Source organism: Salmo salar, chromosome 12, assembly GCF_965601325.2.
Source record: "Salmo salar chromosome 12, fSalSal1, whole genome shotgun sequence".
In the NCBI taxonomy this organism is placed as follows: Eukaryota; Metazoa; Chordata; class Actinopteri; order Salmoniformes; family Salmonidae; genus Salmo; species Salmo salar.
Genome location: NC_138302.1, coordinates 20,102,458 through 20,246,636, shown reverse-complemented (window position 1 = coordinate 20,246,636; position 144,179 = coordinate 20,102,458). Strand labels below are relative to the sequence as shown.

Below are 144,179 nucleotides of genomic sequence, written 5' to 3'. Positions count from 1 at the left end.
CTGCCCTTGAACTGTCCTTTTCCTCTCCTGGGAAATGTTTTAGCATTTTTATTCACTGCATTTACTGATTGAGCCTCTTTTGTTACTCTGAAATCTCCCTGGTGTTCTTGGAAGCTAACTCCATTGACAATGCCATCTCACATGCCTTTCTGAAGGTTAGATCCTTCTCTGCTAGCATCTTGTGCTGCAAATCTTCAGAGCACAGTCCACTTACAAACTTATCTCTCAATGTCTTTCCTAGATATGGACCAAAAACACAATTAGCTGACAGTTATCGCAAAGCCATCGCATAATCAGACACATACTCTCCTTCCTTCTGGTTAGGTTTTTTTCAAATGAAATTGCTCCGCAATCACCACAGGTTTTGGTTTGTAGTGAGCTAGCAACACTAGCTTCAATTCCTCTTATTGCAAAGTACTTAGTGTATCAGGTGTGATCAGTCTCTTTAATAGTCCATATGTTTCTGCACCGATCACAGAAAGAAACACACTGACATTCTTGTCGCCTTTAATGTCATTTGCAAACATCCATAGCTCCAAAAGCTCAAGATAGCTTTCAAAATCCTCCCGCAATTCTTTGTACTTGTCCACTTGTCTGCCTTGCATAGTAGCCATTTTCCATCACTACTGTTCTCTGAGCTAATATCCTCTGCGATAGTTCTGTATGTTGTTCCTGACAGGTGCATGGCTGCTCCATTTACAATCCACACGTTTGTTCTTTTGATTACATTTGTAATATTTTAGGTTTCATCACCTATAGAACAACTAATAATAACAACTGGACAAGAGAGAGGAGCTCATTTGGGAAACTTTACTATTTCAAAACATGGTAGTACAACACGGGCATGTTTGAGGCAGCACGTTCTATAAAAGTTCAGAGGTCACAGGATTAACTGTAAGAGGCGTAATACAATTGTTTTCCGGCCACTAGGGGGTACTCGGGTGAAGCTCATGGGAAATAAATAAGAAAAGTTTAAGTTGACTGGGGAAGAGGAAGAAAAATGAACAAAAAATGCTGTAAATGGCTTTTACACTGTGCTGATATGATTACCATTCAAGTAAACAGTACCTTTCACGTAGGTGTTTATATTTTAAGCTCATAAAAAGGGTAACAACAATTCAGGTAAGTGATAATTGTATCTAGGCAGATTACCATGTTCATTTTTTTAAATATACTGCTCAAAAAAATAAAGGGAACACTTAAACAACACATCCTAGATCTGAATGAAAGAAATAATCTTATTAAATACTTTTTTCTTTACATAGTTGAATGTGCTGACAACAAAATCACACAAAAATAATCAATGGATATCCACTTTATCAACCCATGGAGGTCTGGATTTGGAGTCACACTCAAAATTAAAGTGGAAAACCACACTACACTCTGATCCAACTTTGATGTAATGTCCTTAAAACAAGTCAAAATGAGGCTCAGGAGTGTGTGTGGTCTCCACGTGCCTGTATGACCTCCCTACAACGCCTGGGCATGCTCCTGATGAGGTGACGGATGGTCTCCTGAGGGATCTCCTCCCAGACCTGGACTAAAGCATCCGCCAACTCCTGGACAGTCTGTGGTGCATCGTGGCGTTGGTGGATGGAGCGAGACATGATGTCCCAGATGTGCTCAATTGGATTCAGGTCTGGGGAACGGGCGGGCCAGTCCATAGCATCAATGCCTTCCTCTTGCAGGAACTGCTGACACAATCCAGCCACATGAGGTCTAGCATTGTCTTGCATTAGGAGGAACCCAGGGCCAACCGCACCAGCATATGGTCTCACAAGGGGTCTGAGGATCTCATCTCGGTACCTAATGGCAGTCAGGCTACCTCTGGCGAGCACATGGAGGGCTGTGCGGCCCCCCAAAGAAATGCCACCCCACACCATGACTGACCCACCGCCAAACCGGTCATGCTGGAGGATGTTGCAGGCAGCAGAAGGTTCTCCACGGCGTCTCCAGACTCTGTCACGTCTGTCACGTGCTCAGTGTGAACCTGCCTTCATCTGTGAAAAGCACAGGGCGCCAGTGGCGAATTTGCCAATCTTGGTGTTCTCTGGCAAATGCCAAACATCCTGCACGGTGTTGGGCTGTAAGCACAACCCCCACTTGTGGACGTCGGGCCCTCATACCACCCTCATGGAGTCTGTTTCTGACCGTTTGAGCCGACACATGCACATTTGTGGCCTGCTGTAGGTCATTTTTCAGGGCTCTGGCAGTGCTTCTCCTGCTCCTCCTTGCACAAAGGCGGAGGTAGCGGTCCTGCTGCTGGGTTGTTGCCCTCCTACAGCCTCCTCCACATCTCCTGATGTACTGGCCTGTCTCCTGGTAGCGCCTCCATGCTCTGGACACTACGCTGACAGACACAGCAAACCTTCTTGCCACAGCTCGCATTGATGTGCCATCCTGGATGAGCTGCACTACCTGAGCCACTTGTGTGGGTTGTAGACTCCGTCTCATGCTACCACTAGAGTGAAAGCACCGCCAGCATTCAAAAGTGACCAAAACATCAGCCAGGAAGCATAGGAACTGAGAAGTGGTCTGTGGTCCCCACCTGCAGAACCACTTCTTTATTGGGGGTGTCTTGCTAATTGCCTATAATTTCCACCTGTTGTCTATTCCATTTGCACAATAGCATGTGAAATTTATTGTCAATCAGTGTTGCTTCCTAAGTGGACAGTTTAATTTCACAGAAGTGTGATTGACTTGGAGTTACATTGTGTTGTTTACGTGTTCCCTTTATTTTTTTGAGGAGTGTATATATATTTTTAACCTTTATTTAACTAGGAAAGTCAGTTAAAAACAAATTCTTATGTACAATGGCGGCCTACCCCGGCCAAACCTGGGCCAGTTGTGTACCGCCCTTTGGGAGTCGGCCGGATGTGATGCAGCCTGGATTCAAACCAGGGACTACAGTGACGACTCTTGCACTGAGATGCAGTGCCTTAGACCGCTACGCCACTCAGGAGCAATTTATTACACCATCCAGCCACCAGACTAGAATAGACCTACGCATGGTCTGTGTCTGAAATGGCATCCTATTCCCTATATACTGTCAGGTGACATTTCAGATGCCTCCATCCTCTCTAACAGTTAGAAGCCAAACAAATGATGTCAGGAATTCCAAATGTCATTAAGTCACTATTGGGGATTGTCTTTGCAATGATGTCTCACAAATCATCATCGCCATGGTGATGCTCCATGACATAATTTATTTGGATGGTTGAAGTGTTGTAGAGGAGTGGGCGTAGCAGCACTACACTCTTAGAAAAAAAGGTGCTATCTAGAACCTTAAAGGGTTCTTCGGCTGTCCCCATAGGAGAACCCTTTGAAGAACCCTTTTGAGTTTCAGGTAGAACCTCTTTGGTTCCAGGTAGAACTCTTTAGGGTTCCATGTAGAACCCTTTCTACAGACCAGATGCTTTTAAACTTTCTGTGGAGAAACCGTACCCGTCACATTAGGAAACTGTTGCATTGAATACTTATGAGTATGGTGGCTGAATTGTCTGGACATTCCTACCTTAAATAATACTTTTCAGATCAGTTTGATAAAACACTTACTAAGAAGACCCACTTCTATGTGGAACTGCATTCCTCATCATGTCTTTTCTACTTTTAGTGGCCTTAACTTCATGTTGGTTTGCAATTATAATATTGACAAAGTTCCAGTGAAGCTCCGCTTTTCATTGGCAGGTTTTCTAGTCATGGTCCTTCATTTCGAAGCGTAATTTCTCCCCACAATATATTATATCTGGAATAATCAGCACATATTGTATAACAATAAATCTTTGTTTTTAGAATATTGGTTCAGAAATAATATCCTATTGGTGAGACAACTTGTAAATGCAGAGGGTCTTTTACTTAATTATGACTCATTCTTTTCACTTTACAAGATCCCTATAACGCCTAAAGAGTTTACAATGGTTTTAGTCTCCATTCCCTCAGGTGTTGCTTTATTATTCAGGAACATGTTAAGACCCTCAGAACCTACCTTCGATTACCGCTGTTGACTCAATAGTAGTAAAGATTTGTTTTTGTTTTGGTCCGTTCAACAACAGAGCGGTACTTGCCTTGTATCAACAAGATTTTGTATCTATATACCTTATGTCATGCCTTACTGGAATCGTTTTATTGATAATATCTGTTGTCTCACACATACGTACTTACTAACACAATTAAGGAAGTTTATTATAAAATGATTCATTCATATTACCCTGCCAACCACTATATGAAGAAGTTAAAAAAATAGAAGCACATTCAAATTGTACCTTTTGAAATGACCCCCCAGAAACCGTGTTGAATGTTTTTCTATGGTATTCATGTAAAGAATCTGTGGCAAGACATCAGTAGATTTATAATGGAACAAATTCATGAAGATTTTACACTATTAAGGAGAGACGTACTGCATGAATTCTTTACCTACGATAGAAATCATTTGGATGGATATTTTTCTTCTTCGTTCACTCGCCGTACAGTAGGTGGCGACAATACGCCAATAGGTGTAGTCTGCTATAAAACCCTAAAGAAGAACAAGACAACAGCAAATTGTTGACGAGGACAGCTAGCGACGAACAGTTCATATCATACAAAGAAACAGTAGCTTCCACAATGGATCGGGTAAGTCTGGTTTTAACATTATATGCCCGCTGTGTTTTATAAAATGTCTAGGCCTAGTTTTCATCATCTTTGAACCTCCACATTGCTGTGTTCTGTTTGGGGCGGCAGGTAGCCTAGTGGTTAGAGCATTGGGTCAGTAACCGAATCCCCGAGCTGACAAGGTAAACATCTGTCGTTCTGTCCCTGAACAAGGCTGTTAATCCGTTGTTCCGTCATTGTAAATAAGAACTGACTTGCTTAGTTAAATAAAGGTTACATTAAAAAAGTAGCCCACAACTATATCATTTGTATTTATTATGGATCCCCATTAGCTACCAAGGCAGCAGCTACTCTTTCTGGGGTCCAGCAAAATTAAGGCAGTTCATACAATCATGTTTAGGAATCTGTGACTCTGACCTAATTCTCTCCTTCCTCCCGAAGTGTGCAAATGTTCACATTCCTTCACTGATTTCTTACGTATTAGCCATTATTTGACCCGATATTCAAGTGTCCGTTCTAACAAAGAAAATAAATGGCTGCAGTCCAAACACGTTGTTTTTCCCTCGGGGGTATCCCCGTCGAAACCGGATGCAGTTTGATTGCCATTTTACGGGAGGTCCAATTCCCTAACGTTGGCCCTCGATTTAGCTTGAAGGAGCGAGTGAACAACTTTGGACACCTGGTGGGTTGATATGACCCACAATTCAATGCAAACTGTAGTCACATGTTGCGAAGTGTCAAATGTAATCAACGGCATCTCAGAAAAAATATGAAGCTAGTTTGCAGAATATATACACACACAGATTTTTAGCATTTGCAAATTGGTTTAGTTTTGTAGTGAGGAGTGCAGTTCTGAAATGTATTGGAATAAATGACCAAACTATAAAACTAGCTGGCCAGTTATGGTAAACTGTAGCTAGTTTCGTGGAAATATTTGGTCAATCATATTTCACAAATACCGGAGCCTGTGAGTTCAAATATATTTTTTATTACTTCATAATAAAAGCCGAGCTGGAATCATGAAAACAACTGCCTTCCAGTCTTGGCACAGAATATTTATAAATTTGTCACACTCATAGTGACTCCTCTTAATGGCTTATCACCTCTTGCATTTAGCCACCGTTATCATATTGCCTTCATGTTAGGACATGCAATCTGTAGAGTCACATAAATAGTTTCAAACATGTAGGACCATAGCAACAGACCTTGGCACTCTACAGGATTAACCAATAGATGACATCCTGCTGACTCCACTGAAAGGGGAACCCCTGTTCTGGAAAAAACCCAAGAGGTGTAACCATAGTTTGCCATAACAGTTACAAGAATAACCATGTGCATGTCTAATGGTGTCCAATGACCTAGAGCACATAGACTGCACTAGTTTTGCTGGCTCCTTCTGAAATAAATAATTGCCACATATGTACTGAAAAATTCACAATACTAGCTACCTGGTAGGAGCGCTAGTATTGGGGATTTTCCAGTACATTGGAGGTTTTCCAGTACCTATACTGTTTTCTTAGAAGTAGTAAGCAGAATCGATATAGGGTTAACCATTAGTATATGTGTAAGCAGAACCAATGTGTATGTGCAAGCTGAGTCAGTACAGGCTTAACCATTCTGGGTCATGCCTGGTCTTGTGAAGGCTATTGGATATGCACATTAGTTAATCATTTATAGGCATCAGTAGACATGCACCTGTATTAGGAACATATGTATGTATGGGGGCAGCAGGTAGCCTAGTGGTTAGTGTTGGGCCAGTAACCAAAAGGTTATTAGATCAAATCCCAGAGCTGAGAAGGTAAAAATCTGTCGTTCTGTTCCTGAACAAGGCAGAACAAGGATTTGGGATGCACCCAAATCAGAGGTTTTGACTGACTTAATACAATATTTGGTTTAATGATCAACTGTAAACTTCTTGTGGCCAACAGGACAAAGCTAGTCTGTCCCCCTCCACCCTCCAGGAGCCCCCAAGTCGACCGCCTCTCCGTACTTTACTGCTGGTTCTGGACGACTGCAGGAAAACACCGGGGCAGAGTGGAACTAAGAGACGAGAAGGAGAAGAGGAACATGGAGATTTGATTTCATTAAGTAAAAACCATCTGGATTAGATTAGTCTGCTTCTGTAACAATTAATTGGTTAATTATATATTGATGAAAATATCTGGTAGTTCCACCCACATTTGAGAAGTGTAACTTGGTCCCCCCAAAAACGTTTGATTTCAACTAATTTTAACATTCTTTCATGAAGAGCACATGTTCAACTTCATAAAAACATGTTTTCCCATCAGGAGGTTATATGAAAATACATACTGTAGTATGTGCTAAATAAAGTAACAGGGGACTACTGAAAACAACAAAACCACTAGTTCACATTGGTAAAATAGTCCTTTAAATCAGCCACAAATTTGCTTATGACTGGGGTAATGGGAGCTAGTTTTGTTCCACAGGGAGTGAAAATTGAATGTTAGCTTGAATTCTACCATACCAATTTATGGGTAAAATGGTTCACTAGCTCGGTTTTCCACAAAAAACACCAGAGAATCGATAAGACTAGAACCAGCTCACCTGCTTTTACTCTATGATTTGACTGTTCAATGTTTCTTTTGCCCAAAAAATGTGAGGAACAGTTTCACCTTATTAAAACATGGGTTGACCTTAAAATGAGGGACAGATGTAAATGAATCACTAATTACATGAAATAAATGATGTTCTGAAATGACTGTCAAAGTAACCAAATAACTAGGGCTTTACATGCACACATCATTTCCTATTAAACTGATTATGGCAGTAGGCCGAGTATGGCATTAGTCATGTAAACATCTTACTCTGCTGATCTAAATTGGTGTAAGGTCATAACCGAAGTAAGCATACGCCTTTAAAAACACCTGGTTTTCTGAGCAATCTTTAGAATGATTAGGACATGTAAACACTTTAATCAGTGTTATAGAGGTGTATTTAATCTGTGTATGTGTTAACACAAGCAGCGCAAGCTAACTTCTTTTGCCCGAGTGCAGTGAGTTCAGGAAAAACTGAAAATATGCAGCTTAGTTTTCACATACAAACTTTATTGGTCCAAATTGCTTCAAAAAAAATTACACTTTCTGTTGTAGAAAGTTTATTTGGATTGGCTATTTTCAGCATTTATCAAAGTCCAGTCAGGTAGCCTGATTTAATATGTGTCCATGTAAACAGGTTTATTAGAGAAATTGTTCTTTCAAAGCATGTCAATGATTTAAAATGTAATACTGGTGCACAATTTATACTGGAAAAATATGAAAGGGAAGCAAAAGACATTCATTTCATTTCAAGATAAAGCAAAGCAGTTCGACAACATACAAAAACAGAGTTACACATGGAGTAAAACAACATACAATCAATGATGCAGTAGAAAAAAACAAGACTATACACAATGTGAGCAAAAGATGTGAGATAAGGGAGGTAAAGGCAAAAAAGGCCATGGTGGACAAGTAAATAAAGTATAGCAAGTAAAACACTGGAATGGTAGATTTGTAGTTTGAAGAAAGTTCAAAGTTAAAATATAAATAATATGGTGCAAAGGAGCTAAATAAATACAGTAGGGGAAGAGGTAATAGATTGGGCTAAATTATAGATGGGCTATGTACAGGTGCAGTGATCTGGGAGCTGCTCTGATAGCTGGTGCTTAAAGCTAGTGAGGGAGATAGGTGTTCCCAGTTTCAGAGATTTTTGTAGTTCGTTCCAGTCATTGGCAGCAGAGAACTGGAAGGAGAAACGATCAAAGGAGGAGTTGGCTTTAGGGGTGACCAGAGAGATATACCTGTTGGAGCGCGTGCTACAGGTGGGTGCTGCTATGGTGACCAGTGAGCGGAGATAAGGGGGGACTTTACCTAGCAGGGTCTTGTAGATGACCTGGAGCCAATGTGTTTGCAAATATGGGTCCATAAACAGATGGGGCCTTCCATGAAATGAATGTCTTTTGCTTCCCTTTCATATTTTTCCAGTATAAATTGTGCACCAGTATTACATTTTAAATCATTGACATGCTTTGAAAGAACAATTTCTCTAATAAACCTGTTTACATGGACACATTAAATCAGGCTACCTGACTGGACTTTGATAAATGCTGAAAATAGCCAATCCAAATAAACTTTCTACAACAGAAAGTGTAATTTTTTTTGAAGCAATTTGGACCAATAAAGTTTGTATGTGAAAACTAAGCTGCATATTTTCAGTTTTTCCTGAACTCACTGCACTCGGTCAAAAGAAGTTAGCTTGCGCTGCTTGTGTTAACACATACACAGATTAAATACACCTCTATAACACTGATTAAAGTGTTTACATGTCCTAATCATTCTAAAGATTGCTCAGAAAACCAGGTGTTTTTAAAGGCGTATGCTTACTTCGGTTATGACCTTACACCAATTTAGATCAGCAGAGTAAGATGTTTACATGACTAATGCCATACTCGGCCTACTGCCATAATCAGTTTAATAGGAAATGATGTGTGCATGTAAAGCCCTAGTTATTTGGTTACTTTGACAGTCATTTCAGAACATCATTTATTTCATGTAATTAGTGATTCATTTACATCTGTCCCTCATTTTAAGGTCAACCCATGTTTTAATATGGTGAAACTGTTCCTCACATTTTTTGGGCAAAAGAAACATTGAACAGTCAAATCATAGAGTAAAAGCAGGTGAGCTGGTTCTAGTCTTATCGATTCTCTGGTGTTTTTTTGTGGAAAACCGAGCTAGTGAACCATTTTACCCATAAATTGGTATGGTAGAATTCAAGCTAGCATTCAATTTTCACTCCCTGTGGAACAAAACTAGCTCCCATTACCCCAGTCATAAGCAAATTTGTGGCTGATTTAAAGGACTATTTTACCAATGTGAACTAGTGGTTTTGTTGTTTTCAGTAGTCCCCTGTTACTTTATTTAGCACATACTACAGTATGTATTTTCATATAACCTCCTGATGGGAAAACATGTTTTTATGAAGTTGAACATGTGCTCTTCATGAAAGAATGTTAAAATTAGTTGAAATCAAACGTTTTTGGGGGGACCAAGTTACACTTCTCAAATGTGGGTGGAACTACCAGATATTTTCATCAATATATAATTAACCAATTAATTGTTACAGAAGCAGACTAATCTAATCCAGATGGTTTTTACTTAATGAAATCAAATCTCCATGTTCCTCTTCTCCTTCTCGTCTCTTAGTTCCACTCTGCCCCGGTGTTTTCCTGCAGTCGTCCAGAACCAGCAGTAAAGTACGGAGAGGCGGTCGACTTGGGGGCTCCTGGAGGGTGGAGGGGGACAGACTAGCTTTGTCCTGTTGGCCACAAGAAGTTTACAGTTGATCATTAAACCAAATATTGTATTAAGTCAGTCAAAACCTCTGATTTGGGTGCATCCCAAATCCTTGTTCTGCCTTGTTCAGGAACAGAACGACAGATTTTTACCTTCTCAGCTCTGGGATTTGATCTAATAACCTTTTGGTTACTGGCCCAACACTAACCACTAGGCTACCTGCTGCCCCCATACATACATACATACATATGTTCCTAATACAGGTGCATGTCTACTGATGCCTATAAATGATTAACTAATGTGCATGTCCAATAGCCTTCACAAGACCAGGCATGACCCAGAATGGTTAAGCCTGTACTGACTCAGCTTGCACATACACATTGGTTCTGCTTACACATATACTAATGGTTAACCCTATATCGATTCTGCTTACTACTTCTAAGAAAACAGTATAGGTACTGGAAAACCTCCAATGTACTGGAAAATCCCCAATACTAGCGCTCCTACCAGGTAGCTAGTATTGTGAATTTTTCAGTACATATGTGGCAATTATTTATTTCAGAAGGAGCCAGCAAAACTAGTGCAGTCTATGTGCTCTAGGTCATTGGACACCATTAGACATGCACATGGTTATTCTTGTAACTGTTATGGCAAACTATGGTTACACCTCTTGGGTTTTTTCCAGAACAGGGGTTCCCCTTTCAGTGGAGTCAGCAGGATGTCATCTATTGGTTAATCCTGTAGAGTGCCAAGGTCTGTTGCTATGGTCCTACATGTTTGAAACTATTTATGTGACTCTACAGATTGCATGTCCTAACATGAAGGCAATATGATAACGGTGGCTAAATGCAAGAGGTGATAAGCCATTAAGAGGAGTCACTATGAGTGTGACAAATTTATAAATATTCTGTGCCAAGACTGGAAGGCAGTTGTTTTCATGATTCCAGCTCGGCTTTTATTATGAAGTAATAAAAAATATATTTGAACTCACAGGCTCCGGTATTTGTGAAATATGATTGACCAAATATTTCCACGAAACTAGCTACAGTTTACCATAACTGGCCAGCTAGTTTTATAGTTTGGTCATTTATTCCAATACATTTCAGAACTGCACTCCTCACTACAAAACTAAACCAATTTGCAAATGCTAAAAATCTATGTGTGTATATATTCTGCAAACTAGCTTCATATTTTTTCTGAGATGCCGTTGATTACATTTGACACTTCGCAACATGTGACTACAGTTTGCATTGAATTGTGGGTCATATCAACCCACCAGGTGTCCAAAGTTGTTCACTCGCTCCTTCAAGCTAAATCGAGGGCCAACGTTAGGGAATTGGACCTCCCGTAAAATGGCAATCAAACTGCATCCGGTTTCGACGGGGATACCCCCGAGGGAAAAACAACGTGTTTGGACTGCAGCCATTTATTTTCTTTGTTAGAACGGACACTTGAATATCGGGTCAAATAATGGCTAATACGTAAGAAATCAGTGAAGGAATGTGAACATTTGCACACTTCGGGAGGAAGGAGAGAATTAGGTCATAGTCACAGATTCCTAAACATGATTGTATGAACTGCCTTAATTTTGCAGGGCCCCAGAAAGAGTAGCTGCTGCCTTGGTAGCTAATGGGGATCCATAATAAATACAAATGATATAGTTGTGGGCTACTTTTTTAATGTAACCTTTATTTAACTAAGCAAGTCAGTTCTTATTTACAATGACGGAACAACGGATTAACAGCCTTGTTCAGGGACAGAACGACAGATGTTTACCTTGTCAGCTCGGGGATTCGGTTACTGACCCAATGCTCTAACCACTAGGCTACCTGCCGCCCCAAACAGAACACAGCAATGTGGAGGTTCAAAGATGATGAAAACTAGGCCTAGACATTTTATAAAACACAGCGGGCATATAATGTTAAAACCAGACTTACCCGATCCATTGTGGAAGCTACTGTTTCTTTGTATGATATGAACTGTTCGTCGCTAGCTGTCCTCGTCAACAATTTGCTGTTGTCTTGTTCTTCTTTAGGGTTTTATAGCAGACTACACCTATTGGCGTATTGTCGCCACCTACTGTACGGCGAGTGAACGAAGAAGAAAAATATCCATCCAAATGATTTCTATCGTAGGTAAAGAATTCATGCAGTACGTCTCTCCTTAATAGTGTAAAATCTTCATGAATTTGTTCCATTATAAATCTACTGATGTCTTGCCACAGATTCTTTACATGAATACCATAGAAAAACATTCAACACGGTTTCTGGGGGGTCATTTCAAAAGGTACAATTTGAATGTGCTTCTATTTTTTTAACTTCTTCATATAGTGGTTGGCAGGGTAATATGAATGAATCATTTTATAATAAACTTCCTTAATTGTGTTAGTAAGTACGTATGTGTGAGACAACAGATATTATCAATAAAACGATTCCAGTAAGGCATGACATAAGGTATATAGATACAAAATCTTGTTGATACAAGGCAAGTACCGCTCTGTTGTTGAACGGACCAAAACAAAAACAAATCTTTACTACTATTGAGTCAACAGCGGTAATCGAAGGTAGGTTCTGAGGGTCTTAACATGTTCCTGAATAATAAAGCAACACCTGAGGGAATGGAGACTAAAACCATTGTAAACTCTTTAGGCGTTATAGGGATCTTGTAAAGTGAAAAGAATGAGTCATAATGAAGTAAAAGACCCTCTGCATTTACAAGTTGTCTCACCAATAGGATATTATTTCTGAACCAATATTCTAAAAACAAAGATGTATTGTTATACAATATGTGCTGATTATTCCAGATATAATATATTGTGGGGAGAAATTACGCTTCGAAATGAAGGACCATGACTAGAAAACCTGCCAATGAAAAGCGGAGCTTCACTGGAACTTTGTCAATATTATAATTGCAAACCAACATGAAGTTAAGGCCACTAAAAGTAGAAAAGACATGATGAGGAATGCAGTTCCACATAGAAGTGGGTCTTCTTAGTAAGTGTTTTATCAAACTGATCTGAAAAGTATTATTTAAGGTAGGAATGTCCAGACAATTCAGCCACCATACTCATAAGTATTCAATGCAACAGTTTCCTAATGTGACGGGTACGGTTTCTCCACAGAAAGTTTAAAAGCATCTGGTCTGTAGAAAGGGTTCTACATGGAACCCTAAAGAGTTCTACCTGGAACCAAAGAGGTTCTACCTGAAACTCAAAAGGGTTCTTCAAAGGGTTCTCCTATGGGGACAGCCGAAGAACCCTTTAAGGTTCTAGATAGCACCTTTTTTTCTAAGAGTGTAGTGCTGCTACGCCCACTCCTCTACAACACTTCAACCATCCAAATAAATTATGTCATGGAGCATCACCATGGCGATGATGATTTGTGAGACATCATTGCAAAGACAATCCCCAATAGTGACTTAATGACATTTGGAATTCCTGACATCATTTGTTTGGCTTCTAACTGTTAGAGAGGATGGAGGCATCTGAAATGTCACCTGACAGTATATAGGGAATAGGATGCCATTTCAGACACAGACCATGCGTAGGTCTATTCTAGTCTGGTGGATGGATGGTGTAATAAATTGCTCCTGAGTGGCGTAGCGGTCTAAGGCACTGCATCTCAGTGCAAGAGTCGTCACTGTAGTCCCTGGTTTGAATCCAGGCTGCATCACATCCGGCCGACTCCCAAAGGGCGGTACACAACTGGCCCAGGTTTGGCCGGGGTAGGCCGCCATTGTACATAAGAATTTGTTTTTAACTGACTTTCCTAGTTAAATAAAGGTTAAAAATATATATACACTCCTCAAAAAAATAAAGGGAACACGTAAACAACACAATGTAACTCCAAGTCAATCACACTTCTGTGAAATTAAACTGTCCACTTAGGAAGCAACACTGATTGACAATAAATTTCACATGCTATTGTGCAAATGGAATAGACAACAGGTGGAAATTATAGGCAATTAGCAAGACACCCCCAATAAAGAAGTGGTTCTGCAGGTGGGGACCACAGACCACTTCTCAGTTCCTATGCTTCCTGGCTGATGTTTTGGTCACTTTTGAATGCTGGCGGTGCTTTCACTCTAGTGGTAGCATGAGACGGAGTCTACAACCCACACAAGTGGCTCAGGTAGTGCAGCTCATCCAGGATGGCACATCAATGCGAGCTGTGGCAAGAAGGTTTGCTGTGTCTGTCAGCGTAGTGTCCAGAGCATGGAGGCGCTACCAGGAGACAGGCCAGTACATCAGGAGATGTGGAGGAGGCTGTAGGAGGGCAACAACCCAGCAGCAGGACCGCTACCTCCGCCTTTGTGCAAGGAGGAGCAGGAGAAGCACTGCCAGAGCCCTGAAAAATGACCTACAGCAGGCCACAAATGTGCATGTGTCGGCTCAAACGGTCAGAAACAGACTCCATGAGGGTGGTATGAGGGCCCGACGTCCACAAGTGGGGGTTGTGCTTACAGCCCAACACCGTGCAGGATGTTTGGCATTTGCCAGAGAACACCAAGATTGGCAAATTCGCCACTGGCGCCCTGTGCTTTTCACAGATGAAGGCAGGTTCACACTGAGCACGTGACAGACGTGACAGAGTCTGGAGACGCCGTGGAGAACCTTCTGCTGCCTGCAACATCCTCCAGCATGACCGGTTTGGCGGTGGGTCAGTCATGGTGTGGGGTGGCATTTCTTTGGGGGGCCGCACAGCCCTCCATGTGCTCGCCAGAGGTAGCCTGACTGCCATTAGGTACCGAGATGAGATCCTCAGACCCCTTGTGAGACCATATGCTGGTGCGGTTGGCCCTGGGTTCCTCCTAATGCAAGACAATGCTAGACCTCATGTGGCTGGAGTGTGTCAGCAGTTCCTGCAAGAGGAAGGCATTGATGCTATGGACTGGCCCGCCCGTTCCTCAGACCTGAATCCAATTGAGCACATCTGGGACATCATGTCTCGCTCCATCCACCAACGCCACGATGCACCACAGACTGTCCAGGAGTTGGCGGATGCTTTAGTCCAGGTCTGGGAGGAGATCCCTCAGGAGACCATCCGTCACCTCATCAGGAGCATGCCCAGGCGTTGTAGGGAGGTCATACAGGCACGTGGAGACCACACACACTCCTGAGCCTCATTTTGACTTGTTTTAAGGACATTACATCAAAGTTGGATCAGAGTGTAGTGTGGTTTTCCACTTTAATTTTGAGTGTGACTCCAAATCCAGACCTCCATGGGTTGATAAAGTGGATATCCATTGATTATTTTTGTGTGATTTTGTTGTCAGCACATTCAACTATGTAAAGAAAAAAGTATTTAATAAGATTATTTCTTTCATTCAGATCTAGGATGTGTTGTTTAAGTGTTCCCTTTATTTTTTTGAGCAGTATATTTAAAAAAATGAACATGGTAATCTGCCTAGATACAATTATCACTTACCTGAATTGTTGTTACCCTTTTTATGAGCTTAAAATATAAACACCTACGTGAAAGGTACTGTTTACTTGAATGGTAATCATATCAGCACAGTGTAAAAGCCATTTACAGCATTTTTTGTTCATTTTTCTTCCTCTTCCCCAGTCAACTTAAACTTTTCTTATTTATTTCCCATGAGCTTCACCCGAGTACCCCCTAGTGGCCGGAAAACAATTGTATTACGCCTCTTACAGTTAATCCTGTGACCTCTGAACTTTTATAGAACGTGCTGCCTCAAACATGCCCGTGTTGTACTACCATGTTTTGAAATAGTAAAGTTTCCCAAATGAGCTCCTCTCTCTTGTCCAGTTGTTATTATTAGTTGTTCTATAGGTGATGAAACCTAAAATATTACAAATGTAATCAAAAGAACAAACGTGTGGATTGTAAATGGAGCAGCCATGCACCTGTCAGGAACAACATACAGAACTATCGCAGAGGATATTAGCTCAGAGAACAGTAGTGATGGAAAATGGCTACTATGCAAGGCAGACAAGTGGACAAGTACAAAGAATTGCGGGAGGATTTTGAAAGCTATCTTGAGCTTTTGGAGCTATGGATGTTTGCAAATGACATTAAAGGCGACAAGAATGTCAGTGTGTTTCTTTCTGTGATCGGTGCAGAAACATATGGACTATTAAAGAGACTGATCACACCTGATACACTAAGTACTTTGCAATAAGAGGAATTGAAGCTAGTGTTGCTAGCTCACTACAAACCAAAACCTGTGGTGATTGCGGAGCAATTTCATTTGAAAAAAACCTAACCAGAAGGAAGGAGAGTATGTGTCTGATTATGCGATGGCTTTGCGATAACTGTCAGCTAATTGTGTTTTTGGTCCATATCTAGGAAAGACATTGAGAGATAAGTTTGTAAGTGGACTGTGCTCTGAAGATTTGCAGCACAAGATGCTAGCAGAGAAGGATCTAACCTTCAGAAAGGCATGTGAGATGGCATTGTCAATGGAGTTAGCTTCCAAGAACACCAGGGAGATTTCAGAGTAACAAAAGAGGCTCAATCAGTAAATGCAGTGAATAAAAATGCTAAAACATTTCCCAGGAGAGGAAAAGGACAGTTCAAGGGCAGAAATGACAATGGAGAGAAACAGTATAAAAAAATGATACAAGGCAAGAGAATTCTGGTCAGCAACCATGCTACATGTGCAGAGGAAAACATTCTGCTCGTGGTTGCAGATTCACAAATGAGAAATGCATGTCTGTTCTAAAGTTGGACACATTGCCTCTGCATGTAGGAACAGCAGAGCAGGACAGACACAGTATGTTGTTGCTGCTGAGAGCAATGGCAAGAGTAAGGAGGATGATTCAGAGTTTTTTGGGGTGTATACAGTTTACACTTCTTCCAATGGGAAAAGGGCATTACAATAAATGTCACATTGGATAGAAAGGATTTGGACATGCAGTTAGACACAGAGGCCACTGTCTCTCTGGTCTCGGAACTGTGTTACCATGATGCTCTGACTCACCTGCCGTTAAAGAAAATGCAGTGAGAAAATTCCTTTGCTAGGTGAGACCATTCCTTTGGTGGGTGAGACGATTCCATTGCTAGGTGAGACTATTCCTTTGCTGGGTGAGACCGTTCCTTTGCTGGGTGAGAACGTTCCTTTGCGAGGTGAGAAGGTTCCTTTGCTGGGTGAGACCATTCCTTTGCTGGGTGAGAACGTTCCTTTGCTGGGTGAGAACGTTCCTTTGCTGGGTGAGAACGTTCCTTTGCTGGGTGAGAATGTTCCTTTGCTGGGTGAGAACGTTCCTTTGCTGGGTGAGAAGGTTCCTTTGCTGGGTGAGAAGGTTCCTTTGCGAGGTGAGAACGTTCCTTTGCTGGGTGAGAACGTTCCTTTGCTGGGTGAGAAGGTTCCTTTGCTGGGTGAGAAGGTTCCTTTGCGAGGTGAGAACATTCCTTTACGAGGTGATAATCCACGGTGATTCAAAGTGGTTGGAAGTTTTTTACATAACTTCAATGACATCAATGAACTTCATCGAAAACCTACGAAGGCTGTTTGCAGCCTATGGATTGTGCAAAGAAATTGTCTCTGATAAAGGACCCCAGCTGGTCTCTTCTGATTTTAAACAATTCTTAAAAAACAACGGAATCAAGCAGACCCTTCCTGCTTACCATCCTGCCTCGAATGGTGCAGCAGAAAGGTCAGTCCAGATAATCAAGCGTGCTCTGATAAAAAACATTTGAGGACAACAGACAATCTGTCTTTCTCAAGCATCGCTGAGCCAATGTTCCGCAGTACGCCCCACAAAGTCACATGTCGGACCCCTGCTGAGCTCTTCCTGAAGCGCCAGATCCGAACACGCTTCAAAATACTCCGACCTGACTTAACTAAACCAGTGGAAGAAAAACATGCCAAACAAAAGAAACACCATGACCATGGTAGACTACACCTTCAAATTTTCCAGGAGGAAGAACAAGTGCGACAGGGAAAGAGAAATGGATTCATGCGACAGTAATCTGGAGACTGGGACCTGTGACTTACCTCATTCAAGACGGAAAGAGAAAAGTTTAAATCACTGTGTAGATTTATTGTTAGGCCTCATTAAATAAAGCTGATTATATTGTGTATATAGTTTTGTTTAAAAGGGATAGTTAAACCCAAAATCATTCTCATGATAAATTATACAAAACATATTACTAAAAATCAAAACAATTACAATGTAAATTGCATGATGTGTATGAAAGGCCCCATTCAGACTTGAGATATGTAGACATAACATGGAGTTAAGTCAATAAAATGTGGACACTAGGCAATATTTTGGGACTTAAGTCGATGTTAAGTTCTCAAGTCTGAATAGGGTTCAAAGTGTGGGTGTATATAATCTTGTACATTAATGAAGAATTTTTTTCCCAGTTAGTTGTGCCATGACACTTTACAACATTATGGGGAGCAGTTTCCTCTTGCTAAAACACACACAAAGAGCTAAAACAAAACTTGTGCAATGATGAGTTTGGTATTTTATCTTGTTCCCTTTCAGATAGCCACAGCTCAGTCTCAAGTCATAAGCCCACGACCCATGTAGAACTTGTCCAAGCCCTATATTAAACCCTATAGTAGACCCTATAGTATACTATATTAAACCCTATAGTATACTATTTTAAACCCTATAGTAGATCCTGTAGTATACTATAATAAACCCTGTAGTAGACCCTATAGTATACTATATTAAACCCTATAGTAGACCCTATAGTATACTATATTAAACCCTATAGTATACTATATTAAATCATATAGTAGACCGTATAGTATACTATATAGAAGCCTCTTTTTAATAATAAAAAGTAACAATAAAATAGAGACTTCTTTCTTCTGTGCTGTCGACAACGCAGCTTTAAAAGACAATTTCCCTGATGATTACAATCGTTATTACCTTTCAAATGCAAGTGCAGTATGGAACTTTGATTGAATCCCAGGCAGAGTCATCTTGTGTTCAGGTCTTTCGGTGTTCAGTGTGCATACAAAATTACACCCTATCCCCTACATAGTGCACTAGAGTAAACAGGGTACCATTTGGGACACACCAAAGATCATCTTGTATTCAGGTCTTGTTGTTGGTTGTGGTCTTCTTGGTTCTGGCGGCAAGAAATATTAAACATAGTTTATCATTAAACCAAATATTGTATTAATTTAGTCTATTTGGGAATCCCTAGAATATCTCCTTTTTCCTCAAATGTTCAATTGTTCACTACGTTCCACAAATCTAATAGCATTGGGTTGATAGAGGCATGGGCTAGTTAGAGTTTCCACCATATTTATTATACCAGTCATTACCTTTCAAAACGACTTGTGGCTAATTTGAGCGTATATACGTTTCGTAATGATTAGGTTGTTACGAGTGTACTGAGAAAAGTAGGACACGTGCCATGCCAGAAACTTGGAGAGAGAAAAACAATAGTGCCAGGTCGACATTAGCTACCACAGCCACAAAGTCATGAACCACGCCTATTTCAAAAATTGATCTACTTAAAATGTAATCTTAAAACTAACCTTAACCACACTGTTAATATGACTCACCCTAACCTTAAAATAAAAAAGCACATTTTTTCCCCCATGAACTTCCACGACATACATTTTTTACTTTGTGGCTGTGGAATCGACTAACTTACATTTAAGAAATGTATTTTCATTGCCATTACATATTAGAAGGCAATCGCTGGGAATTATTTATTGGGTTAATTTAAAGAAACATGATATGTCTCACCTCACAAAAGAGGTGCTACAGAAAAGTTGGGAGCCTGAACGTGGACAGAATAAAAGCTTTGGATGGGTGGGTGATAACCAGGAGAGGCAGATGGGATTGTATTGCAGGGACTTCAGCCCTACGGTACCTATCCCTGTGAGTCCACCATGGCTACTCCCACCTCCAGTAGTTGATTTACAAGTGTTGGAGAGAGTACGGAAAGACAGGGAGGGGGTTGATCCATGAGAGTTCTTTAAAAGGCGACTGGAAATCAGTGTATTTTTGCCCATATATACAGATGGATCAGAAGACCCAAGGACAGGTCAGACTGGATCAGCCTTTGTTGAACAGGAAAGTGGGGTGGCTGTCAGAAGACAAATTACAGACCACCTGGCTGAGCTGATGGTCATACTGGTGACCTTGCAGTGGTTGGAGGAAGTCAAGCAGAGTAGTTATATGTTCTGACTCATTTGCTGTGTTGATGAGACTTTCATATCAGTTGAGGTGAATAAGTATACACTAAGAGGAATGAGAGATAAGAGACACAGATTCCTACACATGTTAAAGAAGTAGGTTACTTTGCTGAAGGAAGAAAAATCCCAACAAGTTTTAGTCATGTTTTTTTTGTCCAGACATTAACAGTCCACAGGAATGTGGTGGATCAAAGACTATGAAAACTAGGTGTAACCGGTTCTGCACCGGTACCGTTCTGCGTTGTGTTCTGGTAAGGTGTAGGTGGAAGACAAGGCTCTGGACACAATTCTGCCGGTTGTCCCTCTTTTAATGACTGCATGGAATGGATACAAATACAAGGCAAAACTTAATGCTGCCGTCTGGACTCCCATACAAGTATATTTGCCTCTCATCACGCTCTGAGCAAACTCAGTAGTAAAAGCATCAACAAAAAAATACATTGTACATGTTCGTATTTTCAAAAGACTCATATTTCATTTTATAAATGTTGTACACCAACACAATAATAATTTGCTAATAAGTGCTAAATATTTCTTAGTGTACTATTGTACCATTATACCTGAGGCATACTAATGAAGCAACAATGTCATTTTTGACATGACAGGACAGGTAACAAATGAACGACAGCTAACTAGGCACATTAAACATGAAAAACAAAATCGTCACATTTCACAACATACCTGCATGGAACGGATTTACATTTACATTTAAGTCATTTAGCAGACGCTCTTATCCAGAGCGACTTACAAATTGGTGCATTCACCTTATGATATCCAGTGGAACAACCACTTTACAATAGTGCATCTAAATCTTTTTTTGGGGGGGGGGTTAGAAGGATTACTTTATCCTATCCCAGGTATTTCTTAAAGAGGTGGGGTTTCAGGTGTCTCCGGAAGGTGGTGATTGACTCCGCTGTCCTGGCATCGTGAGGGAGCTTGTTCCACCATAGGGGTGCCAGAGCAGCGAACAGTTTTGACTGGGCTGAGCGGGAACTGTGCTTCCTCAGAGGTAGGGGGGCCAGCAGGCCAGAGGTGGATGAGCGCAGTGCCCTCGTTTGGGTGTAGGGACTGATCAGAGCCTGAAGGTACGGAGGTGCCGTTCCCCTCACGGCTCCGTAGGCAAGCACCATGGTCTTGTAGCGGATGCGAGCTTCAACTGGGAGCCAGTGGAGAGAGCGGAGGAGCGGGGTGATGTGAGAGAACTTGGGAAGGTTGAACACCAGACGGGCTGCGGCGTTCTGGATGAGTTGTAGGGGTTTAATGGCACAGGCAGGGAGCCCAGCCAACAGCGAGTTGCAGTAATCCAGACGAGGGAGATGACAAGTGCCTGGATTAGGACCTGCGCCGCTTCCTGTGTGAGGCAGGGTCGTACTCTGCGAATGTTGTAGCGCATGAACCTACAGGATCGGGTCACCACCTTGATGTTAGTGGAGAACGCCAGGGTGTTGTCCAGGGTCACGCCAAGGTTCTTAGCACTCTGGGAGGAGGACACAATGGAGTTGTCAACCGTGATGGCGAGATCATGGAACGGGCAGTCCTTCCCCGGGAGGAAAAGCAGCTCCGTCTTGCCGAGGTTCAGCTTGAGGTGGTGATCCGTCATCCACACTGATATGTCTGCCAGACATGCAGAGATGCGATTCGCCACCTGGTTATCAGAAGGGGGAAAGGAGAAGATTAATTGAGTGTCGTCTGCATAGCAATGATAGGAGAGACCATGTGAGGATATGACAGAGCCAAGTGACTTGGTGTATAGCGAGAATAGGAGAGGGCCTAGAACAGAGCCCTGGGGGACACCAGTGGTGAGAGCACGTGGTGCAGAGACAGATTCTCGCCACGCCACCTGGTAGGAGCGACCTGTCAGGTAGGACGCAATCCAAGCGTGGGCTGCGCCCGAGATGCCCAACTCGGAGAGGGTGGAGAGGAGGATCTGGTGGTTCACAGTATCAAAGGCAGCAGATAGGTCTAGAAGGATGAGAGCAGAGGAGAGAGAGTTAGCTTTAGCAGTGCGGAGAGCCTCCGTGACACAGAGAAGAGCAGTCTCAGTTGAATGACCAGTCTTGAAACCTGACTGATTTGGATCAAGAAGGTCATTCTGAGAGAGATAGCAAGAGAGCTGGCCAAGGACGGCACGTTCAAGAGTTTTGGAGAGAAAAGAAAGAAGGGATACTGGTCTGTAGTTGTTGACATCGGAGGGATCGAGTGTAGGTTTTTTCAGAAGGGGTGCAACTCTCGCTCTCTTGAAGACGGAAGGGACGTAGCCAGCGGTCAAGGATGAGTTGATGAGCGAGGTGAGGTAAGGGAGAAGGTCTCCGGAAATGGTCTGGAGAAGAGAGGAGGTGATAGGGTCAAGCGGGCAGGTTGTTGGGCGGCCGGCCGTCACAAGACGCGAGATTTCATCTGGAGAGAGGGGGGAGAAAGAGATCAAAGCACAGGGTAGGGCAGTGTGAGCAGGACCAGCGGTGTCATTTGACTTTGCAAACGAGGATCGGATGTCGTCGACCTTCTTTTCAAAATGGTTGACAAAGTCATCCGCAGAGAGGGAGGAGAGGGAGGAGGATTCAGGCGGGAGGAGAAGGTGGCAAAGAGCTTCCTAGGGTTAGAGGCAGATGCTTGGAATTTAGAGTGGTAGAAAGTGGCTTTAGCAGCAGAAACAGAAGAGGAAAATGTAGAGAGGAGGGAGTGAAAAGATGCCAGGTCCGCAGGGAGGCGAGTTTTCCTCCATTTCCGCTCGGCTGCCCGGAGCCCTGTTCTGTGAGCTCGCAATGAGTCGTCGAGCCACGGAGCAGGAGGGGAGGACCGAGCCGGCCTGGAGGATAGGGGGCATAGAGAGTCAAAGGATGCAGAAAGGGAGGAGAGGAGGGTTGAGGAGGCAGAATCAGGAGATAGGTTGGAGAAGGTTTGAGCAGAGGGAAGAGATGATAGGAGTGTTGGAGGAGAGTGTTGGAGGAGAGCGAGAGGGAAAAGGATACAAGGTAGTGGTCGGAGACTTGGAGGGGAGTTGCAATGAGATTAGTGTAAGAACAGCATCTAGTAAAGATGAGGTCAAGCGTATTGCCTGCCTTGTGAGTAGGGGGGGGGGGGGGGGGGTGAGAGGGTGAGGTCAAAAGAGGAGAGGAGTGGAAAGAAGGAGGCAGAGAGGAATGAGTCAAAGGTAGACGTGGGGAGGTTAAAGTCACCCAGAACTGTGAGAGGTGAGCCATCCTCAGGAAAGGAACTTATCAAGGCGTCAAGCTCATTGATGAACTCTCCAAGGGAACCTGGAGGGCGATAAATGATAAGGATGTTAAGCTTGAAAGGGCTGGTAACTATGACAGCATGGAATTCAAAGGAGGCGATAGACAGATGGGTCAGGGGAGAAAGAGAGAATGTCCACTTGGGAGAGATGAGGATTCCAGTGCCACCACCCCGCTGGCCAGATGCTCTCGGGGTATGCGAGAACACGTGGGCAGACGAGGAGAGAGCAGTAGGAGTAGCAGTGTTTTCTGTGGTAATCCATGTTTCCGTCAGCGCCAAGAAGTCGAGGGACTGGAGGGTAGTATAGGCTGAGATGAACTCTGCCTTGTTGGCCGCAGACCGGCAGTTCCAGAGGCTGCCGGAGACCTGGAACTCCACGTGGGTCGTGCGCGCTGGGACCACCAGGTTAGAGTGGCAGTGGCCACGCGGTGTGAAGCGTTTGTATGGCCTGTGCAGAGGGGAGAGAACAGGGATAGACAGACACATAGTTGACAGGCTACAGAAGAGGCTACGCTAATGCAAAGGAGATTGGAATGACAAGTGGACTACATGTCTCGAATGTTCAGAAAGTTAAGCCTACGTTGCAAAAATCTTATTGACTAAAATGACTAAAATGATACAGTACTGCTGGCTGGTGAAGAAGCCTAGCTAGCAGTGGCTGCGTTGTTGACTTTGCTTGAAAGTGTAGCTGGCTAGGTAACCTTGATAGTTTCAGTACTACACCTTATCATGATACAAAGGCAACTATGTAGCTAGCTAACAAAGCACTAATCAAGACGTTCCTTTGTAATGTATTTAGTTTCTACAATGCTGCTCGTCGGTAATAGGCAAAAGTTAATACTGCCGTCTGGACCACCAAACAAGTATATTTGCCTGATAAAAGACCGTGCGGAATGCCCGTGAGAAAATAATTATTGTATCTCAGCTTCCATCCACCTATCAGCTGTTTTAAACTTGAAAACCGCAGAAAGAGAAGGATCTGGGCAGTGTTTCACAAACATCATCGTTACCTCTCGACTGGAGTACTCAATGCTCCGACCCTGCCTCCTCAAACACTCGTCGGCCACATCTACTGCCTTGTTCCAACGGATCCAGTACTCCATGGCCTTTTCTCCTAGTACTTGCAAAATGTTATAAAAAAAATTAGGCAAGACGCATGGATGAATATGCTGACTCACTGAAAAGTTATTTCAGTATATCTATCACTTCGGGATTCTCGTGAGGTTTCAGAGATGTATTACTGCGGAGTGTTATATTTACGAGGTCTCTAGCTCTCCCCAGAAGCTTGGACATATATTAAGGGAGGGTGTGTCAGTAAATGTCTGGCCTGCACTGGAGCTCTCTATCCTCCTTCCTCCTTCCTAATTTGAGCTGATATAGATGGTCCTATCTGATGGGCGAGTTGTGAGTAAGATTTCCCAAATCAGGACTGGCCACATCTGAACTATCTGAGTGAGTGTCACTAAGCATAATTACAGGAGCTGAGGGTGTGTCGTTTGGCACCCAAGTAGAGCAAAAATGTGGTGAATCTACAACATCTATAGTTCTAGCTGGGGTCTGAGGCAACTCTCTGAAAAACCTCCCTCTCCCGAGACCCAGTTCAAGCTCATCACTGAAAACACGGTCTCCTTTTCCAACAATATACAGTTGAAGTCGGAGGTTTACATACACCTTAGCAAAATACATTTCAACTCAGTTTCACAATTCCTGACATTTAATCCTAGTAAAAATTCCCTGTCTTAGGTCAGTTTGGATCACCACTTTATTTTAAGAATGTGAAATGTCAGAATAATGGTAGAGAATGATTTATTTCAGCTTTTATTTCTTTCATCACATTTCCAGTGGGTCAGAAGTTTAGGTACACTCAATTAGTATTTGGTAGAATTGCCAATAAATTGTTTAACTTGGGCCAATCATTTTGGGTAGTCTTCCACAAGCCTCCCACAATAAGTAGGGTGAATTTTGGCCCATTCCCCCTGACAGAGCGAGTGTAACTGAGTCAGGTTTGTAGGCCTCCTTGCTCACACATACTTTTTCAGTTCTGCCCACACATTTTCTATAGGATTGAGGTCAGGGCTTTGTGATGGCCACTCCCAATACCTTGACTTTGTTGTCCTTAAGCCATTTTGCCACAACTTTGGAAGTATGCTTGGGGTCATTGTCCATTTGGAAGACCCATTTGCGACCAAGCTTTAACTTCCTGACTGATGTCTTGAGATGTTACTTCAATATATCCACATAATTTTCCTCATCATGATGCCATCTATTTTGTGAAGTGCACCAGTCCCTCCTGCAGAAAAGCACCCCCACAACATGATGCTGCCACCCTCGTGCTTCACGGATGGCATGGTGTTCTTCGGCTTGCAAGCATCCCCCTTTTTCCTCCAAACATAATGGTCATTATTGCCAAACAGTTCTATTTTTGTTTCATTAGACCAGAGGACATTTCTCCAAAAAGTACGATCTTTGTCCCCATGTGCAGTTGCAAACCGTAGTCTGGCTTTTTAAATGGCGGTTTTTGGAGTAGTGGCTTCTTCTTTGCTGAGCGGCCTTTCAGGTTATGTCGATATAGGACTCGTTTTATTGTGGATATAGATACTTTTGTACCTGTTTCCTCCAGCATCTTCTCAGGGTCCTTTGCCGTTGTTCTGGAATTGATTTGCACTTTTCGCACCAAAGTACGTTCATCTCTAGGAGACAGAACGAGTCTCCTTCCTGAGCAGTATGACGGCTGTGTAGTCCCATGGTGTTTATACTTGAATACAATTGTTTGTACAGATGAACGTGGTACCTTAACCTCTTATGGCTAGGGGGCAGTATTTTCACGGACGGATAAAAAACATACCCGATTTAATCTGATTATTACTCCTGCCCAGTTACTAGAATATGCATATACTTTTTGATTTGGATAGAAAACACCCTAAAGTTTCTAAAACTGTTTGAATGGTGTCTGTGAGTATAACAGAACTCATTTGGCAGGCCAAAACCTGAGAAGATTCCAAACAGGAAGCGCCCTCTCTGACCATTTCTTGCCCTCCTTGATCATCTCTAACCAAAACAGGGGATCTCTGGCATGACGTGACACTTCCTACGGCTCCCATAGGCTCTCAGAACCCGGGAAAAAGCTGAATGACGTAATTCCAAGCCCTGGCTGAAAAGCTTTAGCGCATTTGCTAAGTGGTCTATCAGCGGACAATGGGACTCAGGCTCGTGCATGAGACGACCCCATGTTTTTATTCTATCGTCTTTGAACGGATACAACGACTCCCGGTCAGAATATTATCGCTTTTTTACGAGAAAATTTGCATAAAAATGTTGCTGTTCTTCGTCAGAATGCACTCCCAGGACTTCTACTTCAATAACAAATGTTGGTTTGGTTCCAAATAATCCATAGTTATATCCAAATAGCGGCGTTTTGTTCGTGCGTTCAAGACACTATCCGAAGGGTAAAGAAGGGTGACGCGCCCGACGCGTTTCGTGACAAAAAAAACCTAAATATTCCATTACCGTACTTCGAAGCATGTCAACCGCTGTTTAAAATCAATTTCTATGCGATTTTTCTCGTATAAAAGCGATAATTTTCCGACCGGGAGTTGTAGTTTTCGTTCAAAGAGAGAGAAAGTAAACATGGTGTCGGCTCGTGCACACGCCTCCAGTCTCATTGTCCTCAGATCGACCACTATCCAAATGCGCTAATGTTTTTCAGCCATGGCCTGCAAAGCCACCATTCATCGTTCTGGCGCCTTCTGAGAGCCTATGGGAGCATTAGAAAATGTCACGTTATGCCAGAGATCCCATGTTTTGGTTAGAGATGATCAAGAAGGCCAAGAAATAGTCAGAGAGAGCGCTTCCTGTTTGGAATCTTCTCAGGTTTTGGCCTGCCAAATGAGTTCTGTTATACTCACAGACACCATTCAAACAGTTTTAGAAACTTTAGGGTGTTTTCTATCCAAGATGTTGTCATACACGGGACTAGAGTCTTGCTGATGAGGAGAGAGGACAGATAACATAATGGTTGAAAAATAAAGTAATACCACAGTCATTGAGTACATCTCTTCACAGACCACTATAGTTCTCAGTCAACTGATTCCAACACTCACCTGTCCATTCTCTACGGTGTCTCTTCTGTCTCTTGTGTCAGAGGTGGATATGGAGGCCTTCTTCCTGTTTTGTAAATGAAAGAATGAATTAACAGATGACTGAATGAATCAATTCAAATCAATCAAGATCAATTATAAAAAACTGAATGTAAAGAAAAAGGTAAATTCTTCACACTCACCTGAACCACATGAAGCCAGAGAGACAGAGGATGAGAACCAGAACCACCACTATGGTCAGGCTCTCGACCCGAAACCTGCCCCTCCCTGACGGAAGCTGGTTCCACGGTTTGTGGGGCCATTCAAAGTCCTGAGGAGAGTGAACGAGGTGTGTTACAGGATACAGCTTCCCCCCGATTACCGTATTAACCCCTCGTTCCATGGCCGGTGGTGGTTAGTCCGCTCCAGGAATCTGAGGTACGGGAGGTTCCTCCGCCCCCTCTGGACATCGAGGGGCCCCCGGCGCACTCCTTTCGTTCCATCCTGGATTCGAGGCGTCGGGCGAAGGGCCTTCAGTACCTCGTGGAGTGGGAGGGGTACGGTCCGGAGGAGAGGTGCTATGTTCCGGTGGTGGATGTGTTGGACCCTGAACTGCTGCAGGAGTTCCACCGTCGCCGGCCGGATCGCCCTGCGCCTCGCCCTCCGGGGCGTCCCCGAGGCCGGTGTCGGCGCGCCGCTGGAGCCGCGCGTCAAGGGGGGGTACTGTCACGACTTCCGCTGAAGTCGGCTCCTCTCCTTGTTCGGGCGGCGTTCGGCGGTCGACGTCACCGGCTTTCTAGCCATCGCGCTCCATTTTTTCATTGTTCCATTTGTTTTGTCTTGTTCCCTGCACACCTGGTTTACATTCCCTAATCACACTGCATGTATTTATTTATTCCTCTGTTCCCCCCCATGTCTTTGTGTGAAATTGTTTTTGTCATATTTCATGTTACGCGCCAGGCTGGGTTTTCCCCTGTATTTCCGTGGTATTTACACGAAGGATGTTTAATTGTTAAACATTTGCTTATTTTTGTGACTGTTTCGCACCTTGCACTTTTTACCTTTGGCTGGAGGTTTTGACGCAGTGGCGTCTGTCTGTTTGAAAGACATGACCTTGTATGATCTGAGTCTTGAATGTGAACCAGTACTCAGCTGAGTCTCTCTCTCTCAGGTCTGTGATTCTCAGGGTGCAGTTATTCACTCTGTCCCCATAGTACTCCACACGATCATCATTCTGAGGTTTCACACCAGACCGTCTATAGAACCATGATGTCTCTGTGACTGTATGACCTCTGGGATATGTGTAAGAGCAGGACATATCCACTGTTGACCTCTTCAAGGCACAGATACTCTGAGGGGTGTAAGTCACACTCCAGCCATCCTGCCCCAGTATCACTGAAACACAATCACACATCAAAAGGATATTAAATTAGGCACAAACCTATTAGCTCACACAGACAGAGTTTGTCAACACTTTGTTGCCATAGTTGCTGAGTTCTGTGTGAATAACAACCATGGAGAAGTATCTCGAGATGTATTGTTGTCTCTACCTTCTTGCCCTTTGTGCTTTTGTCTGTGCCCAATAATGTTTGTACGATGTTTTGTGCTGCTACCATGTTGTTGTCATGTTGTGTTGATACCATGCTATGTTGTTGTCTTAGGTCTCTCTTTATGTAGTGTTGTCTTGCCTCTCTTGTCGTGATGTGTGTTGGAGTGGTTGGATGGCTGGAGTGTGATATATATATATCCCAGCCCCAGTAAGTGGCCTTTTGTCTGGGTTGGCGCCCCCCCCCCCTTGGGTTGTGCCATGGCGGAGATCGTTGTGGGCTATACTCGGCCTTGTCTTAGGACGGTAAGTTGGTGGTTGGAGACATCCCTCTAGTGGTGCGGGGGCTGTGCTTTGGCAAAGTGGGTGGGGTTATATCCTGCCTGTTTGGCCCTGTCCGGGGGTATCATCGGATGGGGCCACAGTGTCTTCTGATCCCTCCTGTCTCAGCCTCCAGTATTTATGCTGCAGTAGTTTATGTGTCGGGGGGCTAGGGTCAGTCTGTTACATCTGGAGTATTTCTCTTGTCTTATCCGGTGTCCTGTGTGTATTTAAATATGCTCTCTCTAATTCTCTCTTTCTCTCTTTCTGTCTTTCTCTCGGAGGACCTGAGCCCTAGGACCATGCCTCAGGACTACCTGGTATGATGACTCCTTGCTGTCCCCAGTCCACCTGGCCGTGCTGCTGCTCCAGTTTCAACTGTTCTGCCTGCGGCTATGGAACCCTGACCTGTTCACCGGACGTGCTTGTTGCACCCTCGACAACTACTATGATTATTATTATTTGACCATGCTGGTCATTTATGAACATTTTAACATTTTAACATTTTGACCATGTTCTGTTTTAATATCCACCCTGCACAGCCAGAAGAGGACTGGCCACCCCTCATAGCCTGGTTCCTCTCTAGGTTTCTTCCTAGGTTTTTGGCCTTTCTAGGGAGTTTTTCCTAGGGAGTTTTTCCTAGCCACCGTGCTTCTTTCACATGCTTTGCTTGCTGTTTGGGGTTTTAGGCTGGGTTTCTGTACAGCACTTTGAGAATATCAGCTGATGTACGAAGGGCTATATAAAAATAAATTTGATTTGATTTGATTTGATTTGATTTTGCCTTTTGGTAGGCCGACATTTACTTGCCTAGTTAAATAAATAAAAGAATCACTCTGAAGCAGTTTGTTACACAGTTGCTGAGAGTTGTGTGTAAACCACAGGCCTATGTTTCTATTCCTGCTGTTCTCAAGCCCGTTGCTGCGTCTCCCTTCCTGCAGCCATAGAAACATAAAGATAGACAACAAACGCACTTTATAACTGGTGAATAACTACAGCTGATCTAATTAAGCAGGAAAAATAACTTATCAAAACAGATGTGTAGCACTGTAAGTAAAGTGTTTCTCTGTCCATTGTTTTGAACCTGTTTTATTCTCATGACTATAACACTGATGGTACTTCACATGACCTGCACACTCTGTGTCCTGGCTTAGATCTGTAGTAACTCCAGACTCCCATTTGTTGAACCAGGATACTTCTGTGACATTATTCCAGCTGGGATGTCTATACGTGCAGGTAATGTCCACTGTTGACCCCTTCAAGGCACAGATACTCCTCTTGGTGTAAGTCACATTCAAACAGCTCTGACCATGAACACTTGAAACTAAATGTATCTGATCAATTCCTCAAACAATAATGAGATGATTTTCAAGTGTTTTAGATGTATTGGACTGGTTCATTTAACATGAATGAAATATATAGACACATACAGTGCATTCGGAAAGTATTCAGGCCCCTTGACCTTTTCCACATTGTTACATTACAGGTTTATTTTAAAATGGATTGAAAAAAAATAATCTAAAACGGTATAACAAGATAACATGCCATCAGCCATTTTCTACCTTTTATATTATACTGCATCATTTCTACTAGTGTTACTATCCAAGAGTGCACAGATTTGTCTGTTTCTTCCCACATGCTCTACAATTGATATATGGCTCAAATCCCGTTAACGGGATTGATTTGACAACATCCGGTGAAATGGCAGAGCGCCAAATTCCAAATTTCCACTAAAATATATTTAACCTCTCTAGGCTAGGCGGGACGAATTCGTCCCACCTACGTAACAGCCACTGCCAGCCTGTGGCGCGATTTTCAAAACCTTAAAAATCCTATTACTTCAATTTCTCAAACATATGACTATTTTACAGCCATTTAAAGACAAGACTCTCGTTAATCTATCCACACTGTCCGATTTCAAAAAGGCTTTACAACGAAAGCAAAACATTAGATTATGTCAGCAGAGTACCAAGCCAGAAATAATCAGACACCCATTTTTCAAGCCAGCATATAATGTCACCAAAACCCAGAAGACAGCTAAATGCAGCACTCACCTTTGATGATCTTCATCAGATGACAACCCTAGGACATTATGTTATACAATACATGCATGTTTTGTTCAATCAAGTTCATATTTATATCAAAAACCAGCTTTTTACATTAGCATGTGACGTTCAGAACTAGCATACCCCCCGCAAACTTCCGGGGAATTCGCTAACATTTTACTAAATTACTCACGATAAACGTTCACAAAAAGCTTAACAATTATTTTAAGAATTATAGATACAGACCTCCTCTATGCACTCGATATGTCCGATTTTAAAATAGCTTTTTGGTGAAAGCACATTTTGCAATATTCTAAGTACATAGCCCAGGCATCACGGGCTCGCTATTTAGACACCCGGCAAGTTTAGCACTCACCATAATCATATTTACTATTATAAAAGTTTGATTACCTTTTGTTGTCTTCGTCAGAATGCACACCCAGGACTGCTACTTCAATAACAAATGTTGGTTTGGTCCAAAATAATCCATCGTTATATCCGAATAGCGGCGTTTTGTTCGTGCGTTCCAGACACTATCCGAAATAGTAAAGAAGTGTCACGCGCATGGCGCAATTCGTGACAATAAAATTCTAAGTATTCCATTACCGTACTTCGAAGCATGTCAACCGCTGTTTAAAATCAATTTTTACGACATTTTTCTCGTAGAAAAGCGATAATATTCCGACAGGGAATCTCCTTTTCGGCAAACAGAGGAAAAAATCCCAAAGGCGGGGGCGGTCGGGGTCACGCGCATAAGCCCAGTGTCCCTTGATCGGCCACTTGAGAAAGGCGATAATGTGTTTCAGCCTGGGGCTGGAATGACGACATTCTGTTTTTTCCCGGGCTCTGAGCGCCTATGGACGACGTGGGAAGTGTCACGTTAGAGCAGAGATCCTTAGTAAATGATAGAGATGGAAAAGAAGTTCAAGAAATGGTCAGACAGGCCACTTCCTGTAAAGGAATCTCTCAGGTTTTGACCTGCCATTTGAGTTCTGTTATACTCACAGACACCATTCAAACAGTTTTAGAAAATGTAGGGTGTTTTCTATCCATATGTAATAAGTATATGCATATTCTAGTTACTGGGTAGGAGTGGTAACCAGATTAAATCGGGTATGTTTTTTATCCAGCCGTGTCAATACTGCCCCCTATCCTAAACAGGTTAACTTTCATACATTCACAAGTGCGATACACCAAATTAAAGCTGAACTTCTTGTTAATCTAGCCACCATGTCAGATTTCAAAAAGGCTCTACGGCAAAAGCAAACCATGCTATTATCTGAGGACAGCACCCCATCAAACAAACACAGACAATCATATTTCATGCTTTTTAGGTCACGCGCCTCTATCAAACAGTACACTTCACTCTACCCTTGTTCTGAACAGGGCTACTTCTTCATTACACAAAGGAAAAACATCAACCAATTTCTAAAGACTGTTGACATCCAGTGGAAGCGATAGGAACTGCAAGCAACTGCCTTAGAATTCTAGATTCTCAATGAAATTCCATTGAATAGAGAGTGACCTCAACATTTATTTTTCCTGGATGTTTTGTCCTTGGGGTTTCGCCTGCCAAATAAGTTCTGTTATACTCACAGACATCAGTGTTTTAGAAACTTGGAGTGTTTTCCATCCAAATCTACTAATTATATGCATATCCTAGCTTCTGGGCCTGAGTAGCTGACAGTTTACTTTGGGCACACTTTTAATCCGGACGTGAAAATAGCACCCCCAAGCCATAAGAAGTTTTAATGATTGATACTTAAGATGATTATATATTACATAGGTGAAAAAAATCTGTCAATTGAAATAAATGAATTAGGCCCTAATCTATGGATTTCACATGACTGGGAAAACAGATATGTATCTGTTGGCCACAGATAACTTTAAAAAAGGTAGTGAGTATCTGGTGTGACCACCATTTGCCTCATGCAGTGCGACATCTCCTTCACATAAGATAATGGGTTTCATTTATTGATGTATTGAAAACATGTCATGGAAATTACCACCAGGGACTCAAAGTCAAACATAAATGAATCATTCTTTATTATCAGCAAGCTGGAGAGGTTGCAACAAACGTAATGCACCATAGTACACGTTGGTCAGGAGCTCTTTCGGGGCAGTCCTGTTAGTTCTCTTATATACTTCTTAAACAGAAAAGTTATATTTGCATGATTTACATTATTCATCCTTAACGTTTGATTCCTGCATGTAACTTATAGAACATATTCTGGGCATTCTGCCAAAAGGTCTGACTGTCTCCCCCTCACATCTCCACCCAGCACCTACAGGAACCAATGATTTATGAGACAAGATGTACAATTCAAAGAGCTCTCTTCAGACAACATTTCCCCCACACATGAATATACACCTACTATTGGTGAAACATTATTTAATGGATAATATGAGTTAATAAAATAAGATACAGCTCTGAACTCCCCCCCCCTGGTGTTCGCTCAGGGTTCCTGAATGATTAAAGCTCTTCCCACACTGATCACAGCTATAAGGCTTCTCTCCTGTGTGTATGCGCTGGTGTATAATCATGGATCCCGAGTCACTGAAGTTCTTCCCACACTGATCACAGCTATAAGGTTTCTCTCCTGTGTGTATGCGTTGGTGTTTAGTCAGGTGTCCTGACTGATTGAAGTTCTTCCCACACTGATCACAGCTATAAGGCTTCTCTCCTGTGTGTATGCGTTGATGTTTGCTCAGGGTTCCTGATCGACTGAAGCTCTTCCCACAATGATCACAGCTATAAGGCTTCTCTCCTGTGTGTATGCGCTGGTGTGTAGTCAGGGCTCCTGATTGATTGAAGCTCTTCCCACACTGATCACAGCTATAAGGCTTCTCTCCTGTGTGTATGCGTTGGTGTAGAATCATGGATCCCGAGTCACTGAAACTCTTCCCACACTGATCACAGCTATAAGGCTTCTCTCCTGTGTGTATGCGTTGGTGTTTAGTCAGGTGTCCTGACTGATTGAAGTTCTTCCCACACTGATCACAGCTATAAGGCTTCTCTCCTGTGTGTATGCGTTGGTGTTTAGTCAGGTGTCCTGACTCATTGAAGCTCCTCCCACACTGATCACAGCTATAAGGTTTCTCTCCTGTGTGTATGAGTTGGTGTCTAGTCAGGGCTCCTGTGTGATTGAAGCTCTTCCCACACTGATCACAGCTATAAGGCTTCTCTCCTGTGTGTTTGTGTTTAGTCTGGGCTCCTGACTGATTTAAGTATTTCCCACAATCAAAGCAGTTATAAGGTCCCTCCACAGAATTAATTCTCAGATGATATTTTAAGGTTTTAGATGCATGCTCTAGAGTGTGAATTTGCTCATGAATTGTCAAGTCCTGTTTAGCAAAACTCTTCCCACAGTCAGAGCAGCAGTGGTGAGGTTTCTTCCCTATACCTCTATGCTGGTGTTTCTTGAGGTGTTCTGGTCTGGAGAGACTCTTCTCTTTCTTGTCAGCATCATGATGTTGTTGAGGCTCTCCAGATGATAAGCCCCTCCCTCTAAGAGAGCAACGATTAGGGATGTCCCCTGTGAAACAAAGACATTGAATAGTTCGATTTTGCAAATATGGGTCCATAAACAGATGGGTCCTTCCTTGAAATGAATGCCATTTGCTTCCCTTTTATATTTTTCCAGTAGAAATTGTGCACCAGTATTACATTTTACATCTGTTATTAAATAATATGAATAAAGACTTGCTAAAGTGACAAAATTCTGAATTTTGAAAATTCTGAAGTCGCTCGGTCAACCCTGTGTAACTTCTAGAAAGATTTTAACCCAACTAATACAATAATTTCTCCAAGTTTTACCATCATTGAGTAAAGTTACAAGAGCAGAATAATATGATTATTGTGAATAGTCAATTAGTGTAAGAGTTTGATTTAAACGTTGACATGCTTTGAAGTAACAATTTCCCTAAAAAACCTGTTTACATGGACACATCTGAAATCAGGCTACCTGACGGGACTTTGATAAATGCTGAAAATTGCCAATCAAAATAAACATTCTACCACAGCGACTATGTTATTATTTTGAAGCAGTATATAGTTTGTATGTGAAAACTATTTCTAAGCTGTATACTTTCAGTTTTTCCTGAAGTCACTGCACTCGAGCAAAAGAATGAAGCTTGCGCTGCTTGTGTTAGCACATGCACAGATTAAACACACCTCTATAACTCTGATTAAGGTGTTTACATGTCCTAATCATTCTACAGATTGTTCAGAAAACCAGGTATTTTTAAAGGCGTATCCTTACTTCGGTTATTACCTTACACCAATTAAGATAAGCAGATTAAGGTGTTTACATGACTAATGCCATACTCGGCCTACTGCCATAACTAGTTTAATGTCAAATTATGAGTGTGCATGTAAAGCCCTAGTTATTTGGTTACTTCGACAGTCATTTCTGAACATTATTTATTTCATGTAATTAGTGATTCATTTACATCTGTCCCTCATTTTAAGATCAACCCATGTTTTAATATGGTGAAACTGTTCCTGACATTTTTTGGGCAAAAGAAACACTGAATGTCAAATCATAGAGTAAAAGCAGGTGAGCTGGTTCTAGTCTTATCGATTCTATGTTGTTTTTTGTAGAAAACTGAGCAAGTGAACCATTTTACCCAGAAATTGGTAGAATAATTTTTTTGTGTGAAGCTAGCATTCAATTTCCACTCCCTGTGGAACAAAACTAGCTTCCATTACCCCAGTCATAAGCAAATTTGTGGCTGATTTAAAGGGCTATTTTACCACTGTAAACTAGTGGTTTTGTTGTTTTCAGTAATCCCGTTACTTTATTTAGCACATTGGCACTTAATACAGTATGTATTTTCATATAACCTTGAGATGGGAAAACATGTTATGAAATTGAACATGTGCTCTTCATGAAAGAATGTCAAAATTAGGTTAAATCAAACATTTTTGGGGGGGACCAAGTTACACTTCTCAAACTTGTGTGGAACTACCAAATATTTTCATCAATATATAATTAACCAATTAATTGTTACAGAAGCAGACTAATCCACACACCATGGTTCTTACTTAATGAAATAAAATCTCCATCTTCCTCTTCTCCTTCTCGTCTCTCAGTTCCACTCTGCCCCGGTGTTTTCCTACAGTCGACCAGAACCAGTAGTAAAGTACGGAGAGGCAGTCGACCTGGGGACTCCTGGAGGGTGGAGGGGGACGGGCTAGCTTTGTCCTGTTGGCCACAAGAAGTTTACAGTTGATCATTAAACCAAATATTGTATTAATTCAGTCTAAACCTCTGATTTGGGTGCAACCCTCAAATATCTCATTTTACCTGAAATGTTCAATCGTTCACTACAACCCACAAATCTAAGAGCATTGGATTGGTGGAGGCATGGGCTAGTTTCCACCATATTTCTTGTACCAGTCATTTCCTATCAAAACAGAGCAGAAGAGGAGAAGCAAGAGGGACAATAGGGCCCAAAATCTGGCTTCTGGCTTATTTGATCATACATACATTTTCGTAACGAGTAGGTTGTTAGGAGTGTATTGGTAAAAGTAGGACACGTGACATCCCAGCAACTTTGAGAAAAAACTATGGAAGTAGTACCTGGTCGTCACTAGTTACCACAAACAAAGCCATAAACCCCACCCATTTCTACAACTAATGTGATTTTAACCCTAACTTGAAAACACAAACTTTATGCCTAACCATAAATAAATAAAAATATGATATAGATGGTTGACATTGTGGCAACTAGTGAAAACATGCATATCTGCCCTCTCATTGGCTGTAATCGTCCCACCTGATCTTGACTCTTCTCGATAGCCTTCAAGTGGCGTTTCAAACTGAACAGACCTCAGCCCTTGAATTGCGTTTTACATCCGAGTGTACCTTAAAACGTCCCTTGCCCAAGCGAGGGAGAGTGATAATCGGAGGCAACGTCCTTGGTGGAAATCTTGAAGTTTAACTTCATTGGGAAAATGGGCAGCATTGGGAAGTTTGGATGAAAAGCGTGCCAAGAGTAAACTGCCTGTTTCTCAGGCCCAGAAGCTAGAATATGCATATAATTAGTAGATTTGGATAGAAAACTCTAAAGTTTCCAAAACTGTTCAAATAATGTCTGTGGGTATAACAGAACTCATATGGCAGGCAAAAACCTGAGAAAAATCCAACCAGGAAGTGGGAAATTTGAGGTTTGTAGTTTTTTTTAAGTGATTGCCTATCCAATATCCTGCGTCTATGGGGTCAGATTGCACTTCCTAAGGCTTCCACTAGATGTCAACAGTCTTTAGAAAGTTGTTTCAGGCTTCTATTGTGAAAGGGGAGAGAATAAGACCACTCACAGTAAGTGGCTCAGCTGAAAGCCTTTAGTTGTTAACCTGTTGGGGATAGGGGGCAGTATTTGCACGGCCGGATAAAAAACGTACCCGATTTAATCTGGTTACTACTCCTGCCCAGTAACTAGAATATGCATATAATTATTGGCTTTGGATAGAAAACACCCTAAAGTTTCTAAAACTGTTTGAATGGTGTCTGTGAGTATAACAGAATTCATATGGCAGGCAAAAACCTGAGAAGATTCCTTACAGGAAGTGGCTTGTCTGACCATTCCTTGAGCTTCTTGACTCTGTTTATTGAAGACTGAGGATCTTTGCTGTAACGTGACACTTCCTACGGCTCCCATAGGCTCTCAGAAGGCGGGAAAAAGCTGAATGATGTAATTCCAGCTCCAGGCTGAAACACATTAGCGCTTTTGGCAAGTGCTCTATCAGAGGACAATGGGCTGAGGCGTGTGCACGAGTCGACCCCATGTTTTATTTTCTTTCGTCTGTGAACCTAAACACGCTTTCCCGGTCGGAATATTATCGCTTTTTTATATTGAAGCAACATCTCAAGACATCAGTCAGGAAGTTAACACTCGGGCGCAAATGGTTCTTCCAAATGGACAATGATTCCAAGCAAACTTCCAAAGGTGTGGCAAAATGGCTTAAGGACAACAAAGTCAAGGTATTGGAGTGGCCATCACAAAGCCCTGACCTCAATCCTATAGAAAATGTGTGGGCAGAACTGAAAAAGTGTGTGCGAGCAAGGAGGCCTACAAACCTGACTCAGTTACACCAGCTCTGTCAGGAGCAATGAGCCAAAATTCAACAACTTATTGTGGGAAGCTTGTGGAAGGCTACCTGAAACGTTTGACCCAAGTTAAACAATTTAATTGCAATGCTACCAAATTCTAATTGAGTGTATGTAAACTTCTGACCCACTGGGAATGTGATGAAAGAAAGAGCTGAAATAAATCATTGTCTACCATTATTCTGACATTTCACATTCTTAAAAAAAAGTGGTGATCCAAACTGACCTAAGACAGGGAGTTTTTACTAGGATTAAATGCCAGGAATTGTGAAAAACTGAGTTTAAATGTATTTGGCTACGGTCTATGTAAACTTCCGACTTCAACTGTACCTTCCTAATACAAGTACATGTCTAGTGGTTCCTGTAAATGATTAACTAATGTGCATGTCCAATAGCCTTCAGAAGACCAGGCATGACCCAGAATGGTTAAGCCTGTATTGACTCAGCTTGCACAAACACATTGGTTCTGCTTACACATATACTAATGGTTAACCCTATATCGATTCTGCTTACTACTTCTAAGAAAACAGTATAGGTACTGGAAAATCCAACACTTGCACTCCTGTCAGGTAGCTAGCTACAGTTACCCGTAGCTGGCTAGCTAGTTTCATAGTTTGGTAATTTATTCCAATACATTTCAGAATTGCACTCCTCACTACAAAACTAACCCAATTTGCCAACACTAATATATATTTTTATAATTGCAAGCTAGCTTAATATTTTTACTGAGATACTGAAAATGCAGGTTGCTGATAAAATTTTACACTTAGCGGCCACCAGAGTTTGACATGTGACGACAGTTTGCAATGATTTGTGGGTCATATCAACCCCGTTGTTCACTCACTCCTTCAAGCTAAATCTAGGGCCAATGTTAGACCTCCCTTAAGATGGCAATCAAACTGCATCCGGTTTCGACGGGGATACCACCAAGGGGAAAACTACGTGTTTGGACTGCAGCCATTTATTTTCTTTGTTAGAACGGCCACTTGAATATCTGGTAAAATAATGGCTAATGTGTAAGAAATCAGTGAAGGAATGTGAACATGTGCACTCTTCGGGAGGGAGGAGAGAATTAGGTCATAGTCACAGATTTCTAAACATGATTGTATGAACTGCCTTAATTTTGCTGGACCCCAGGAAGAGTAGCTGCTGCGTTGGCAGCTAATGGGGATCTATAATACATACTGTAATGAAACAAGTAGGGAGCAGGTCTCGCACCCTCGACCTTCTATCCCGAAGTCCAACTAGCTATAGAATGCCGCAAAAGCATGCTCAAGCGGTAGAGTCGATATCCGCGCTTATAAACCCAGGGTCGTTACAATACAAATGATATAGTTGTAGGCTACTTTAAAAAAAAAATGTAACCTTTAATTTACTAGGAAAGTCCGATATAGAAACAAAAACGTATTTACAATGACGGCCTATGAACAATGGATGAATAGCCTTGTTCAGGGACAGAACGACAGATGTTTACCTTGTCAGCTCGGGGATTCGGTTATTGACCCAATGCTCTAACCACTAGGCTACCTGCCGCCCCAAACAGAACACAGCAATGTGGAGGTTCAAAGATGATGAAAACTAGGCCTAGACATTTTATACAACACAGCGGGCATATAATGTTAAAACCAGACTTACTCGATCCATCCTTTGTATGATATGAACTGCTGTCCGAGTCAACAATTTGTTGTTGTCCTTTTCCTCTTTAGGGTTTTATGGCAGACTACACCTATTGCCGCCACCTACTGCACGGCGGGTGAACGAAGAAGAAAAATATCCATCCAAATGATTTCTATCGTAGGTAAAGAATTCATGCAGTACATCTCTCCATGTGTAAAATCTTCATGAATTTGTTCCATTATAAATCTACTGATGTCTTGCCACAGATTCTTTACATGAATACCATTAAAAAAAAGATGCAACACTGTTTCTGGGTGGTCATTTCAAAAAGTACATTTTGAATGTATCTATTTCTTTGTACTTCTTCATATAGTTGTTGGCAGGGTAATATGAATGAATAATTTTATAATAAACTTCCTTAATTGTGTTAGTAAGTAGTATGTGTGAGACAACAGATATTATCAATAAAACGATTCCAGTAAGGCATGACATAAAGTATATAGATAGATACAAAATCTTGTTGATACAAGGCAAGTACCGCTCTGTTGTTGAACGGACCAAAACAAAAACAAATCTTTACTACTGTTGAGTCAACAGCGGTAATCGAAGGTAGGTTCTGAGGGTCTTAACATGTTCCTGCATAATAAAGCAACACCTGAGGGAATGGAGACTAAAACAATTGAAAACTCTTTAGGCGTTATAGGGATCTTGTAAAGTGAAAAGAATGAGTCATTATTAAGTAAAAGACCCTCTGCATTTACAAGTTGTCTCACCAATAGGATATTATTTCTGAACCAATATTCTAAAAACAAAGATGTATTGTTATACAATATGTGCTGATTATTCCAGATATAATATACGTGTGGAGAGAAATTATGCTTCTAAATAAAGGTCCATGACTAGAAAACCTGCCAATGAAAAGCGGAGCTTCACTGGAACTTTGTCAATATTATAATTGCATACCAACATGAAGTTAAGGCCACCAAAAGTAGAAAAGACATAATGAGGAATGCAGTCCCACATAGAAGTGGGTCTTCTTATGAAGTCTTTTATCAAATTGATCTATAAAGTATTGTTTAAGGTAGGAATGTCTAGGAAATTCAGCCCACCATACTCATTACTTCTGCGTTATGAAAGGAACTAAACACGGACACGAATGATCCATTGGTAGTTCGTTGTAACCAAGTGTTGGTGCTAACCGTGTGTTATTGGATGCTAGCATGCTAGTTAGCTATGGCGTCATAGGATACCACTTCCAAGCATCTGCCTCTAACCCTAGGAAGCTCTTTGCCACCTTCTCCTCCCTCCTGAATCCTCCTCCCTCTCTGTGGATGACTTCGTCAACCATTTTGAAAAGAAGGTTGATGACATCCGATCCTTGTTTGTTAAGTCAAACGACACCGCTGGTCCTGCTCACATTGCCCTACCCTATGCTTTGACCTCTTTCTCCCCTCTCTCTCCAGATGAAATCTTGCGACTTATGACGGCCGGCCGCCCAACAACCTGCCCGCTTGACCTTATCCCCTCCTCTCTTCTCCAGACCATTTCCGGAGACCTTCTCCCCTACCTCACCTCGCTCATCAACTCATCCTTGACCGCTGGCTACGTCCCTTCTGTCTTCAAGAGAGCGAGAGTTGCACCCCTTCTCAAAAAACCTACACTCGATCCCTCCGATGTCAACAACTGCAGACCAGTATCCCTTCTTTCTTTTCTCTCAAACTCTTGAGCGTGCCGTCCTTGGCCAGCTCTCTTGCCATCTCTCTCAGAATGACCTTCTTGATCCAAATCAGTCAGGTTTCAAGACTGGTCATTCAACTGAGACTGCTCTTCTCTGTGTCACGGAGGCTCTCCACACTGCTAAAGCTAACTCTCTCTCCTCTGCTCTCATCCTTCTAGACCTATCTGCTGCCTTTGATACTGTGAATCATCAGATCCTCCTCTCCAAGTTGGGCATCTCCGGCGCGGCTCACTCTTGGATTGCGTCCTACCTGACAGGTCGCTCCTACCAGGTGGCGTGGCGAGAATCCGTCTCCGCACCACGTGCTCTCACCACTGGTGTCCCCCAGGGCTCAGTTCTAGGCCCTCTCCTATTCTCGCTATACACCAAGTCACTTGGCTCTGTCATATCCTCACACGGTCTCTCCTATCATTGCTATGCAGACGACACTCAATTAATCTTCTCCTTTCCCCCTTCTGATAACCAGGTTCGAGGTTCTACCTGAAACTCAAAAGGGTTCTTCCAAGGGTTCTCTATGGGGACAGCTGAAGAACCCTTTAAGTTTCTAGATAGCACCTTTTTTCGAAAGAGTGTAGTGTTGTTACGCCCACTTCTCGACAACACTTCAACCATCCAAATAAATTATGTCATGGAGCATAACCATGGCGATGATGATTTGTGAGACATCATTGCAAAGACAATCCCCAATAGTGACTTAATGACATTTGGAATTCCTGACATCATTTGTTTGGCTTCTAACTGTTAGAGAGGATGGAGGCATCTGAAATGTCACCTGACAGTATATAGGGAATAGGATGCCATTTCAGACACAGACTATGTGTAGGTCTATTCTAGTCTGGTGAATGGATGGTGTAATAGATTGGTCTATTAACATGGTAATCTGCCTAGATACGATTATCACTTACCTGAATTGTTGTTACCATTTTTATGAGCTTAAAACATAAACACCTACGTGAAAGGTACTGTTTACTTGAATGGTAATCATGTCAGCATGGAGTAACAGCCATTTACAGCATTTTTTGTTCATTTTTCTTCCTCTTCCCCAGTCCACTTAAACTTTTCTTATTTATTTCCCATGAGCTTCACCCGAGTACCCACAAGTAGCTGGAAAACAACTGTGTTAAGCCTCTTACAGTTTATCCTGTAACCTCTGAACTTTTATAGAACATGTTGCCTCAAACATGCCCGTGTTGTACTACCATTTTTTGAAATAGTAAAGTTTCCCAAATGAGCTCCTCTCTCCTGTCCAGTTGTTATTATTTGTTGTTCTATAGGTGATGAAACCTAAAATACTACAAAGGTAATCAAAAGAACAAACGTGTGGATTGTAAATGGAGCAGCCACACACCTGTCAGGAAGAACATACAGAACTATCGCAGAGGATATTAGCCCAGAGAACAGTAGCGATGGAAAATGGCTACTATGCAAGGCATGAGTGGATGAGTACAAAGAATCGCGGGAGGATTTTGAAAGCTATCTTGAGCTTTTGGAGCTATGGATGTTTGCAAATGACATTAAAGAAGACAAGAATGTCAGTGTGTTTCTTTCTGTGATCGGTGCAGAAACATATGGTCTATTAAAGAGACTGATCACACCTGATACACCAAGTACTTTGCAGTATGAAGAATTGAAGCTAGTGTTGCTAGCTCACTACAAACCAAAACCTCTGGTGATTGCGGAGCAATTTAATTTGAAAAAATGTAACCAGAAGGAAGGAGAGTATGTGCCTGATTATGCGATGGCTTTGCGATAGCTGTCCGCTAATTGTGTTTTTGGTCCATCTAGGAAAGGCATTGAGAGATCAGTTTGTAAGTGGACTGTGCTCTGAAGCTTTGCAGCACAAGATGCTAGCAGAGAAGGATCTAACCTTCAGAAAGGCATGTGAGATGGCATTGTCAATGGAGTTAGCTTCCAAGAACACCAGGGAGATTTCAGAGTAACAAAAGAGGCTCAATCAGTAAATGCAGTGAATAAAAATGCTAAAACATTTCCCAGGAGAGGAAAAGGACAGTTCAAGGGCAGAAATGACAATGGAGAGAAACAGTATAAAAAAATGACAAGGCAAGAGAATTCTGGTCAGCAACCATGCTACATGTGCAGAGGAAAACATTCTGCTCGTGGTTGCAGATTCAGCAATGAGAAATGCATGTCTGTTCTAAATTTGGACACATTGCCTCTTCATGTAGGAACCGCAGAGCAGGACAGACACAGTATGTTGTTGCTGCTGAGAGCAATGGCAAGAGTAAGGAGGATGATTCAGAGTTTTTTGGGGTGTATACAGTTTACACTTCTTCCAATGGGAAAAGGGCATTACAATAAACGTCACATTGGATGGAAAGGATTTGGACATGCAGTTAGACACAGAGGCCGCTGTCTCTCTGGTCTCGGAACTGTGTTACCATGATGCTCTGACTCACCTGCCGTTAAAGAAAACGCAGTGAGAAAATTCCTTTGCTAGGTGAGACCATTCCTTTGGTGGGTGAGACGATTCCTTTGCTAGGTGAGACCATTCCTTTGCTGGGTGAGACCGTTCCTTTGCGAGGTGAGAAGGTTCCTTTGCGAGGTGAGAAGGTTCCTTTGCGAGGTGAGAAGGTTCCTTTGCAAGGTGAGAAGGTTCCTTTGCGAGGTGAGAAGGTTCCTTTGCGAGGTGAGAAGGTTTTTTTGCGAGGTGAGAACATTCCTTTGCGAGGTGAGAACATTCCTTTGCGAGGTGAGAATATTCCTTTGTGAGGTGAGAACATTCCTTTACGAGATGATAATCGATGGTGATTCAAAGTGGTTGGAAGTTTTTTACATAACTTCAATGACATCAATGAACTTCATTGAAAACCTACGAAGGCTGTTTGCAGCCTATGGATTGTGCAAAGAAATTGTCTCTGATAATGGACCCCAGCTGGTCTCTTCTGATTTTAAACAATTCTTAAAAAACAACGGAATCAAGCAGACCCTTCCTGCTTACCATCCTCCCTCGAATGGTGCAGCAGAAAGGTCAGTCCAGATACTCAAGCGTGCTCTGATAAAACATTTTGGAGGACAACAGACAATCTACTGTCTTTCTCAAGCATCGCTGAGCCAATGTTCCGCAGTACCCCCCACAAAGTCACGTCGGACCCCTGCTGAGCTCTTCCTGAAGCGCCAGATCCGAACACGCTTCAAAATACTCCGACCTGACTTAACTAAACCAGTGGAAGAAAAACATGCCAAACAAAAGAAACACCATGACCATGGTAGACTACACCTTCAAGTTTTCCAGGAGGAAGAACAAGTGCGACAGGGAAAGAGAAATGGATTCATGCGACAGTAATCTGGATACTGGGACCTGTGACTAATCTCATTCAGGACGGAAAGAGAAAACGTTTAAATCACTGTGTAGATTTATTGTTAGGCCTCATTAAATAAAGCTGATTATATTGTGTTATTTAATACATGGAGCGTACTAAGTGAAATCAAACCCAGCATATACTTTTGTTTAAAAGGGATAGTTAAACCCAGAATCATTCTCATGATAAATTATACAAAACATATTACTAAAAATCAAAACAATTACGAAGTTAGTCGTAGTGTAACACTAACGAAACAAGTACGACAAACCAGGGGCGGAAGACACAGATCAACCACGCGCAGCGAGTGGAGCAATCAAGAGGAGAGGCAGCCATGTGGCCAGCTGCTCCAGGCTGCAAACACCCAGGGAGTGTACTTCCACGCAAGATATTACGCTTACCAGTGACTTACCAAGCGAAGTTCAGAAAGTTTGTACCTCAAACCATACGGACGTCCGCCGAGAAAATTAAAGACCCCATGGCCGTGTGTCGCGGCCATGGGGTGTAGATATAGGGCCGGATCCCAGACGTGACACAGGTGTGCACAGGAGGGAATCTGTAAATCCTCACCTCGAATGTATCCCTCCACCACGGAGTGATACCAATATAGTGACACATAACCACCAGCTTACATGGGTAAAATAGTCAATTAAAATGAACCATAAAACTGCTTATGACCGGGGAATGGAAGGTTGCTTTGTGAAACAAGGAGTGGCAATTGAATGCAATCTTCACAAAAAAATGAAATTGTAAAACATTTCTTGCATGTCTATGAATGGGGAGAGGGTTGAATTGCTCAGTTTTGCACCACAAAAAGCAGTAACTTGATAAAAAGAGTAGAACCAGCTCACCTGCTTTTACTCTGATTTGACTATTAGATGTTCGATGTTTCTTTTGAAAACATATTTTTTAAGGAATAGTTTCACCATATTAAAATGAGAGTTCAGTTCATGTAACAAGGTTGACCTTAAAATGAGGGTCACTAATCACATTGATAATAATCTTCAGAAAGGACTTTGTCAAAGCAACAAAATATCTAGTTCTCCTTCAATGAGTGTGTTTACATGCACACTCATCATTTGACATTATACTAGTTATGGCAGTAGGCCGAGTATGGCATTCGTCATGTAAACACCTTACTCTGCTTATCTTAATTGGCTTAAGTTGACAATCAAAGTGACGCTGTTAAAAACACCTGGTGTTCTGAGCAATTTGTCAATATATTAGGACACGTGAAGGCCTTCATCAGATTCATAGAGGCATATTTAATCTGCATATGTTCTAGCACAAGCATCGCAAGCTTCCTTCTTTTGCTCGAGTGCAGTGAGTTCAGGAAAACTGAAAGTATGCAGCTTAGAAATAGTTTTCACATACAAACTTAATATGTCCAAAATCGGAATCAAATATGCTAATCAAAAATAACATGGATGCTGTGGTAGTACGTTTATTTTGATAGGCAGTTTTCTGCATTTATCAAGGTCCCATCAGTTAACCTGCTATTCATTATCTTTGTTTCACAGGGGACAGCCCTAACCGTTGCTCTCTCAGTGGGAGGGGCTTATCATAAGGGGAGCCTCAACAACAACATGATGCTGACAAGACGTCTCTCCAGAAGAGTCTCTCCAGATCAGAACGTCTCAATAAACACCAGCAGAGACTTATAGGGAAGAAACCTCACAACCACTGCTCTGACTATGGGAAGAGTTTTGCTAAACAGAGAAATTGGTCATTCACCAGCGGATTCATGCTGGAGGAAGCCCTATAGCTGTGATAAGTGTGGGAAGAGTTTTGCCCGAGATTTCACCATGACCAAACACCAACTTATACACATAGGAGAGAAGCCTTATAGTTGTGATCAGTGTGGGAAGAGCTTTAATCAATCAGCAGCCCTGAGCACACACCAACCCATACACACTGGAGAGAGACAGGAGTAAGGTGTATGTGGAAAGAGCTTTGCTCAATCAGGGTCACTGAAAAAACACCAGAAAGCACAAACATGTTTTCTTTCTTCTCCCTCCTCTCAGTCACCGGTTCAAGATATCTAAATAAAGTTTGAACAGAAAACATATTGTAAAGAGTCAGCTCTGGAACCATATGTATCGAGCTTCTTGGAGTAGGAGTGCTGTGGGTTGGCGGTGGGGGTGTTCAGAGCTGTATCTTATTTCAGTAACTCCTCTTATCCATGAATTAATTGTATAATGTAGAATAATGTTTCAACAATACAAGGTGTGTATTCATGTATTCAATAGATCAATAAATTAAATCCATTATCTGCTCAACAACGTCTGCTTATCACATTCATTATGTTTTTTAAATCTAATAATACATTTTTAAAAGGACAATGGTCCTCTTGTATAATTCGTTTGGTGCTAAAAGATGTTCACATATTTATTTTAAAACCCTTCACCAGGTTTTAGTGTAGCTGACGGGACATATGGAAGTACAGAAGACATAGGACTATTAGTGTCGTCAAATTATGTTGTTGCATTTATTTTAAAGGATTTTAATAGTGATATCTTTGAACTTTCCTTATTGTATATTAAGTGTGCTCCAGAAAGATGTTCACACATTTTATTGTGAATCGAATGATGTGTTGGTTGTTAGGAAAAGGCATCATGAGGGCAGGAAGCCAGCTCTGCCCATCAGTACTTATAGGTTATGTCAACCATAGACCTCACACTCTTCTGTTTTCTCACGGCCAGTAAGGTCTCCTACCAAACTTCTCTCTCGTCACACTGGAAATACACTTCATAATATCTTACCATTCTTCTTTTAATTGGTGGTATGTTATGTGGAATGAATGTTTGCATGTAAATGTCATTGTAAAACATACATACGAATGTGGTTTCATGTTTTCTTGTTTTGTTTTACATTGCTGATTGCATACACATTTTTTTAAATATGTATTTTTTTAAATGTTTAGTTGAATTATGTAGAAGAGACCAGGATATGTTGTTGCCCTGTGTCCCAATACTCAATGTTGTAGTCATGGTCCTGAGAATGAAACATGTTTTGAACAATCAACAGAGATTCACGTGTCTTACAGCGCTACACATCTGTTATAATAAGTGCTTTTACCTGCTTAATTGAAGTATCAGGTGTAGTTTTTCACCAGTTATACAGTGTGTTTGTTGTCTCTCTTTCTGTTTAATGCTGCAGGGAGGGAGATGCAACAATAGCCTTGAGAACAACTGGACTCAAATAGAACTCTGTTCCAAGTTGCTGTCAGGAAAAAGTAGACGATAGCAGACAGCAGGATTCTTAGTGAAAGGGGTGTTGTTTAACGTTTTCTTGGCTTTACTCAACCTGTATAGATTAGGTAGAATCTTATCCAGGAACTTTCTGAAGTAAGATTAGCCTGGGGCAGCAGGTAGCCTAGTGGTTAGAGCGTTGGGAAAGTAACTGAATGGTTGCTAAATCGAATCCCCGAGCTGACAAGGTAAACATCTGTAGTTCTGCCCTTGAACAAGGCAGTTATCCCACTGTACCTAGGCCGTCATTGTAAATAAAAATGTGTTCTTATCTGACTTGCCTAGTTAAATAAAGATGTGAGATGTTATGCTGTCATAACGTAATTGCGCTTGAATATCTAAATAGATGTTTGATTGCTCTGGTCTAGGGGTTCATCAGTTGCACCCTTGAGACTGGAATTCTATCACGGCAACCCCCTAATCCTTATCTGAACTCTGTGACAACAAAGTAACTGTACTGTAGCCTACACATTTCTTGTCTTAGTAAGAAACACTGAAGAAAACAATTGCTTCCACGATGGATCCGGTAAGTCTGGTTTCCATTTAACAGTATAGGCCTGCTGTGCTGTATAAAATGTCTAGGACTTGTTTTCATCATCTTTGATCCTCCACATTCCTGTGTTCGGTTTAAACTGCTGGATAAAAATAAACATGATTGTAAAACTTGTTAGGATGTTTTTTCCGTCAGCAAAGTAGTCTATAACTATATCATGTTTGGAAATCTGTCATATTACCTAATGTATCTCTACTTCCTCCCAAACTGTGCACTTGTTCACCTCCACTGATTTGAAAATCTAATGATCCATTATATGACCAGATACTCACTCTGACAGTGAAAATACATATTCTTCTTTGGGGTTTATCGGTGGTTGGCATCCAACTTTATGGTACATTACACCACCTAATGTACTAGAGTGTGGGCCAGCAACAGGGATCGAGGAACTAAATCCTATCTGCCAGCCCCTTTTCTCTTAAAAAGTAGAAATATTTGCGACTGTATCTAATGATGTTGTACTTATTAAACTAAATTCCTGCTCACACGCTGGAGAGAATCCTTACTCCTGTCTTTGTGGTGTTAGAGACATTCTATAGGAAGAGAGACTTCAAACAACATATTTATAAGATTTGCAGAAATGAAGCAATCAACCATCACTAAGAATAGTCAGTGTTGAAAGCTCAATGAACAGAGCTGTCTTTCACCTTTTGTTGAAAGTACATCCTTTTATCTTTGACAGTTAGCAGCTGTGCAGAAACAGGCACTGGAAACAGAGTTGTAAGAAGTAATTTAGCTTGTCTGTGTAGATCAAGATGGCTGATATCAGCACCACTCTGTTCCTCCCTGCACTTCCCACAGTTACATTTCTGTCGATTGTAAACACAGGAGGTCACATATTGCGGTAGCACCCAAGCAGCTTGTAAGGTGGGTCGTACAAAGGCGACCAAGGCACGGCGTGTGAAGTGCTCATATTTTACTTTAATGAAACACTATATAAAAAAATAACAGAAACCACTGACAACAGTTCCGTCAGGTGAACATACACTAAACAGGAAACAACTACCCACAAACAACAGGAAAAAACACCCCTACTAAATATGACCTCCAATTAGAGGCAACGAGGAACAGCTGCCTCCAATTGAAGGTCAACCCAAGAAACCCCAACCTAGATATAGACAAACTAGAAATCCAACATAGAAATAGAGAACATAGAACAAAAAAATAACTTATATTCCCCCCCCCCGCCAAGGTGCAGACTCGGAATGCAACAAAACCAACCCCCCCCCCCCCCCCAAAAAAACAAAAAAAACACAAAGGGAGGGTAGGGTGGGTGCAAAATGTCTATGGCGGCGACTCTGGATCAGGGCGTAGTACCCCCACTGCCCGCTGAACTGCCGCTGAAGACTCTGGGTAGCAGACCTCCGCTGAAGACTCTGGGTTGCAGACCGCCGCTGAAGGCTCTGGGATGCAGACCGCCGCTGAAGACTCTGGGCTAAAAGCCGCCGCTGAAGACTCTGGGTTGCAGACCTCCGCTGAAGGCTCTGGGTTGCAGACCTCCGCTGAAGGCTCTGGGTTGCAGACCTCCGCTGAAGGCTCTGGGTTGCAGACCTCCGCTGAAGGCTCTGGGATGCAGACCTCCGCTGAAGGCTCTGGGATGCAGACCTCCGCTGAAGGCTCTGGGATGCAGACCCTCCGCTGAAGGCTCTGGGATGCAGACCTCCGCTGAAGGCTCTGGGATGCAGACCTCCGCTGAAGGCTCTGGGATGCAGACCTCCGCTGAAGGCTCTGGGTAGCAGACCTCCGCTGAAGGCTCTGGGTAGCAGACCTCCGCTGAAGGCTCTGGGTAGCAGACCTCCGCTGAAGGCTCTGGGTAGCAGACCTCCGCTGAAGGCTCTGGGTAGCAGACCTCCGCTGAAGGCTCTGGGTAGCAGACCACCGCTGAAGGCTCTGGGTAGCAGACCACGCTGAAGGCTCTGGGTAGCAGACCACGCTGAAGGCTCTGGGTTGCAGACCACGCTGAAGGCCGAGTACTCACAGCAGGCACTGGCTGTACCGGGTTATGGATGCGCACTGGAGGGAGAGTGCGTGGAGCAGGAATCGGTCTCACCGGACTGGGAAGACGCACTAATGGCCGAGTGCTCACAGCAGGCACTGGCTGTACCAGGTTATGGAGGCGCACTGGAGGGCGAGTGCGGGGAGCAGGATCAGGACGTACTGGGCTGGGCAGGCGCACTGGAGGCCTGGTGCGTGGGGCTGGCTTTCGAGGCGCCAGACTAGTAACACGCACCTCAGGGCTAATGCGGGGAGCAGGAACAGGACGTACTAATGGCCGAGCGCTCACAGCAGGCACCGGCTGTACCGGATTATGGCTGCGCACTGAAAGGAGAGTGCGGGGAGCAGGAACAAGACGTACTGGATTATGGAGGCGTACCAGAGAGAGAGTGCAAGAGGCAGGCACATGCTCACCACAATAGGCACGGGGAGTTGGCTCAGGGCTCACCCCTGGCCCAGCCAAACTACCCGTGTGCCCCCCACAACATTTTTGGGGCGGGGCTGCCTCTCGTTCTTCCCCGGTAGGCTCCGATATTTTTCAATAACTTGCCCCCAAGTCCAGTTTCTCCTCTCCATCCATTCCATGTATGACCAGGTGTCCATCTCTACCTGGGCACGCCGCTTGATCCAGTCATGGTGGGTAGTTCTGTAACATGGGTTGTACAAAGGGGACCAAGGCGCGGCGTGTGAAGTGCTCATATTTTACTTTAATGAAATACTATAACCAAAAACAACCGACAACAGTTCCGTCAGGTGAACATACACTAAACAGGAAACAACTACCCACAAACAACAGGAAAAAAACACCCCTACTAAATATGACCTCCAATTAGAGGCAACGAGGTACAGCTGTCTCCAATTGAAGTTCAACCCAATAAACCCCAACCTAGATATAGACAAACTAGAAATCCAACATAGAAATAGAGAACATGGAACAAACACAAAAAACACCCCCTGTCACGCCCTGACCACTCTACCATAGAAAATAACAACTTATATTGGTCAGGACGTGACACAGCTCATAAATCTGTACGATCAGATTTATGACTAAGTCACACAAGACACGCCTGTATCTGCAAAAAATTGTAGCATAAAACAATAGACAAATCTCTCAGTAAAATAGTAACATATAACAATAGACAATTCTCTCAGTAAAATAGTAACATATAACAATAGACAATTCTCTCAGTAAAATAGTAACATATATAACAATAGACAATTATCTCAGTAAAATAGTAACATAAAACAATAGACAATTCTCTCAGTAAAATAGTAACATAACAATAGACAATTCTCTCAGTAAAATAGTAACATATAACAATAGACAATTCTCTAAGTAAAAACAGTATAGTATGTCTAATTTAACAGTATAGTAGAATAATAGAATATTAAAATGTCCACCACAGTGGAAAGAGATTTGCTCATTCAGGGTCACTGATAAAACACCAGAAAGCACAAATGTGTCATCTTTTATCTCCCTCCTCTCCGGCACCGGTTCCAGATCCCTAATTAAAGTTTCAATAGACTACTCTTTATAAGATGTTTTCTATCTCCCATTCTCAAACAGTTTACTAAGTCTAATTACCATGGTAACCTATGTATCATAATATGCAGCTCTGGATACATATGTATCAAGTGTGTTGGAATAGGAGTGCTGATCTAGGATCAGGTCCCCTATCCATGTATTCTCATTTTGATCTAAATGGCTTAATGTCATCATGGAAAATGTCATAGTGAACCGTTTGTGTGTAGTGGGGGATGTTGAGGTGGGTGGGGTTGTTCAGAGCTGTATCTTATTTCATGAAATCCTATTATCAATTAAATAATTGTATAATGTAGAATAATGTTTCAACAATACTAGGTGTGTATTCATGAATTCAGTAGATCAGTATATTAAAACCATTATCTGCTCAACCACATCTGCTTCTCACTTCATTTAAGTGTTGTTTTTTATATGGACCAGAGGCCTCTTCTAGAATAAGTTTTCTCCAAAAAGATCTTGACCTATTTATTGTAAAACCCATTAGCAGGTGTTAGTGGAGCTGATGGGACGTACAGAACAATGTAGCTATAGGAATTGTAGTTGTGATTCTCACCCTCTGTCTTCATGTGGTTCAGGTGACCATCTTTCTAAGACTTATCTTTCACTTTATTATTTAGATTTGTTACTAACTTTGTTTTCTTTCAGATCTTTTAATCAGTGCTCGATTAATCTTGCCTGGCACAATGGAACCAATGGAATAGCCCCAAGGTATGCTTATATTGTCTGTCTTTTTCTCCTCCAGGGAGACTCAGTCCAGTGTGTGACAACATATCAGGCATGGCCATGGCCCCTATTGCAGCACAGACAAGCAGGGTGACATTCACTACGCCAATGTCCACCTATCTTGCTCCAATAACCAGGAAGTACCTCTGTACTCCACTGTCCAACCTCCTCAACCAATGTTGTGAAATTTTGGGATAATCTCCGATTACATGCAGCTGGTCATCGTTATCTCTAATTGGAGATCAAACTTAAGTATGTGTTTTTCCCACCTGAATTTGTGGGAGATTGTTTTTGAGTAGTGTATGTTTCACCTCTGCATCACGGTTTGTTGTTTTTGAAGTTTATTTGTATGTATTGCATAGTTTCACAGTTCAATGAACCATGTGGAACGATAATCACGCTGCACTTTGGTCCGCTCCTCTCTACGACAAACGTGACAATAGGATCTACTACAGGGTTTAGTATAGTATACTATAGTGTCTGCTATAGGGTTTAATATAGTATACATAGTGTCTGCTTTTGGGTTTAAGATATTATACTATAGAGTCTACTATAGGGTTTAGTATAGTATACTATAGGGTTTAAAATAGTGTACTATAGGGTCTACTACAGTGTTTAATACTGTACACTATAGGGTTTAACATAGTATACTATATGGTCTACTATAGGGTTTAATATAGCATACTATATTTTATTTATTTATTTATTTCACCTTTATTTAACCAGGTAGGCAAGTTGAAAACAAGTTCTCATTTACAATTGCGACCTGGCCAAGATAAAGCAAAGCAGTTCGACAACATACAAAAACACAGAGTTACACATGGAGTAAAACAACATGCAATCAATGATACAGTAGAAAAAAATAACACTATATACAATATGAGCAAATTATGTGAGATAAGGGAGGTAAAGGCAAAAAAGGCCATGGTGGCAAAGTAAATAAAGTATAGCAAGTAAAACACTGGAATGGTAGATTTGTTATTTGAAGAAAGTTCAAAGTTAAAATATAAATAATATGGTGCAAAGGAGCAAAATAAATAAAATAAATAAATACAGTAGGGGAATAGGTAGTAGTTTGGGCTAAATTATAGATGGGCTATGTACAGGTGCAGTGATCTGGGCGCTGCTCTGATAGCTGGTGCTTAAAGCTAGTGAGGGAGATAAGTGTTTCCAGTTTCAGCGATTTTTGTAGTTCGTTCCAGTCATTGGCAGCAGAGAACTGGAAGGAGAAACGATCAAAGGAGGAGTTGGCTTTAGGGGTGACCAGAGAGATATACCTGCTGGAGCGCGTGCTACAGGTGGGTGCTGCTATGGTGACCAGTGAGCGGAGATAAGGGGGGACTTTACCTAGCAGGGTCTTGTAGATGACCTGGAGCCAATGTGTTTGGCGACGATTATGAAGCGAAGGCCAGCCGACGAGAGCGTACAGGTTGCAGTGGTGGGTAGTATATGGGGCTTTGATGACAAAACGGATGGCACTGTGATAGACTGCATCCAGCTTGTTGAGTAGGGTATTGGAGGCTATTTTGTAAATGACATCGCCGAAGTCGAGGATTGGTAGGATGGTCAGTTTTACGAGGGTATGTTTGGCAGCATGAGTGAAGGATGCTTTGTTGCGAAATAGGAAGCCAATTCTAGATTTAACTTTGGATTGGAGATGATTGATGTGAGTCTGGAAGGAGAGTTTACAGTCTAACCAGACACCTAGGTATTTGTAGTTGTCCACAAATTCTAAGTTAGAACCGTCCAGAGAAGTGATGCTGGACAGGCGGGCAGGTGCAGGCAGCGATCGGTTGAAGAGCATGCATTTAGTTTTACTTGTATTTAGGAGCAGTTGGAGACCACGGAAGGAGAGTTGTATGGCATTGAAGCTCGTCTGGAGGGTTGTTAACCTCTATGGGCTAGGCGGGACGAATTCGTCCCACCTACGTAACAGCCAGTCTAATCTAGTGGCGCGATTTTTGAATCGTTTGAAATACTATTACTTCAATTTCTCAAACATATGACTATTTTGCAGCTATTTAAAGACAAGACTCTCGTTTATCTAACCACACTGTCCGATTTCAAAAAGGCTTTACAACGAAAGCAAAACATTAGATTATGTCAGGAGAGTGCCCAGCCAGAAATAATCAGACACCCATTTTTCAAGCTAGCATACAATGTCACATAAACCCAAAGCCACAGCTAAATGCAGCACTAACCTTTTATGATCTTCATCAGATGACACACCTAGGACATTATGTTATACAATACATGCATGTCTGTTCAATCAAGTTCATATTTATATCAAAAAACAGCTTTTTACATTAGCATGTGACGTTCAGAACTAGCAAACTTCCGGTGAATTTACTAGCAATTTTACTAAATTACTCACGATAAACGTTCACAAAAAGCATAACAATTATTTTAAGAATTATAGATACATTACTCCTCTATGCACTCGATATGTCCGATTTTAAAATAGCTTTTCGGATGAAGCACATTTTGCAATATTCTAAGTACATAGCCCAGCCATCAAGGGCTAGCTATTTAGACACCCAGCACGTTTAGCCTTCACCAATATCAGATTTACTATTATAAAAGTTTGATTACCTTTTGTTGTCTTCGTCAGAATGCACTCCCAGGACTTCTACTTCAATAACAAATGTAGGTTTGGTCCCAAATAATCCATCTTTATATCCAAATAGCCTCGTTTTGTTCGTGCGTTCTAGACACTATCAGAATGGTAATCCACGGTCGTGCGCATGGCGCAGAACGTGACAAAAAAATTCGAAATATTCCATTACCGTACTTCGAAGCATGTCAACCGCTGTTTAAAATCAATTTTTATGCAATTTATCTCGTAGAAAAGCGATAATATTCCGACCGGGAATCTGCAATAAGCTAAACAGCCTAATGAATATACTCCACGGGGGCTAATCGCACACGCGCCTCATTCAATGGTCCTCTGATCGGCCACTTGGATAAGGTGATAATCTGTTTCAGCCTGAGGCTGCCTCGTCATCCTTCAGGATTTTCCCGGCTTCTGAGAGCCTATTGGAGCCCTGGGAATTGTCACGTTACAGCTAAGATCCTTACTCTTCAATAAACAGATGCAAGACGCACGACTCCTTGTCAGACAGGCCACTTCCTGCATGAAACCTTGTCAGGTTTTTGCCTGCCATAGGAGTTCTGTTATACTTACAGACACCATTCAAACATTTTTAGAAACTTTAGGGTGTTTTCTATCCAAACCTGAACAATAATATGCATATTCTAGCTTCTGAGTTGGTGTAGGAGGCAGTTAAAAATGGGCACATATTTTTTCCAAAATTCTCAATACTGCCCCCTAGCCCAAACAGGTTAACACAGTGTCCAAAGAAGGGCCAGAAGTATACAGAATGGTGTCATCTGCGTAGAGGTGGATCAGAGATTCACCAGCAGCAAGAGCGACATCATTGATGTATACAGAGAAAAGAGTTGGCCCCAAGAATTGAACCCTGTGGTACCCCCATAGAGACTGCCAGAGGTCCGGACAGCAGGCCCTCCGATTTGACACACTGAACTCTATCAGAGAAGTAGTTGGTGAACCAGGTGACGCAATCGTTTGAGAAACCAAGGCTACTGAGTCTGCCGATGAGGATGTGGTGATTAACAGAGTCAAAAGCTTTGGCCAGGTCAATGAATACGGCAGCACAGTATTGTTTCTTATCGATGGCGGTTACGATGTCGTTTAGGACCTTGAGCGTGGCTGAGGTGCACCCATGACCAGCTCTGAAACCAGATTGCATAGCGGAGAGGGTGCGGTGGGATTCGAAATGGTCGGTAATCTGTTTGTTCACTTGGCTTTCGAAGACCTTAGAAAGGCAGGGTAGGATGGATATAGGTCTGTAGCAATTTGGGTCAAGAGTGTCACCTCCTTTGAAGAGGGGGATGACAGCAGCTGCTTTCCAATCTATGGGAATCTCAGACGACACGAAAGAGAGGTTGAACAGGCTAGTAATAGGGGTTGCAATCATTTCGGCAGATAATTTTAGAAAGAACGGGTCCAGATTGTCAAGCCCAGCTGATTTGTAGGGGTCCAGATTTTGCAGCTCTTTCAGAACATCAGCTGAATGGATTTGGGAGAAGGAGAAATGGGGGAGGCTTGGGCGAGTAGCTGTGGGGGGTGCAGTGCTATTGAATGCAGTAGTGGTAGTTAGGTGTAAAGCATGGCCAGCCGTAGAAAAATGCTTATTGAAATTCTCAATTATAGTGGGCTTATCGGTGGTGACAGAGTTTCCTATCCTCAGTGCAGTGGGCAGTTGGGAGGAGGTGTTCTTATTCTCCATGGACTTTACAATGTCCCAGAACTTGTTAGAGTTTTAGTTGCAGGAAGCAAATTTCTGTTTGAAAAAGCTAGCCATGGCGTTTCTAACTGCCTGTGTGTATTGGTTTCTAACTTCCCTGAAAAGTTGCATATCGCGGGGGCAGTTCGATGCTAATGCAGAACGCCACAGGATATTTTTGTGTTGGTTAAGGGCAGTCAGGTCTGGGGAGAACCAAGGGCTATATCTGTTCCTGGTTCTAAATTTCTTGAAAGGGGCATGCTTATTTAAGATGGTGAGGAAGGCATTTAAAAAAAATAACCAGGCATCCTCTACTGACGGGATGAGGTCAATATCCTTCCAGGATACCAGGGCCAGGTCGATTAGAAAGGCTTGCTCGTTGAAATGTTTCAGGGAGCGTTTGACAGTGATGAGTGGAGGTCGTTTGACCGCTGACCCATTACGGGTGCAGGCAATGAGGCAGTGATCGCTGAGATCTTGGTTGAAAACAGCAGAGGTGTATTTAGAGGGCACGTTGGTTAGGATGATATCTATGAGGGTGCCAGTGTTTGCGGTTTTGGGGTTGTACCTGGTGGGTTCATTAATAATTTGTGTGAGATTGAGGGCATCAAGCTTGGATTGTAGGATGGCTGGGGTGTTAAGCATGTCCCAGTTTAGGTCACCTACTAGCACGAGCTCTGAAGATAGATGGGGGGCAATCAGTTCACATATGGTGTCCAGAGCACAGCTAGGGGCCGAGGGGGGTCTATAGCAGGCGGCAACGGTGAGAGACTTGTTTTTGGAGAGGTGGATTTTTAAAAGTAGAAGTTCAAATTGTTTGGGTACAGACCTGGATAGCAGGACAGAACTCTGCAGGCTATCTCTGCAGTAGATTGCAACACCGCCCCCTTTGGTCGTTCTATCTTGTCTGAAAACATTGTAGTTAGGGATGAAGATTTCAGAGTTTTTGGTGGACTTCCTAAGCCAAGATTCAGACACAGCTAGGACATCCGGGTTGGAAGAGTGTGCTAAAGCAGTGAATAAAACAAACTTAGGGAGGAGGCTTCTAATGTTAACATGCATGAAACCAAGGCTATTACGGTTACAGAAGTCATCAAAAGAGAGCGCCTGGGGAGTAGGAGTGGAGCCAGGCACTGCAGGGCCTGGATTCACCTCTACATCCCCAGAGGAGCAGAGAAGAATGAGTATGAGGGTACGGTTAAAAGCTATAGGAATTGGTCGTCTGTGACGTCCAGAATAGAGAGAAAAAGGAGCAGGTTTCTGGGGGCGATAAAATAGCTTCAAGGTATAATGTACAGACAAAGGTATGGTGGGATGTGAATACAGAGGAGGTAAACCTAGGCATTTAGTGATGATGAGAGAGATATTGTCTCTAGAAACATAATTGAAACCAGAAGATGTCATAGCATGTGTGGGTGGAGGAACTGAGAGGTTGGATAAGGTATAATGAGCAGGGCTAGAGGCTCTACAGTGAAATAAGCCAATTAACACTAACCAGAACAGCAATGGACATGGCATATTGACATTAAGGAGAGGCATGCTTAGCCGAGTGATCAAAGGGTCCAGTGAGATTCAGACAACTAGCCGGGCCATAGGTAGCAAGCTGGTGGAAGATGGAGGGAGGTCTGTTTTTAGCCACCTCGTGCGTTTCCGTCTGTGGGTTAATGGGGTTCCGTGTGGAAGGGGGGACCAGTCCAAGTTGGCAAAATAGTTAGTTATAGTGGCCCAAGAAAAGTGTCCGATAGACCTATTCAGATCGCAGCCGATAAGACAGCTAACGATTAGCGGGCCGCAGATGGGCGATCAGGTTACGTCGCGACGGAGGGGCCAGTTGGATAACTCCCTCGGGCAGATAACATCGGTGGTCCAGTCGTGAAGGCCCGATGGGGCTCCGCATCGGCAGTAAAACGGGTCAGGATAGGTGATTGTAGCCCAGGAGACACTTCAGCTGGCTAGCTCAGGAAAAGCCCACGAGTGGCTGACGGAACTCTTCAGCTGGCTAGCTCCGGAATAATGTGTGTTAATTCCGGGACCGACGTTGCCAATAGTCACTCAGGTAGCAGCTAGTTAGCTGCAAGATCCAGGTGTAAATGTCCAGAGCCTGCGGTAGAAATCCGGGGAAAGGAGAAAGAATAGGTCCGGTATGCTCTGGTCTGAGTCGCGCTGTACAAAAACTGGCGATAGCTTTTCAAGCTAATGGATAGCTGAGGACAGCTAACCGTGGCTAGCTAAACTCCAACGTTAGCCAGTGAAAATGGCTAACCTCTGGCTAGCTTCTGTTGTGGATTTCAGATTTGAGGTAAATAATACTTTCTTTTTTAAATTGGTGAGGCGGGTTGCAGGAGAGTGCTTTGAGGTTGAGTTTTTAGAAGAAAAAAATGTAAAAAGATATGCGAAGAAAAATATGTAAATATAAATATACATGGGACACGACAAGAGGGGGGTAAAGGACGTCTGAACTGCTACGCCATCTTGGATTCAAGATGGTCTATTATAGGGTTTAATATAGGGTCTACTATAGGGTTTAATATAGTGTACTACAGGGTATAATATGGTATACTATAGGGTCTACTAGAGCGTTTAATATAGTATACTATAGGATCTACAATAAGGTTTAATATAGTATAATATAGGGTCTAATATGGTATACTATAGGGTCTACTAGAGCGTTTAATATAGTATACTCATAGGGTCTACTATAGGGTTTAATATAGTGTACTACAGGGTCTAATATGGTATACTATAGGGTCTACTAGAGCGTTTAATATAGTATACTATAGGGTCTACAATAAGGTTTAATATAGTATAATATAGGGTCTAATATGGTATACTATAGGGTCTACTAGAGCGTTTAATATAGTATACTCAATAAGGTTTAATATAGTATAATATAGGGTTTAATATAGTATAATATAGGGCTTGGACAAGTTCTACATGGGTCGTGGGCTCATGGCTTGAGACTGAGCTGTGGCTAACTGAAAGGGAACAAGATAAAATGCCAAACTCGTAATTGCACAAGTTTTGTTTTAGCTCTTTGTGTGTGTTTTAGTGAGAGGAAACTGCTGCCCATAATGTTGTAAATTGTCATGGCACAACAAACTGGGAAATAATTTCTTAATTAATGTACAAGACTATATACACCCACTCTTTGAACCCTATTCAAATTTGAGAACTTAACATCGACTTAAGTCCCAAAATATTGCCTAATGTCCACATTTTATTGACTTAAGTCCATGTTACGTCTACATATCTCAAGTCTGAATTGGGCCCTTCATACACATCATGCAATAACGAAGTTACTCCATATGGTGCTGTTTTTACGGCTTGGATATTAAACTGGCTAGGTAATATTGCAGTTGGCCTAAAACAAAACAACATTTTTTTAATCAAATCCATTACTTGGTTGCTGTGTTTTTGTCTGCCTGTTTTTCCCACACGGGTCTTCCCCATTTCTTTGCATAGGTACTGGGTAGGTATCCCTCATCGGGTTCCTATTCCTCCATGCGGATCACGGCATAGCTCTCCCAGGGCGTCGGACTTGTGCTCCATGGCCTTGCTGGCTTGGCTGAGCTTAAGGCTTCCCTTTGTGACAGGTGTGATGGTGGCGTCCCCCCTGGGCATCCGCATACCTCGTGTATGCACTACCTGGGTTTGAGCCACGCGGAGAGGGCGGTGGAGCTCCGTACTGGATGCCTGTTTTGTGTGGTGTTCTCACCATGCTCAGTTGGTAGAGCATGGTGTGTGCAACGCCAGGGTTGTGGGTTCGATTCCCACGGGGGGCCAGTACAAAAAAATGCATGAAATGAAATGTATGCATTCATTGCTGTAAGTCGCTCTGGATAAGAGCGTCTGCTAAATGACTAAAATGTAAAAAATGTAAAAAATGTAACGCCTGCGCCTGGTGCGATTGGAGGCCATGCACGAGTGGGTCGGCCAGGCTTGGGCTCAGGCTGGGGACGAGCTCCCTCCCTCAGGAGTGGTGCGGCAGCGAGCTGTTAGTCCTTCTACTGGGTCCAGTACCCCTCCCAGGAAGCGTGGCCGGAGCCACCACAGGCAGAGCCCATCTGCTGCCAGGCCTGGATGGGGGCAGGAGTCGGACCGCTGGGGCCACCTTGAACAGAGGGCGCATGCCCTGCGTCAGGAGGTTGATAGCGTCGACAGCTTTTCCCTTTTGGCCAGTGATAGGCTGTTCCTGGAGGACGATGCTGGCACTGCTCACCCCCGTGGGCAGGGCTACCAGGCTGACAGGCCATCAGAAGCCTTCAGCAGGGCTTCATCACAGAGCCTACTCACTCAGGTAGCCACTGCACTGGACATCAAACTGGTGGACAGTGATGACTTTCCATCTGTCCCCATCTCTGCTGAGTTCCGTGAGGCCTTGCAGGAGAGCTGGGCCTCTACCAGGGGGCTCTCCGACTCACAACAGAGACTGGACCATGGAGTTATGTTGTGGGCGTAGTGTCACTCGGCCTCCGGGAGTACCACACCATGAGAGCTGCCATGGTCCTCCCGGACCCGGAGATTATAGAGCGGAACCCGCGACTGAAGCCGGGACCCCCCCAGGGTCTTTGATGCGGACTTGAAAGCCACATATGGGTCCCTCTGCTCTCTTGGCCGCTTTACCAATGTGGCTATGCTACGTTGGTCATGCGGGGTGCAGAATGTCCTCCAATACCTGCAGGCTCACTTGGATGAGGGCTTGGCAGGCTCTACACTGAGAGGGTATTTGGCCGCTATATCTGCCTGCCATGTGGGGTGGATAGACAGGCCAGTGGGGTGCCATCCCTTGGTCTCCAGGTTTACGAAGGGGGTTTGTCGCCTGCGTCCAGCTAGGATGTGCTCAATGGCGAGCTGGGATCTGGAGGTGGTCTTGGCAGCTTTGGCAAAGCCGCCTTTCGAACAGTTGGAGTCTGCCTCCCTGAAACACCTCACTATGAAGGTGGCTTTTGTGGTAGAAATTACTTCTATGAAGAGGGCGGGTGAGCTCCATCCTCTTTCAGTAAGTTCTGCGTGCTACCGGATGGACCCCGGTGGGAGGAGAATACCTCTTCGCCCCAACTCTTCATTCCTCTCGAAAGTTATGGCAGACAGGCATGTGAACATCCCTTTTATCCTGTCTGCTTACGACCCCACGAGAGTGGCGGAAGAGTCTGGCCCTCCCTCCTGCATGCTGTGCCCTGCGCGGGCACTGGCTGCCTATGTGGCGCGGACACGGGCAGTGAGAACAACAGACCAGCTCTCTGCTATGGTGAGAGAGTCCTGGGGGCTGGGTTATCAAAGCAGAGGCTCTCTCACTGGATCGTGGACACAATTACGACAGCATACCGCCTGGCTGGCAGGCCAGTGCTGGGATCTGTGGTGGCAGTGAACAAGAGGTGTGGCTGTATCCTGGGCTCTACTGAGAGGAGTGCCCCTCGCTGATATCGTTGCTGCTGCCAGCTGGGCTTCCTCTTGCACCTGTGCTAGGTACTATTGGGTAAATGTGGCACCTTCCTCTGCAGTTGGTTCAGTGATCCTGGGCATCACCTCCCCTTCCGGGGACTGTGCCGGGACCCACCTTCCACATTGACGTATTCTGCGTCTCGGTCCCGCACTGGGACTTCACCGCTGGCTGGCCGGGTCCCTCTAGCACCGACTAAATCTGGTACGGGTATACCAATATATTGGAGTGATCCAATATAGTGAAACATAACGAAGGTTACGTATGTAACCACGGTTATGTGAGCTATATGGATCACTCCAATCCTCTACAGTGCTAGAGGCGCCTCAAAAATTATGTAGAGAACGTGTGTCGCGGCCATGGGTTCTATATTTGGGGGCGGACCCCAGCCATGACACAGGTGTACACGGGAGGGAATCTGTAAGTCCTCACCTTGGATGTACCCCTCCGCCGTGGAGTGATACCAATATATTGGAGATATCCATATAGCTCACATAACCGTGGTAACATATGTAACCTTTGTTTTGTTGTTTTCAGTAGTCCCCTGTTACTTTATGTGGCACATAGTATAGTAAAATTTGTATTCAATGTCTTGAGATAATAAACATATTTTCCTAAGTTGAACATGTGCTCTTTATGACAGAATGTTAAAATTAGGTGAAAAATATTTTAAAAAACGGGTGGAATGAAACATTCCAAATATCTCTAACGGTCGCCCCAGTGTGAGTTGTTTTATGCACGTGATGTCAGAATGCACTCACTGTTCCAAAATGTGATTATTATGCATCAGGCCAGTTAACACGTGCTGGCTGCTAATTATCTATAGGGTGTAATCATTAGACGAACATTTGCAAACAACTTCAGGTATGCTCATCCCAAATTTGTTCCGTTTGCTTTTGTTCAAGAAACATTTTAACCTCTTTGGGCTAGGGGGCAGTATTTTGACGTCTGGATGAAAAGCATGCCCAGAGTAAACTGCCTGCTACTCAGGCCCAGAAGCTAGGACATTAAACATTTTAACAGAATTGGCAGAACGAACACATCCCTGATCACGCGTAGACACAACTCACTTTCATAGTAGCCACGATGTATTCCTTGTCGCATCTATGCACCGTTACTTCACCTTTCTCGTTTTTTGAAATTGGCAGCGTCTTGAAGCTAAAATTGGGATCATGTTTACTGTGCTAATGACCATACCAACAGTAAAGGAGCGCATTGTAGAATACAGTGAACTCAGCAAAAGGAGTAATTTGTGGTAAGTACATGTGGGCCGCCATCTTTATGCACCTCCGCTATTGTTACAGAAGCAGACTGTACTCTAATCTACACACCATGGTTCTTACTTAATGAAAACAAATCTCCATCTTCCTTATCTTCTCCTCCTCCTCTCTCAGTTCCACTCTGCCCCGGTGTTTTCCTGCAGTCGACCACACACAGCAGTAAAGCGGTACCGGGAGACGTTTGACCTGGGGACTCCGGGAGGGTAGAGGGGAACAGGCTAGCTTTGTCCTGTTGGCGGCAAGAAATATAAAACATATTTGGTTTAATGATAAACTATTGTATTAATTTAGTCTATTTAGGAATCCCTAAAATATCTCCTTTTTCTTCAAATGTTCAATTGTTCACTACCTCCCAAAAATCTAATAGTATTGGGTTGGCGGAGGAATGGGCTAGTCAGTTTCCACCATATTTATTATACCAGTCATTTCCTTCCAAAACAGAGGAAGAGGCGACATGTGACTTATTTGATAGAATATACGTTTCATAATTATTAGGTTGTTTCGAGTATACTGATAGAAGTAGGACACGTGACATGCCAGCAAAACACTAGTGCCAGGTCGACATTCGTTACCACAGCCACAAAGTCATGAACCACATCTATTTTAAAAATGTATCTACTTAAAATGTCATCTTAAACCTAACCTTAACCACACTGTTAACCTTATGACTCAACCTAACCTTTAAATAAAAAAGCACATTTTTGTTTCCATGAACTTCCACAACATACATTCTTGACTTTGTGGCTGTGGTAACGACTGTCTTACATTTAAGAAATTAATTTTTATTGCCATTACATATTAGAAAGCAATCGCTGGGAATTAATTATTGGGTTAATTTACAGGAACATGATGTGTCTCAACCCACAAAGAGGTGCTACAGAAAAGTTGGGAGCCTGAACGTGGACAGAATAAAAGCTTTGGATGGGCGGGTGACAACCAGGAGAGGCAGATGGGATTGTATTGCAGGGACTTCAGCCCCACGGTACCTATCCCTGTGAGTCCACCATGGCTACTCCCACCTCCAGTAGTTGATTTACAAGTGTTGAAGAGAGTATGGAAAGACAGGGAGGGGGTTGATCCATGAGAGTTCTTTAAAAGGCGACTGGAAACTGTAAATCAGTGTTTTTTTTGCCCATATATACAGATGGATCAAAAGACCCAAGGACAGGTCAGACTGGATCAGCCTTTGTTGAATTGGAAAGTGGGGTGGCTGTCAGAAGACAAATTACAGACCACCTGGCTGAGCTGATGGTTGTACTGTTGACCTTGCAGTGGTTGGAGGAAGTCATACAGAGTAGTTATATGTTATATGTTAGGCAACTCCCTGAAAAGCCTCCCTCTCCCATGACCCAGTTCAAGCTCATCACTGAAAATGGGGTCTCCTTTTCCAACAATATACAGTTGAAGTCAGAAGTTTACATACACCTTAGCAAAATACATTTAAACTCAGTTTCACAATTCCTGACATTTAATCCTAGTAAAAATTCCCTGTCTTAGGTCAGTTAGGATCACCACTTTATTTTAAGAATGTGAAATGTCAGAATAATGGTAGAGAGAATGATTTATTTCAGCTTTTATTTCTTTCATCACATCTCCAGTGGGTCAGAAGTTTAAAATGTTTAACTTGGGTCAAACATTTTGGGTAGTCTTCCCACAATAAGTTGGGTGAATTTTGGCCCATGCCTCCTGACAGAGCTGGTGTAACTGAGTCAGGTTTGTAGGCCTCCTTGCTCACATGCTTTTTCAGTTCTGCCCACAAATTTTCTTTAGGATTGATGTCAGGGCTTTGTGATGGCCACTCCCAATACCATGACTTTGTTGACCTTAAGACATTTTGCCACAACTTTGGAAGCATGCTTGGGGTCATTGTCCATTTCGAAGACCCATTTGCGACCAAGCTTTAACTTCCTGACTGATGTCTTGAGATGTTGCTTCAAGATATCCACATAATTTCTCATCATGATGCCATCTATTTTGTGAAGTGCAACAGTCCCTCCTGCCGCAAAGCACCCCCAAAACATGATGCTGCCACCGCCGTGCTTCACGGATGGCATGGTGTTCTTCGGCTTGCAAGCCTCCCCCTTTTTCCTCCAAACATAACGATGGTCATTATGGCCAAACAGTTCTATTTTTGTTTCATTAGACCAGAGGACATTTCTCCAAAAAGTACGATCTTTGTCCCCATGTGCAGTTGCAAACCGTAGTCTGGCTTTTTTAATGGCGGTTTTGGAGCAGTGGCTTCTTCTTTGCTGAGCGGCCTTTCAGGTTATGTCGATATAGGACTCGTTTCACTGTGGATATAGATACTATTGTACCTGTTTCCTCAAGCATCTTCACAAGGTTCTTTGCTGTTGTTCTGGGATTGATTTGTACTTTTCGCACCAAAGTACGTTCATCTCTAGGAGACAGAACGAGTCTCCTTCCGGAGCGGTATGACGGCTGTGTAGTCCCATGGTGTTTATGCTTGAATACTATTGTTTGTACAGATGGACGTGGTACCTTCAGGCGTTCGGAAATTGCTCCCAAAGATGAACCAGACTTGTGGAGGTCTACAATTATTTTTCTGAGGTCTTGGCTGATTTCTTTTGATTTTCCCATGATTTCAAGGAAAGAGGCACTGAGTTTGAAGGTAGGCCTTGAAATACATCCACAGGTACACCTCCAATTGACTCAAATGATGTCAATTAGCCTATCAGAAGCTTCTAAAACCATGACATCATTTTCTGGAACTTTCCAAACTGTTTAAAGGCACAGTCAACTTAGTGTACATAAACTTCTGACCCACTGGAATTGTGATACAGTGTATTATAAGTGAAATAATCTGTCTGTAAACAATTGTTGGAAAAATGACTTGTCATGCACAAAGTCCTAACCGACTTGCCAAAACTATAGTTTGTTAATTTCTTCGCTCTAGGGGGCAGAATTCGGAAGTTTGGATGAATGAGATGCCCAAAGTAAACTGCCTGTTACTCAGGCCCAGAAGCTAGGATATGCATATAATTGGTAGTATTGGATAGAAAACACTCTAAAGTTTCCAAAACTATTAAAATAATGTCTGTGAGTATAACATAACTGATATGGCAGACAAAAACCCGAGGACAATCAACCAGATTTATTTTTCTTCAGCTCACACCTAATTAGAATGCCTGTCAGTGGAAAAATAACAGGAATTCCTCCCAGATTACAGTTCCAAGGGCTTCCACTAGATGTCAACAGTCTTTAGAAAAAGTTTCAGGCTTGTTTTTAGAAAAATTAGCGAGAATTTGTAGTTTTTCCAGGTGGCTCCCATTTTGGCTTGTAGTGTTATGACGCACCAGGATGAGAGCGCGTACTTCTTGTTTATCTCTGGTAATGGACATACTATTCTCCATCTTAAATGTTATCGTTAATTTACATAATAGGGTACCTGAGGATTGATTATAAACGTTGTTTGACTTGTTTGGAGAAATGTTGTGGTAACATGTGGGATTCATTTTGTATGCATTTTGAACGAGGGAAACCAGTGGATTACTGAGTCAAGCGCACCAGCTAAACTGACATTTTTTTTATATAAAGATGGACTTTGTCGAATAAAAGGACCATTTGTGATGTAACTGGGACTCTTATGATTGCAACCAGAAGAAGATCTTCAAAGGTAAGTGATTTATTTAATCGCCATTTCTGACTTTAGGGATGACTCTGCTTGGTTGAAGAATCAATGTAATGCTTTTGTGTGCGGGGCGCTGTCCTCAGATAATCGCATGGTATGTTTTGCCGTAAAGCCTTTTTGAAATCTGACAAAGTGGCTGAATTAACAAGAAGTTAAGCTTTTAAATGATGTAGGACACTTGTACGTTATGAATGTTTAATATTCCAAATGTTGTATTTTTGAATTTCACGCTCTGCAATTTCATCGGATGCTAGCGTCCCACCTAGCGGATAGAGGTTAACAAGAAATTTGTGGAGCGGTTGAAAAAGGAGTTTTAATGACTCCAACCTAAGTGTACGTAAACTTCCGACTTCAACTGTAAGTCATATTCACTATCAAAATAAACAAATAAAATTGAATATGTGTATCAACAATTTCAAATTTATCAGTTAATCTAAGAGATATACCAAACAAAACATGAGTTATTTATTCGTGTGTTTAAGAGATTTCATTCCAACCAATTTATTATAGCATAGCAACTCCCGGCGACCAAGCTGGTGTTGATCAACGGCGATTCATAATGATCCACGTTGATCTGGGTCACGGCAACAATGTGTTCTGGTAAGGTGTAGGTGGAAGACAAGGCTCTGGAGACAATTCTGCTGGTTGTCTCTATTTTAATGACTTCATGGAATGGATACATGTATCAACAAAAAAATATTTTGTTTTAAAAATGTTGTACACCAATACACTAATAATTTGCTAATAAGTGCTAAATATTTCTTAGAAAGTGTACTATTGTCCTTTAACGAAAAACAAAACATAACGGACAATTTATCTTCGGATTTGAAACCTAATAGTAAGCATTAACTTCAATGACAGCATACAGTTAAAACACAAATATGACATTCATGCGCCACAATAACATTGTCGCCGAGGATGGCTTGCTAGCTAACGTTAGTGTTTGTTTAATATCATCTGTTTTGTCATAAAACAGCTTTGCTAACTAGCGAAATGATAGTTTGCGATGCTAGCTGACTCGGGAGTTCGTGTAGGGACATATGTGCTTCAGGAGCCTGTGGGTTTGATATGATTGCACCATGGGCAACAACAACTGGCAACTAGTTCGTTTTCTGACACATGTTCAACTCATAGCTAGTTTATCCAGTCACCACCGTATTTGAAAGGACAACTACAGACTGACATGTAGCTGGCTAGTTAGCATTCTGGCTCACACTGGCCATACAGTAGCAAAATACACAGCTATCTCCATTTAAGAGTTCATGGTAGAGATATTTAAAGAAAGGAGAATATAGGAACCCCATTCGTTAATGAATGGAGGAACGTATATCGCCTCACCCAGCAGACTGTCGAACAATCTGGTTCACGTTGTCATGCTGGGTCACGCGGTTGCTAAACGAATAGTCAGGGAATGAGTCGAGAAACCTGCTTATTTTCCTCCACGGTAGATAATGTCACGATTCCAAACCTTTGCAATATTACAGAGAACAAGTAAATTATCTCACATACCGAAATATATTTGTAAAGACGAAATTGTTGTTCTTCAGTGGACGTTATTAGTGGTTGGCATCTAATATCTTGCATTACCGCCCCAATCCTATAATATAAATCCATTATGCTTTAGGGACAGGCAGACATGTATGCACTTACTGTATTTCACGGAGGAAAATAGGGGAGGGTCATTCTATTTCAATTTTAGTCAGGGGGAGGGTTTAGTGTTTTTTTTTTATTTAGTCCAGGGGAGGGTCATATAATTTGTAATTGATTAAATGTCAGTATTTGTCACCATTTTGGAATGTACGTATTGAATTCCCATCTAACCTCAGTGTTCAACCCTCTTTCTTTTCTTTATCTCTCATTCTCTCTCAATTTCAATTTAAGGTGCTTTATTGGCATGGGAATCATATGTTTACAAGATAATAAACAAAAGTGAAATAAACAATACAAAAATGAACAGTAAACATTACACTCACAAATGTTCCAAATGAATGAAGACATTTCAAATGTCTATATACAGCATTGTAATGATGTGCAAATAGTTAAAGTACAAAAGGGAAAATAAATAAACATCAATATATGTTGTATTTACAATGGTGTTTGTTCTTCACTGGTTGGCCTTTTCTTGTGGCAACAGGTCACAAATCTTGCTGCTGTGATTGCACACTGTGGTATTTCACAAAATAGATATGTGAATTTATCAAAATTGTATTTGTTTTCAAATTCTTTGTGGGTTTGTTTAATCTGAGTGAAATATGTGTCTCTAATTTGGTCATACATTTGGCAGGATGTTAGGAAGTATACTCCTTGTATACAATTCCATCTCAACATTACACACGTGCTGATTGCCTAGTCCCTTTCACCCCTACCTACATGTACATATTACCACATTACCTAAACTACATTTTACCCCTTCACATTGACTTGTTACCGGTACTCCTTGTATATAGCCTCGTTATTGTTATTTAGTGTTATTATTTCCTTAGCATTTAAAAAAAAAAAGTTTAACTCTGCATTGTTGAGAAAGAGCTTGGCAGTTACCTGTATGTGCTTGTGATAAAATGTAAACTTAATCCACAGTTATTTTTTGAAACTATTGATCCTCTGTGGCTAAATGATGCTCTCTGGTGTATTTTGAACATTGAGAGTGAGCTCCTGTGGTTGGATAAAAAAAAAAGAAAAAGAAAAAAACGTTTGTTGTTATATAGTCGTTAGCCTTGACCCATCACGACTTTTGTGCACGTCTATAGCACCGACAGCAGGGGGAAGCTTGGAGAACATTCATAACATTGACATGACGCGACCCACTGTCTGAGGTGCAACCTATGAATAAATCCTCTTGAGGATACCCTAGGATAGGGGGCGCCACAGCGCATTTTGAAAAAAAATCGTTCCCATTTTCAACGGCCTACTAATCAAACTCAGAAGCTAGGGCATGCATATACTTATTATATATGGATAGAAAACACCCTAAAGTTTCTAAAACTGTTTGAATGGTGTCTGTGAGTATAACAGAACTCAAATGGCAGTCAAAACCCCGAGACCGATTGAAACAGGAAGTGGAATTCAGAATTGTGGACTCGACTTCTCATCTTTCCCAAAAAATCACACCGTTAACCATGGTTCAGTGAGCACTTCCTATTGCTTCCACTAGATGTCGCCAGTCTTTTCACAGTGGTTTGAGCCTTATACAATCGAAACTCAGTGAATGAGACGCGTTGGAAATTGGTCACAGGGGATGGGCCATCACCATTATGACGCCGGCGGCCATGTCTACCCCCACCTTTGGAAACGGTTTTAAAGGCAATGAAATCATCCCCCTCGAATCTTATTGGCTCTCTTGGTGTTACAGGCCCTGAAGATTAATGTTTTACAACGTTTGACATGTTTGAACGAACCTACAGGCGGGAGAATCTCATTTTATCCGGAACTTCAGCCCTGCGCTTGGAGAGAGCCATAGGACGCGCTACCAACAGCAGGCTAATGGAACGTGAAGTATGGACTTTTTGACCGAAAATACATCTGTTGTGGACCTGGGATGCTTTCTGATGAAGACAACTAAAGGTAGGCGATTATTGACAATATTATACAAGATGAGATGTGACATGCGATTGTTTCCAAGATGGCGCCGAGCTCTGTATATTAGCTCATTTTCTGAGTATCGCATCTCCTTTTATCGCAAAGTGTGATTACCCAGTAAAGTTAATTTAAAATCTGGTATGACAGGTGTTCTCAAGAGATATTAATCTATAAATGTTAGATTGACAATATAAATTTAAAAAATCGTTATCGGATAGTAATTTAGGGAATTGTAGCATTGTTTACCGGGACGCATTTGAGGGGAAATTATTTAGTCAACGTCAGACGCCGATGTAAAATGCTGTTTTTATATATAAATATGACCTTTATTGAACAAAAGAATGCATGCATTGTATAACATGATGTCCTAGGGGTGCCATCTGATGAAGTTTGTAAAAGGTTAGTGCTGCATATAGCTGTTTTTTGATTATATGTGATGCAAGTGGTTGGTCGGAAAATGGCTATGAAGCTGCTTTTTACGATGGACTCATCTAACATAATCTAATGATTTGCTTTTCCTGTAAAACCTTTTTGAAATCGGACGACGTGGGTCGATTCAGGAGAGGTGTATCTATAAAAAAAATAAAAAAAATAAAATTTTTTTTTTAAAAGAATTATGATTTTTTTTTAATGCTAATTGGCGATATGATTTTTCGCTGGATTTTGATCCCGCTGACGGGATGAGACGCTGGAGAGGATAAGCAACATTTGTTTTACATTTGTCTATTTTTCCCAGCTCTCAGACTCTGTGTGCGTGTCTCTCTGTCGGTCTGTCTTGTAGTTCCAGATGTGGTTGGAGGAGTGGTGGTGGCCACTTGAAGACAACTTTAATACTGGAGCAAATGTAGGAGCTCATCATTAAGTTAATCTACAACAGCTGATACAAGTTTTCTATATGTATTAGGTACTACTACAGTGGTAGCAGGTGAACCCTCCTTTAATAATCATATTTCATTCATGTACAGGGTCCATTTTGACACAAGACAACAATCCAGACTAAGAATTTACCAAAGATCAGATCATAATGAATACGGGTGTAATATGGACAGAGTCAAACTGATCCCAGATCAGCACTCCTACTCTGATGGCGAATTCTCTCTCTCCCATCATCCTTTCCATAATTTCAGAATGTCACCAGGTGGGGAGGTGTAACCAGGATGTAGAGATGTAGTAAATTAATGTCACCAGGTGTGGAGGTGTAACCAGGGTGTAGTGATGTAGTAAATTAATGTCACCAGGTGTGGAGGTGTAACCAGGGTGTAGTGATGTAGTAAATTAATGTCACCAGGTGTAGTGTAACCAGGGTGTAGTGATGTAGTAAATTAATGTCACCAGGTGTGGAGGTGTAACCAGGGTGTAGTGATGTAGTAAATTAATGTCACCAGGTGTGGAGGTGTAACCAGGGTGTAGTGATGTAGTAAATTAATATGACCAGGTGTGGAGGTGTAACCAGCGTGCAGTGATGTAGTAAATTAACCTGTTGGGGCTAGAGGGCAGTATTTTGACGGCAGGATAAAAAAAATGGACCCGATTTAAAGTAGTTACTACTCTTGCCCAGAAACGAGAATATGCATATTATTAGTAGATTTGGATAGAAAACACTCTGAAGTTTCTAAAACTGTTTGAATGGTGTCTGTGAGTATAACAGAACTCATATGGCAGGCAAAAACCTGAGAAGATTCCAAGCAGGAAGTGGCCTGTCTGCGTATTTGTAGTTCATTCTAGTCCCTTTCGAAACTACAGTATATGTGGGGTTACGTGGCTCTTTCTAAGGCTTCCATTGGCTCTCTGAAGCCTTCAGAAAGCGGATTGAGGCGTCACCTGTCTCTGGGCAGAGTATAGTAGCACAGTTTGTCAGTGATCTGCCTGGTGACTAAGAGATTGGAGATGCGCGGTCCCGCGACCATGCTGTTTTTTCTTTTCCTCTTTGAATGAATACACTATTGTCCGGTTGGAATATTATTGATATTTTACGAGAAAAATACCATAAAAATTGATTTTAAACAGCGTTTGACATGCTTCTAAGTAAGGTAAAGGAACTTTTTGATTTTTTTTGTCTCGATATGCGCTCGCGCGTTACCCTTTGGATAGTGACCTGAACGCACAAACAAAATGGAGGTATTTGGACATAACTATGGATTATTTGGAACAACAACAACATTTCTTGTGGAAGTAGCAGTCCTGGGAGTGCATTCTGACGAAGATCAGCAAAGGTAATACCATTTTTCTAATAGTAATTCTGAGTTTAGTGTGCCCCGAAGTTGGCGGGTGTCAAAATAGCTAGCCATGATGGCTGAGCTATGTACTCAGAATATTGCAAAATGTGCTTTCGCCCGAAAAGCTATTTTAAAATCTGACATAATGATTGCATAAAGGAGTTCTGTATCTATAATTCTTAAAATAATTGTTATGTATTTTGTCAACGTTTATGATGAGTAATTTAGTAAATTCACCAGAAGTTTTGGGTGGGAATGCATGTTCTGAACATCACATGCCAATGTAAAAAGCTGTTCTTGGATATAAATATGAACTTGATTGAACAAAACATGCATGTATTGTATAACATAATGTCCTAGGAGTGTCATCTGATAGTGCTTCATTTAGCTGTGTTTTGGGTTTATGTGACATATATTTTTGCTTAAAATATGGCTGTGTGATTATTTTGGGCTATGTACTCTAACATAATCTAATGTTTTGCTTTCGCTGTAAAGCCTTTTTGAAATCAGACAATGTGGTTAGATTAACCTCTCTCGGGTATGTGGGACGAAATCGTCCCACCTAGTCAACAGCCAGTGGAATCGAGTGGCGCGATATTCAAAAACCTTAAAAATGCTATAACTTCAATTTCTCAAACATATGACTATTTTACACCATTTTAAAGACAAGACTCTCGTTAATCTAACCACACTGTCCGATTTCAAAAAGGCTTTACAACAAAAGCAAAACATTAGATTATGTCAGGAGAGTACCCAGCCAGAAATAATCACACACCCATTTTTCAAGCTAGCATATAATGTCACAAAAACCAAAACCACAGCTAAATGCAGCACTAACCTTTGATGATCTTCATCAGATGACACTCCTAGGACATTATGTTATACAATACATGCATGTTTTGTTCAATCAAGATCATATTTATATCAAAAACCAGCTTTTTACATTAGCATGTGATGTTCAGAACTGGCATACCCACCGAACACTTCTGGTGAATTTACTAAATTACTCATCATAAACGTTGACAAAATACATAACAATTATTTTAAGAATTATAGATACAGAACTCATTCATGCAAACGCTATGTCAGATTTTAAAATAGCTTTTCGGCGAAAGCACATTTTGCAATATTCTGAGTCCATAGCTCGGCCATCACTGGCTAGCTAATTTGACACCCACCAAGTTTGGGGCAACCTAAACTCAGAATTGCTATTAGAAAAATTGGATTACCTTTGCTGTTCTTTGTCAGAATGCACTCCCAGGACTTCTACTTACATTTACATTTAAGTCATTTAGCAGACGCTCTTATCCAGAGCGACTTACAAATTGGTGCATTCACCTTATGATATCCAGTGGAACAACCACTTTACAATAGTGCATCTAAATATTTTAAGGGGGGGGGGGGGGGGGGTTAGAAGGATTACTTTATCCTGTCCTAGGTATTCCTTAAAGAGGTGGGGTTTCAGGTGTCTCCGGAAGGTGGTGATTGACTCCGCTGTCCTGGCGTCGTGAGGGAGCTTGTTCCACCATTGGGGTGCCAGAGCAGCGAACAGTTTTGACTGGGCTGAGCGGGAACTGTGCTTCCTCAGAGGTAGGGGGGCCAGCAGGCCAGAGGTGGATGAACGCAGTGCCCTTGTTTGGGTGTAGGGCCTGATCAGAGCCTGAAGGTATGGAGGTACTTCAACAACAAATGTTGTTTTGGTTCCAAATAATCCATAGTTATATCCAAATACCTCTGTTTTGTTTGTGCGTTCAGGTCACTATCCGAAGTGTAACGCACGAGCGCATTACGTGACAAAAAATTCAAAATATTCCATTACCGTACTTAGAAGCATGTCAAACGCTGTGTAAAATCAATTTTTATGCTATTTTTCTCGTAAAATAGCGATAATATTCCAACCGGATAACGTTGTATTCATTCAAAGACTGAAAGAAAAAAAATTGAGAAGTCTCATGACCGTGCATCTCAGTCTCACTGTCCCCAGGCAGGCCACTTTCAAACTCTGCTGCTGTACTTTGCCCAGAGACAGCAGACACCCCATTCCACTTTCTGGCGGCTTTAGAAAGCCAATGGAAGCCTTAAAGTGTCACGTAACAGCACAGATGCTGTAATGTCAATAGAGATGCAACAGAAGGACAACAAATTGTCAGACAGGGCACTTCCTGCATGGAATCTTCTCAGGTTTTGGCCTGCCATATGAGTTCTGTTATACTCATAGACACTATTCAAACAGTTTTAGAAACTGTAGAGTGTTTTCTATCCAAATCTACTAATTATATGCATATTCTAATTTCTGGGCAAGAGTAGTAACCAGTTTAAATCGGGTATGTTTTTTATCCGGCCGTGAAAATACTGCCCCCTAGCCCCAACAGGTTAAGGACACGCTCCGTAGGGCGAATGTCATGCCTAAAACACCAACACAGCAGCTCTCGCATAGCTTTCTCCTCCAATTTTCCCATCAACTCCTTTACTGTCTCTGCTTCGCTCACCTCCAATTTCACCCCAACTGGTTCTGGTTCCATCCTCGGCTCCGCGATCTGTCCGTGTGCCCCCCCCCAAATATTTATTTGGGCTGCCTCTCATTCTCCTCCAGCTTCCTTCGTTTATCCTCCCAGGTCCACGACCCCCGATAGCTCTTCTCCAGCTCCTTACCCCGCTGCTTGGTCCGTTGGTGGTGGGAAGTTCTGTAACGGTCGTCGTATATAGTAGAACAAGGCGCAGCGGGTTGAGTGCTCATTTTAACGTTTATTGGAACACTTAAATGACAAAACAAGAAACCAAACGAACGCACAGTATTGCAGGCTAAACACAGCAGTGCAAAAACAACTTCCCACAAAACCCATTACAAAACACCCCTCTATATAGGACCTTCAATCAGAGGCAACAAGGAACAGCTAGCTCCAATTGAAGGTCCATCCAATAACCCTAAACATAGGACTAAAAAGACAAGACCAGAACATAGAAATATACTAACATAGAACATAACCAAAAACCCCGGAACAATTTAAACAAACACCCCTCTACCTAAACACATAGCCCAACAAACCCCAAAACACTCTAAACAAATACCCCCTGCCACGTCCTGACCAAACTACAATAACAAATAACCCCTTATACTGGTCAGGATGTGACACTACTAAAGCACACCAATAAGAAGAAGAGACTTGCTTGGCCCAAGAAACACAAGCAATGGACATTAGACCGGTGGAAATCTGTAATTTGGTCTGATGAGTCCAAATTTGAGACTTTTTGTTCCAACCACCTTGTCTTTGTGTGACGCAGAGTAGGTGAACGGATGATCTCTGCATGTGTGGTTCCCACCATGAAGCATGGAGGAGGAGGGGTGATGGTGCTTTGCTGGTGACACTGTGAGTGATTGATTTCGAATTCTTATGCACACTTAACCAGCATGGCAACCATAGCATTCTGCAGCGATACGCCATCCCATCTTGTTTGTGTTTAGTGGGACAATCATTTGTTTTTCAACAATGACCCAAACATACCTCCAGAATGTGTAAGGGCTATTTGACCAGGAAGGAGATTGATGGAGGGCTGCATCAGGTGACCTGTCCTTCACAATCACCCGACCTCAACCCAATTGAGATAGTTTGGGATGAGTTGGACCGCAGAGTGAAGGAAAAGCAGCCAACAAGTGGTCAGCATATGTGGGAACTCCTTCAAGACTGTTTGAAAAGCATTCCTCATGAAGCTGGTTGAGAGAAAGCCAAGAGTGTGCAAAGCTGTCATCAAGGGAAAGGGTGGCTACTTTGAAGAATCAAAAATATAAAATAACACTTTTTTGGTTACTACATGATTCCATGTGTTATTTCATAGTTTTGATGTCTTCGCTATTATACTACAATGTAGAAAATAGTCAAATTAAAGAAAAACCCTTGAATGATTAGGTGTGTCTTAACTGTTGACTGGTACAGTATGCACATGTATTTATTTATTATTATTTAAAACATGTTGTTGCCTTTTTGGATTCAGCCCCGGTAATCCTCTGCATTAATCCGGCCCTGATGGCGTTACACAATTCTGCCAGGACCACAGCTCATGAAAAATAATTACAATAATTCAAGTTTTTGTCTCTGTCCGCTGAAGAGCGTCTAGAAAAGTTTTATGGAATTTTGGAGTCGAAAGGATATGTGGAAAAAAGTTAATGGATTAAATCGTATTTTGGAGTATTTTCTACCAACTGTCGATGGCTGGTCTGTCTGCATATTCATTACGCTGATTCTGTTGTAAAACATTTCCTAATTGGAAGCAAACGAAACCGGGGGGAACCTACCTGAATTTTTCCAATAGATACTCTTATTTTGCTCTGTTTGCTTCTGTTTGGTTGTAAACGGTTTCTGTAATAAATAACCTATCTAGGGTAGGTGGCACCAAATCGTCCCACCTACGCAACAGCCAGTCTAATCCCGTGGCGCGATATTCAAATACCTTAAAAATGCTATTACTTCAATTTCTCAAACATATAACTATTTTACACCATTTTAAAGACAAGACTCTCCTTTATCTAACCACACTGTCCGATTTCAAAAAGGCTTTACAACGAAAGCAAAACATTAAATTATGTCAGCAGAGTACCCAGCCAGAAATAATCAGACACCCATTTTTCAAGCTAGCATATAATGTCACATAAACCCAAACCACAGCTAAATGCAGCACTAACCTTTGATGATCTTCATCAGATGACAACCCTAGGACATTATGTTATACAATACATGCATGTTTTGTTCAATCAAGTTCATATTTATATCAAAAAACAGCTTTTTACATTAGCATGTGACGTTCAGAACTAGCATACCCCCCGCAAACTTCCGGGGAATTTACTAACAATTTACTAAATTACTCACGATAAACGTTCACAAAAAGCATAACAATTATTTTAAGAATTATAGATACAGAACTCCTCTATGCACTCGATATGTCCGATTTTAAAATAGCTTTTTGGTGAAAGCACATTTTGCAATATTCTAAGTACATAGCCCAGCCATCACGGGCTAGCTATTTAGACACCCAGCAAGTTTAGCCTTCACCAAAATCAGATTTACTATTACAAAAGTTTGATTACCTTTGATGTTCTTCATCAGAATGCACTCCCAGGACTTCTACTTCAATAACAAATGTTGGTTTGGTCCCAAATAAACCATCGTTATATCCAAACAGCGGTGTTTTGTTCGTGCGTTCTAGACACTATCCGAAATGGTAAATCAGGGTTACGAGCATGGCGCATTTCGTGACAAAATAATTCTAAATATTCCATTACCGTACTTCGAAGCATGTCAACCGCTGTTTAAAATCAATTTTTATGCAATTTATCTCGTAAAAAAGCGATAATATTCCGACCGGGAATCTGCGTTTCGGTAAACAGAGGAAAAAAAAGAAAGACGGGGTCAACCAGTGCATGCGCCTAAGCCCACTGTCTCCTGATCGGCCACTTGACAAAGGTGATAATGTGTTTCAGCCTGGGGCTGGAATGTCGACATTCAGCTTTTTCCCGGGCTCTGAGAGCCTGTGGGAGCCGTGGGAAGTGTCACGTTACCGCAGAGATCCTTTGTTTTGGAAAGAGATGTCAAAGAAAGCCAATAAATGGTCAGACAGGCCACTTCATGTAAAGGAATCTCTCAGGTTTTTGCCTGCCATATGAGTTCTGTTATACTCACAGACACCATTCAAACAGTTTTAGAAACTTTAGGGTGTTTTCTATCCATATCTAATAAGTATATGCATATTCTAGTTACTGGGTAGGAGTAGTAACCAGATTAAATCGGTACGTTTTTTATCCGGCGGTGTAAATACTGCCCCCTAGCCCTAAGAGGATAAGCCCCTGGCTGTAAATTTGAGAGAGAGACAGAGCGAGAGAGAGGAGAAAGAGGGCGAGAGAGAGATGGTGTGATCAAAATACACCATATGAGTAGCCTGCTAATGTTCCTTTCTGGACCTTGTAAGCTATTGAGAATAGACCCATATTCATTGTGTTACTATTCTGGACCTTGTGTTACTATTTTATTTTTAAACTCTGGGCTCGTAAGCAAGCATTATACAGTAAAGTCTACACCAGTTGTATTCGGCACGTGATGAATACAATTTGATTTGATTTTCTGCAGTTATTTCAGCATGAATTCCAAACAGGTGTCACAGTATCAACAGAAAGAGGCGCCCCTCCTCGGTTCGGGCGGCGCTCGGAGGTCGTCGTCGCCGGTCTACTAGCTGCCACCGATCTATGTTTCTGTGTTCTTTGGGTTTTGTCTGTCTAGGTCCGCACCTGTTCCTTGTCTGTCATTAGTGGGGGGGTATTATTTAGTTTGTTCCTTTGTGTTCTGAATTCGTGCGGGATTAATTGTATGTCGACGGGCAGTGTGTAGTGTACGCTGTTGTTGTTTTTTCAGCGTGGCACTTTGTATGATTATATTGCCGGGCTGCGCCCCGTGTGTATTCGTTCGTGGTTACCTGTTTTCCCTTTTGGGTGTTGTGCCCCGGTAATAATATATCTGTGCCTTTCTGACCACCGATTGTTTCAGTGTGAATAAAACTTCGGCACTACTGGACCTCAGTCTCCTGCTCTTGACTCTGCCCCTTCCTCCTGCCCTTAAGGAAACGTGACAGAATCCCGCACCACTAAACGATGGAGTCAGCAGGAGCAGAAGCACTGTCAGTGGCGGAGCAGGTGTCACAACACGCCAGCCTCCTCCACCGCCTGGGCTCGGCGATGGACCAGGTGCTAGCCCGATTGGAGAGCTGGGAGAGAGGTGCTTCCCCCACCAGACCAGCTCCGGTTCCTCAGCCGGCGCCCCTACCGACACCCCCTGAAGCGGGCTCAAGCGGGTTCCGGATCACGCCTCCGAGGGAATTTGATGGGACGGCCGCAGGGTGTAAGGGGTTCTTGCTCCAGATAGAACTGTACCTGGCGACCGTCCGCCCCTCTCCCTCCGACGAAGAAAAAGTGAGCGTCCTCGTCTCTTGTCTTACGGGTAGAGCCCTGGAATGGGCCAATGCGGTCTGGGATGGCCCAGACTCGGCTCGGGGCGACTACCCGGAGTTCACCCGTCGCTTCCGGGCGGTATTTGATCATCCCCCGGAGGGCAAGGCGGCGGGTGAGCGGTTGTTTCACTTGAGACAGGGGACGAGGAGCGCTCAGGACTTCGCCCTGGAGTTCCGGACTCTAGCCGCGGGATCGGGGTGGAATGAGCGGGCCCTGATGGATCACTATCGATGCAGTCTCCAAGAGGATGTCCGCCGGGAGGTGGCTTGTAGGGACAACACCATCACCCTAGACCAGCTGGTGGATTTGTCCATCAGGCTGGACAGCCTGCTGGCTGCCCGGGGACGTTCTAGTCGGGGCCTGTTCGTTCCACCTCCCAGCCCTCCTGCTCCACTGCCCATGGAGATAGGAGGAGCTGCTTCTAGGAGGACCGGAGGGGGGGGCCTCTCCTGCACCCACTGTGGGTGCAGAGGACACACTGCGGACCGGTGCTGGAGGGGTCCACCCGGGAGTTCGGATGGCAGGCAGAGCACTACATCGACCCCCCCAGGTGAGTCAGCACCAGCCACACCCAGAGCCCCCTGTCGACCACATGTACACCTCAGTTTGTTTTCCTGATTTTTTTCCCCCTCACTTCCAGTATAAGGCACTAGTCGATTCAGGTGCAGCTGGGAGTTTTATGGACCGTGGGCTCGCTAATAAGTTAGGGATTCCCCTGGTTCAGCTGGACCACCCCTTCCCTGTGCACACCCTAGATAGTCGACCGCTAGGGTCCGGCCAAGTGGGGGTGGTTACTGTGCCACTGGTTATGGCGACGTGGGGGGGTCATGTGGAACGTATCAGCCTATTCCTCATTGACTCCCCGGCGTTTCCGGTGGTACTGGGAATCCCCTGGCTAGCCACTCACAACCCTCAGATTTCGTGGAGGCAGAGGGCTCTTAAGGGGTGGTCGAGGGAGTGCTCAGGTAGGTGTATAGGAGTTTCCATCGGTGCAACCACGGTGGAAAGTCTAGACCAAGTCTCTACCGTGCACATTCCCTCTGAATATGCCGATTTGGCTATCGCCTTCAGTAAAACGAAGGCGACTCAATTACCCCCTCATCGACGAGGAGATTGTGCGATAAACCTCCAGGCTGACGCGGCCCTTCCTAAGAGTCACGTGTATCCTCTGTCTCAGGAGACAGTGGCTATCGAGACATACGTCACTGAGTCCTTGAGACAGGGATACATTCGGCCATCCAAGTCACCCGTCTCCTCAAGCTTCTTTTTTGTGAAGAAGAAGGAGGGAGGTCTTCCAATCCTTTGTGGACGAGGTTCTCAGAGACATGCTCGGACAGGGTGTGGTGGTGTACATCGATGACATCTTGATCTACTCCGCCGCGCATGTGGTTCTGGTGCGTAAAGTGTTTGTGCGGCTGCTGGAGCATAACAAGGCTGAGAAATGTGAGTTCTCCAAACGAGCCGTCTCTTTTCTGGGATATCGCATTTCCACCACAGGGGTGGTGATGGAATATGACCGCGTTACGGCTGTGCGTAATTGGCCGACCCCTACCACGGTGAAGGAGGTGCAGCGGTTCTTGGGGTTCGCCAATTATTACCGGAGGTTTATCCGGGGTTTTGGTCAGGTGGCAGCTCCCATTACCTCACTGATGAAGGGGGTTCCGGTGCAACTGCGGTGGTCGGCAGAGGCGGATAGAGCCTTCCGTCGTCTGAAGGTTCTGTTTACCGACGCTCCGGTGCTGGCGCAGCCGGACCCCTCTTTGCCATTCATAGTGGAGGTGGACGCGTCCGAGGCTGGGGTAGAAGCAGTGCTGTCGCAAAGTTCGGGCGCTCCTCCGAAGCTCCGCCCCGGCGCATTCTTTTCCAAGAGGCTGAGCCCGGCGGAGCGCAACTATGATGTGGGGGACAGGGAGTTGTTAGCCGTGGTCAAGGCTTTGACGATGTGGAGACATTGGCTTGAGGGGGCACGTCACCCTTTTCTCATCTGGACCGACCACCGTAACCTGGAGTACATCCGGGGAGCGAGGAGACTTAATCCTCGTCAAGCCAGGTGGGTCATGTTCTTTACAAGGTTCCAATTTACTCTCTCATACATTCCGGGTTCACGGAACCGGAAGGCCGACACACTGTCGCGTCTCTACGACACCGAGGAGCGGACCATCGATCCCACTCCCATACTCCCTGCTTCCTGTCTGGTGGCACCGCTGGTATGGGAGGTGGATGCGGACATCGAGCGGGCGGTTCAGTCAGAACCCACTCCACCTCAATGTCCCGCGGGTCTGAAGTTCGTTCCGCTTGGTGTTCGCGATCGCCTGATCCGATGGGCCCACACTCTACCCTCCTCGGGTCATCCTGGGGTGGAACGGACAGTGCGGGGCCTGAAGGGAAAGTACTGGTGGCCCACCTTGGTTGAGGATGTAAGACACTATGTCTCTTCCTGTTCGGTGTGCGCCCAGTGCAAGGCTCCTAGGCACCTGCCTCGAGGGAAACTACAGCCCCTCCCCATTCCACAGCGACCTTGGTCTCACCTCTCGGTGGATTTCCTCACGGATCTACCGCCATCTCAGGGGAGAACTACGATCCTGGTTGTTGTGGATCGGTTCTCGAAGTCCTGCCGTCTGCTCCCCTTGCCCGGTCTTCCTACGGCCCTACAGACCGCGGCGGCCCTATTCACCCATGTCTTCTGGCACTACGGGGTGCCCGAGGACATCGTATCTGATCGGGGTCCCCAGTTCACTTCCAGGGTGTGGAGGTCGTTTATGGAGAGGCTGGGGTCTCGGTCAGCCTGACCTCGGGTTTTCACCCCGAGAGTAATGGGCAGGTAGAACGCATTAACCAGGATGTGGGCAGGTTTCTGAGGTCGTATTGCCAGGACCGGCCAGGGGAGTGGGCGAGGTTCGTGCCATGGGCTGAAATGGCCCAAAACTCTCAGCGCCACTCCTCTACTAGCCTGTCACCTTTTCAGGTTGTATTAGGTTACCAGCCGGTCCTGGTGCCATGGCAGCAGAGCCAGACGGAGGCCCCTGCGGTGGAGGAATGGGTACAGTGCTCTAAGGAGACCTGGAGTGCTGTCCAGGAGTGTTTGAAGAGGGCGATAGGACGACATAAGGATAGCGCTGACCGCCGCCGCAGTGAGGCCCCCGTGTATAATCCGGGGGACAGAGTCTGGCTCTCGAGCCGGAACCTGTCCCTCCGCCTGCCCTGCCGGAAGCTGGGTCCGCGATTTGTGGGGCCGTTCAAAGTCCTGAGGAGAATAAACGAGTTGTGTTATAGGTTACAACTCCCTTCATATTACCGTTTTAACCCCTCGTTTCATGTGTCTCTCCTCAGGCCGGTGGTAGCTGGTCCGCTACAGGACGCTGAGGTGCAGGAGGTCCCTCCGCCCCCCCCGGACATCGTGGGGGCCCCGGCGTACACAGTCCAGGCCATCCTGGACTCCCGACATCGGGTAGGGGGCCTGCAGTACCTCGTGGACTGGGAGGGGTACGGCCCGGAGGAGAGGTGCTGGGTTCCGGTGGGGGACATTTTGGATCCAGCTATGCTGCAGGAGTTCCACCGTCTCCGTCCGGATCGGCCGGCGCCTCGCCCTCCGGGTCGTCCCCGAGGCCGGCGTCGGCGCGCAGCTGGAGCCGCGTGTCAGGAGAGGGGTACTGTCACAGTATCCACAGAAGGAGGCGCCCCTCCTCAGTCGGGAGGCGCTCGGCGGTCGTCGTTGCCGGTCTACTAGCTGCCACCGATCTGTGTTTCTGTGTTCTTTGGGTTTTGTCTGTCTAGGTCCGCACCTGTTCCTTGTCTGTCATTAGTGGGGGGGTATTTAGTTTGTTCCTTTGTGTTCTGTATTCGTGCAGGATTAATTGTATGTCGACGGGCAGTGACCACCGATTGTTTCAGTGTGAATAAAACTTCGGCACTACTGGACCTCAGTCTCCTGCTCTTGACTCTGCCCCTTCCTCCTGCCCTTAAGGAAACGTGACAACAGGAGGCTTAAGCTGTTATTGTCTTGCTCTTTACTGTAATCAGAGGGCTAATATCAATACTATGCATGCCAGTCTGTCTAGGCTAAAAGTAAAGGAGAGACTGAGTACAGTTACATGCACACAATAATGCGATTATTGTGGACATAACAAAATGGCCACTACTGACCAATAAGCATTCATTTGGGCGTGGTGTGGCCGATAAATGCATATAAATCAGACATGGATATTGATAGGCATGTACCCAACACTGTCAAGAATCAACATATCTAAGCACATTCAGAGCTTCAAAGATTATTCCTGCACCTACCAAGTGCCAATTCTGAGGTTGTGAAAGAGAGGGATGAGGCCCTGACCAAGAGAAGTGAGACCATTCAATTCGGGAGAGGACCACCTGAAGCTGACCTCTGAGATTGTTTTTATACATATTTTTTATATTTGCAGTGGTGGAAAAAGTACTAAATTCTCATACTTCAGTAAAAGTAAGATGCCTTAATAGAATATGACTCAAGTAAAAGTGAAAGTCACCCAGTGAAATAATACTTGAGTAAAAGTCTAAAAATATTTGATTTGAAATGTACTTAAGTAAATGTATTTGCTAAAATATACTTAAGTATCAAAAGTAAAAGTATGAATAATTTAAATAATTAAAAATTCCTTATATTAAGTAAACCAAACGGCATAATTTTCTTGTTTTTTTTAAATTACGGATAGCCAGGGTCACAATCAAACTCTCAGACATAATTTAAATACAAAGCATTTGTGTTTAGTGAGTCCACCAGATCAGAGGCAGTAGGGATGACCAGGGATGTTCTCTTGATAAGTGTGTGAATTGGACCATTTTCTGTCCTGCTAAGCACTCAAAATGTAACGAGTACTTTTGGGTGTCAGGGAAAATGTATGGAGTAAAAAGTATATCATTTTCTTTAGGAATGTAGTGAAGTAAAAGTAAAAGTAGTCAAAAATATAAATAGTAAAGTCAAGTACAGATACTCCACAAAAGAACTTAAGTTGTATTTTAAAGTATTTTTACTTAAGTACTTTACACCACTGGATATTTGTACCTGTCTATAGGGCCTGTATAGTGGTTATAATAGGCTAGTTTACCAGGAATGGTTAGGCTAACTATATCATGGTTATTATAGGGTAGCGTACCGGGAATGGTGATTCTAACTATATCGTGGGTATTATAGGCTAGCATACTGGGAATGGTAAGGCTAACTATATTGTGGGTATTATAGGCTAGTGTACTGGGAATGGTTAGGCTAACTATATTGTGGGTATTATAGGCTAGCGTACTGAGAATGGTTAGGCTAACTATATCGTGGGTATTATAGGCTAGCGTACTGAGAATGGTTAGGCTAACTCTGATGCAGTTTGTTTTACTGTTGCTGAGAGATGTGTGTAAACCATTATTTATCTATTCCTGCTGTTCTCAAGCCCTATGTTGCATCTCCCTCCCTACAGCCTTACAAACATAAAGATAGACAACAAACATACTTTATAACTGGTGAATAACTACACCCGATACTTCAATTAAGCAGGAAACAACACTTATTATAACAGATGTGTAGCACTGTAAGACACGTGTTTCTCTGTCGATTGTTTTTATTCTCAGGACCATGACTATAACATTGAGTGTTGCTACACAGGGCAACAACATATCCTGGTCTCTTCTACATAATACAACTAAACATAAAAAATAAAGTATTTCAAAAGCAATGCTCAACAAAACAAACCACACTCGAGTACATTTTACAATACCATTCACATTCAAGCATGTGTTCTGCAGAAGAAATCCCCAATAAAAAAATGTATGGTGAGGTATAATGTCTTATCAAGTGTACTTACAGGGTGAAGAGAGAGAGGTTTGGTAGGGGGACCTTACTGGCTGTGTGAAACAGAAGAGTGTGAGGTCTGTGGTTGACACCAACTAGATGTACTGTGGACCTGAAGGGAGATGCAGAGCTCAAATTTAAAAAGCTAAAAAATGTAAATACTTTAAAACAAATGCAATAACATAATTTGACCACACTAATAGACTTATTAGTTAGACTGTAATTCTGTATGTCTCATCAGCCACACTAAAACCTTACTGTACCACAGCTCTCTCTGCTGGCATCTTAACAGCAGCAACAGCCATTAATTTGACTTGAACAGTCTATGGAGCAGCACTGGGGAGGTTGAGTTCCACAGCACCGTACTGGACATCCTCTTCCTGTTTCGGGGGTGGAGCTAGGATGAAAAATATAGGTTGAGAAAACGTAATAATTATTTGCTGAGCGTCCAAAAATAAAAACAATTGGACCGGTGTCGTTGCTGATTCTACAGGATTAGCATTGAAAATGTGACCAGTGGTCAGGAATCTAGTGATAAAGTGGCTGTAGATCATTTGAATTATTGTGTTGGCTTATCCTTTGTTATCTTCAACCTTGTGTACTGTGTCTGTGCTGACTACAGGTTTGGACACCACTCTGCAGAGAGCCCTCTATCCTGACACCTCTGGAGCAATGCTGCAGGTAAAACAATGATCCTCCTTTTACTTTCTATCTCTGTCTCTGTCTCTGTCTCTCTCTCCCGGTTACACCTGTTACCGCTGCAGGGTAGCGTGGCCACGCCCAAGACAACGGTGCCCCCCCACATTGACTCTGTTGAGAATACTTTTTGTCCTAGACTTGGCACTCCGGTACCGCTTGCCATGCGGTAGTTGAGAGAACAGTCTATGACAGGGGTGGCTGGGGTCTTTGACAATTTTTAGGGCCTTCCTCTGACACCGCCTGGTGTAGAGGTCCTGGATGGCAGGCAGCTTAGCCCCAGTGATGTACTGGGCCGTACGCACTACCCTCTGTAGTGCCTTGCGGTCGGAGGCCGAGCAATTGCCGTACCAGGCAGTGATGCAACCAGTCAGGATGCTCTCGATGTTGCAGCTGTAGAACCTTTTGAGGATCTGAGGACCCATGCCAAATCTTTTTAGTTTCCTGAGGGGGAATAGGCTTTGTCGGGCCCTCTCCACGACTGTCTTGGTGTGTTTGGACCATTCTAGTTTGTTGGTGATGTGAACACCAAAGAACTTGAAGCTCTCAACCTGCTCCACTACAGCCCAGTTGATGAGAATGGGGGTGTGCTCGGTCCTTCTTTTCCTGTAGTCCACAATCATCTCCTTTGTCTTGGTTACGTTGAGGGATAGGTTGTTATTCTGGCACCACCTAGCCAGGTCTCTGGCCTCCTCCCTATAGGCTGTCTCGTCATTGTCAGTGATCAGGCCAACCACTGTTGTGTCGTCTGCAAACTTAATGATGGTGTTGGACTCGTGCCTGGCCATGCAGTCGTGGGTGAACAGGGAGTACAGGAGGGGACTGAGCACGCACCCCTTGGGGGCTCCAGTGTTGAGGATCAGCGTGCCAGATGTGTTGCACCCTACCCCCACCAGCTGGGGGCGGCCCGTCAGGAAGTCCAGGATCCAGTTGCAGAGGGAGGTGTTTAGTCCCAGGATCCTTAGCTTGGTGATGAGCTTTGAGGGTACTATGGTGTTGAACGCTGAGCTGTGGTCAATAAATAGCATTCTCACACAGGTGTTCCTTTTGTTCAGGTGGGAGGGCAGTGTGGAGTGCAATAGAGATTGCATCATCTGTGGATCTGTTTGGGAGGTATGCAAATTGGAGTGGGTCTAGAGTTTCTGGGAAAATGGTGTTGATATGAGCCATTACCAGCCTTTCAAGGCACTTCATGGCTACGGATGTGAGTGCTACGGGTCTGTAGCCATTTAGGCAGGTTGCCTTCGTGTTCTTGGGCACAGGGACTATGGTGGTCTGCTTGAAACATGTTGGTATTACAGACTCAATCAGGGACATGTTGAAAATGTCAGTGAAGACACCTGCCAGTTGGTCAGCACATGCCTGGAGTACACGTCCTGGTAATCTGTCTTGTCCCGAAGCCTTGTGAATGTTGACCTGTTTAAAGGTCTTACTCACGTCGGCTACGGAGAGCGTGATCACACAGTCGTCCGGAACAGCTGATGCTCTCATTTATGCCTCAGTGTTGCTTGCCTCGAAGCGAGCATAGAAGTGATTTAGCTCGTCTGGTAGACACGTCTATAATTATTGGACCACTAAAGTATAATATTTTCATTGGACAGCTTGTTGTATGAGTGACAGTGACAAATTATATTTTGTTTGTGTGGAGCACTCCATTGATTATTGATTTATGGCTGCTATATATTGTTGCCTAAAACATAAACAGAAGCTTTCTATGTCAATGTCTCTGTGTCATTTTCATGCACCACCCCTGATGTGAAGAACCTGTGTTTAGTTGTATTTAGTCATTTATTGAGGACCTCACCTCATTAAACAAGGTGGCATAGCAGCTACAACCTTCAACCTGTTACACTGGTATCATTTGTTTGGCCCTTAACAGTTAGAGGATATCTGTGTCTGAAATGTCACCTGACAGTATGTAGGGAATAAGATGACATTTCAGACAGACTCTGTGTAGGTTTAGTGTGGTGTATGGATGGGATGGCATGTTTAAATCACTGTGTAATGTACATTTACTATATTGTGTTATTTAACTTGGAATCTTTCATGCTGAAACTGTCCGTTTGGGATATTACAACAACAAATGAGTTACTGTAAGAAACTAACTGTTTTTTCCCCTCTGACACCACTGCACCATAATAGAACAGTAGAATATGGACTGAACAGTTTGGCCTATACTTTTATTTAAATGGATAGTTCAAGCCAAAATCAAAGTCATTCTAGTTGAGAAATTATATAGCATTTTCAAAAAACATAAAAAAAAAACGTTTTACATTAAAAGCTGCAAAGCCTATAACCCATGACTGGATTGAATCCCGCCCAATGTCTATTGAGCAGCACTGGGGCTGTTGAATTTCACAGTAGCATACTGGAAATCCTGGTCCTGTTTCTGGGGGTGAAACGGTGGGAAAGTGGAGTTCAGAGGAACTTCCTGGTTCCTGTGTTGGATGCTGGCGTAGCTAACGTCATCCTGCTCGTCTGTGATCGCTCTCTGTGCTGCAGCAGGGGCCATGGCCATGCCTGAGATGTTGTCATACACTGGACTAGAGTTTCCCTGATGAGGAGAGAGGACAGACAACATGAGGTGTGTGAAATGCCAGCTGGGATGTCTATACGTGCAGGTAATGTCCACTGTTGACCCCTTACAGCACAGGAGTAACTGTCTGCAGAGTAACACCAGACCACTAGAGTATTACAGGAGTATTGTTAGGAAGTAGGGTCATGGAGATGTTGTCCGTTCTTGTACCAGATGTAAGTGGGGTTGGGGTTGTCAGTCAGAAGACAGGTGGTGCTACAGGTCAGTGTTCTCTTCTTTTCCTCTGTGGAGGAAGACACCTTCACCTGCAGGTCTGAATGATAATTATTAGAACTTGCAATATGATATTGTACTGGATTACAATTTATATATTTGTATAAGTAGTTGCAGTAGATATTATATATTACCTGTGTTAGTAGTTATAGTAGTAGAAGTAGTAGATATTATATATTACCTGTGTTAATAGTATAGTATTAGTAGAATTAGATATAATATATTACCTGTGTTAATAGTTGTCACGTCCTGACCAGTAATAGGGGATATTTGTTATTCTAGTTTGGTCAGGACGTGGCAGAGGGTATTTGTTTTATGTGGTTCGGTGTGGTGGTTTGTTTAGTAGGGTATTTGATTTATGTATTCCGGGGGTTTTTGGGCACTGTTCTATGTTAGTGTATTTCTATGTTCTGTCTAGTCTTTTGTATTTCTATGTTTTGTTCATTGGGGTTGGACTCTCAATTGGAGGCAGGTGTTTTCTAGTTGCCTCTGATTGAGAGTCCTATATATAGGTATGTGTTTATTGAGTACTTTGTGGGAGATTGTTCTGTGTATAGCCTTGTGCCTTACCAGCCTGTGGTTAGTCGTTGTGGTTTCTTTGTGTACGTGTTTGTTTTGGTTCTCCTTCTTGTCCGTTTATAATAAAGAAGATGAGTGCACATTTCCCCGCTGCATTTTGGTCTATATCCGACGACAACCGTTACAGAATCTCCCACCAAACAAGGACCAAGCAGCGGGGTAAGGATCATCGGAACAAGTATATGGACTATCAGGAGAATTGGACCTGCGAGGAAATTCTGGACGGGGCTGGACCATGGCATGAGGCTGGGGATTACCGTCTCCCACCGGAGGAGATTGAAGCAGCCAAGGCAGAGTGGTGAAGGTATGAAGCCATATACGCGCCGATAAAGCACGAGAGGCAACCCCAATAACTTTTGGGGGGCCAAGGGTGAGCCCTAAGCCAACTACCTGTGCTTATATGCAGGATCGTATGGAGTGGAGGGTGCCGAGTTTTGCAGAAGTGCGCACGATCTCGCCCATATGCACGCACAGTCCAGTGCGAGTTATCCTAGCCCCTCGCAGATGCCGTGCTAGAGTGGGCATCCAGCCCGGTAGGAGGATGCCTGCGCAGCGAGTCTGGTCACCGGTGCGCCTCCGAGGACCAGGCTACCCTACGCCCGCTCTATGCACGGCAACCATCAGGCCCCTGCACAGCCCAGTACACCCTGTACTAGCACCCCACTCGTACAGGGCTACTAGTTCCATCCAGCCAGGACGGGTTGTGCAGGAGGTGCGATCGAGACCGCCAGTGCTTCTCCACGGCCTGGTATATCCACAGCCAGCATCACGCACCAGGCCTCCAGTGCGTCAACCCAGTCCAACTCAGCCTGTTCCCGCTCCCAGCACTAGCCCTGAGGTGCGTGTCCCCAAACTGGCACTTCCAGTACCAGCACCACGCATCAGGCTTCCAGTGCGTAATCCCAGTCTCGAGTTTCCGACGACAGTGCCCAGTCCAGAGTGTCCGGAAACAGTGCCCTGTCCAGAGTGTCCGACGACAGTCCAGTGTCCAGAATATTCGGCAACAGTGCCCCGTCCAGAGTATCCGACAACAGTACCCCGTCCAGAGTATCCGGTAAGAGTGTCTAGCCCGGAACCGAGTGAGATGGCCTACAGTTCGGAACCAAGGGAGACGGCCCACAGTTCGGAGGAGTGAATGAATCTACAGTCCGGAACCGAGCAAGACGGCCTGCTGACGGTACTCAGCTGAATCTCTCTCTCTCAGGTCTGTGATTCTCAGGTTGCAGTCCTTCTCTTTAGTCCCAAGGCACTCAGTACGACCTGCATTCTCTGGCACTGAGCTCAGGATTTTAGACACCTCATTCATTTCTATTGGATATACCAGTTTAGTTCTGAGACTACATGATAACTTGGATGTTGATATGTACAGGGCAGTTCCACTGTTGAGCCCTTTAAGGCACAGATACTCTGATGGGTGTAAGTCACGTTGAAACAGTTCTGACACAGAACACCTAAAACAGTAGTAGGCCCATTCATTTATTCAATTTGTTTCCTCAATTATTATTGCGCTGAACAACAATATAAACACAACATGCAACAATTTCTAAGATTTTACTGAATTACAGTTCATATAAAGAAATCAGTCAATGGAAATAAATGAATTAGGGGGTGGCAGGTAGCCTAGTGGTTAGAGCATTGGGTGAGTAACCGAAAGGTTGCTAGATCAAATTCCCGAGCTGATAAGGTAAAAATCTGTCGTTCTGCCCTTGAACAAGGCAGTTAACCCACTGTTCCTAGGCCGTCATTGTAAATAAGAACTTGTTCTTAACTGACTTGCCTAGTTAAAGGTTAAAAAACAAAAATAATAATAATTTGACCCTAATCTATGCATTTCACATGACTGGGAGTACAGATATGCATCTGTTGGTCACAGATACCTTAAAAAAAAAAGGTAGTCAGTATCTGGTGTGACCACCATTTCACATAAGATAATGGATTTGATTTATTTTTGTATTGAATACATGTATCTTATGTGAAATGGTGGTCACACCAGATACTGACTACCTTTTTTAAGGTATCTGTGACCAACAGATGCATATCTGTACTCCCAGTCATGTGAAATGCATAGATTAGGGTCAAATTATTATTATTTTTGTTTTTTAACCTTTAACTAGGCAAGTCAGTTAAGAACAAGTTCTTATTTACAATGACGGCCTAGGAACAGTGGGTTAACTGCCTTGTTCAGGGGCAGAACGACAGATTTGACTTTTGAGTCCCTGTTGTAATTTCCATGACAATGGATTTTATTTATTTTTGTATTGAATACATGTGTCATGGAAATTACAACAGGGACTCTAAAGTCAAACTTTAATGAATAATGATATATTGTCAGCAAGCTAGAGCGGTTCCAACAAACTTAATGCACTACAGTACACGTCGGTCAGGAGCTTTTTCGGGGCAGTCCCGTTAAGTTCTCTTATATACTGCTTACACAGACAAGTTATATTTGCATGATTTACATTTTTCATTATTCATCAATAATGTTTGGTTCCTGCATGTGACTGGCACCGTCTCCTATCTTAATTTACAGAACATATTCTGGGCCTTCTGCCAAAAAATCTGAGGGGGTCATGACCATCTCCCCCTCATATCTACCCAGCACCTACAGAAACCAATGATTGTATGAGACAAGATGTACAATTCAAGACTCTCCCTTCAGACAACATTTCCATCACACATGGATATGCACCAACTATTGTTGAAACATTATTCTACATTATTTAATGGATAATAGGAGTTAATGAAATAAGATACAGCTCTGAACACCCCCACCCCACCACACACAGCACTCCTACTCAAAGACGCTTGATACATATGGATCTAGAGCTGCATATTATGCTACACTGGTTACCATGGTAATCAGACTTAGTTAACTGTTAGAGAATGGGAGATGGATAACAGGTTGTTTTCTATTTAAACTTTATTTAGGAATCTGGAACCGGTGGCGGAGAGGAGGGAGATGAAAGAAAACATGTATGTGATTTCTGGTGTTTTTTCAGTGACCCGGAATGAGCAAAGTTCTTTCCACATAGACAGGAGTAAGATTTCTCTCCTGTGTGTATGCGTTGGTGTCTACTCAGCTTTACTGATTGATTGAAGTTCTTCCCACACTGATCACAGCCATAAGGCTTCTTTCTTGTGTGTATGCGTTGGTGTGAAGTCAGGTTTCCTGATTGATTGAAGCTCTTCCCACACTGATCACAGCTATATGGCTTCTCTCCTGTGTGTATGCGTTGGTGTGTAGTCAGGTTTCCTGAACGATTGAAGCTCTTCCCACACTGATCACAGCTATAAGGCTTCTCTCCTGTGTGTATGCGTTGGTGTGTAGTCAGGGCTCCTGAATGATAGAAGCTCTTTCCACACTGATCACAGCTATAAGGCTTCTCTCCTGTGTGTATGCGTTGGTGTGTAGTCAGGGCTCCTGAATGATTGAAGCTCTTCCCACACTGATCACAGCTATAAGGCTTCTCTCCTGTGTGTATGCGCTGGTGTCTACTCAGCTGTACTGAAAGATTGAAGCTCTTCCCACACTGATCACAGCTATAAGGCTTCTCTCCTGTGTGTATGCGTTGGTGTATAGTCAGACTGTAATCTCGAACAAAACTCTTTCCACACTGATCACAGCTATAAGGCTTCTCTCCTGTGTGTATGTGTTGGTGTGAAATCAGGTCTCCTGATCGACTGAAGCTCTTCCCACATTGATCACAACTATAAGGCTTCTCTCCTGTGTGTATGCGTTGGTGTGTAGTCAGGGCTCCTGATTGATTGAAGCTCTTCCCACACTGATCACAGCTATAAGGCTTCTCTCCTGTGTGTATGTGTTGGTGTGTAGTCAGGGCTCTTGATTGACTGAAGCTCTTCCCACACTGATCACAGCTATAAGGCTTCTCTCCTGTGTGTATGCGTTGGTGTATAATCATGGATCCTGAATAATTGAAGCTCTTCCCACACTGATCACAGCTATAAGGCTTCTCTCCTGTGTGTATGCGTTGGTGCATAATCAGGGATCCTGAATAATTGAAGCTCTTCCCACACAGATCACAGCTATAAGGCTTCTCTCCTGTGTGTATGCGTTGGTGTATAATCAGGGATCTTGCATGATTGAAGCTCTTCCCACACTGATCACAGCTATAAGGCTTTTCCCCTGTGTGTATGCGTTTGTGTGTAGTCAGGGCTCCTGAATTATTGAATCTCTTCCCACATTGATCACAGCTATAAGGCTTCTCTCCTCTGTGTACTCGGTGGTGTGTAGTCAGGCATCCAGACGTAGAGAAATTCTTCCCACACTGATCACAGCTATAAGGCTTCTCTCCTGTGTGTATGCGTTGGTGTTTAGTCAGGTTTCCTGAATGATTGAAGCTCTTCCCACACTGATCACAGCTATAAGGCTTCTCCCCTGTGTGTATGCGTTTGTGTGTAGTCAGGGCTCCTGAATTATTGAATCTTTTCCCACACTGATCACAGCTATAAGGCTTCTCTCTTGTGTGTATGTGTTGGTGTGTGGTCAGGTGTACTAATTGATTGAAGCTCTTCCCACACTGATCACAGCTATAAGGCTTCTCTCCTGTGTGTATGGACTGGTGTGTAGTCAGGTCTCCTGAATTATTGAAGCTCTTACCACACTGATCACAGCTATAAGGCTTCTCTCCTGTGTGTATGCACTGGTGTGTAGTCAGGTCTCCTGATTGAGTTAAGTATTTCCCACAGTCAAAGCAGGTGTAAGGTCTCTCCCCTGGATGAATTCTCTGATGAGATTTTAAGGTTTTAGATGCAGGGAAACTCTTCCCAAACTGCGAGCAGTGGTATGGTTTCTCTCCGGTGTGAATCTGTTTTTGAATGATCAAATCCTTCTCTTTAGCAAAACTCTTCCCACAGTCAGAGCAGCAGTGGTGAGGTTTCTTCCCTATAGCTCTATGCTGGTGTTTCTTGAGGTGTTCTGATCTGGAGAAACTCTTCTCTTTCTTGTCAGCATCATGATGTTGTTGAGGCTCCCCAGATGATAAGCCCCTCCCACTGAGAGAGCAACAATTACAGCTGTCCTCTGTGAAACAAAGACATTGAATAGTTAGGTTTTGCAAATATGGGTCCATAAACAGATGGGGCGTTATATGAAATAAATGCCTTTTGTGTCCGTTAGATATTTTTCCAGTAATAATTGTGCACCAATATTCAATTTTAAATCTCTGTTATATTAAATAAAGTGCCCTTTAATACAGAACACTTGGAGAATTAGGTTAATCCGATTTTTAATATGAATAAAGACTTTCTAAATGACATTTTAGCATTTTGAGTAAAGTTACAAGCGCAGAATAATATGATTGTGAATAGTCAATTAGTATAAGAGTTTGATTTAAATGTTTACATGCTTTGAAAGAACAATTTCCCTAATAAACCTGTTTACATGGACACACATGAAATCAGGCTACCTGATGGGACTTTGATAAATGCAAAAAGTAGTCAATCAAAATAAACTTTCTACAACTGCGACCATGTCATTTTTTAAAGCATATTTGATTCTGAGTTTGGACAAATAAAGTGTGTATGTGAAAACTATTTCTAAGCTGCATACTTGTTTTTCTTGAATGCACTGCACAAAGAAGTTAGCTTGCGCTGCTTGTGTTAGCACATGCACAGATTAAATACACCTCTATAACTGTGATTGAAGTGTTCTAATCATTCTAAAGACTGTTCAGAATACCAGGTATTTTTAAAGGCGTATCCTTACACCAATTAAGATCAGCAGAGTGAGATGTTTACATGACTAATGCCATACTCAGTCTACTGCCATAATCAGTTTAATAGGAAATGATTGGCGTTGTCATGACGTTGCACTCTTTGGGTACAGCGAGCACTATTCCCCCTCCCTCTGCACCATCCCCCTCTCTCTGTCTCTCCTACACCCAGGCTGGTGCAACCTCAGGTCGTAAATTCCTGGAGGAGAATCCTGCCTCATGGCCAGACAGTATAGAGAGAGTGAGTTTTCATAGAGAGAACAAAGGAATTTCTTCCACCTACATTTACATTTTAGTCATTTAGCAGACGCTCTTATCCAGAGCGACTTACAGAAGTGAATGCACACATTTCATACATTATTTTTTTCCTTCTCCGTACTGGTCCCCCGTGGGAATCGAACCCACATCCCTGGCGTTGCAAACACCATTCTCTACCAACTGAGCCACACAGGACCAGAACTTGAGGTCCGAACAATATTCGTGTTCTGAAGAATGTATAAAAGATCAGTGAAGTAACGAGCTACGAACTGGTCCGTTTGGTACAATTTTATGAAACTCATGAGAGACAATATCGCCACATTACCATAATCCTGTTTATACAACAGTCTCAGTTATGAGGCTTACATCTAATTGTTGTACAAAATGAATGAGTAAAGATGAAACTTGTGAAATGATGTGATGATATGTAATGATGTTAATGTGAGAGAATTGTATTTCTGTTTAAAGTTTCCAGGGGCACAGACAGGACCCGGCGTCATGAGACAGCCCTTTTCTATGTTCCGAATAAAACGCCCACCTGGGTTTTCTATCACCAGACCAGCCTACCTCGATTTCCACGAGAGGGCCAAGGTTTGAGACCATACCAGTACCTCTATCACAGAGGGAAATAAGGGTCTGAGTAGATTGCTGAATCTTTTAACCATCCCACGTTGTTAAACTCTTACCGACAGAATAAGAACAAGTCTTTGATATTAATTACTAGTCTGCAGCTACAAATTCGGTATCATTGAACGCGAAGACCGACAACCGCCGAAACATCTATCCTATAACGACATGAATGAATTTCACTCTGAACTATACATCCTAACCACGACAGATAGAAAGAGAGGGCGGACAAACTCTCCAACAGAAACAAACTTTTCAACAGAGATCCCGATGACACATTGAGCGTAAATATATTGATTGCAACTATTGAGCGTTCATGTGCAAAGGATTAGCATTTCAATTGTTATAATTATCAACTCTGTAGTGCCTTCTCAGCTGACCCCCACTAGCCCACATCCACTATCATTTCTTTGTAACCATATCTACTTTGTTTGTTTGTGTGATGCATTTCTGTGAGCACTTAGTTAGTAAAAAAAATGATTTTAAGACAATTGATGTATGGATGACTCATAGTGAAGACTGGGTTCGTGCAGATAACCAACAATTTACGACGTTTGGAATGAGACTAACATGAGGTAAAGAATAAATCCTTAATCAGAAGACTAAGTGATCAGATATTAAAATATCTGAAAGTTATATTAGGAAAATTATAACTTTAATCTGAATATTTTCCTTGGTGCCCCGACTTCCTAGTTAATTACAGTTACATGATTAAGTAGTTTAATCACGTAATAATAATAATTACAGAGAATTTGTGATAAAGATTAATCTTCAGTTTTATGATGCCAAAGACACGACAGTGTGCATGTAAAGCCCTAGTTATTTGGTTACTTTGACAGTCATTTCTGAACATTATTTATTTCATGTAATTACTGATGAATTTACATCTGTCCCTCATTTTAAGGTCAACCCTGTTACATGAACTGAACTCTTGTTTTAATATGGTGAAACTATTCTTTGAAAAAATGTTTTGAAAATATTTTTTTGCATAAGAAACATTGAACATCTAATAGTCAAATCAGAGTAAAAGCAGATGAGCTGGTTCTACTCTTTTTATCAATTTACTGCTGTTTTATGGTGGGAAACTGAGCATCTCAACCCCTTTACACAGGCATGCTAGAACTGTTTTAACAATAACTTTTTTTGTTAAGATTGCATTCAATTACCACTCCCTGTTGCACAATACTAGCTTCCATTCCCCCTGTCACAAGCAGATTCATGGCTGATTTAAAGGACTATTTTACCAATGTAATGTTTTTGTTGTTTTCACTAGTCCCCTGTTACGGTCAACCCTGTTACTTTATTTAGCACATTGGCTCTTACTATAGGATTTATATTTCATTTAACCTCTTGAGATGGCAAAACGTGTTTTATTAAGTTGAACACGTCATCTTTATGACAGAATGTTAAAACGATGTAAAATCAAACTTTTTTTTTTACCAAGGTACACTTCTTAAAATTGGGTGGAACGACCAGATATTTTCATCAATATATAATTGATCAATTAATTGTTACAGAAGCAGTCTAGTCTAATCCACACACCATGGTTCTTACTTAATAAAATTAAATCTCCATGTTCCTCTTCTCCTTTCTTAGTTCCACTCTGCCCTGGTGTTTTCCTGCAGTCGACCAGACCCAGCAGTAAAGTACAGGGAGGCGATCGACCTGGGGACTCAGGGTGGATGGAGGGGGACGGACTAGATTTGTCCTGTTGGAAGTATTCAACATAGATTAACATTAAACCTAATATTGTATTAATTCAGTCTAAACCTCTGATTCGGGTGCATCCCTCGAACATCTCCTTTTTCCTCAAATGTTCAATCGTTCACTACAACCCACAAATCTAAGAGTATTAGATTGATGGAGGCATGGGCTAGTTTCCACCATATATCTCATACCAGTCATTTCCTATCAAACAGCGATGAAGAGGTGAAGCGAGACGGATAACTGGGCCCAAAATCTGGCTTCTGCCTTATTTGATCGAATATACATTTAAGTAGCAGGCTACTTTGAAGAAGAAAAAAAATCCCAACAAGTTTTACCGTTATGTTTTTTTTTGTCGATATGTTAAAACCCAACCCAACAGGAATGTGGAGGATCAAAGACGATGAAAACTAGTCCTAGACATTTTGTACAAAACAGCAGGGATATAGACTTACCCGATCCATTGTGGAAGCTATTGTTTCTTTGTATGGAATGAAATGTTGTAGGCTCCAGTACAGTTAGACTACTTTGTTGTAGTGTAGAGATAATGACTAGGGAGTTGCGGAGAGAAAATAGGATTCCCAAGGCTGCAAATGATGCGCCCCTAGATCAGAGCAATCAAACATCTACTTCAATATCAAAACGGAATTAAGTTAGGACGAATAAACGTCTCATGTAGCCTAATATTACTTCAGAAAGTTCGTGGATAACATTTTACGTGATCTATAAAATTCGAGTAAAGTCAAGAAAACGTTCAACACCCCCTTTCGCTAAGAATCTTGTTGTCTGCTATCTTCTACCCTTGCCTGGCAGTCACTTGGAACACATGCGCAAAGAGGGAGTATCTGAATAGGCCTCTCGTGAGGGGTGCCTGAGAATTACTACTTCCGGTCTTTGGCTGCTGCTATAATGGCAGCTGCTGTACATTACCAGCACAGACAGGACAAAGAGCTGTTTATGCAAGTCTTGCAATGGGTGCATCAAACCTAATTCACAATTAATTCTCCGGTCAAAAATAAACTTAAGTCCAGCGGTGGAAAAAGTACCCAAGTGTTATACTTGAGTCAAAGTAAAGATACCGTAATAGAAAATGACAAGTAAAAGTGAAAATTCTACTTGAGTAAAAGTATTTGGTTTTAAAAATACTTATGTATCAAAATAAATATAATTGCTCAAATATACTTAAGTATTAAAAGTATGAATAATTAAAATGTCCTTATAATAAGCAAACCAGACGGCAAAATGTTCTTGTTTTTTTTTATTTACGGATAGGCAGAGGCACACTCCAACCCTCAGACTTAATTTACAAACAAAACAATTGTGTTTAGTGAGTCTGCCAGATCAGAGTAAGTAGGGATGACCAGGGATGTTCTCTTGATAAGTGTGTGAATTTAACCATTTTCTGTACTGCTAAGCATTCAAATTTTACTTTTGCGTGTCAGGGAAAATGTATGGAGTAAAAAGTATATCACTTTCTTTAGGAATGTAGTGAAGTAAAAGTAGTCAAAAATATAAATACTAAAGTACAGATTCCCCCCCAAAAAACTACTTAAGTAGCACTTTAAAGTATTTTTACTTAAGTCTTTCTTCTAAACTAAACTACAGCCAAATATACTGTATTTATAACTAACTCCCTTCTGTCTATGTATATAACTTGTATAAAATAAAGATGTTATTTCAAAATAACAGTAAACATAATGCTTTATAGCTACAATATAGCTAACGTTAGCTAGCTAATGACAAGCTCATCTCTGCTGCCTGGATGCTTTCACGTTTCTCTCGTCTGGATTTCTTGCTGTTAGTTACCACATGGACAAGCAGTAGCCTACTGCAGTAGTCAGACTACACCAATTACCAAAATGTCATGTTTATACTGCACAAATATTTGAGAACAGTCAGCCCTCGAATGCTAGCTAACGAACGTTAGTTGATTGTAACATTGACACTGTCTGTGTGCTGATTACAGGTTTAACTAACGTTAGTTGATTGTAACACTGACATTGTCTGTGTGCTGACTACAGGTTTAACTAACGTTAGTTGATCATAACATTGAGACTGTGTGCTGACTACATGTTTAACTAACGTTAGTTGATTGTAACATTGACACTGTCTGTGTGCTGACTACAGGTTTAACTAACAATAGTTGATCATAACATTGAGACTGTGTGCTGACTACAGGTTTAACTAACGTTAGTTGATTGTAACATTGAGACTGTGTGCTGACTACAGGTTTAACTAACGTTAGTTGATCGTAACATTGACACTGTCTGTGTGCTGACTACAGGTTTGGAGGCCACTCTACAGATGAACCCTCTATCCTGACACCTTTGGAGCAGTGCTGCAGGTAAAACATGGTACATGATTAAACATTAAGATGCAATGACTTGTGTTGTCATGAATATATATATTCAGCTAGAGGAGACATGATAAATGAAAAATATAATTGATTCCTCTTTTTTTATCAACTTTTACTCCATTTCTCTCTCGCTCTCTTTCTCCTTATCTAGGATCCGTCGCTCCACCCCACTGCTTCTGCCTGCGTCTCCTCTCCCTGCCCCAGTACAGTCTGTCATGTCATGAGGGACTCTCTTTTTCATGATCCTCTATTCTCCGTGGCCCCTCTCCAAGCTGCAACTCTCCGCCCTGGACCGTTGCCTAGCGACCGTGCTCAGAACCTTGAGCCGTCGCCAGGAGCGACAGTGTTGCCGCCATGGAAGAGGCGAGGATGATGTCACTCATTACAAGACATTACATTACATTTACATTTACAAGACCTTGGTTACACCTGTGACACATGCACGGTACACTCTTAGAAAAAAAAATATTTTGACAGTTGAAGTGTTGTTGTTGAGTGGGTGTGGCAACACTACACTTTTAGAAAAAAAAGGTGCTATCTAGAACCTTAAAGGGTTATTCAGCTCTCCCCATAGGAGAACCCTTTTGGGTTCCAGGTAGAACCCTTTGGGTACCATGTAGAATGCCTTTGTAGAAAGGGTTCTACATGGAACCCAAAAGGCTTCTACCTGGAACCAAAAAAGTTCTATATGGAAGTGAAAAGGGTTCTTCAAAGGGTTATCTTATGGAGAAAGCCGAAGAACCCTTTAAGGTTCTAGATAGCACCTTTTTTACTCAAAGTGTAGTGTTGCCATGCCCACTCGACGACAACACTTCAACCGTCAAAATAAATTGTCCTGGTGCATCACCATGGCGTTGATGAATTGTGTGACATCATTGCATTGGCAAGCCACAAGACTGACATAAGGACATTTGCTGTTTCTGGCATCATTTGTTTGGCTTCTAACTGTTAGAGAGGATAGCTGCATCCCAAATGTTAACTGACATTCAGTACCAGTCAAAAGTTTGGACACACCTATTCATACATTGTAGAATAATGGTGAAGACATCAAAACTATGAAATCATGTAGTAACCAAAAAAGTGTTAAACAAACCAAAATATATGTTATGTTTTAGATTCTTCAAAGTAGCCACCCTTTGCCTTGATGACAGCTTTGCACAATCTTGGCATTGGGTCTTTCAACCAGCTTCAGAGGTAGTCACCTGGAATGCATTTCAATTAACAGGTGTGCCTTGTTAAAAGTGAATTTGTGGAATTTCTTTCCTCAATGTGTTGCCAATCAGTTGTGTTGTAACAAATTAGGGGTGGTATAAATCAAATAAAACTTTTTGTCACATGTGCCGAATACAATAAGTGTAGACCTTACCGTGAAATGCTTACTTACAAGCCCTTAACCAAAAGTGCAGTTCAAGAAAGAGTTAAGAAAATATTTACCAAATAAATTATAGTAAAAATATTAAAAAGTAACACAATAAAATAACAATAACGAGGCTATATGCAAGGGGTACCGGTACCGAGTCAATGTGCGGGGGTACACGTTAGTCGAGGTAATTTGTACATGTAGGTAGGGGTGAAGTGACTATGCATAGATAATAAACAGCTAATACCAGCAGTGTACAAAACAAATGGAGGTGGGGGGTGTGTCAATGTATATAGTCCAGTGGCCATTTTATTAATTATTCAGGAGTCTTATGGCTTGGGGGTAGAAGCTGTTAAGGAGCATTTGGGTCCTAGAATTGGTACTTCGGTACCACTTGCCGTGCCAGAGCAGAGAAAACCGTCCATGACTTAAGTGATTGGAGTCCGACAATTTTTTGGGCTTTCCTCTGACAACGCCTAGTATTTAGGTCCTGGATGGCAGGAAGCTTGGCCCAAGTGATGTACAGGATCGTACGCACTATCTTTCATTAACTCTTACATCTAGATGTTCCGCTAGCGGAACGCCGCTCCAATATCTAATGATAGGGCGTGGCACGAATTACAAATTCCTCGAAAATCCCAAAACTTCAATTTTTCAAACGACTATTTTACACAATTTTAAAGACAAGACTCTCCTTTATCTAACCACACTGTCCGATTTCAAAAAGGCTTTACAACGAAAGCAAAACATTAGATTATGTCAGGAGAGTATCCAGCCAGAAATAATCAGACACCCATTTTTCAAGCTAGCATATAATGTCACAAAAACCAAAACCACAGCTAAATGCAGCACTAACCTTTGATGATCTTTATCAGATGACACTCCTAGGACATTATGTTATACAATACATGCATGTTTTGTTCAATCAAGTTCATATTTATATCAAAAACCAGCTTTTTACATTAGCATGTGACGTTCAGAACTAGCATTCCCACCGAACACTTCCGGTGAATTTAATAAATTACTCACGATAAACGTTCACAAAAAACATAACAATTATTTTAAGAATTATAGATACAGAACTCCTTAATGCAATCGCGGTGTCCGATTTTAAAATAGCTTTTCGGTGAAAGCACATTTTGCAATATTCTGAGTACTCACCAAACTCAGATTTACTATAAGAAAAATTGGATTACCTTTGCTGTTCTTCGTCAGAATGCACTCCCAGGACTTCTACTTCAACAACAAATGTTGGTTTGGTTCCAAATAATCCATAGTTATATCCAAATAGCGGTGTTTTGTTCGTGCGTTCAAGACACTATCCGAAGGGTAACGAAGGGTGACGCGCCGGCGCATATCGTGACAAAAAAAATCAAAATATTCCATTACCGTACTTCGAAGCATGTCAAACGCTTTTTAAAATCAATTTTTACGCGATTTTTCTCGTAAAATAGCGATAATATTCCGACCGGGAGTCGTTGTTTTCGTTCAAAGACTGAAAATGTAAAATGGACTCTTCACGTGCACGCGTGCACCCGTCTCATTGTTCTCAGATCGACCACTATCCAAATGCGCTACTGTTTTTCAGCCAGGGACTGCAGAGTCATCATTCAACGTTCTGGCGCCTTCTGAGAGCCTATGGGAGTCTTAGAAAATGTCACGTTACAGCAGAGATCCTCTGTTTTCGATAAAGAGGCTATAGAAAGCCAAGAAATGGTCAGAGAGGGCACTTCCTGTTTGGAATCTTCTCAGGTTTTGACCTGCCATATGAGTTCTGTTATACTCACAGACACCATTCAAACAGTTTTAGAAACTTTAGGGTATTTTCTATCCAAATCAAACAATTATATGCATATTCTAGTTTCTGGGCAGGAGTAATAAACAGATTAAATCGGGTACGTTTTTTATCCGGCCGTGAAAATACTGCCCCCTATCCATAACAGGTTAATGTGAAGACTGTTATATCAAATAAATTCTCTATGTGTAATTATTACCTGATTTAAACTAATCACGTAAACAGTAATTAACTAGGAAGTCGGGGCACCATGGGAAAAGGTTGTTTATAGAGTCACTATTTCCCGAATGTAACTTTCTTCACATTTTCATATCTTATCGATTTACAGTCACTTATTAATGTATTATTACCTCATCAGTCATTTTCTGAATGTCGCAAACCCTTGGATATCTGCATGAACCCTTCCGCAGAGGTAGGGAGGCGAGCAGGCCAGAGGTGGATGAATGCAGTGCCCTTCTTTGGGTGTAGGGACTGATCAGAGCCTGAAGGTACGGTGGTGCCGTTCCCCTCACAGCTCCGTAGGCAAGCACCATGGTCTTGTAGCAGAAGCGAGCTTCAACTGGAAGCCAGTGGAGTGTGCGGAGGAGCGGGGTGACGTGAGAGAACTTGGGAAGGTTGAACACCAGACGGGCTGCAGCGTTCTGGATGAGTTGTAGGGGTTTAATGGCACAGGCAGGGAGCCCCGCCAACAGCGAGTTGCAGTAATCCAGACGGGAGATGACAAGTGCCTGGATTAGGACCTGCGCCGCTTCCTGTGTGAGGCAGGGTCGAACTCTGTGAATGTTGTAGAGCATGAACCTACAGGATCAGGTCACCGCCTTGATGTTAGCTTATTTCAGGTATGTTCATCCCCATTTTGTTCCATTTGCTTCTGTTCAAGAAACATTTTAACAGAATTGGGGGAACGAACACATCCCTGATCACGCGTAGACACAATTCACTTTCATAGCAGCCACGTTGTATTCCTTGTCGCATCTATGCAACGTTACTTTATCTTTTTCGTTTTTTTAAATTGCCAGCATCTTGAAGCTAAAATTGGGATCATGTTTACTGTGCTAATGACCATACCAACAGTAAAGGAGAGCAATGTACAATACAGTGAACTCAGCAAAATGAGGCAATTTGTGGTAAGTACATGCGGGCCGCCATCTTTATGCACCTCTGCTACTGTTACAGAAGCAGACTGTAGTCTAATCTACACACCATGGTTCTTATTTAATGAAAACAAATCTCCATCTTCCTTATCTTCTCCTCCTCCTCTCTCAGTTCCACTCTGCCTCGGTGTTTTCCTGCAGTCGAATCATGAACCAGGCATATTTCAAAAATGTATTTACTTAAAATGTAATCTTAAACCTAACCGTAACCACACGGTTAACCTTATGACTCACACTAACCTTTAAATAAAAAAGCAAATTTTTGTTTCCATGAACTTCCACGACATACATTTTTGACTTTCTGGCTGTGGTAACGACTGCCTGACATTTAAGAAATGTATTTTCATTGCCATTGCATATTAGCAGGCAATCGCTGGGAATTATTTATTGGGTTAATTTACAGGAACATGATGTGTCTCACCCCACAAAAGGGGTGCTACAGAAAAGTTGGGAGCATGAACGTGGACAGAATAAAAGCTTTGGATGGGTGGGTGACAACCAGGAGAGGCAGATGGGTTTGTATTGCAGGGACTGATGGTCGTACTGTTGACCTTGCAGTGGTTGGAGGAAGTCACGCATAGTAGTTATATGTTCTGACTCATTTGTTGTGTTGATGAGCCTGTAATCATTTAGCTCATTAAGCAGAAAAGGCCTGCTATATGAAGGAATTCAAATTCATGCCCAGGTGAGACAGATGTGTGTCCTAATAAGCTTTGCTTGGGTCCCGGCCCATGTGGGGGTGGAAGGGAATGAGGAAGTAGATGTGCTAGCTAAACAGGCCCTTAGGAGACAGGAGGTGGAGGTGCCAATGAGCAAAGCAGAGGCTAAGGGAATGATGTGGGCAGAGATGGCAGGAGCAGTGGAACAGTAACAATAAGGCAGGCATCTATTCATTGTTGACATTTTAGTCATTTAGCAGACACTTATCTAGAGCGATTTACAGGAGCAATTAGGATTAAGTTGCTCTAGGGTACATTGACAGATTTTTCACCTAGTCGGCTCGGGTTACAGGCCCAACACTATAAACCACTAGACTACCTGCTGCCCATATTCCAGGTACAGAGTAAAGTAGGGGAGGATTGTAGGAATGGACAGAAGAGAAGAGGCTATCCTTACAAGGCTAAGAGTGGGGCATAGCCAGCTGAATAAGTTATGAAATGTGATAGGAAATCATTCAACAGGAAGATGTGATTATTGCCAGGAAACAGAGACATTGGAGCATGTACTGATGCAGTATGATAGGGAAAGAGAGAGACTAATACAGTATGAGAGAGAAGGGGTACAGGAATTGAGTTTGATAAGCTGTTGGGGTTCGTTTCCTTGTTACTTGCCAATCATTGCCTCATTGGTGAAATTAGCATTATGACAATATCTTTAATTAAATCATTCAAAAACCTTTATTAATGCAATTGCAGACAGAAGTTGACAACAGGAACATTACACATGTTTCCGAGTAAGTTCTGCATCAAAGAAAAGGTCCCAAGTTATTTTATCAAACCCAAATTCCATGTGGGAGAAAAACTCATGACTATGATTACATTTCCATTATCAGCAGCATTTAGGCTGTCCACTTTGAAGAGCTGAGACAGACTAGCCATATAAGGAATGGAACATATATGACCAGGCCCTGCTACCATTATAACCTATACAGCTGTCAGATGTGGGAGCTAACAAGCAAGAACTGAGATGGAAAGATAATAATGGAGAAAGGTCAAGGAAAGCTATTTCCATATAGAGGGAGGGGACTCAATATGTTATGCAAAGACAGAATCCTATAAAGGTAGGACTCTGTAATATGAGAATTTAGTCTTTTTCATGGAAGGGCTCTGCTCTGTTACGTGTGTAATAGGGTCCTTCCATGGATGGGCTAGGCTTTGATACTCTGTATTAAATTCCATATTGAATTCACAAGTTCTCGTAAGAGTGTTATATTTCTGAGGCAATATTCCACGGCATACAGCCCTAGTGATGTCACTGCCTACGTCATTATCTTTTACTCATGAGACCAAAACCATGCCTACACAGCTATATAAACAAGGCTTTTAGTGTTATCTAAAAGCTTAGCAGTAAATGTCCACGTTGATTTATAGTGGAATGTCTGACTAGTCTCCTATCTCTTACACTCCCCTGCAGAGTTCTGTCTTTACAGTCACACATTTCTCAGACAGTTTCTTCATAAGTGGCAGAGAGCCTAGAAAAGCACTGTGGAACAATATTAAACCTCATAATGTATATATATTGTTAATCTGTAGTCTAGGACCCTATAAATGTAAGGACTAGGTGTAATCGGTTCTGTACCGGTACCTTCCTGCATTGTGTTCTGGTAAGGTGTAGGTGGAAGACAAGGCTCTGGACACAATTCTGCCGGTTGCCTCTCTTTTAATGACTTCATGGAATGGATACAAATACAAGGCAAAGTTAATGCTGCCGTCTGGACTGCCATACAAGTATATTTGTCTCTCCTCATCACGCTCTGAGCAAACTCAGTAGTAAAAGCATAAAAAAAATGCATTTTACATGTTCATATTTTTAAAAGACTCACATTTCATTTTATAAATGTTGTACACCAATACAATAATAATTTGCTAAGTGCAAAATATTTCTTAGAGAGTGTACTATTGAACCATTATACCTGAGGCATACTAATGAAGTAACGCCATTTTTTACATGACCGGACAGGTAACAAAATAAATGACAGCTAACTAGGCACATTAAACATGAAGTACAAAATCGTCACATTTCACAACATACCTGCATGGAATGGATACAAATACACGGCAAAAGTTAATGCTGCCGCCTGGACTCCCATACAAGTATATTTGCCTAATAAAAGACAAAAAACAGTGAAGAATGCCTGTGAGAAAAATCATTCTTGTATCTCAGCTGCCGTCCACCTATCAGCTGTTTTGAAAATTAAAACCGCAGAAAGGGAAGGATCTGGGCAGTGTTTCACAAACATCATCGTTACCTCTCAGCTGGAGTACTCGATGCTCCGACCCTGCCTCCTCAAACACTTGTCGGCCACATCTACTGCCTTGTTCCAACGGATCCAGTACTCCATGGCATTTTCTCCTAGTACTTGCTAAGTGTTATAAAAAATGTTTGGCAAGAGGCATGGATGAATATGTCAACTCACTGAAAAGATATTTCAGTATATCTATTATCACTTTGGGGGTTCTCGTGAGGTTTCAAAGATGTATTGCTGCAGAGTGTTATCTTTACGATGTCTCTAGCTCTCCCCAGAAGCTTGGACATGATCTCCTGTGACTGTTCTATGACCGGCACGCCCCTCTTTCTCAGGTAAGCGTCCATGAGCTCCTCCCATCATGTACTGAGCACTTGTCAGACCCCTCCCCTCTGAAACATGGAGGCTCTCTCACATCAGACTGCATGACCAACTTCATACCAGATAAATTAAGGAAGGGTGTGTCAGTGAATGTCTGGCCTGCACTGGAGCTCTGAGCATGTGCGCCTCCATCGTCCTTCCGCTCACCTTCCTTCCTAATTTGAGCTCAATTGTCACGTCCTGACCAGTATAAGGGGTTATTTCTTACTGTAGTTTGGTCAGGACGTGGCAGGGGTGTGTTTGTTTTGTGTTGTCAGGGTTTTTGGGTAGTGTTCTATGTTTTGTATTTCTATGTTATATTTTCTAGTTATTCTATTTCTATGTTAAGTTTATTGTTTTGACCTTCAATTGGAGGCAGCTGTTCCTCGTTGCCTCTAATTGAAGGTCCTATTTAGTAGGGGTGTTTTTCTATGGGTTTTGTGGGTAGTTGTTTCTTGTTTAGCTGTGTGCCTGACAGGACTGTTTTTGTCGTTCTTTTTGTTCAGTGTTCATTTATTTAATAAATTTGAAAATGAGCATTCACATCCCCGCTGCATTTTGGTCCAATCACTACGACGCTCGAGAAAATAATGGTAGATAGAGTGATTTATTTCAGCTTTTATTTCTTTCATCACATTTCCAGTGGGTCAGAAGTTTACGTACACTCAATTAGTATTTGGTGGAATTGCCTTTAAATTGTTTAACTTGGGTCAAACATTTTGGGTAGTCTTACCACAATAAGTTGGGAGAATTTTGGCCCATTCCTCCTGACAGACTGGTGTAACTGAGTCAGGTTTGTAGGCCTCCTGGCTCACATGCTTTTTCAGTTCTGCCCACAAATTTTCTTTAGGCTTGAAGTCAGCGCTTTGTGATGGCCACTCCTGTAACGTCCGTCTGAAGGAGTAGACCAAGGCGCAGCGTGGGTTGGATTCATCATATTTTAATTAACGTGAACCAGCAAAACAATAAACAAAACACAACGAACGAACAGTATTGCAGGCTACTCACAGCTGTGAGTTATGTTATACTCACAGACACCATTCAAACAGTTTTAGAAACTTTAGGGTGTTTTCTATCCAAATCAAACAATTATATGCATATTCTAGTTTCTGGGCAGGAGTAATAACCAGATTAAATCGGGTACGTTTTTTTATCCGGCCGTGAAAATACTGCCCCCTATCCTAAACAGTTTAAGCCATTTTGCCACAACTTTGGAAGTATGCTTGGGGTCATTGTCCATTTCGAAGCCCATTTGCGACCAAGCTTTAACTTCCTGACTGATGTCTTGAGATGTTGCTTCAAGATATCCACATAATTTCTCATCATGATGGCATCTATTTTGTGAAGTGCACCAGTCCCTCCTGCCGCAAAGCACCCCCACAACATGATGCTGCCACCCTCGTGCTTCACGGATGGCATGGTGTTCTTCGGCTTGCAAGCATCCCACTTCTTCCTCCAAACATAACAATGGTCATTATGGCCAAACAGTTCTATTTTTGTTTCATTAGACCAGAGGACATTTCTCCAAAAAGTACGATCTTTGTCCCAATGTGCAGTTGCAAACTGTAGTCTGGCTTTTTAAATGGCGGTTTTGGAGCAGTGGCTTCTTCTTTGCTGAGCGGCCTTTCAGGTTATGTCGATATAGGACTAGTTTTATTGTGGATATAGATACTTTTGTACCTGTTTCCTCAAGCATCTTCACAAGGTCTTTTGCTGTTGTTCTGTGATTGATTTGCACTTTTCGCACCAAAGTACGTTCATCTCTAGGAGACAGAATGAGTCTCCTTCCTGAGCGGTATGACGGCTGTCTAGTCCCATGGTGTTTATACTTGAATACTATTGTTTGTACAGATGAACGTGGTACCTTCAGGCGTTCGGAAATGGCTCCCAAGGATGAACCAGACTTGTGGAGGTCTACAAATCTTTTTCTGAGGTCTTGGCTGATTTCTTTTGATTTTCCCATGATGTCAAGGAAAGAGGCACTGAGTTTGAAGGTAGGCCTTGAAATACATCCACAGGTACACCTCCAATTGACTTAAATGATGTCATGGCTTTAGAAGCTTCTGATAGGCTAATTGACATCATTTTCTGGAACTTCCCAAACTGTTTAAAGGCACAGTCAACTTAGTGTACATAAACTTCTGACCCACTGGAATTGTGATAGTGTATTATAAATGAAATAATCTGTCTGTAAACAATTGTTGGAAAAATGACTTGTCAAGCACAAAGTCCTAACCAACTTGCCAAAACTATAGTTTGTTAATTTCCTCGCTCTAGGGGGCAGAATTCGGAAGTTTGGATGAATGAGGTGCCCAAAGTAAACTGCCTGTTACTCAGGCCCAGAAGCTAGGATATGCATATAATTGGTAGTATTGGATAGAAAACACTCCAAAGTTTCCAAAACTGTTGAAATGTCTGTGAGTATAACAGAACTGATATGGCGAGGACGAGGACGAAAAACCAGAGGACAATCCATCCAGAATTTTTTTTTTCCAGCTCACCCCTGATTAGAATGCCTGTCAGTGGGAAAATAACAGGAATTCCTCCCAGATTGCAGTTCCTAGGGCTTCCACTAGATGTCAACAGTCATTAGAAAAAGTTTCAGGCTTGTTTTTAGAAAAATTTGCTAGAATTTGTAGTTTTTCCCAGGAGGCTCCCATTTCGGCTTGTAGTGTAATGACGCACCAGGATGAGAGCGCTTACTTGTTGTTTATCTCTGGTAATGGACATACTATTCTCCATCTTAAATGTTATCATTAATTTACATAATAGGGTACCTGAGGATTGATTATAAACATTGTTTGACTTGTTTGGAGAAATTTATTGGTAACGTTTGGGATTCATTTTGTATGCATTTTGAACGAGGGAAACCGGTGGATTACTGAGTCAAGCGCGCCAGCTAAACTGACTTTTTTGGGGTATAAAGAAGGACTTCGACGAATAAAAGGACCATTTGTGATGTAACTGGGACTCTCATGATTGCAACCAGAAGATCTTCAAAGGTAAGTGATTTATTTAATCGCCATTTCTGACTTTAGGGATGACTCTGCTTGGTTGAAAAATGAATGCAATGCTTTTGTGTGCGGGGCGCTGTCCTCAGATAATCGCATGGTATGCTTTCGCTGTAAAGCCTTTTTGAAATCTGACGAAGCGGCTGGATTAACAAGAAGTTAAGCTTTTAAATGATGTAGGACACTTTTATGTTACGAATGTTTAATATTCCGAATATTGTATTTTTGAATTTCGCGCTCTGCAATTTCACCGGATGCTGGCGTCCCACCTAGCGGAGAGAGGTTAACAAGAAATTTGTGGAGCTGTTGAAAAACGAGTTTTAATGACTCCAACCTAAGTGTACGTAAACTTCCGACTTCAACTGTAAGTCATATTCACTATCAAAATAGACAAATAAAATTGAATATATGTATCAACAATTTCAAATTTATCAGTTAATCTAAGAGATATACCAAACAAAACATGAGTTATTTATTTGTGTGTTTAAGAGATTTCATTCCAACCAATTTATTATAGCATAGCAACTCCCGGCGACCAAGCTGGTGTTGATCAACGGCGATTCATAATGATCCACGTTGATCTGGGTCACCGCAACAATGTAACCGGTTCTGTACCGGTACCGTTCTGCGTTGTGTTCTGGTAAGGTGTAGGTGGAAGACAAGGCTCTGGACACAATTCTGCTGGTTGTCTCTCTTTTAATGACTTCATGGAATGGATACAAATACAAGGCAAAAGTTAATGCTGCCGTCTGGACTCCCATACAAGTATATTTGCCTCTCCTCATCACGCTCTGAGCATACTCATTAGTAAAAGCATCAACAACAAAAATATTTCATTTTAAAAATGTTGTACACCAATACACTAATAATTTGTGCTAAATATTTCTTAGAGTGTACTACTGTACCATTATACCTGAGGCATACTAATGAAGCAACAACGCCATTTTTGACATGACCAGACAGCTAACAAAATGAACGACAGCTAACTAGGCACATTAAACATAAAATACAAAATCCTCACATTTCACAACATACCTGGAAGAAATGGATACAAATACAAGGCAAAAGTTAGTGCTGCCATCTGGACTCCCATACAAGTATATTTGCCTGATAAAAGACAGTGCAGAATGCCCTGAGAAAATCATCAGAAACCTCAAGATGTCTGCACCTTGTTAGGGTTTGACCAACTATTTGTTTGCATAACCTATATAATATAACAAAGAAGCTATGCTATAATATTAAGTTTATTCTCTATATGATAAGAGCATACTGCTGTGTGAGAGGAAGGGGCTCATGGGATGGTGAGTCATATGGAAAGAATGCAGATGCTGTAAATCAGGGATGTGGAAGAGCTTGTTAAATGATAACGTCAGGATATGGGTGAAATGTATATGCGGAGGGGTGTCGGGGTTTTAGAGAACTGTGCGTTGTGCAGCCACAAGATAAATCGACTGCCAAAGATAATAACTACGCCCGGCAACAGGAGGCGTCTCGAGGTTGGGACCAACCTGCACGCCAACGATAGGATGAGTAAGTTTAAACCACGCTCATCCTCCCTCTGACAGGCCAGCAGTGAGCAGGAACTATCTCTGTCAGAGTATTTAATGAAAAGCAAAGGATGTGTTCTCTCTTTTGCCCTGCGAGGTGTTACAGGGAGCCCGTATATACGAACCACCTATTTACCCTTCAAGTGTTTGCATTAATTAAAGTACAAAGAAATCAGTAGTTACTGTGTGCTGACTATTTTGTTCCGATACCAGATTCGAATTGACGCGACTTAACAACCTGAAAGAGACCCTCTCCTGCAACAAAGCTAACGGTAGCTGGGTTAGCCTTGCAAAGTTGCACTCAAACATTATCCCCATTCACATTAATATATATTGATATAAACAGCAATGCAACACTGAGTAAACTGAGAAGTAAAATAATGGCTCCCGTTGATGACATCACAGCACTAACACAATTTAGAAAATAATTACAATAAAATAGTATCTCAGAATAACCTTAAAATAAATATGATGGATTTTCGTATATTTTACACCTGTTACATAGGCCTATGCATTTGATATAGCAACAGCAGGCCTATACTGTTAAAAGGAAACCAGACTTAACGGATCCGTTGTGGAATCTATTGTTTCTTCATCAGACAACTTGTCTTAGACAAGAAGTGTGTTGGCTACAGTAGTACAGTTACTTTGTTTTAAGTGTTCCGGGAGTCGAAATTCTGAGTTCTTAACGAAACACAAAACATAACGGACAATTTATCTTACTTCGGATTTGAAACCTAATAGTAAGCATTAACTTCAATGACAGCATACAGTTAAACACAAATATGACATTCATGCGCCACAATAACATTGTCGCCGAGGATGGCTTGCTAGCTAACGTTAGTGTTTGATTAATATCATCTGTTTTGTCATAAAACAGCTTAGCTAACTAGCGAAATGATAGTTCGCGATGCTAGCTGACTCGGGAGTTCGTGTAGGGACATATGTGCTTCACGAGCCTGTGGGTTTGATATGATTCCACCATGGGCAACAACAACTGGCTACTAGTTTGTTTTCTGACATATGTTCAACTCAGAGCTCGTTTATCCAGTGACCACCGCATTTGAAAGGACAACTACAGACTGACATGTAGCTGGCTAGTTAGCATTCTGGCTCACACTGGCCATACAGTAGCAAAATACACAGCTATCTCAATTTAAGAGTTCATGGTAGAGATATTTAAAGAAAGGAGAATATAGGAACCCCATTCGTTAATGAATGGAGGAACGTATATCGCCTCACCCAGCAGACTGTGGAACAATCTGGTTCACGTTGTCATGCTGGGTCACGCGGTTGCTAAACGAAAAGTCAGATGAGTCGAGAAACCTGCTTATTTTCCTCCACGGTAGATAATGTCACGATTCCAAACCTATGCGATATTACAGAGAACAAGTCAATTATCTCACATACCGAAATATATTTGCAAAGACGAAATTGTTGTACTTCTTCAGTGGACGTTATTAGTGGTTGACATCCAATATCTTGCATTTCCGCCCCCAATCCTATAGTATAAATCCATTATGCTTTAGGGACAGGCAGAAATGTATGCAATTACTGTATTTCACGGAGGAGAATGGGGGAGGGTCATTCTATTTCAATTTCAGTCAGGGGGAGGGTTTAGTGTTTAAAAAAAAAATTTAGTCCAGGGGAGGGTCATATAATTTGTAATTGATTAAATGTCAGTATTTGTCACCATTTTGGAATGTACGTATTGAATTCCCATCTAACCTCAGTGTACAACCCTGCTCTCTCTCTTTTCTTTATCTCTCTTTCTCTCTCAATTTCAATTTAAGGTGCTTTATTGGCATGGGAATCATATGTTTACAAGTGAAATAGATAATAAACAAAAGTGAAATAAACAATACAAAAATGAACAGTAAACATTACACTCACAAAAGTTCCAAATGAATGAAGACATTTCAAATCATATTATGTCTATATACAGTGTTGAAATGATGTGCAAATAGTTAAAGTACAAAAGGGAAAATAAATAAACATCAATATAGGTTGTATTTACAATGGTGTTTGTTCTTCACTGGTGTCATGGACGAATCAGAATTAGTTGGGTAACATAGATAATTAAGATGTTTTATTATTATAATATGCTTATTTGAGGTACTTGTCATTAGAAAGTGTCCATTGGAGTTGCACGTCTACCTTAGCTGGGGCTCAGACACTTGGGGCCCAGGGAGGGGAGAGGTCAGATTTGTCATCATGGGAATGTGTCTTTGCCTATTCTTAAACCATGTGAAGGGATGGCGTGATTAATGGGTAACCAATGACTTGTCTCCACAATGTCTGTGAGCAAGTCACTCCCTCTTTTTCTTTATTGTGGGGAGGATTATGGCAGTAAATGGACCCTTGTATGTCCTCTCTTAGATCTCACACTTATCCTGTGATAATATATGGCCTAGAGGCTCCCTCCCCAGTGAGCCTGTCCAGGAGTAGGGTCAAGAGGGGGTTTGCTTGAGATGGGAGTATCTAGAGTAGACAATTGATATATGCCATTGGATGAAATTGTGTTTTTGTTCTATACCGTACCAGGGAGGGACGGTTCTAAGGAGACCAGATACTGGGCTATTCAATGAACCAGGTTGACATAGCAGTTACTGTCTGCTGTGTTTTATGGATATCTGTCATACAAAACTTAACCTTTGTGAACTGTTACTAAGTATCTGTGGTTTGTCAATGTACGTTGATGTCACAAATGTTGAAGCCGTGTTGAAGAGACCAAACTGCATGCAGAATGTGGATACTCATCTTTTTAATATAAGTAAAGTATACACAGAAAAACAATAAACACTCACAACAGGCTACTTACGAACAAACGAATAGCAGTGTTAACTCAACCACCCACAAACCCAAGTGACAAACATACTTCTAATTATATGACTCCCAATCAGGAACAACGATAACCAGCTGTCCCTGATCGGGAGCCACACAGACCCACATAGAAATACACATACACAGACATACTCTGCCATGTCCTGACCAAAAACTACACAACAACACCCTCTGCTGGTCAGGACGTGACAGTTGAAGGGGGTGTATCGTTGTTATAAAAGATCTCTGTAGCCATTGTGTAATTACCTCATTCAATAGTTCATTCGAAAGAGTGCATTATTGGGGGTCAAGTACTTTTGCAAAAGTATCTTAATTATTAAAGATGTAGTTTAACTCGGACTGGTGTGTTTGTAACTCTTCTCATTTGGTAATGCAGAAATTAGCCACCACACTGGTTGGCCTTTTCTTGTGGCAACAGGTCACAAATCTTGCTGCTGTGATTGCACACCGTGGTATTTCACATAATAGATATGTGAATTTATCAAAATTGTATTTTGTTTTCAAATTCTTTGAGTTTGTTTAATCTGAGTGAAATATGTGTCTCTAATATGGTCATAAATTTGGCAGGATGTTAGGAAGTATACTCCTTGTATACAATTCCATCTCAACATTACACACGTGCAGATTGCCTAGTCCCTTTTACCCCTACCTACATGTACATATTACCACAATTACCTAAACTACCTTTTACCCCTTCACATTGACTTGGTACCGGTACTCCTTGTATATAGCCTCGTTATTGTTATTTAGTGTTACTATTTCCTTAGCAATTAAAAAAAAAGAAATTGAACTCTGCATTGTTAAGAAAGAGCTTACCTGTATGTGCTTGTGATAAAATGTAAACTTAATCCACAGTTATTTTTTGAAACTATTGATCCTCTGTGGCTAAATGATGCTCTCTGGTGTATTTTGAACATTGAGAGTGAGCTCCTGTGGTTGGATAAAAAAAAAAGAAAAAAACGTTTGTTATTATATAGTCGTTAGCCTTGACCCATCACGACTTTTGTGCACGTCTATAGCACCGACAGCAGGGGGAGGCTTGGAGAACATTCATAACAATGACATGACGTGACCCACTGTCTGAGGTGCAACCTATGAATAAGCAACATTTGTTTTACATTTGTCTATTTATCCCAGCTCTCAGACTCAGTGTGCGTGTCTCTCTGTTGGTCTGTCTTGTAGTTCCAGATGTGGCTGGAGGAGTGGTGGTGGCCACTGCAAGGCAACTTTAATACTGGAGCAAATGCTCATCATCATAAAATGAATCTACAACAGCTGATACAAGTTTTCTATATGTATTAGGTACTACTACAGTGGTAGCAGGTGAACCCTCCTTTAATAATCATATTTCATGAATGTACAGGGTCCATTTTGACACAAGACAACAATCCAGACTAAGAATTTACCAAAGGTCAGACCAGTAAAAGGGGTTATTTGGTTATTTGTTATCGTAGTTTGGTCAGGACGTGGCAGGGGGTGTTTGTTTAGAGTGTCTCGGGGTTTGTTGGTCTATGTGCTTATGTAAGAGGGGTGTTTGTTTAGAGTGTTCCGGGGTTTTTGGTCTATGTTCTATGTTAGTGTATTTCTATGTTCAGTCTTTCTATTTCTATGTTTAGGGTTTGTTGATTGGACCTTCAATTGGAGGCAGCTGTTCCTCGTTGCCTCTGATTGAAGGTCCTATGTATAGGGGTGTTTTTGTAATGGGATTTGTGGGTAGTTGTCTCCTGTTTAGTGTCTGTGCACCTGACAGGACTGTTAGTGGCGGTCATTGGTTTGTATACATGATCTGTTTGTTTTTTCCTTCTTTTGAGTAATAAAGAGGATGAGTATACACGTTCCCGCTGCACCTTGGCCCAATCCTTACAACGAATGTTATATGGACAGAGTCGAACTGATCCCAGATCAGCAGTCCTACTCTGATGGCGAATTCTCTCTCTCCAATCATCCTTTCCATAATTTCAGAATGTCACCAGGTGGGGTGGTGTAACCAGGGTGTAGTGATGTAGTAAGTTAATGTCACCAGGTGTGGAGGTGTAGTGATGTAGTAAATTAATGTCACCAGGTGTGGAGGTGTAACCAGGGTGTAGTGATGAAGTAAATGAATGTCACCAGGTGTGGAGGTGTAGTAAATTAATGTCACCAGGTGTTGAGGTGTAACCAGGGTGTAGTGATGTAGTAAATGAATGTCACCAGGGTGTAGTGCTGCTGGAGCTTTAATTAATAAAATACTATGTGATCTTAACTCACCTGTCCATCGTCTGCTGTGTCCCTTGTGTCAGAGGTGGATTTGGAGGCCTTCCTGTTTTACACGTCAACAAATGAATAAATGAATAATCAAGTTAATAAATCAAAATGATAATGTGAAATGAAAGTCTTGGAAAGATTCCGTCCCCACTGGAGGCCATTTGGTAGGCCGTCCTTGTAAATAAGAATTGTTCTTAATAGACTTGCTTAGTTAAACAAAATAAATCACTCTGAAGGAGTTTGTTACACAGTTGCTGAGAGTTGTGTGTAAACCACAGGCCTATGTTTCTATTCCTGCTGTTCTCAAGCCCGTTGCTGCGTCTCCCTTCCTGCAGCCATAGAAACATAAAGATAGACAACACACTTTATAACTGGTGAATAACTACAGCTGATCAAATTAAGCAGGAAAAATAACTTATCATAACAGTTGTGTAGCACTGTAAGTAAAGTGTTTCTCTGTCAATTGTTTTGAACCTGTTTTATTCTCATGACTATAACACTGATGGTACTTCATATGACCTGCACACTCTGTGTCCTGGCTTAGATCTGTAGTAACTCCAGACTCCCATTTGTTGAACCAGGATACTTCTGTGACGTTGTGCCAGCTGGGATGTCTATACGTGAAGGTAATGTCCACTGTTGACCCCTTCAAGGCACATATACTCCTCTTGGTGTAAGTCACATTCAAAAATCAAATCAAATCAAATGTATTTATATAGCCCTTCTTACATCAGCTGATATCTCAAAGCGCTGTACAGAAACCCAGCTTAAAAACCCAAACAGCAAGCAATGCAGGTGTAGAAGCACAGTGGCTAGGAAAAACTCCCTAGAAAGGCCAAAACCTAGGAAGAAACCTAGAGAAGAACCAGGCTATGAGGGGTGGCCAGTCCTCTTCTGGCTGTGCCGGAGATGGGAGATTATAACAGAACATGGCCAAGATGTTCAAATGTTCATAAATGACCAGCATGGTCAAATAATAATAATCATAGTAGTTGTCGAGGGTGCAACAAGTCAGCAACTCAAGAGTAAGTGTCAGTTGGCTTTTTCATAGCCGATCTTTGAGAATATCTCTACCGCTCCTGCTGTCTCTAGAGAGTTGAAAACAGCAGGTCTGGGACAGGTAGCACGTCCGGTGAACAGGTCAGGGTTCCAGCAGGTCTGGGACAGCAGGTCTGGAACAGATAGCACGTCCAGTGAACAGGTCAGGGATCCATAGCCGCAGGCAGAACAGTTGAAACTGGAGCAGCAGCACGGCCAGGTGGACTGGGGGCAGCAAGGAGTCATCATGCCAGGTAGTCCTGAGGCATGGTCCTAGGGCTCAGGTCCTCCGAGAGAAAGAAAGAAAGAGAGAAAGAGAGAATTAGAGAGAGCATATTTAAATTCACACAGGACACCGGATAAGACAAGAGAAATACTCCAGATGTAACAGACTGACCCTAGCCCCCCTGACACATAAACTACTGCAGCATAAATATTGGAGGCTGAGACAGGAGGGGTCAGGAGACCCTGTGGCCCCATCCGATGATACCCCCGGACAGGGCCAAACAGGCAGGATATAACCCCACCCACTTTGCCAAAGCACAGCCCCCACACCACTGGAGGGATATCTCCAACCACCAACTTACCATCCTGAGACAAGGCCAAGTATAGCCCACAAAGATCTCCGCCACGGCACAACCCAGACAGGAAGACCACGTCAGATACTCAACCCACTCAAGTGACGCACCCCTCCTAGGGATGGCATGGAAGAACACCAATAAGCCAGTGACTCAGCCCCTGTAATAGGGTTAGAGGCAGAGAATCCCAGTGAAGAGAGGGGAACCGGCCAGGCAGAGACAGCAAGGGCGGTTCGTTACTCCAGCCTTTCCGTTCACCTTCACACTCCTGGGCCAGACTACACTTAATCATAGGACCTACTGAAGAGATGAGTCTTCAGTAAAGACTTAAAGGTTGAGACTGAGTCTGCGTCTCTCACATGGGTAGGCAGACCATTCCATAAAAATGGAGCTCTATAGGAGAAAGCCCTGCCTCCAACTGTTTGCTTAGAAATTCTAGGGACAATTAGGAGGCCTGCGTCTTGTGACCGTAGCGTACGTGTAGGTATGTACGGCAGGACCAAATCGGAAAGATAGGTAGGAGCAAGCCCATGTAATGCTTTGTATGTTAGCAGTAAAACCTTGAAATCAGCCCTTGCCTTAACCTGTTGGGGCTAGGGGGCAGTATTTGCACGGCCGGATAAAAAACGTACCCGATTTAATCTGGTTTCTACTCCTGCCCAGTAACTAGAATATGCATATAATTGTTTGATTTGGATAGAAAACACCCTAAAGTTTCTAAAACTGTTTGAATGGTGTCTGTGAGTATAACAGAACTCATTTGGCAGGCCAAAACCTGAGAAGATTCCAAACAGGAAGCGCTCCCTCTGACCATTTCATGGCCTTCTTGATCATCTCTAACCAAAACAGGGGATCTCTGGCATGACGTGCCATTTTCTAACGCTCCCATAGGCTCTCAGAAGGCGCCAGAAAGCTGAATGGTGGCTTTGCAGGCCCTGGCTGAAAAACATTAGCTCATTTTGTAAGTGGTCGATCTGAGAACAATGAGACTGGGGGGCGCGTGCCCGAGCTGACACCATGTTTACTTTCTCTCTCTTTGAACGAAAACAACCACTCCAGGTCGGAATATTATCGCTTTTTTACGAGAAAAATGGCATAAAAATGGATTTTAAACAGCGGTTGACATGCTTCGAAGTACGGTAATGGAATATTTAGAATTTTTTGGTCACGATACACGTCGGGCGCATAACCCTTATTTACCCTTCGGATAGTGTCTTGAACGCACGAACAAAACGCCGCTATTTGGATATAACTATGGATTATTTGGGACCAAACCAACATTTGTTATTGAAGTAGAAGTTCTGGGAGTGCATTCTGACGAAGAACAGCAAAGGTAATAACATTTTTCTTATAGTAAATCTGACTTCGATGAGGGCTAAACTTGGTGGGTGTCTAAATAGCTAGCCCTGTGATGCCGGGCTATCTACTTAGAATATTGCAAAATGTGCTTTCAACAAAAAGCTCTTTTAAAATCGGACATAGCGAGTGCATATAGGAGTTCTGTATCTATAATTCTTAAAATAATTGTTATGATTTTTGTGAACGTTTATCATGAGTAATTTAGTAAATTCACCGGAAGTGTTCGGTGGGAATGCTAGTCACATGCTAATGTAAAAAGCTGGTTTTTGATATAAATATGAACTTGATTCAACAAAACATGCATGTATTGTATAACATAATGTCCTAGGTGTGTCATCTGATGAAGATCATCAAAGGTTAGTGCTGCATTTAGCTGTGGTTTGGGTTTATGTGACATTATATGCTAGCTTGAAAAATGGGTGTCTGATTATTTCTGGCTGGGTACTCTGCTGACATAATCTAATGTTTTGCTTTCGTTGTAAAGCCTTTTTGAAATCGGACAGTGTGGTTAGATTAACGAGAGTCTTGTCTTTAAAATGGTGTAAAATAGTCATATGTTTGAGAAATTTAAGTAATAGCATTTCTAAGGTATTTGAATATCGCGCCACGGGATTACACTGGCTGTTGAGTAGCCCATAGAGGTTAACAGGAAGCCAGTGTAGGCAGGCTAGCACTGGAGTAATATGATCACATTTTTTGGTTCTAGTCAGGATTCTAGCAGCCGTATTTAGCACTAACTGAAGTTTATTTAGTGCTTTATCCTGGTAGCCGGAAAGTAGAGCATTGCAGTAGTCCAACCTAGAAGTAACAAAAGCATGGATTCATTTTTCAGCATCATTTTTGGACAGAAAGTTTCTGATTTTTGCAATGTTACGTAGATGGAAAAAAGCTGTCCTTGAAACAGTCTTGATGTTCTTCAAAAGAGAGATCAGGGTCCAGAGTAACGCCGAGGTCCTTCACAGTTTTATTTGAGACGACTGTACAACCATCCAGATTAATTGTTAGATTCAACAGAAGATCTCTTTGATTCTTGGGACCTAGAACAAGCATCTCTGTTTTGTCCGAGTTTAAAAGTAGAACGTTTGCAGCCATCCACTTCCTTATGTCTGAAACACAGACTTCTAGCTAGGGTAATTTTGGGGCTTCACCATGTTTCATTGAAATGTACAGCTGTGTGTCATCCGCATAGCAGTGAAATTTAACATTATGTTTTCGAATGACATCCAAAAGAGGTAAAATATATAGTGAAAACAATAGTGGTCCTAAAACGGAACCTTGAGGAACACCAAAATGTACAGTTGATTTGTCAGAGGACAAACCATTCACAGAGACAAACTGATATCTTTCCGACGGATAAGATCTAAACCAGGCCAGAACTTGTCCATGTAGACCAATTTGGATTTCCAATCTCTCCAAAAGAATGTGGTGATCGATGGTATCAAAAGCAGCACTAAGATCTAGGAGCACGAGGACAGATGCATAGCCTCGGTCTGACGTCATTAAAAGGTAATTTACCACCTTCACAAGTGCAGTCTCAGTGCTATGATGGGGTCTAAAACCAGACTGAAGCGTTTCGTATACATTGTTTGTCTTCAGGAAGGCAGTGAGTTGCTGCGCAACAGCTTTTTCAAAATTTTTTGAGAGGAATGGAAGATTCGATATAGGCCGATAGTTTTTTATAATTTCTGGGTCAAGATTTTGATTTTTCAAGAGAGGCTTTATTACTGCCACTTTTAGTGAGTTTGGTACACATCCGGTGGATAGAGAGCCATTTATTATGTTCAACATAGGAGGGCCAAGCACAGGAAGCAGCTCTTTCAGTAGTTTAGTTGGAATAGGGTCCAGTATGCAGCTTGCAGGTTTAGAGGCCATGATTATTTTCATCAATGTATCAAGAGATATAGTACTAAAACACTTAAGTGTCTCCCTTCATCCTAGGTCCTGGCAGAGTTGTGCAGACTCAGGACAACGGAGCTTTGGAGGAATACGCAGATTTAAAGAGGAGTCCGTAATTTGCTTTCTAATGATCATGATCTTTTCCTCAAAGAAGTTCATAAATGTATTACTGCTGAAGTGAAAGCCATCCTCTCTTGGGGAATGCTGCTTTTTATTTAGCTAAAAACAGCTCTGACCATGAACACCTGAAACTAAATGTATCTGATCAAATCCTCAAACAATAATGAGACTAATTTCAAGTGTTTTAGACGTATTGGACTGATTCATTTAAAATGAAAAACATATATAGACCCACACAGTGCATTCGGAAAGTATTCAGAACCCTTGACTTTTTCCACATTTTGTTATGTTACAGCCTTAGACTAAAATTAATTTCAGTGTTTTAAAACTGAACTTGTACTCAGCTGAATCAACCTCTCTCAGGTCTAAGATTCTCAGGTTGCAGTCATTCTCTTTAGTCCCAAGGTACTCAGCACGACCTGCATACTGTGGCACCGGGCTCAGGATTTTAGGCACCTCATTACATTTCTCTTGGAGATACCAGTTTAGCTCTGAGACTACATGATAACTTGGATGTTGATATGTGCAAGGCAGTTCCACTGTTGAGCCCTTCACAGCACAGATACTCTGTTGGGTGTAAGTTACGTTGAAACAGTTCTTACCCAGAACACCTAAAACAGTAGTAGGCCCAATCATTTATTCAATTAGTTTCAATTATTATTGCACTCAACAAAAATATAAACTGAACAATTTCTACAATTTTACTGAGTTACAGTTTATATAAAGAAATCAGGCAATTATTATAAATGAATTAGACCCTAATCTATGGATTTCACATGACTGGGAATACAAATATGCATCTGTTGGTCACAGATACCTTAAGGTTGTCAGTGTCTTGTGTGACCACCATTTGCCTCATACAGTGCGACACATCTCCTTAACATAAGATAATGGATTTCATTTATTGATGTATTGAAAACGTCATGGAAATTACCAGCAGAGAATCAAAGTCAAACAAAAATGAATCATTCTTTAATATCAGCAAGCTGGAGAGGTTCCAACAAACTTAATGCACCATAGTACACGTCCGTCAGCAGCTCTTTCGGGCAGTTAGTTCTCTTATACACTGCTTACACAGACAAGTTATATTGATTTACATTATTCATCATTAACGTTTGGTTCCTGCATGTAACTTATAGAACATATTCTGGACGTTCTGTCAAAATGTCTGAGGGGGTCATGACCGTCTCCCCCTCACATCTCTACCCAGCACCTACAGGAACTAATGACTGTATGAGACAAGATGTACAATTCAAGGCTCTCCCTTCAGACAACATTTCCCTCACACATGAATATACACCTATTATTGGAGAAACATTATTGTCCATTATTTAATGAAAAATAGGAGTTAATGAAATAAGATACAGCTCTGAACACCCCCACCCCACCACACACACAGCACTCCTACTCCAAGACGCTTGACACATATGGATCCAGAGCTGCATATTATGCTACACAGGTTACCATGGTAATCAGACTTAGTAAACTGTTAGAGAATGGGAGATGGATAACAGGTTGTTTTCCATTTAAACTTTTTTTAGGAATCTGGAACCGGTGGCTGAGATGAGGGAGATGAAAGAAAACATGCATGTCTTTCCTTGTGTTTTTTCAGTGACCCTGAATGAGCAAAGCTCTTTCCACATAAACAGGAGTAAGGTTTCTCTCCAGTGTGTATGCGTTGGTGTGTAGTCAGGTCTCCTGAATTATTGAAGCTCTTCCCACACTGATCACAGCTATAAGGTTTCTCTCCAGTGTGTATGCGTTGGTGTGTAGTCAGGTATCCTGAAAGATTAAAGCTCTTCCCACATTGATCACAGCTATAAGGCTTCTCTCCTGTGTGTATGCGTTGGTGTATAGTCAGGTTTCCTGAACGATTGAAGCTCTTCCCACACTGATCACAGCTATAAGGCTTCTCTCCTGTGTGTATGCGTTGGTGTGTAGTCAGGGCACCTGATTGATTGAAGCTCTTCCCACACTGATCACAGCTATAAGGCTTCTCTCCTGTGTGTATGCGTTGGTGTATAGTCAGGTTTCCTGAACGATTGAAGCTCTTCCCACACTGATCACAGCTATAAGGCTTCTCTCCTGTGTGTATGCGTTGGTGTGTAGTCAGGGCTCCTGAGTGATTGAAGCTCTTCCCACACTGATCACATCTATAAGGCCTCATTCCTGTGTGTATGCGTCTGTGTCTAGTCAGGTCTCCTGAATTATTGAAGCTCTTCCGACACTGATCACAGCTATAAGGCTTCTCTCCTGTGTGTATGCGTTGGTGTGTAGTCAGGGCTCCTGAGTGATTGAAGCTCTTCCCACACTGATCACAGCTATAAGGTTTCTCTCCTGTGTGTATACGTTGGTGTGTAGTCAGGGCTCCTGATTGATTGAAGCTCTTACCACACTGATCACAGCTATAAGGCTTCTCTCCTGTGTGTATGCGTTGGTGTTTAGTCAGGGTTCCTGAATGATTGAAGCTCTTCCCACACTGATCACAGCTATAAGGCTTCACTCCTGTGTGTATGCCTTGGTGTGTAGACAGGGATCCTGAACGATTGAAGCTCTTCCCACACTGATCACAGCTATAAGGCTTCTCTCCTGTGTGTATGCGTTGGTGTGAAGTCAGGGCTCCTGATTGATTGAAACTCTTCCCACACTGATCACAGCTATAAGGCTTCTCTCCTGTGTGTATGCGTTGGTGTTGAGTCAGGTTTCCTGAATGATTGAAGCTCTTCCCACACTGATCACAGCTAAAAGGCTTCTCTCCTGTGTGTATGCGTTGGTGTGCAGTCAGGTCTCCTGAATGACTGAAGTATTTCCCACAATCAAAGCAGGTGTAAGTCCTCTCCCCTGTATGAATTCTCTGATGAGATTTTAAGATTTTAGATGCAGCTAAACTCTTCCCACACTGAGAGCAGTGATACGGTTTCTCTCTATTGTGAATCGGCTCATGAATAATCAATTCCAACTGCTTAGCAAAACTCTTCCCACAGTCAAAGCAGCAGTGGTGAGGTTTCTTCCCTATTCGTCTCTGCCGGTGTTTCTTGAAGTGTTCTGAGCTGGAGAGACTCTTCTCTTTCTTGTCAGCATCATGATGTTGTTGAGGCTCCACAGATGATAAGCCCCTCCCACAGAGAGCAATGATTACAGCTGTTCCCTGTGAAAAAAAATACATTGAATAATTACGTTTTGCAAATATGGATCCATAAACAGATGTCTTTCTATGAAATGAATGCCTTTTGGGTCCCTTTGACATTTTTCCTGTAATAATTGCATACTAATATTGAATTTTAAAACTTATATTAAACTGCCAGTTAATACAGAACACATGGAGAATTCAATTAATCAGATTTGTATTTGAATGAAAACTTGCTAAAGTGACACAATTCAGCATTTTAACAGGTCCCTCCGTCAACCCTGTTTAACTTTTAGAAAGATTTTAACCCACACAATACAATAATTACTCCAAGTTTTACCATCATTGAGTAAAGTTACAAGTGCAGAATAATACAATTAATGTGAATAGTCAATTAGTATAGGAGTTTGATTTAAATGTTGACAAACTATGAAAGAACAATTTCCCAAATAAACATGTTTACATGGACACATCTGAAATAAGGCTACCTTATGGGTCTTTGATAAACGCTGAAAATTGCCAATCAAAATAAACGTTCTACCACAGCGACTATGTTATTATTTTGAAGCAGTATAAAGTTTGTATGTGAAAACTACTTCTAAGCTGCACATTTTCAGTTTTTCCTGAACTCACTGGACTCGGTCAAAAGAAGTAGCTGGCGCTGCTTGTGTTAACACATACACAGATTAAATACACCTCTATAACGCTGATTAAAGTGTTCACATGTCCTAATCATTCTAAGATTGTTCAGAAAACCAGGTATTTTTGAAGGCGTATCCTTACTTCGGTTATGACCTTACACCAGTTAAGATCAGCAGAGTAAGATGTTTACATGACTAATGCCATACTCGGCCTACTGCCATAATCAGTTTAATAGGAAATGATGTGTGCATGTAAAGCCCTAGTTATTTGGTTACTATGACAGTCATTTCAGAACATGATTTATTTCATGTGATTAGTGATTCATTTACGTCTGTCCCTCATTTTAAGGTCAACCCTGTTACGTGAACTGAACTCTCGTTTTAATATGGTTAAACTAATCTTTAAAAAAATATTTTTTGCATAAGAAACATTGAACATCTAATAGTCAAATCATACAGTATGAGCAGGTGAGATGGTTCTACTCTTTTTGTAAATTCTGTTTTGTGGTGGAAAACTGAGCATCTCAACCCTTCTATCCATACACAGACATGCTAGAAATGTTTTAACAATAACTTTTTTTGTTACGATTTCATTCAATTACCACTCCCTGTTGCACAATACTAGCTTCCATTCCCCCTGTCACAAGCAGATTCATGGCTGATTTAAAGGACTATTTTACCAATGTAATGTTTTTGTTGTTTTCACTAGTCCCCTGTTACGGTCAACCCTGTTACTTTATTTGGCACATTGGCTCTTACTATAGGATTTATATTTCATTTAACCTCTTGAGATGGCAAAACATGTGTTTTATTAAGTTGAACATGTGCTTTTTATGACAGAATGTTAAAATGATGTGAAATCAAACTTTTTTTGGTACACTTCCAAAGATTGGAAAGCAGCTGCTGTCATCATGTATAGCTAACCCTGGTATACAGAAAATACACAAGCTCTGAAGCAAGCTTCCAGAAAATTGGAACGGAAATGGCGCCACACCAAACTGGAAGTCTTCCGACTAGCTTGGAAAGACAGTACCGTGCAGTATCGAAGAGCCTTCACTGCTGCTCGATCATCCTATTTTTCCAAATTAATTGAGGAAAATAAGAACAATCCGAAATTTCTTTTTGATACTGTCGCAAAGTTAACTAAAAAGCAGCATTCCCCAAGAGAGGATGGCTCTCACTTTAGCAGTGATGAATTCATGAACTTCTTTGAGGAAAAGATCATGATCATTAGAAAGCAAATTACGGACTCCTCTTTAAATCTGCATATTCCTCCAAAGCTCCGTTGTCCTGAGTCTGCACAACCCTGCCAGGACCTAGGATCAAGGGAGACACTAAAGTGTTTTAGTACTATATCTCTTGACACAATGATGAAAATAATCATGGCCTCTAGTAATAAAGCATCTCTTGAAAAAGCCAAATCTTGACCCAGAAATTATAAAAAACTATCGGCCTATATCGAATCTTCCATTCCTCTCAAAAATGTTTGAAAAAGCTGTTGCGCAGAAACTCACTGCCTTCCTGAAGACAAACAATGTACACGAAACGCTTCAGTCTGGTTTTAGACCCCATCATAGCATTGAGACTGCACTTGTGAAGGTGGTAAATTACCTTTTAACCTCTATGGGCTACTCAACAGCCAGTTGAATCCTGTGGCGCGTTATTCAAATCCTTAGATATGCTATTACTTCAATTTTTCAAAAATATGACTATTTTACACAATTTTAAAGATAAGACTCTCGTTAATCTAACCACACTGTCCGATTTCAAAAAGGCTTTACAACGAAAGCAAAACATTAGATTATGTCAGCAGAGTACCGAGCCAGAAATAATCAGACACCCATTTTTCAAGCTAGCATATAATGTCACATAAACCCAAACCACAGTTAAATGTAGCACTAACCTTTGATGATCTTCATCAGATGACAACCCTAGGACATTATGTTATACAATACATGCATGTTTTGTTCAATCAAGTTCATATTTATATCAAAAACCAGCTTTTTACATTAGCATGTGACTAGCATGTGACTAGCATTCCCACCGAACACTGCCGGTGAATTTACTAAATTACTCACGATAAACGTTCACAAAAAGCATAACAATTATTTTAAGAATTATAGATACAGAACTCCTCTATGCACTCGATATGTCCGATTTTAAAATAGCTTTTCGTTGAAAGCACATTTTGCAATATTCTCAGTAGATAGCCCGGCATCACAGGGCTAGCTATTTAGACACCCAGCAGGTTTAGCACTCATCAAAGTCAGATTTACTATAAGAAAAATGTTCTTACCTTTGTTGTCTTCGTCAGAATGCACTCCCAGGACTTCTACTTCAATAACAAATGTTGGTTTGGTCCAAAATAATCCATCGTTATATCCAAACAGCGGCGTTATGTTCGTGCGTTCTAGACACTATCCTAAAGGCTAAATCAGGGTTACGAGCATGGCGCAATTCGTGACAAAAGAATTCTAAATATTCTATTACCGTACTTCGAAGCATGTCAACCGCTGTTTAAAATCAATTTTTATGCCATTTTTCTCATAAAAAAGCGATAATATTCCGACCGGGAATCTGCGTTTAGATAAACAGACAGGAAAACAAAGCATTCGGTCGAAGCGGGCACGCGCCTAAGCCCATAGTACTCTGAGTGGCCACTTGCCAAAAGCGATAAAGTGTTTCAGCCAGAGCCTGCCTCGATATCGTTCAACGTTTTCCCGGGCTCTGAGTCCCTATGGAAGACGTAGGAAGTGTCACGTTATTGCACAGATCCGGAGTCTTCAATAAAAAGAGCCAAGATGAAACACTACTTCTCAGACAGGCCACTTCCTGCTTGAAATCTTCTCAGGTTTTGGCCTGCCATAGGAGTTCTGTTATACTCACAGACACCATTCAAACAGTTTTAGAAACTTTAGGGTGTTTTCTATCCAAAGCCAATAATTATATGCATATTCTAGTTACTGGGCAGGAGTAGTAACCAGATTAAATCGGGTACGTTTTTATCCAGCCGTGTCAATACTGCCCCCTATCCCCAACAGGTTAATGACGTCAGACCGAGGTTCTGCGTCTGTCCTCGTGCTCCTAGATCTTAGTGCTGCTTTTGATACCATCGATCACCACATTCTTTTGGAGAGATTGGAAACCCAAATTGGTCTACATGGACAAGTTCTGGCCTGGTTTAGGTCTTATCTGTCAGAAAGATATCAGTTTGACTCTGTGAATGGTTTGTCCTCTGACAAATCAACTGTAAATTTTGGTGTTCTCAAGGTTCCGTTTTAGGACCACTATTGTTTTCACTATATATTTTACCTCTTGGGGATGTCATTCGAAAACATAATGTTAAATTTCACTGCTATGCGGATGACACACAGCTGTACATTTCAATGAAACATGGTGAAGCCCCAAAATTGCCCTCGCTAGAAGCCTGTGTCTCAGACATAAGGAAGTGGATGGCTGCAAACTTTCTACTCTTAAACTCGGACAAAACAGAGATGCTTGTTCTAGGTCCCAAGAAACAAAGATCTTCTGTTGAATCTGACAATTAATCTGGATGGTTGTACAGTCGTCTCAAATAAAACTGTGAAGGACCTCGGCGTTACTCTGGACCCTGATCTCTCTTTTGAAGAACATATCAAGACTGTTTCAAGGACAGCTTTTTTCCATCTACGTAACATTGCAAAAATCAGAAAATTTCTGTCCAAAAATGATGCAGAAAAATTAATCCATGCCTTTGTTACTTCTAGGTTGGACTACTGCAATGCTCTACTTTCCGGCTACCCGGATAAAGCACTAAATAAACTTCAGTTAGTGCTAAATACGGCTGCTAGAATCCTGACTAGAACCAAAACATTTGATCATATTACTCCAGTGCTAGCCTCCCTACACTGGCTTCCTGTTAAGGCAAGGGCTGATTTCAATGTTTTACTGCTAACCTACAAAGCATTACATGGGCTTGCTCCTACCTATCTTTCCGATTTGGTCCTGCCGTACATACCTACACGTACGCTACGGTCACAAGATGCGGGCCTCCTAATTGTTCCTAGAATTTCTAAGCAAACAGCTGGAGGCAGGACTTTCTCCTATAGAGCTCAATTTTTATGGAATAGTCTGCCTACCCATGTGAGAGACGCAGACTCAGTCTCAACCTTTAAGTCCTTACTGAAGACATATCTCTTCAGTAGGTCCTATGATTAAGTGTAGTCTGGCCCAGGGGTGTGAAGGTGAACGGAAAGGCTGGAGCAACGAACCGCCCTTGCTGTCTCTGCCTGGCCGGTTTCCCCTCTTTCCACTGGGATTCTCTGTCTCTACCCCTATTACGGGGGCTGAGTCACTGGCTTACTGGTGTTCTTCCATGCCGTCCCTGGGAGGGGTGCGTCACTTGAGTGGGTTGAGTCACTGACGTGGTCTTCCTGTCTGGGTTGGCGCCCCCCTTTGGGCTGTGCCGTGGCGGAGATCTTTGTGGGCTATACTCGGCCTTGTCCCGGGATGGTATGTTGGTGGTTGGAGATATCCCTCCAGTGTTGTGGAGGCTCTGCTTTGGCAAAGTGGGGTTATATCCTACCTGTTTGGCCCTGTCCGGGGGTTTCATCGGATGGGGCCACAGTGTCTCCTGACCCCTCCTGTCTCAGCCTCCAGTATTTATGCTGCAGTAGTTTATGTGTCGGGGGGCTATGGTCAGTCTGTCACATCTGGAGTATTTCTCTTGTCTTTTCCGGTGTCCTGTGTGAATTTAAATATGCTCTCTCTAATTCTCTCTTTCCCTCTTTCTTTCTCTCGGAGGACCTGAGCCCTAGGACCATGCCTCAGGACTACCTGGCATGATGACTCCTTGCTGACCCCAGTCCACCTGGCCGTGCTGCTGCTCCAGTTTCAACTGTTCTGCCTGCGGCTATGGATCCCTGACCTGTTCACCGGACGTGCTACCTGTTCCAGACCTGCTGTCCCAGACCTGCTGGAACCCTGACCTGTTCACCAGACGTGCTACCTGTCCCAGACCTGCTGTTTTCAACTCTCTAGAGACAGCAGGAGCGGTAGAGATACTCTCAAAGATCGGCTATGAAAAAGCCAAGTGACACTTACTCTTGAGTTGCTGACTTGTTGCACCCTCGACAACTACTATGATTATTATTATTTGACCATGCTGGTCATTTATGAACATTTGAACATCTTGGCCATGTTCTGTTATAATCTCCAATCTCCGGCACAGCCAGAAGAGGACTGGCCACCCCTCATAGCCTGGTTCCTCTCTAGGTTTCTTCCTAGGTTTTGGCCTTTCTAGGGAGTTTTTCCTAGCCACCGTGCTTCTACACCTGCATTGCTTGCTGTTTGGGGTTTTAGGCTGGGTTTCTGTACAGCACTTTGAGATATCAGCTGATGTAAGAATGGCTATATAAATACAATTGATTTGATTTGATCCCCCTCTTCAAAGGAGGGGACACTCTTGACACAAACTGCTACAGACCTATATCTATCCTACCCTGCCTTTCTAAGGTCTTCGAAAGCCAAGTCAACAAACAGATTACCGACCATTTCGAATCCCACCGCACCTTCTCCGCTATGCAATCTGGTTTCAGAGCTGGTCATGGGTGCACCTCAGCCACGCTCAAGGTCCTAAATGATATTGTAACCACCATCGATAAGAAACAATACTGTGCTGCCGTATTCATTGACCTGGCCAAAGCTTTCGATAGTGATTAACAGTGGTGGGAAGTCCGGGGAGAGATACTGTTCACCTACTGTTTGTATGTGTGTGCGTAGGTTATCTACTTTTGGTGTGGAGGTGTGTGCGTAAGCGGAGAGGATAAAATTAACTTCTTTGTTAATGTTGGGAAGAACGTTCTCTGAATAAACTGTACGAACCTCTTGCAGAAAGCTGAGTCCTTGCCTAATTATTAACCCATTGTCTTACAAACTTTGGGTATTAGTCAAGGCTTATTGATTGTTAATTATTATCATTGGGATAGAATAATTCCTTTGACACATACCCTCGTAAAACTGACCATCCTACCGATCCTCGACTTCGGCGATGTCATTTACAAAATAGCCTCCAATACCCTACTCAATATATTGGATGCATTCTATCACAGTGCCATCCGTTTTGTCACCAAAGCCCCATGTACTACCCACCACTGCGACCTGTACGCTCTCGTTGGCTGGCCCTCGCTTCATACTCATCGCCAAACCCACTGGCTCCAGGTGATCTACAAGACCCTGGTAGGTAAAGTCCCCCCTTATCTCCGCTCACTGGTCACCATAGCAGCACCCACCTGTAGCATTCACTCCAGCAGGTATATCTCTCTGGTCACCCCCATAGCCAATTCCTCCTTTGGCCGTCTCTCCTTCCAGTTCTCTGCTGCCAATGACTGGAACGAACTACAAAAATCTCTGAAACTGGAAACACTTATCTCCCTCACTAGCTTTAAGCACCAGCTGTCAGAGCAGCTCACAGATCACTGCACCTGTACATAGCCCATCTATAATTTAGCCCAAACAACTACCTCTTCCCCTACTGTATTTATTTATTTATTTTGCTCCTTTGCATTATTTCTATTTCTACTTTGCACTTTCTTCCACTACAAATCTACCATTCCAGTGTTTTACTTGCTATATTGTATTTACTTTGCCACCATGGCCTTTTTGCCTTTACCTCCCTTATCTCACCTCATTTGCTCACATTGTATATAGACTTATTTTTCTACTGTATTATTGACTGTATGTTTGTTTTACTCCATGTGTAACTCTGTGTTGTTGTATGTTGTCGAAATGCTTTGCTTTATCTTGGCCAGGTCGCAATTGTAAATGAGAACTTGTTCTCAACTTGCCTACCTGGTTAAATAAAGGGGTAATAAATAAAAATAAAATGAAAATTGGTTGGAACGACCAGATATTGTCATCAATTAAATTGTTACTGAAGCAGACTGTAATCTAATCCACACACCATGGTTCTTACTTAATGAAATCAAATCTCCATGTTCCTCTTCTCCTCTCTCAGTTCCACTCTGCCCCGTTGTTTTCCTGCAGTCGACCAGACCCAGCAGTTAAGTACAGGGAGGCGATTTACCTGGGGACTCAGTGTGGATGGAGAAGGACGGGCTAGATTTGTCCTGTTGGAAGTATTTAACATAGACTAACATTAAACCAAATATTGTATTAATTTAGTCTAAACCTCTGATTTGGGTGCATTCCTAGAACATCTCCTTTTTCCTCAAATGTTCAATCATTCACTACTTCCCACTAATCTAATAGTATTGGTTTGGTGGAGGAATGGGCTAGTTTCCACCATATCTCATACCAGTCATTTCCTTTCAAACAGCGATGAAGAGGTAAAGCGAGAGGGATAACTGGGCCCAAAATCTGGCTTCTGCCTTATTTGATCTAATATACATTTCGTGACGATTAGGTTGTTAGGAGAGTATTGATAAAAGTAGGACACTTCATATGGGAGTAGTGCCTGGACGTCACTAGTTACCGCAAACAAAGCCACAAACCACGCCCATTTCTACCATTGATCTTATTGATCTTATTAAAATGTGATTTTAACCCTAACCTTAACAACACTTAACAACACTTCTAACGTTATTCCTAACCCGAAATAAATAAAAATGCGATATAGACGCCTGTGGCTGTGGAAACACGCATGTCTGCCCTCTCATTGGCTATAATGGTCCCACCTGATCTTGCCTCTCTACCGATTGCCTACCATTGTTGAAAACATTTATATTCTATGTTAGAACGGCCACTTGAGTATCTGGTCAAATAATGGCTAATGTGTTCGAAAGGAATGTGAACACTTTGTGGAGGAAGGAGAGATAATTCGTTCATAATCACCGATTCCTAAACATGATATAGTAGTAAGCTACTTTGACGAAGAAGAAAAATCCCAACAAGTTTTACCGTTGTTTTTTTGGTCGAGACGTTTAAACCCAACAGGAATGTGGAGGATCAAAGACGATTAAAACTAGGCCTAGACATTTTGTACAACACAGCAAGCATATACTGTTAAAGCCAGACTTACCCGATCCATTGTGGAAGATATTGTTTCTTTGTATGGAATGAAATGTTGTAGTCTACAGTACAGTTAGACTACTTTGTTGTAGTGTAGAGATCATGACTAGGGAGTTGCGGAGAGAAAATTCGATTCCCAAGGCTGCAAATGATGCGTCCCTAGACCAGAGCAATCAAACATCTACTTCAATATCAAAACGGAATTAAGTTGAAACAAATAAACGTCTCATGTAGCCTAATATTACTTCAGAAAGTTCCTGGATAACATTTTACGTGATCTATAAAAGTCGAGTATAAAGTCAAGAAAACGTTAAGAATCTTGTTGTCTGCTATCTTCTACCTTTGCTTGGCAGTCACTTGGAACACATGCGCAAAGAGGGAGTATCTTGAATAGGCCTCTCGTGAGAGGTGTCTGAGAATTACTACTTCCGGTCTTTGGCTGCTGCTAAAATGGCGGTTGCTGTACATTAACAGCACAGACAGGACAAAGAGCTGTTTATGCAAGTCTTTGCAATGGGTGCATCAAACCTAATTCACAAGTAATTCTCCGGTAAAAATTGTGGTGGAAAAAGTACCCAATTGTCGTACTTGAGTCAAAATAAAGATACCATAATTGTAAATGACAAGTACAAGTGATAGTCACCCAGTAAAATTCTACTTGAGTAAAAGTCTAAAAGTATTTGGTTTTAAATATACTTATGTAACTAAATAAATATCATTGCTCAAATATACTTAAGTATTAAAAGTAAAAGTATGAATATTTAAAATGTCCTTTGCTAACCTCTCTTGGGTAGGGGGCAGTATTTTCACGGCCGGATGAAAAACGTACCCAAATTAAATGGCCTACTACTCGGGCCCAGAAACTAGAATATGCATATGATTAGTAGATTTGGATAGAAAACACTCTGAAGTTTCTAAAACTGTTTGAATGATGTCTGTGAGTATAACAGAACTCATATGGCTTGCAAAAACCTGAGAAAAATCCAAACAGGAAATGGAAATCTGATGCTTGTAGTCTTTTCAAGTCATTGCCTATCGAACACACAGTGACTTAGGGTTCATTTTGCACTTCCTAAGGCTTCCACTAGATGTCAACAGTCTTTAGAACCTAGTTTCAGGCTTTTGCAGTGAACAGAGAGCGAACAAGAAGGCCGGGAAGTTGGTGACTCAGAAAATGACATGAGTTTTGTGGCGCGCGTTCACGTGATGAGGTAGCTGTGTTCCATAACGTTTTTCAAGACATTGGAATCGTCCGGGTGGAATATTATTATTATTATTTTTATTATATCCAAAAACAGCATTTTACATTGGCGCGTGACGTTCAGAAAATGTATTTCCCCCAAAACTGTCGGTGAATCAGCACAACAATTTGCAAAAATATTCATTATAAACGTTGATAAAATATGAAACTGTTATTCAAAGAATTATAGATTAACACCTCCAGAATGCAACCGCATTGACAGATTTCAAAATAACTTTACTGGGAAAGCACACTTTGCAATAATCTGAGTACTGCGCTCAGAAAAATACACTAGGCAATACAGATACCCGCCATTTTGGAGTCATCTAAATGCATAAATAGCATTATAAATATTCACTTACCTTTAATAATCTTCATCAGAAGGCACTTCCAGAAATCCCAGGTCCACAATAAATGTTGTTTTGTTCGATAAAGTTAATAATTTATGTCCAACTAACTCCATGTTGTTAGCGCGTTCAGTAAGCTACTCAAAATGTAGGACGCGCGAGGAAAATGTCACGACGAAAAGTCAAAAAAAATATCTATTTACGTTCGTTCAAACATGTCAAACGTTGTATAGCATCAATCTTTAGGGCCATTTTAACGTGAAACTTCAGTAATATTCCAACCGGACGATTCCATTGTCTTGAAAAACGTTTTGGAACACAGCTACCTCTTCACGTGAATGCGCGCCAATGAACTGATGTCCTTCCCTGGGTCACCAACTTCCCAGCCTTCTTGTTCGGTCTCTGTTCATCATAGACGCCTCGAACAACTTTCTAAAGACTGTTGACATCTAGTGGAAGCCTTAGGAAGTGCAATGAAACCTAACTCACTGTGTGTTCGATTTGCAATGACTTGAAAAAACTACAGGCACCAGATTTTCATTTCCTGTTTGTATTTTTCTCAAGTTTTTGCCTGCCATATGAGTTCTGTTGTACTCACAGACACCATTCAAACAGTTTTAGAAACTTCAGAGTGTTTTCTATCAAAATCTACTAATAATATGCATATTCTAGTTTCTGGGTCAGAGTAGTGACCTGTTTAAATTGGGTTTGTTTTTCATCCGGCCGTGAAAATACTGCCCCCTAGCCCAGAAAGGTTAACCAACGTTATTTGATTGTAACCCTGACATTGTCTGTGTGCTGACTACAGGTTTAACTAACGTTAGTTGATTGTAACATTGACACTGTCTGTGTGCTGACTACAAGTTTGGAGGCCACTCTACAGATGAACCCTCTATCCTGACACCTCTGGAGCAGTGCTGCAGGTAAAACATGGTACATGATTAAACATTAAGGTGCAATAAGTTGTGTTATCATGAACATATATACTCAGCTAGTGAAAGAGAACATGATAAATGGAGAAAAAATCCTTCTTTCTCAACTTTCCCTCCATTTCTCTCTCGCTCTCTTTCTCCTTCTCCAAGATCCGTCGCTCCACCCTACTGCGTCTGTCTGCGTCTCCTCTCCCTGCCCTAGTACAATTTGTGATGTCATGAGGGACTCTCTTTTCCATGATCCTCTTTTCTCTGGGGCCCCTCTCCGAGCTGCATCTCTCCTCCCTGGACTGTCGCCTAGCGACCATGCTCAGAACCTTGAGCCGTTGCCAGGAGCGACAGTGTTGCCACCATGGAGGAGGCGAGGATGATGTCACTCATTATAAGACCATGGTTACACCTGTGACACATGCAGGGTACACTCTTAGAAAAAATGATTCCAAAAGGGTTCTTCGGCTGTCCCCATAGGAGAACCCTTTTGGGTTCCATGTAGAACGCCTTGTAGAAAGTGTTCTACATGGAACCCAAAAGGATTCTACCTGGAACCAAAAAGTTTCTATTTGGAAGTGAAAAGGGTTCTTCAAAGGGTTATCTTATGGAGAAAGTCAAAGAACCCTTTAAGGTTCTAGATAGCACCTTTATTTTCTAAAAGTGTAGGGTTGCCACGCCCACTCGACGACAACACTTCAACCGTCAAAAGAAATAGTCCTGGTGCATCACCATGGCGTTGAATAATTGTGTGACGTTGTTGCATCGGCAAGCCACAAGACTGACAAAAGGACATTTGGAGTTCCTGGCATCATTTGTTTGGCTTCTAACTGTTAGAGAGGATAGCTGCATCCCAAATGTCAACCGACATTCAGTACCAGTGAAAAGTTTGGACAGACCTACTAATACATTGTAGAATAATAGTGAAGACATAAAAAATATGATGTAGTTACCAAAAAAGTGTTAAACAAACCAATATATATGTTATGTTTTAGATTCTTCAAAGTAGCCACCCTTTGCCTTGATGACAGCTTTGCACACTCTTTGCATTCTCTACCAGTTTCATGAGGTAGTCACCTGGAATGCATTTCAATTAACAGGTGTGCCTTGTTAAAAGTTAATTTGTGGAATTTCTTTCCTCCTTTATGTGTTGCCAATCAGTTGTGTTGTGACAAGTTAGGGGTGGTATAAATCAAATCGAACTTTATTTGTCACATGCGCCAAATACAAGTGTAGACCTTAAAGTGAAACGCTTACTTACAAGCCCTTAACCAACAGTGAAGTTGTAAGAAAAATAAATGTTAAGTAAAAAAATTTAACAAATAATGGAGTAGCAGTAAAATAACAGAAGTGAGGCTATATACAGGGGGTACCGGTACAGAGAATCAATGTGCGGGGGCACCGGTTAGTCGAGGTAATTGAGGTAATATGTACATGTAGTTAGAGTTAAAGTGACTATGCATAGATAATAAACACAGAGTAGCAGCAGTGTAAAGAGGAGCAATAGTCTTTGTAGCTATTTGATTAGCTGTTCAGGAGACTTATGGCTTGGGGGTAGCAGCTGTTAAGAAGCCTTTTGGACCTAGACTTGGTGCTTCGATACCGCTTGCCATGCGGTAGCAGAGACAACAGTCCAAGACTAGGATAGCTGGAGACTTTGACCATTTTTAGGGCCTTCCTCTGACACCGCCTGGTATAGAGGTCCTGGATGGCAGGAAGCTTGGCCCCAGTGATGTACTTCACTGTACGCATTACCCACTGTAGTGCCTTGCGGTCGAAGGCCGATGGTGCAGCTATAGAACATTTTTAGGTTCAGAGCACCCACACCGAATCTTTTCAGTCTCCTGAGGGGGAATAAGATTCAAAGTTGTTAGAAGTGTATATACAGTTTACACTACTTCCAATGGGAAAAAGGGCATTACAATGAATGTGACATTGGATGAAAAGGATTTGGACATGCAGTTAGACACAGAGGCCGCTGTCTCTCTGGTCTCGGAACTGTGTTACCCTGATGCTCTGACTCACCTGCCATGAAAGAAAACACAGTGAGAAAATTCCTATGCTCGGTGAGAAGATTCCGTTGCAGGTGAAACGATTCCTTTGCTAGGTGAGACGATTCCTTTGCTCAATGAGAACATTACTTTGCTAGGTGATAAGATTCCTTTGCGAGGTGAGAACGTTCCAATGCGAGGTGAGAACATTCCTTTGTTAGGTAAGAACATTCCTTTGTTAGGTAAGAACATTCCTTTATTAGGGAAGAACATTTCTTTGTTAGGTGAGAACATTCCTTTACGAGGTGATAATCGATAGCCATTCAAAGTGCTTGGAAGTTTTTCACATAACTTCAATGACATCTACGAACTTCATCGAAAACCTAAGAAGGCTGTTTGCAGCCAATGGATTGTGCAAATAAATTGTCTCTGATAATGGACTCCAGTTGGTCTCTACTGATTTCAAACAATTCCTACAAAACAACAGAATCAAGCAGACCCTTGTTCCTGTTTACCATCCTGACTCGAATGGCACAGCAGAAAGGTCAGTCTAGATACTCAAGCGAGCTCTGATCGCTTAGCCAATGTTCCGCAGTACCCCCCAGTGTCACATGTCGGATCCCTGCTGAGCTCTTCCTGAAGCGCCAGATCCGAGCACTCTTCAACCGACTCCGACCTGACTTAGCTAAAACAGTGGAAGACAAACATGCCAAACAAAATAAACACCATGACAATGGTGGACTACACCATCGAATTTTCCAGGAGGAAGAACAAGTTCGACAGGGAAAGAGAAATGGATTCAGGCGACAGTAATCTGGATACTGGGACCTGTGACTTATCTCATTCAGGACGGAAAGAGAAAATGTTGAAATCTCTGTAAAGATGTATTGTTAGAATTCATTAAATAAAGCTGATTATATTGTGTTATTTAATACATGGAGTGGACTAAGTGAAATCAAGCCCAGCATATTTTTGTTTAAAAAGGGATGGTTTAACCGAAAATCCTTCTCATGTTAAATGATATTGATTTTACAAAACATTTTACTAAAAATCAAAACAATTACAATGTTAATTGCATGTTGTGTATGGAGGGCCCGATTCGGAATTGAGATATGATGACGTAACATGGACTTAATAAGTCAATAAAACATGGACATTAGGAAATATTTTGGGACTTAAGTCGATGTTAAGTCCTCAAGTCTGAATAGGGTCCGAAGTGTGGGTGTATAGTCTTGTACATTAATGAAGTTACAGAAATTATTTATCAGTTTGTTGTGCCATGACCCCTGACAACATTATGGGCAACAGTTTCCTCTCGCTAAAACACACACAAAGAGCAAAAAAAAACTGCACAATGATGAGTTAGGTAAATTATCTTGTTCTCTTTCGATATACAAAGCAAAGCTTTTAGCCACAGCACAGTCCCAAGCCATGAGCCCACAACCCATGTAGAAATTGTCCAAGCCCTATAGTATACTATATTAAACCCTATAGTACACTATATTAAACTCTATAGTAGAGCCTATAGTATACTATATTAAACCCTATAGTAGACCCTATAGTATACTATATTAAACCCTATAGTAAACCCTATAGTATACTATATTAAACCCTATAGTATACTATATTAAACCCTATAGTACACTATATTAAACCCTATAGTAGACCCTATAGTATACTATATTAAACCCTATAGTAGACCCTATAGTATACTATATTAAACCCTATAGTAAACCCTATAGTATACTATATTAAACCCTATAGTATACTATATTAAACCCTATAGTACACTATATTAAACCCTATAGTAGACCCTATAGTATACTATATTAAACCCTATAGTAAACCCTATAGTATACTATATTAAACCCTATAGTATACTATATTAAACCCTATAGTAGACCCTATAGTATTCTATATTAAATGCTATAGTAGAGCCTATAGTATACTATATTAAACCCTATTTTAACAATAAAAAGTCTGAATAAAAATAGAGACTTCTTTCTTCTGTGCTCCTGACAACGCAGCTTTTAAAGACAATTTCCCTGACATTTACAATCACATTCATGGTAAATGCTATGGAGTTTGGCTTAAGTGTTATTACCTTAAAAATTAAAGTGCAGTATGCCTGTCCATAATGCAACTTTGATTGAATCATCTTGTGTTCAGGTCTTCTGGTGTTCAGAGTGCATCCAAAATGGCAACTATTCCCTACATAGTGCACTAGAGGGAACAAGGTACCATTTGGAACATTTCTACATCCGGTGAAATGTCTAATTGTTCTGTTGTAGTATCACAGAACAATGAGACAGATATTTCACCGGATGTAGAAATGTGAAGCATCCGCTTGGCGTTTCCAAATATGGTAGTGAGAGGAAGCCCATCCTGAATTCAGGTCTTGTTGTGTTCAGGTCTGTTGATTGTGGTCTTTTTGGTTCTGGGTTTGTTGACTGTTCTATATAGCACAGAGGGGTCCTCCCAAGCTTCTTGTGCCGGAGATCTGTTATTTATTTATTTTTATTTAACCTTTATTTAACTAGGCAAGTCAGTTAAGAACAAATTCTTATTTACAATAACGGCCTACCCCGGATGACGTTGGGCCAATTGTGCGCCTCCCAATGACGGCCGGATGTGATACAGCCTGGAAGAAAGGAGATGCAACATGTCATCACCAATCTTCACTTCTGGGTTCTCATTTTGAGTAATCATGTAGATGTTAATACATTTAAACCAACCAACTGCTGGTCTGTATGCATTCCTAACTGTCAAGCGCTAGAACCATCTAATTAAAAAATTATCTGAGATGTTGTAATGGCTTGACTTGCCCACCAGGTGGCAGCACTGGGGCAGTTGAATTTCACAACATCATACTGGACATCCTCATCCTCTTTCTTGTGTTGGTGCAGTTGGACAGTGGAGTACAGAGTTACTTCCTGGTTATTAAGAGAGGTGGACATTGGCGTAGTGAACGTCACCCTGCTCGTCTGTGCTGCAATAGGGGCCATGGCCATGCCTGAGACGTTGTCATACACTGGACTGAGTCTCCCTAGAGGACAAAAGACAGACAATATAAGCATACCTTGGGACTATTCCATTGGTTCCATTGTGCCAGTCAAGACTAATCGAGCACTGATAAAAAGATCTGAAAGAAAACAAATACCTTTTGACCTCAACTCACCTGTACATTCCAAAACTTTTTTACACTAATTAATTAATCACGAGTCATTGAATAACAATCAAAATAAGATAAGTCTTATAAAGATGGTCACCTGAACCACATAAACCCAGAGAGACAGAGGATGAAAACCACAACTACAATTCCTATAGCTGCATTCTGCTGTATGTCCCATCAGCTGCACTAAAACCTGGTAAAGGGTTTTACAATAAATATGTCTAGATCTTTTTGGAGAAAACTTATTCTAGAAGAGGGCTCTGGTCCATATAAAAAACAACACTTAAATGAAGTGAGAAGCAGATGTGGTTGAGCAGATAATGGTTTTAATATACTGATCTACTGAATTCATGAATACACACCTAGTATTGTTGAAACATTATTCTACATTATACAATTATTTAATGGATAATATGAGTTATTTAAATAAGATACAGCTCTGAACACCCCCACCCACCTCAACATCCCCCACTACACACAAACGGTTCACTATGACATTTTCCATGATGATATTAAGCCAATTAGATCAAAATGAGAATACATGGATAGGGGACCTGATCCTAGATCAGCACCACTACTCCAACACACTTGATACATATGGATCCAGGGCTGAATATCATACTACACAGGTTACCATGGTAATCAGACTTAGTAAACTTATAGAGAAGGGGAGATGGATGACTCTTTACAATATGTTTTCTATTGAAACTTTATTTGGGGATCTGGAACCGGTGCCAGAGAGGAGGGAGATGAAAGACATGTTTGTGCTTTCTGGTGGTTTTTCAGTGATGCTGAATGAGCAAATCTCTTTCCACATAGATAGGAGTAAGGCTTCTCTCAAGTGTGTATTCACTGGTGTGTTGTCAGGTTGAAATCTAGAGCAAAACTCTTTCCACACTGATCACAGCTATAAGATTTCTCTCCTGTGTGTATTCACTGGTGTCTAGTCAGGTCTCCTGATTGATTGAAGCTCTTCCCACACTGATCACAGCTATAAGTCTTCTCTCCTGTGTGTATGCTTTGGTGTTTATTTTTTTATTTCACCTTTATTTAACCAAGTAGGCTAGTTGAGAACAAGTTCATTTACAATTTCGACCTGGCCAAGATAAAGCATAGCAATTCGACACATACAACAACACAGAGTTACACATGGAATAAACAAAACATACAGTCAATAATACAGTAGAACAAAATAAAACAAAAAGTCTGTATACAGTGATTGCAAATGAGGTAAGTTAAGGCAATAAATAGGCCATGGTGGCTAAGTAATTACAATATAGCAATTAAAAACACTGGAATGGTAGATGTACAGAAGATGAATGTGCAAGTAGAGATACTGGGG

General features: G+C 42.2%; 3 protein-coding genes and 3 long non-coding RNA genes across 10 annotated transcripts; 2 read left to right on the top strand and 4 right to left on the bottom strand.

Moving 5' to 3' along the window:
• Positions 1–4,419: 4,419 nt before the first annotated feature.
• LOC145850223 (uncharacterized) lies at positions 4,420–6,699 on the top strand. The gene is made up of 2 exons (XR_006757911.2): positions 4,420–4,611; positions 6,519–6,699. It is a non-coding gene; the product is annotated as an uncharacterized LOC145850223 (long non-coding RNA).
• Positions 6,700–9,722: 3,023 nt separating this feature from the next.
• On the bottom strand, positions 9,723–12,010 carry LOC123725447 (uncharacterized). The gene is made up of 2 exons (XR_006757918.2): positions 11,819–12,010; positions 9,723–9,903 (listed from the first exon to the last, which is right to left on the bottom strand). It is a non-coding gene; the product is annotated as an uncharacterized LOC123725447 (long non-coding RNA).
• A 21,249-nt stretch (positions 12,011–33,259) lies between these two features.
• Positions 33,260–40,075, bottom strand: LOC145850163 (uncharacterized). 2 transcript variants are annotated; one of them, XM_045690980.2, is made up of 3 exons: positions 39,985–40,075; positions 36,273–36,444; positions 33,260–34,773 (listed from the first exon to the last, which is right to left on the bottom strand). In XM_045690980.2, the coding sequence occupies exons 1-3, from the start codon at positions 39,991–39,993 to the stop codon at positions 33,647–33,649; spliced, it is 1,308 nt and encodes a 435-aa protein (XP_045546936.1). In that variant the 5' UTR covers positions 39,994–40,075; the 3' UTR covers positions 33,260–33,646. The 2 variants fall into 2 exon arrangements, with proteins under 2 accessions (XP_045546936.1, XP_045546938.1); XM_045690982.2 differs by having other exon boundaries at positions 36,285–36,444; positions 39,985–40,074.
• An 8,591-nt stretch (positions 40,076–48,666) lies between these two features.
• On the top strand, positions 48,667–98,780 carry LOC106564411 (uncharacterized). Of its 2 annotated transcripts, XR_001319486.3 has the most exons (4): positions 48,667–48,801; positions 53,012–53,074; positions 86,983–87,041; positions 98,658–98,780. It is a non-coding gene; the product is annotated as an uncharacterized LOC106564411 (long non-coding RNA). The 2 variants fall into 2 exon arrangements; XR_014379659.1 differs by lacking the exons at positions 86,983–87,041; positions 98,658–98,780 and adding an exon at positions 83,879–84,466.
• On the bottom strand, positions 92,751–99,531 carry LOC106564397 (uncharacterized). The gene is made up of 3 exons (XM_014130480.3): positions 99,221–99,531; positions 98,616–98,769; positions 92,751–95,485 (listed from the first exon to the last, which is right to left on the bottom strand). Exons 1-3 carry the CDS (start codon positions 99,227–99,229, stop codon positions 93,369–93,371), a joined length of 2,280 nt encoding a protein of 759 aa, XP_013985955.1. The 5' UTR covers positions 99,230–99,531; the 3' UTR covers positions 92,751–93,368.
• Positions 99,532–115,306: 15,775 nt separating this feature from the next.
• LOC106590892 (uncharacterized) lies at positions 115,307–135,502 on the bottom strand. 3 transcript variants are annotated; one of them, XR_006757917.2, is made up of 3 exons: positions 135,178–135,502; positions 134,113–134,266; positions 115,307–119,726 (listed from the first exon to the last, which is right to left on the bottom strand). XR_006757917.2 is itself a non-coding variant. In XM_045690976.2 (2 exons), exons 1-2 carry the CDS (start codon positions 135,184–135,186, stop codon positions 124,930–124,932), a joined length of 1,620 nt encoding a protein of 539 aa, XP_045546932.1. In that variant the 5' UTR covers positions 135,187–135,479; the 3' UTR covers positions 124,276–124,929. The 3 variants fall into 3 exon arrangements, 1 of the variants encoding a protein (XP_045546932.1); XR_006757916.2 differs by lacking the exon at positions 115,307–119,726 and adding an exon at positions 126,292–126,540 and having other exon boundaries at positions 135,178–135,482; XM_045690976.2 differs by lacking the exons at positions 115,307–119,726; positions 134,113–134,266 and adding an exon at positions 124,276–126,540 and having other exon boundaries at positions 135,178–135,479.
• Between the last annotated feature and the right edge of the window lie 8,677 nt (positions 135,503–144,179).

Coding starts and splice junctions, on each gene's coding strand:
- LOC145850163 (XM_045690980.2), bottom strand. Junction 34,774..36,272: donor TTCATTAAGTAAGAACCATG/GTGTGTGGATTA, acceptor TTTGTTTCACAG/GGGACATCCCTAATCGTTGC.
- LOC106564397 (XM_014130480.3), bottom strand. Junction 95,486..98,615: donor TGGAGATTTAATTTTATTAA/GTAAGAACCATG, acceptor TTTGTTTCACAG/AGGACAGCTGTAATTGTTGC.